This window comes from Ctenopharyngodon idella, chromosome 22 (assembly GCF_019924925.1).
Source record: "Ctenopharyngodon idella isolate HZGC_01 chromosome 22, HZGC01, whole genome shotgun sequence".
NCBI lineage: Eukaryota > Metazoa > Chordata > Actinopteri > Cypriniformes > Xenocyprididae > Ctenopharyngodon > Ctenopharyngodon idella.
In genome coordinates, this window is record NC_067241.1 from 21,761,916 (window position 1) to 21,896,562 (window position 134,647).

At 38.1% G+C, this 134,647-nt stretch overlaps 3 protein-coding genes across 4 annotated transcripts; 1 reads left to right on the forward strand and 2 right to left on the reverse strand.

Annotated features, from left to right (window-relative positions):
* Window positions 1–33,287: 33,287 nt before the first annotated feature.
* On the forward strand, window positions 33,288–40,177 carry LOC127505223 (inactive serine protease 35). Its single transcript, XM_051880633.1, has 2 exons — window positions 33,288–33,406; window positions 37,731–40,177. Exon 2 carries the CDS (start codon window positions 37,741–37,743, stop codon window positions 39,010–39,012), a length of 1,272 nt encoding a protein of 423 aa, XP_051736593.1. The 5' UTR covers window positions 33,288–33,406; window positions 37,731–37,740; the 3' UTR covers window positions 39,013–40,177.
* tcp1 (t-complex 1) lies at window positions 39,921–50,420 on the reverse strand. Its single transcript, XM_051880632.1, has 12 exons — window positions 50,186–50,420; window positions 49,423–49,508; window positions 47,543–47,671; window positions 47,237–47,334; window positions 47,043–47,153; window positions 46,100–46,281; window positions 45,895–46,021; window positions 44,832–45,007; window positions 44,620–44,743; window positions 42,375–42,567; window positions 40,607–40,770; window positions 39,921–40,359 (listed from the first exon to the last, which is right to left on the reverse strand). The coding sequence occupies exons 1-12, from the start codon at window positions 50,265–50,267 to the stop codon at window positions 40,146–40,148; spliced, it is 1,686 nt and encodes a 561-aa protein (XP_051736592.1). The 5' UTR covers window positions 50,268–50,420; the 3' UTR covers window positions 39,921–40,145.
* A 3,442-nt stretch (window positions 50,421–53,862) lies between these two features.
* Window positions 53,863–103,224, reverse strand: LOC127505219 (pleckstrin homology domain-containing family G member 1). 2 transcript variants are annotated; one of them, XM_051880622.1, is made up of 18 exons: window positions 102,887–103,224; window positions 79,922–80,385; window positions 75,118–75,218; window positions 73,240–73,309; window positions 69,573–69,619; window positions 65,542–65,692; window positions 65,281–65,412; window positions 64,405–64,587; window positions 62,489–62,584; window positions 61,661–61,747; window positions 60,875–60,908; window positions 60,680–60,766; window positions 60,549–60,587; window positions 60,413–60,435; window positions 59,921–60,091; window positions 58,898–59,017; window positions 56,850–58,701; window positions 53,863–56,751 (listed from the first exon to the last, which is right to left on the reverse strand). In XM_051880622.1, the coding sequence occupies exons 2-18, from the start codon at window positions 80,258–80,260 to the stop codon at window positions 55,754–55,756; spliced, it is 4,530 nt and encodes a 1,509-aa protein (XP_051736582.1). In that variant the 5' UTR covers window positions 80,261–80,385; window positions 102,887–103,224; the 3' UTR covers window positions 53,863–55,753. The 2 variants fall into 2 exon arrangements, with proteins under 2 accessions (XP_051736582.1, XP_051736581.1); XM_051880621.1 differs by lacking the exon at window positions 102,887–103,224 and adding an exon at window positions 94,514–94,778.
* Window positions 103,225–134,647: the final 31,423 nt, after the last annotated feature.

The following is a 134,647-nucleotide window of genomic DNA, read 5'->3' on the forward strand; positions in this document are numbered from 1 at the left end:
GCAATAGCAGCAGCAGGAAGGTAACATCGTTGCGTGACGAAGCAGTGACTAGAGGTCTGCTACCCAACCCAAGCCCGAAGGGTGTCAAAAAACTTGCGGGTTTCGGATCGGGTTCGGGTTAATGTTTAATGAATAGTGATCGGAACACCTGAATTCAATGATTTGGAGGGGTGTCCCAATACTTTTGGCAATATAGTGTTCTTATTCCTAATTCAGTATTAAATATGAGGAATGTAACTGATTTCCAATCAGTTTAGCCTGTTCCTGCTGAAACACGATCACAAAAAAACTACAACTTGTGTTTGTAGTGATACACATAGCAATTTTGTTATATTTAAAGAGATTAAGGTCTACATAATGTGAATCTGCAGCTTTAACAAAATTGTCATTGAAAAAAAAAAAAAAAAAACCTAATCTCTGTTATTCTACAGGATAAACTTGGAACACTGTCCTGTGATTTTCTGTGGGTAATTGCCAGAGGTGGCCACCTTCATGCAGAGTTTAGCTCCAACACACCTGCCTGGAAGTTCCCTTTCGAATGGGAACTCGCACTGTGTCCCCTAGAGGGTGCTATGGACCAGTGTCTGAAGCATGAGTCTAAACATGACAATAAACTTGACATTAGCAAGCGACAGCCTATGACATCACTACTGGTGCAACTGTGAGTGCAAAAGGCATCTGTGAAATACATCTTCCACTTACTAGTATTCAGGAGACCATTTGTTTGAACATGAGTCTAAACAAGGCCACTTTGGCAAGCACGAACACTAAGTCCTTTAGAAAGTGTTATCTGACACTCGATGACACACACAATATGTGAGTTATTTGCCTGGGCGAGGAGCATGTATGCTTAGTCCTTGAGGGGGCTGTTTGTGAGCAATGTGAGCACTTCTCAATGAAGAAAATTCCAAGATGAGCAGGATTAGGCTGATGAGATCAAAGATGTTTCTGAGCGCACTCAGCCCACCTGCCCCGCATATGACGAGCTGTTAGAGGTTACATCCCATGCCACGGAAAGATTAGATCTGCAGTGGAAGCACGAAAAGCACGAGTTCGCTTGTAGTCACTTGGATGAACGCTTTTTGTCTGGACATATCCGCGCAGCTCATATGAGTCTTCCCTTTCTCCCAGATCTTCACACTGAGGCGGAGAGATCTTGGGTAAAGCCATATTCATGCAGGAACATGGTTATGCATCGATGCCTCCAATCGAAGAGACGCTGGCCAGCTATCTCTCGGTGGGTGAGGCATCCACATTGAAGGCTCCGTCTCTGCCAACTAATCCGCTGTGTGTCACATCACCCCTAAATGGCAGAGCATATGCTGCAGCTGGTCAGGCTGGGGTGGCTCTGCACAAGATGGCCATGCTGCAGGGCCAGGGTCTAACCCTTGAGGTGGTAGAGGAGCTGCACCATACCACAGATTTGGCTCTCCATGCCACAAACTGCCACCACGATCGGTCGATCCATGGTGGCCATGGTGGCTATGGAGAGACATCTCTGGTTAAACCTGGCCAACATTGGGGAGAAAGAGAAAAACTTTCACCTTGATGTGCCGGTTTTGCCTTTCAAACTTTTTGGCATGTACAGTAGTCGGAAAGTTTAGGAAGGCGAAGGCGCGCTCCGCAGCTTTTAAGATAATTATACCGTGCCGGTCCAGGTCTGCGGCTCAAGCAGCGAAGGGGTCTGGCTCGCCCTAGTCTGAGGACTGAGTGCCGCCTTTTGTACTCCCCCTCCTTTGAGCCAGAGGGAGAAGAAGAGATCTCAGGAAAGTGATCCACATTTACATCTGGACCTCAAACTGGACCTATGATTTTTTTGGCAGTATGCTTTTATACTGACATCTGCCTGACTGATGGTTCAGCATAAGAGGCTGGTTGTGAATACGATGTCTGACGCGTATTTGACGCAGTTTGCTAAGTGGTAAGGCTCTCCATGAGCCTCCTTAGTTACTGCTTTTTTAGTGGATCATGGTTAGGCATCCTCTCGCTATAGAGAGTCGTTCTGCTGAGGCCTCCACTCCCCAGAGATCTGCTATGATAGCGCTATCAAGTAGTAGGCTCTCTGTGAGCCTCCTTGATTGCTGTCTTTATTTTGAAGCATTGATATGCCTCCTCTTGCTATAGAGAGTCATTCTGGTGAGGCCTCCATTCAGATAGCATTATCGAGTAGTAGGCTCTCTGTGGTAAGCTGTGCCTCTGTGCCTCCTTGGTAAGCTGTTCTAAGTATAGCATGTATGAGCTCCACCTGAATAACAGTTTTTAGCCTGCAGGTTGTTAGGCTCCATCGAGCGTTCTTGGGAATCTGTTTTGGGCACAGGACTCCTCTTCTGAGCATAGACCTCTTCTCGCTTTGAGAGCCGTCATAGTGAGGCCTCTGTCCTTTGAGTTGGACCAGGTAGTGATGCTAAGTTGTTAGGCTCTCTGTGAGCCTCCTTGGAAATGTTCTGAGACATAGGGTGTAATTAGGCCTCCTCTAAAATCAGAGTTGTCATGTTGAGGCCTCCGCCCTAAGATGGCAGGCAGTAGTGCCAAGTTGTTAGGCTCCCTTTGAGCCTCCTTGGCTATTACCTTTATAGAGGATTATTGAACACAGCTCCAATTGTATAAGAAATTCCAAGTTTTTAGGCTCTCTTTGAGACTCCTTGGAAGCTAGCCTGAGCATAGAACGTAGTAAGGCCTCCTCTCGCTTTAGAGAGTCAGCTTTTGACAGTCAGCGTTGGATGTAGCTAGGCCTCTGTTATGCCAAGGCCCCCATCTTTTGAGCTCAGCCAGGGGTTAAGTTGCTAGGCTTTCTGTGAGCTTCCTTGGCTACTGTGCTTGAACCAGCAATGCTGCTAGGCCTCCTCTCGCTATAGAGAGTTGTTCTATTAGAGGCCTCTGCTCCCCTGAGCTCCGCCTGATATTGTGTCAAGCTGCTGGTCCTATTATGTAGCCTCCTTGACAGGCGTAGGATGTAGTGCTCTGTCCCATGTGCTCAGCCACGGGCTAATTGGTTATGGTCTCTGTGAGCCTCCTTGGCTACTGTGAGCTTTGCTATGCCTCCTCTCGATTCAGAGAGACGTCATGCTGATCCCTCTGTTCCTAGAGCTTGAGACAGTGAGGTAGTATGTCAGGTTTTTTAGGCTCTCTGTGAGCCTCCTTGGCTACTGACCTTAGTGTGGAGTGTTGCTAGGACTCCTGTACTTATGAGAGTCATTTTACTGAGGCCTCCGCTCTTCAGACCTTTGCCGGCCAGTTAGATCAAATTGCTAGCTCTTTGTGAGCTTTTTTGGCTGCTGCCTTTTGGTTAGAGTACACTTCAGGACTCTGTCTGTATAGAAGTTCAGAGTGTTTAGGCTCTGTGAGCCTTCTTGGATGCTGGCCTGAATAGAGAATGTAGTTAGTTAATTAGAGATCCTGTTGATGCCTCCATTCTTGAGAAGCTTCGGTCTATGACGATATTCCCTTAAAGGTATTCATAAGAATACCAAGGTCTTGAGCTTTGCCTGTAAAGGATCTTTGTAGCTCGGGCTCTGGCTGCAGGGAATTATTCACAATGTGTGCCTTAGGGATGAGGACTCCATTGAGTCTTTGACTTAGGTCAGCTAATAAGGCATTCATCCCTTCTGGGTATTTTGTTCCCCATAGCACAATAATAATAATAAAAAAATGTCTAAATGAATATCTAAATCTATCTAAAGAAAATAAATAAATGTTTTACAAATCTTGTTTAAAGCACATGTGCCAGGTTCTTATAATAATGTACTCTTTGTATTTGTGTTTGTTTCATATAATGTAGACAACTTTTATTAAAATTATGATAAACAAACACTAAACCATGAAACTGTCCTCACCTCACATCAGCAGAAGGTTCCCTGAAGTTAACTGGTTTATCCATTGATTCAACACTCTTCATGGACACACAGCTGGGTTCAGGAGATTGTCCCTGAATTAGACTAAAACACAATAGAAATTGTGAAATTGCGCAAAATTAAAAATTAAGCAATCCACATGGTAAAGGGGATAATGCAAGTGAAGTTTTAACCAAAACAGAGTTTTTCCCTGTGTGCATTTGAGTAAAGTTGGAAAAACTGTTTTTTCTTAGTCTCCACACCCCCTCCCCCATTCTCATTCTCGAAAACACGTACAGCAAGCAATAAGTGATAAGGCCAGCTGTAACCAAAATAAAATAATCCACAAACAATCAATGCTTCAAATAAACAATAGTCAAAAATCAAAAGCGTGATTTTGTAGCAAAATCAAAATAACAATGTTAATTATGCATAATAATAATAATAATAATAATAATAAAAATAATACAATAAACTAAAAATTAATTTAACATTCTTAACTTGAAAGAGTAGACACTCTGGTTACAAGATTTGGGCTGATTCAAGGTTGGAGGTTCAATGCCAGAAAGGACTGATTCATAGCAGGGCTTCACAATAAAAATAATATGGCTGCCGCCAAATAGTCGACTAAACTCTAGTCAACTAGAAGAGGCTTAGTCGACCAAGATTTTATTAGTTAGTTGCATAAAAAAAAAAATCTTCAGGAAGTGGAGAAATCAGACAATCCATGAGGGACACGTTAACTCGTTAACGAGTACCTTGTGGTAATTACAGTATGTCGGGCAGGAAATCTAAATGTTCACCTATCATTCATTGGCCTCAAATATGGCTTAACATTTGAAACATGCAAGTAGCAACTTTACATGGCTGCTCGCTCTAACCTAGATAAATGTGCTCTATTATATATCCAAGTGTTTGTGTGGAGTGTGGAAGACAGCTAAAGTGCACAACATGGAGGCGCCTGCCCAACACTTAATATACTCTGGCATTTTTTGACATACAGATAAGAGTAATTCATTCCGAACTGTAAAGGTTGTTTTTATTTGTGTAAACTCATAATAACAACAAAATGTTGTGGTTTTGTAAAATAAAGAAAACAAACAGGATGCACTTTCTGCTGTCTCAGTCTCCCTGAACAGCAGCGCGTCACATAAATTAACCAAAACTCAACGTATAGGCTACTTGCCTCACAGACATGAGAAATATATAGAAAGCTTGAAACATCTACCTTTAAACTAACCAATTTGAATTGAAAACAAATGCTCAATGATTATGTAATCCATATGAAATGTGCATTTTCTCTATAGGCACGTTACTGCAGAGATGACGAGTCAGTATTGTCAACTTCATCTTTGCAGCCGACACTGACTCAGAAAACACTAGTTTATTAATAAACAATTAAAATGTTATTTTATAATAATAAACCTATATAAACTTGCTATTTTTCTGATACATTCATAATTATTACTTTTGACAGTGCTTTGCAGCAAGCTTTATATTTAAGTATATTTAAGTAATTAAATTAATATAAACATGCGATTAGCCAACTAATGGCTTAAATGAACGACTACTAGTCGACTAGAAAAATCTTTAGTCGGGGGCAGCCCTAAAAAAATAAAGTTTCAATGGTAAAGAAAGAAAAAAAAAAATGTTTTACAAATTTTGTAGCACACATGCCAGGTTCTTAAAATGTACTCTTTATTTGTTTCACATAATGTAGAAAACTTTTATTAAAATTATGATAAAAAAAAAAACACTACTCTAAACCATTAAACTGTCCTCACCTCACATCAGTAGAAGGTTCCCTGAAGTTAATTGGTTTATCCATTGATTCAACACTCTTCATGGACACACAGCTGGGTTCAGAATATTCTCCCTGAACTGGACTAAAACACGGCAGAAATTAAACACAATCAGGCTTTCTTTATGCAAAATTAAAAATGAAGATACCCACATGGTGAGGGGGTTGAGGGTTTCCCAACAAATTGTACAAAAATAAAGTTTATAACATCATATTTTATGATGTATCTATAATTATAATTACAGCTGCCACAATTACCGAATTGCAAAAAAAAAAAAAAAAAAAAAAAATGTTGATTACAGCATTCTGACTGAATTAGTTCCCACTGCAGAAAAACATGTTTATTGCAGCAATTAATCAATGCAACCAACCACACACATCTTATAAATAGCAACAGCAATAGTGATTCAGGTGAATCATAATGAACAAGTTAAGAAATCTGATCCACAAATACTTGATTTAAAAAAAAAAAAAAAAAAAAAAAAAAAAAAAAAAAATCTTTGAATTTTCTCACCTCTTGACAGCAGGTGTGCTTTGTATCCCAAAAAGACTTCTTTTGGCAGCCATACTGTAGCACTGTCTAAAAAGTAGTGACTCACAGCGTTAATCACCATATAATGCGCTGCTATTGTTGTTGTAGTATTACAACCACAGTGGCAGTTTGAAGTACTTGGTTGATGCATAAATAACTGAAGATTAACCTCAAAAGTTTAACAATTAGCTATATTCTGTTATTATACATATACAAAATGTAACTTATATTCTATACTTACTGTGTGTTTCTCACGTCATTTCTTGAAAGCTGCTTATCGTCTCACATTTCTTGAAAGTGGTTTGTTCTAGTTTCATCAACTACAGAATGATCTGGAACCGGAATCTCAACTTTCCAGTTCTACAACTACTTGCAGTAACTGTCATCTATCCAGGGGCTGGACATACTGTAGAAAATGGTAGCAAAGGGGTGGCATTATGGAGGACTAGAGGTGAAACAATTAAAAATAAAATAAAGAAATTACAAAATGTATTAAACATAAAAATGTATATATTTTTTCTTCCAATTTCTTATAAGCATCAGATTAATACACAAGCATGTAAGATTAATACACAGTACCCATATTTTAACTTACAATGTCTCTGTACTCTCAGCACAGATAGATGCACATATTGTAAACAAAGTGGGCATGTTTATGGTTTTGATAAGCATAAAAATGAAAAAGAATGTTCCTACATTAGAAATTTGTTTAAAAAATAATTTGGGAACCATATACTAATGTAAGCAGAATATTCTGTCTTTACTGGGATTTTACTTGGGTTTTTCTCTGTCGTTTTGTCACAATTCTCGAATCATCCTTAAAGTCCCCCTGAAATCAAAACAATGACAGAATTCGCATTTAGGAGATATAAGCATTCAAAACATACAGGCTCTCACTTCCGCTGAAATGGATCACGGATTTTCATGTCATCACATCGCACTTCAGCTTCCCATCAAATCTTCTGTCCAAACAAATGCTCTCTAGAATCTGAAGTCCCGCCTTCTCCTACACTCTTACAGACGCAGAAGCTGCGGCTGAAATCGGTCATTTGTTCACACATTTACTAGTTTCTACTTGGTGAATGGCACATAGTGCACTATATAGTGAATAGGGAACGATTCAGACAGTGTAAATATGCTTTCCATTGATGCGAATGAAGTCTGTTTTCGCGTTAGTGTCACGTGAACCGCCACAGCGAGAGCACAGTCTGCTCTGGTCCAGAGACACGAGAGCACAGAGTGGATCATATCCGTGGACTGCGAGTCGGCTCAGACCACAAAATGTGTCGGACCCATTTGAATTCTGCACAGAATTCTGTATTTTAAAGTGATATAGAGGAGATTAGGAGGATAAACGGTTAGAGATTAGAAGGAAATAGAGGTTTTGCTGAGTTTAACGGCTCTGGTCAAGCTGTGATATAAACGAAAAGCTACTGGCTATTTAAAAAAAGGGGCGGGGCTGTTCGATATATTGCCCTGTCTTTCTGTTTCAGTTGAAATTACGTCAACACATTGAATAATGCTGCACATTCCAAGACACTTTAGTGGGCCTTTAACATTTGCAAACCAGTAAGTACATTTCGCTGAACAATTCATACAAACAGCACCACAAAATGGGTTGCCTGCAAAAGCCTGTAACTTTCTTAAAATCTTTAATTCATCTATCAATATTAAGTATTTATATCAATGAACATATCAGTGCCATCAGAATTACAAGACCTTGTGTCATTTTTCACGAAAAAGATTGTACTGTACTGATTGATGCTTGTACATTTTGTATGCCTCCCTTATCTATCACACCTGATTCAACTCATGAGCTCATTAGTAGAGACTGCAAGACCTGAAAAGGGTGTGTCAGATGTAGGGAGACATACAAAATGTTCAGGGCTGGTGGTACTCCAGGACAGGTTTGAGAACCACTGCTTTAAAGTATATTTACTGCACACTGTTAATTGCAAGTGAACTACTGTAATATGAAGCATTACAGTAAGTACACAGTATTACAGTACAGTGCAAATTGTTGGATTGCATAACTGTCTACAAAACATTTGAATGATTGAGGACATGGTTGTTCTCCCAACATTCAGCTGCACCTTTCTTTTTTACCCACCTCAGCTATTACAAGGTCATGATTGAGAACATCAATAGTGGCCCTTATTTCATCAGAAACATGTTTAAGTCCTTGACCTCTTCTCTGTTTTACCTCCTTACCTGTAATGATGGGTCAACAGAATGGGGATCCATTTGCAGCTTTTATTAAGAACAGTATACACACAGGTAAGGGCAGAGGCAGAGACGTAAACGGGGACAGGCAATGGTCGAGGCAGGCGGAAGACAGACGGTATCAGGAAGCAGGCAGAGATCAGGGCAGGCGGCAAACAAACACAGTCCAGTAAGCAGGCAAGGATCAAGGCAGGCAGCAGAGAATCACAAGAGGTAAACAGTCCAAACGGCATCAGTATAACAATCCACAGAAAACGCTTAGAAATGATCACCGGGGCAAATCACGACTTCACAGTGAGAGAGAGAGTGTGTGAGTGAGTGAGTGAGTGAGTGAGTGAGTGAGTGTGTGTGTGTGCGCGCGAGTGCGTGTGCGCGTGTGTGTGCTGCTTAAATAGTGTGAGTGTGATGTGGTGCAGGTGTGTGTGCAATCACTCCCAGGAATGAGGGCCTATGGGAAATGTAATCTGAATGATGGTTATTCAATATTCCGGTGAAGGCTCCCTCCGGTGGTGCGGAGGAGGAAGTGCGGGAGCCTCACTTGTGACATTACCCTTCCACCACACATCCTTACTCGTCTTCTTGTTCCTGGCTGTTGACTGTGTTTACTTTCTTGTTGACCTTCCATTGTCAGAAATTGTTACACTGTATTGTGCTCTGTCTATACACCAATGAGCCAAAACATTATGACCACCAGCCTAATATGCTGTTGGTCATCCATGTGCTACCAAAACAGTGCCGACCCACCAAGGCATGGACTCTATGAGAGCCTTGAAGGTGTCCTGTGGTTTCTGGCACCAAAACGTTAGCAGCAGATCCTTCAACCCTGTAGAATGTGCCACCAGGGATCGGATCTGTTGGTCCAGCACATCCCACAGATGCTCAATTGGATTGAGATCAGGGGAATTTGGAGGCCAGGACAACACCTTGAACTCTGTGGCAGGGTGCATTATCCGGCCACCTCCACCAGGGAACACCATTGTCATGAAGTTACCTGTACCTGGTCTGCAACAATGTTTAGGTAGGTGGAATATGTCAAACTTACGTCCACACGAATTGCAGACCCAGGGTTCAGAACATTGCCCAGAGTGTCACATTCCTTCCATAGGCTTGACGTCTTTCCACAGTTCAGACCTTAATATGTGGGCTTGTTAGGAGATGATCAATGATATTTGCTTCACCTGTGACTGGTCATAATGTTTTGGCTCATCAGTGTACATGCTTGCCAACCGAAGGGTCATGAGCTATTTTAGAGATCTAGTCGATCATTGGTTGATCTAATGCTTTACATTCCACTTCAATAATGAAACTGAAGATTCACCTGTGCAATTAATCAATTCATGACACATGACACATGACAAAAAAAAAAAAAAAAAATCTTATAGAAATATACAGAAAATATGCTTCACAGATTATGACAACTAGTTCAACCACATTTAATGACTTATACGATGAACTAATGCTTAGATGATTTGGGGGGTAAGACAGAGAACCAGTATAATATATTTTATAATTTGATCAGCATGACTATTTTATCTACCATGTGAACTGGCAGCAATTTTCATTACTACAGTGTATGTTCCCCCAAATGCAGACTTAAGCAGGTTATGGGAGAACTTTACAACACTCTGAGTCAGCTACAGAAAGCTCATCCTGAAGCATTTCATACTGTTGCTGTAGATTTTAACAAGGCTAATCTTAAGTCTGTTTTACCTCATTTCTACCAGCGTGTTACATGTGCAACACGAGAGAATAATACACTGGATCATTTATACAGGAATATCAAGAATGCATACACTGCAGCCCCTTTACCTCACATGAGCAGCTCTGATCATTTGACTATTCTGCTGAAGCCTGCATACAGGCCCAGAGTGAAACAAGAGCCACCAGTAGTCAAGGACATTAGTGTGGCCACATAAGACATTTCCATCTTTAAAGGGCTGCTTTGAGTGCACACAATGGAGCACTTTTAAGGAGGCAGCAACATTTGGGGACTGTTTAGACCAAGAGGAATATATAGAGACTGTGTTGGGATTTATTAGTAAATGCATTGATGATGTGACTATTATAAAAATTGTCAAACTGCGTCCCACTGATAAGTCTTGGCTTACATCACAGGTTCGCTTATTGCGGCTTACAGTGGCTCTGAGGTGCCAAATTCCTGGGGGTCCATCTGACGGATGAGTTGACCTCCACAGCTGTCATTAAGAGGGCCCAACAGTGCCTTCACTCTCTTCGTAGTCTGCAGAAGGTGGATTTCCCTATCCCAGCCATGATTATGTTCTATAGAGGCACCATTGAGAGCATTCTCACTTACTGCATCTCTTCTTGGTTTGGTAATAAAAAAAATCATTGGTGCCTCACTGCCATTTTTGCAGGACATTTACATTGTGTGCGCAAGGCAACGGGCATCATAAAGGACTCCACTCATTACTGTCAAGGAATGTTCACACTCCTGCAGTCTGATAAAAATACAGAAGTATTAAATCTACTACTCGGACTACTACGAACTAGATCATCCACTGTGAAGGCCTCATCGACACGACAGCCAGTGGCACAGTTCCTCAACAAACCGTCCATACCGGCGTGATGATTACGATCCTCAACTGAATGGAACTGGAATAAATACTTTGACTGTTGTGATCCCATCAGACTTATGATAGCTGCCTGAATCATAATAAAGCACTGTTCGCTGTTGGCCAGAGGAGAACTGGCCCCCCGACTGAGCCTGGTTTCTCCCAAGGTTTTTTTCTCCATTTTAACACCTGTTTGCCAACTGATGTCACCTGATGGAGTTTGGGTTCCTTGCCGCTGTCACCTTTGGCTTGCTTAGTTGGGGACACTTGACATTTGATATTCAACAGTGTTTTGATCTGCCTGCATTGACACCATTGTATGCGAACTGAACTGAGCTGGATGATGACATCACTGTTTACTCCAGTGCTGATATAGATAAATTAACTAAATTAATAACTATTGATTCTTACAACGGAATGAATCGATGCTGAATTTGTTTGACACCATTTTCTTTAAGAGCTGCTGTGCAGCCAAAATTATATACCAGTTATCACTGTAAAGCTGCTTTGACACGATCTGCATTGTAAAAAGCGCTATATAAATAAAGGTGACTTGACTGACTTGACTACTCAGCTGTTAAACAGCTTTACCTCACAGCTATCAGACTGATAAATCAGAGAATGTGAACTGTATTTAATGAGACTGTTCTTTTAAAAAAAAATTTTTTAGCTTACTTATTGGTATTTGTATTTATTAGTTATTTATTTGTAGTTTTTTTATTAATTGTTTTGCACTGAATTACTGAGCGGTGGATGTGTGAAACACAATTTTGTTTTTATGTGGAGCATAAAAATGACAAATAACCTTGACATAAGAAATTGATAATGCAGGAAACAGCATGTGACACTGTCACACAGGACACAGGACCTTGTTTTACCTGCTCAATATGTTATTGTGGTTTTATATATGTGAGTTTTAATAGGTATTCATGTTGTCTTAGCCATTTTATTCGAATCATTTCTCAGATGTGCATACATGTGATTCATAGAATGAACATACACAGAGAAAGGAGTGTACGCCTCTCTTTCAGATGTGAAATTTATAAATCACAAATGATGTTGAACTTGCGCGCAGCTGAATGGTTTCAGTTCTCCGCATTGTAAATGACACCTAATTAATGTAATTTACATATAAAAGATCACCAGTCATTGTCCAAATCCTTTAATTTAGAATGGCAAGCTGCAAGAATAGCTTAGATTTCCAAAAACCTGCAGTAATCTGACAAGGAAAAGTGTGTACGTCTGCTCAGACCCTGATGTGGCGCTAAGCACTTTTCCATGTTAAAGACCATTTTCATAAATAAGAGTGTCGGCGTGGATTTAAGCGTACACACACTCTAAGATCAAATCTGTGTGTGCGCACACTTTATAAATGAGGCCCTTGGACTCTATGCTTTAAACAGCCTAGTTGTATTGTGCACATTTGATTTTCACTTTAAAATTGTCATCTCTCTCATCTTTTTAAATGCTCCAAAATCTCACGCAGTATAATCTGATCCCATTTTAATCCAAGTAACTTCTAACATTAAGGCTGATTGTTACAAGCAGACAATTGTACATAATTTCATGATAGCTTTGAGAATTTTAATTATGATCTGAGAAATGTACCAAAGTGACCGTGAAAGCTGTAAGAAGAATACACTAAATGGGCCACCACTAAAGGGTGCCACAGGTCTTGTTTAATCATTCAGATGGACAATCTGATCTGCTGTGGAAACCACTCTCACAAGACTTGAGTATGAGGCTTATCTGAGTATGAGGTTGAAATGGCTTGTGAGAGATTGTACAGTATATACTGTAGATGTTGAGTTTCTTTTTTTTTTTTTTTAGTGTTGCAACACTGTAAAAAAGTAGGTTTGACTCTTTCTGTCACAAGGGTCTTTGTTAGTCATTTGCTTGACATCATCATATTAGATGTGGTCAAGCTCCAACATCTAACCATTCTCAGTGAATAAACTCAAAGGCTGGCAGCTTAAAGCTTTTATCAGTGCTCAAATCTCAAATCTACAAAACCGTTTGCAAAGTACACTCTATATTTTGTATTTCTGGCTGAATATTATGGTTTTCTGATTTACACAAATATCATTTCAAACTCACAAACATTGTCCTTGCCCAGTGTCAGTGTTTACACTGCTGTGAGCAATGACTATTCTCATTCACTCAGTCACAGTCATGCAACCACATGGTCATAATGTGGTGAACTGGGCTGAGACAGCTGATATTTGAAGGAATCTGAATCTGAGTACTGGCTTGTCATATCTTTGCATAGCAGTGTGTTATGACTACCCTTATGAAAAAGAACTTTATTCAAGTGTGCTATTAGCATACTTCTTTTAAACTAAAAATAAGTATACTTTCAGTCTACTTTTTATATACTTCTCAGAAATATACTTTATGTACTTCTGAGAAATATACTTAAAATTGCACTTAAGTATGCTTGACTTATACTGACAGAAAAGTCTAAGTATATTTGGCCTATACTTGGATTCAGTCTTTGATCAAGATATACTTAAAAGTATATTTATAAAAGTATAGTATAAAAGTACATCATTTGAAAATATTGATTTATAAAGAAAACAGATATATTCCTAATTCTGAGTATCTGAATTTTTGTGTAGGCTAGTCCACTGGTAGTGTACATAGGAATTTACTTCAAATCTACTTCCCTCTTTCCTCGCCATTGACTGAATTTTCAGGCTATATACGGTAGGGGGCGCTGTTACGCATCTTCTGAAATAATACAGAATCTCCGTATCAAAATGCAGGAGGAGAAGAAACTGAAACAAGCCATAGAAGATTACTCACGCAAATATAAAATAAAGTGATCATCAAACATTAAAAAGCATATAAATAAAAACGTTATGTGGACTATGAGGACTATGAAGCTTTGGGGCTGTTTATATGGACTCTATCTACTCCACCTGTGTTTGATCATCGTTCTGAATCCCATCCGGACGTTGTCTTTGACAAAAATACAATTTTCTCAGCTTTTTGTTTAAAATGTTTCCTTTTTTTTTTTTTTTTATAAATTAAACTTGCCCACATTTAAGTGTTGATAAAAAAGGATTCATGAAGCTAGAATAAAATGTTTTTAAAATGGAATGAGTTAAAGTACAGTTAAAAGTATTTCAAGTATAACATATAATACCTAAACAGGAACATAGTAGTATACTTAAAGTGCAAAAATAATATATAAAAAGTAAACTATAAGTGTGATGTTATGTTCACTTAAACAAAACTTACAAGTATAGGCTACTTGCACTAAACTAGTAGTTTACTGAGAGTATATTTCAAAGTGTACTTTTATATATTAAAAATGCACTACTAGAATTAAAATAGTAAACTACTAGTATACTTATAAGTTCACTTGTAGTACAGATAAGAGGCGTTTCCTCTGAGGAGGCAAGGGAGGCAGTGCCTCCTCAAAAAAACTTGATGAGAAAATAATCGATATTACAAAAATAAAACAACGCAAATGTTACAAAATTTGACATTAAACAGTGTAAAAGTCACTTGTTTTTCTAAAGAAACACTGACAAAAAGCAACACCCGCAGGTGAAGTTACAGTGGGGAGTCCGAGTCTCTGTGCCTCCCTTCAGCTCATAGAAACAAAGCAGAGCCCCCTAAGCATGCGGTGGGTTTAGTGGGGGGTAATTGAGAATGAATGGGGGAAAGTCACGTGAGAGGAAGCAATGCCTCAATTGCACTATGATTGGATATGATTGGTTATGATTGGACATGGTTGGATCGTGCGATATATCCCGCCTCTTGTTTTCGTGTGCATTCTCGTCGAATCGGTCTGAATGAAGACAGTGATGGCATTAATGGAAGACTAATTAAAAAGTAAGTAAACAACTGTCACTTACATATTACTGCTTTGTGTCATGTGAAAATCAAATGAGTCTCATTCCTCAGAATTAGATCTAGCAAATTAATCAGTAGCAGTACCAGAGCTAGCAAGAGCAGATTAAATAAAAATATTCCTCCTCCCGCGCTCTGCCTACAACCCCCACGCTCGATCCCGTGGGACTCGAGCCGCAGAGAGTAGGCGATTAACTCTCATCCCTCAAGAGAGAGTCCAGCCTGAGTGGAACAAATCACTGTGACCGCATCACACAACAAGCATTTAATCCACTGCTTGCTAAGTTCAAATGCCAGATTCTGTCACTCTGAAAGAATCATATGAGAACATCCATGAATGCATCACTATAAGTGCCTTCAACTCCCTCGAGAGCCAGGGGTTTCCAATCCTGCTCCTGGAGGGCCACTCTCCTGCAAAGTTCCGACCCCAATTAAACACACCTGAACCAGCTAATCAAGGTCTAATTAGGCCTAGTAGAAACTTCCAGGCAGGTATATTGAGGCAAATTGGAGCTAAACACTGCAGGACAGTGGCCCTCCAGGACCGAGTTTGGAGACCCCTGTACTAGGCATACTAGAAACTTTTGAGGCGAGTTGTAGCTCAACCCTGCAGTACAGTGGCCCTCAACTGAGTTTGAACACCCCTGTAGTACATAGGAGGGAAGTATTTTGATTACGGATACCGCAAAGGTATTCAGAGTTACTAGAAAATTACAGGTAGTTTGTTTGATAAGGGTTTGAGCTAAAATGTCAGTTTAAGTATGAGCAAGTATGATCAGTGGTAGGTTAATTCTCATTTAGTGTATATACAGACATGTGTGTGTGTGTGTGTGTGTGTGTGTGTGTGAATACATCAACTATCTTAAAGCTGTTTAACCAATGATGTTTTAAAAATACCAAACAAAATCATTATGCTGATTAAAGTCTGTGGTTGACACACAAAAAAGGGTGTGTACTGAGAAATAGGAGAAAAGAGAGAAATAAAGAGATGCACTTGTGACAAAGAAATGTTCCTTAGTGTTGTAAAAGTACAATAATGTCTTCATGCCAGATTTATAGTGCTCAGATAGATAGACAGACAGACAGATAGATAGATAGATAGATTTCTGCAGGGTTGTGTGTGTGTGTGTGTGTGTGTGTGTGTGTGTGCTCGCTCGCTACTTGGCAGGTATTGCATCTGTTTATTAGACTGAACTCTTGATCAGTCCCATATGTGAATCTCTGTTGTTGCTGCAACATCACCACCATGGCTGAGAAACTCTAGTCTAGCAAATTATCAATCTGCAACAATCATCAGAAACATACTAATTATCAGAAAATGCCAGTCATCTGAGATTTATAAACTTTTTTTTTTTTTTTTTTTTCAAACTATTAACTGAATTTGTATAATAAATTTGCTGTTTATCTATGGTGGAATAATTGAGAATAAGTAGTAGGCTTGTTTCTTGAGAAATATACCAGGAATCAGATGATTGAATATATAATGGGGTGTTTAAAATCAACATTTTCAATATATTTATTAACAAAGTTCAGGAGGAGCACGTTCAAATGATCTACCCTATCAGCGCGAGAGGAGGCATATATATAGAGGCGACTCGCCTCGGTTCCATGACAGTTTTTCCAGCATCCCTCCTCCACCCCAACTCCTCACTCTCGATTATTCCTATCCCAGCCAGGGATGAAGGGGGAGTACTCTGAGTTCGGGACAGATTCCGAGCTCAGAGCCCTACCCTGGACAGCGCACCAAATATGCATACTCTTTTACTCTAATTATTTGTTAGTGTGAACTCATGAAAGTCATTTAGCAGACGCTGTTACCTAGAGAGAGACTCACAAAACTGTTTTAGCATTACTTATGAAAGCATTGTTATCAACAGATGGCAAGCATGCAATCTGGAACACCCTTTACTAAAAAAGAAGTGCTTTCTGTAAAAAAAAAAAAAAAAAAGCCCCAGAAATTGTATTTATTCACCTTTAATTAATTCTTCACAAATGAATCATTCATTTCAAAAAGTTTGAAGTAATAGTTAACCCAAAATGAACATTCTGTCACCAATTCAGGGTGAGATCAGGTAAACCGAGCCTCTCAATGTCAAAAAGTACACCAATATACTTGGATTTACCCTACAGCTGGATAGTTTAGGAAGAAGAAGGGATTTGACATATGTTTGTGTTTGTGGATGCTTGTGTGTATCTCTTTATCATCTGACTGAAATTCTTATAATTCACTGTTTTGATTAGTCAGAGTTTAATTTATGTGTCTATTCTAATTGTTTATCTTGACTGTGGGAAAATGCTAGAAGAGCCTACACTAAAAGTTATTTTATAAATTAATTGCATCCTCTCCATCCATAAGTGCTCTAAACACAAAGGACACTGAACTCTCTGCATTATTTGTTGATTACTAAACTTTAGCTTGCCATTCCTTTCTCATCTGGGACTAGATCTCTTCAATCTCACATTATGAGTGAAACAGAATAGCAAGGTGAGGTGCAAATACAAGGTGTACTGACTGAAAGCTATTATTCACTGATAATCTTCACCACATTGTGGAGAAACAATTTGAGGCATGTTTTGTCATTTTAGACAAACAAAATGACTGGAAAAGAGCTGCGTGAATGTTCTTCAAAATTTCTCCATGTTCCACAGAAGGGTTTGGAAAATGAGCTGCTTTAGGGATGTCAAACCACCTATTACCACCCGCCATGACAGTGGTTCTCAATGCATCAGGAACCAGATTTTACACAGGCCCACCAAAATTGTTGATACTGTACAAAATTAAACTTCTGTTGTTTCTTTTATACTCCATGCAGCCTCACTGCACAAAACACAACCAATCATGTTCATCCCAAAAGTGAACACAATTTTAATGTAGTCTGCTATACTAATTATTCGTGATTATATGGCTAGTTGCCTTGCGTTATTTGCATTCAGTATCGTTTTCCCTGGCTGTCTGGAACCGTGTAAGAACAAAATCTGCCACCCATTTTTGGTTTGCGACACACCAGTTAACAACCACTGGCCTACGATATAAGAACAACACAATAAGAAAGTGCATGCGAGCACACATAAACAAAGACACACCCTTACACAAAGAAAATATATTTCCTTATAAATTAAGGCTCAATATATTAAATAATTGTCAGTATATTCATAATTATATAGAATAATACATTGTGTTAATATATTACAATATACTGAGTAATACATAAGGAATTGCCGTTTTCATATATTGGGAAATATACAACAACATATATCCTTATATATTGTAATGTATGTCATTTTATATTCAATAATACACTTAATATATAGATGAGCATATTATAAAAAAAATGGTAGTGTGTGCTTAAATATATTTTAAAATATGTTGTACATATAGTCACATTTATATGGGAATATGTATGAGTAATATATACTGCATATACTGTAATAAATATTCACATATATGGATATATACAGTATATGTAATTATTGTAATGCTATACACAAGTGGTTCTCAAACTGGTCCTGGAGTACCACCAGCCCTGCATATTTTGTGTGTCTCCCTATATCTGATACACTCATTTCAGGTCTTGCAATCTAATGAGCTCATGAGTTGAATCAGATGTGATAGAGGAGGGAGACATACAAAATGTGCAGGGCTGGTGGTCCTCCAGGACAGGTTTGAGAACCACTGTTATAGAGAAGTATATGGATTCAAGTGCTGGAGTTTATTAATCAAACGTAACAGTCACGTATTCAGATATCACACTAAAGTATCTCATCACATATCAAATCAGAAACATTTACTAACTGGTAGTAACGGACCCCAGGATACAAATAGTAGAAAAATATGATGTCTGTGAGCTTGATGTCATGTTGTTCGCTTGGCTGTTTCATTATAAAAGTCCAGAAATTCGTCAAGTTTTTCGACAGGTGTTTTTTCTAATTATATGATGTCATTTATACGTTGCCATCATGACTCCAGCCAATCGCTGCATTGTTGATCGTGGTTTCGAGTATCGATACATCTGCCCTTTTCAAGGAACATGAGAATGCGCAGTAATCTCAGACAAATTAATCCAGATATTTTAATCCATTCCACAAATTCGTTTGAAGAACCAAATTAGCCAGAGATCAGTTATCACAATTAGAAGATCTAGCATCTGTCAAATCATCTCAGATGTATTTAGCGAGGTACGAAGAACGGACCCCAGGTAAGCATCAGGTAAATCATTATCCAGGGACAACAGAACTCTAATCCTATACAGAAGTCAGACGATGTTGAACTGACCAGGAGCTGCTTTTATAGCGAGTCCTGAGAGACTCTGGAATTAGTTACAGGTGCAGGTGATCAGTACTCAGGTGATTGCGAATGGAGGAGAGAGGGAGGGAATGAGTGAGTGAGTGAGTGCAGTGGTGAGGGAGCCCGGTGCACTCATGACAATTATATATTTGTAAATATATACAGTACATAATACATAATATGTACAATATTTTAATATATATATACATATATATATATATGGGAAAATGTACAGTATGTGAAATATGGACACAGTTCTGAGCAAAATATATACTGTGATATATATCCATATATGTAACTATATATCAGTCATGGCAACTCTTGGAGTGGATGAATTTCAACAGCATTTATTGGCATGGAGCATGGAAAATACATAGGCTTGTTTTTGGCGGACGAGATCTGCTACACTGCTGCTGAGCAAATACAATAATTTGTTCAGCTTAGTCAAAATAACAAAGGAAAGGCTGCTGCAAGAAATGGTAGACCCCCGTAGCAGATCTCTACAGGTGGTGCTAGGGGGGAGGAGGGAAAACCGAAGCTTTCGTCGCGCAACGTGCCGATCACAGGCTAGGGTACGATATATATGAATATGTGGATTTGGAAGTACTTGTACCACGCTGTTGAAAGAACCAATCGGCGTTCGTTAGAGTTTCATGCCTGAACTATATATATAGATATATATAAATATGAATAATGATTCATCATTCATTCACAAAGGTGATAAGATCTGAAGTGTAATAATCCAATAAGATAATATAATATAAGATAAGATAAGAAGCCTTTAGAGTCAACCTGGTCTCATGGAAAGACGTACCTGTGGGAACGTTTTCACAAGTCGCAAAAATACGTACCAATACGTACATATCACTGCAGTTTCCAACAGAAATGAACACTAGAGGCAATAAAACAGCAAGCGCTTTTAATCGTTTTCATACACAGTGACGATTACAGGGTCAGATTATGGATTAATAAAGACTTGTTTTTTCGTCTCCTTGCACAATATTATGTTATGACTTCAAAATGCTTTTTACCAAAGTGAACGATTTGTAAACAAATATATTTTGGACTGAAATTCACGCCCAAATATCCTACATCTCCATTCTTGTTTGAGGATGAATGTTCCAAGGTGTGTGACCTTCACTTAAAGAATCTACCAAATTTAAGCCCCGCATCAGTTATCTAATAACTTGGAGAACAGTGTCGGTGTGTTTGAACCAAGACAGTCTTTTACTGAATCCATTCTTGGCACGAGAGAACAACTTTACCTTACATATGAAGACCGTACTGATGAGTCAGAAAATGAGGAATCATGGTTAGGAGAAGTTGGTAAGCACAGGTCAGAGTTTTTACTTATACTTGCTTTTGTTTTGAGACACAGACTCACTGGTGGGCCTTTTCTGATCTTCTAGATTTGATTAACATTCACTGTCCACAAATGCACTGTCAGCCTCAAGGCATCTATTCTTAAAAGAGCTTAAGCCAATAAAAGGTCACCTACAATTTCACATATATTGTTCAGTCTGTGAGTATTACATTGGTGACAAAAGTAGTGAAGGGCAGTGTACAGTGTGCCACACAGTGTGAGACAAAGACAGCTCACTGAAGAATGGAAACTTCTTCATATACTTACCAATACAAACACAGTTGGAACATCTTCCTCAGAGAGAAGGTATTGCAGGTTGTCAGGAAAAGTGAGAAAATGGCACACGTAATTCTGAACATTACAAGGACATATGTAATGGTACAATGTACCAAAATCTGAACAAAATGTTTTACTCTTTGGCTTGTGGTTTGGCAGTAAAAAGCCCAATGTTATGTTTTTAAAGCCATTCACTCTAGAGTGTCAGAAGTTGTCAACTTTTCCAGGTGAAAAGAAATGTCGTTGTGGAACAAGGTACAGTAGGGGCAGCTCTTATGATGTGTGATCCAGTTGCCAGGCCTATACTACAAAACATGACCCAGTTTAATGGTCAGTGTGCAGCCTTTGTCTACATCCTGGAGAACAAGTTCAAAAGGGAAATGGTACTGTTAGGACATACCCATACAAAGATGACCCAAAAAGGGACCAGGCTTCAACCGTAAGTGATGCAAGGGAGTCTCTGCGTAGCACAAAATCTGTGAGGGGTATTAAAGGGCCCTCGTGTCTTATAAACATTCCACACTTTGATGTCATATCTGGCATGCCTCCTGACCATATGCATCTTGGTCTGGTTTGGCAAATGGCTGAACAGTGGTTCAGAAACTGGTTACTGTTTTATAGTATCTTTGTGCTGAAGGGAATTCTGCCCCAGGTGTTTTACAATATAGGGGAGTTAAAAAGATGTGAAAAAAATTGTTGTAGATTTTGTCAAAAAGTTTGAAATACTGTATGGAAAGCAAAATGTGTCATTTAATGTACATTTATGTCTCCATTAGCCTGAATCTGTAAATAATTGCCCTTTGTGGGCACATTCAGGATATATTTCTGAGTCATTTAATGGGGAAATGCTAAAAATGGCACTCAGTGTGTTCCTTTACAGACAATGAAAGAATTCACACCTAGACAATTATTACCTGGTTTGAGGAATGATGCACTGAGAAATGCTGTCTGAATGCATCCAGCTGTATAACAATTTAACTGGTCAAAAAATACTGACAAAGTTTGAAATAGTAACAGATCAGATTGTTACCCCCGGTTTGCATAATTCAAAATTTACTGGTGAAGAGATACTGGTCATGAGGGAGCAGCTTTCACTGTGGATACATTTGTGGAAATATTCAGTAACTTCTAGTCTAAGGACAACTATTATAAGAATTCTCTATAGCGAAAAGGAACAGCTTCACTGTTTTGTTTCAGAATGGACAGATAATCACTGTTTACAATTACATTATAGTAACAAGTCAACAGAAAATGCTTTGTTCTTGGAAGAGAGTATGATAGATCACACATGTGTATTGATCATTGTAGAAAATGTAGTTGGTCTGAAACGAGTTTTGCAGGTCAGGAAACTATTTGATGTGACAATGTTCAAAGAAAAATGTGTGCTAATTGATCTGCCACAACATGCAATCCTCTATGCATGCATACCGCCAAGATACAGTGTGGAGGACTAAAATGTTTAGGCAAGATGAAAAAAAAAAACTAGATTTTGTCCGACAGTTTGTAATTTGAACAGTTTGAAACAGTTCAACAGTTTGAACTTTCTTCTGTTGAAATCTATGGAAAGCAATTTACCTTTGTAGGCATTTTGGAAATATATTTTTGAGACATTTAATGCTGTATATAAACCCATGCGTTAACTAATGAAAGAGAAATTATTTGAGTGTTTCAATAAAGCTATTACATGTAAAAATGTAGTACAGTTTTTGTCTTGTTATTGCTGTATAGGTATACATGGTTCATGCATATATTGCAGAATATTGAAAAATATGAGCACTAGATTCCCATATACTTTAGAATGTATTATTTAATATATCACATTATAGCATTTTCACATATAAATGGGTCACAGGTCTGTTCTGATAGGGGTGCGGATGCCAGAGAAGGGAACAATTCTAGAATAATAATATAGAATAAAATACATTTTAATAAAATTAAATGCAAATGTTAAAACTCACTGAGCAAAATGACGACACACACATAGAGTAAGTGTCCCATTGATTTGAAAAAAAAATAAAAAATTAGCTTGGCTTGTTGTTGTTTACCAAAATTGTCTGTTTTCTTATTCAGATTGTCATGTTAATAATTTTGCATGTTGTTTGACCTATGCAGTTCATGGTAATATTTGCCTAATACATTTCAGTGTTTGACATTTCTGTTCATGTTTGTGTATTGAAAAGTTTTTGATACTGTGCTGATCCACATATCCTGTAAAATATGTCTCGATGGAAAACCAGTTGTTCTCAAATTTAAGCTGAGAGTTGTATGTGTTTGCAAAGACGTTCATATATTCTCAACTGAGGTGAGAGTTAAATGGAGAAACTGTGATTATGTAAAATGATAGTGTGTCCTAAAATGAGCACTCATTTCGGTGTTTGAACTTGATAAATGGGGACTTTCTGCCAACATGTGTGTGTGTGTGTGTGTAAGAGAGAGAGAGAGAGAGAGAGAGAGAGAGAGAGAGAGAGAGAGAAAGGTCATGCAATCCCATATTGCAAAGCAATACAATAAAAAAAAAGTTAATTTTTTTTCATTTGCAGAAAAACATGCAAGTGCTATCCTGTGCAAGACTTGTTGCTAGGTGGTTACTAAGGTATTCTCTGGTCAAAAGAGCCCACCCCAAATCTCAATGATAAAGCTTGGGTCCTCCAAGTCCTCACCTCAACAAGTCCTCAAGGATTTGAGGTGTCATTCCTGTATGTAGCGCATGTAGAGTAGGATGAGTTGCATGCTGAAATGTTCTACTTAGGGTGAGGGATTTGTTGGATACCCAACCCTTATCACACACCATGAAATACAGCTGTTTCTGCTAGGACAATCAATATCAATCATGTCAATGTTTGCAAAAAAGAATGTCAATAATAGTAAAAACAAACAAACAAACGAAAAAACAAAACTAGCCCATTCTCTTCTAACAATGAGTGTGAGAATGAGTGTTTGTATGTCAAAAACGACACAGTGCTTGAGGTCGCTGCCATAAGTGTGAATCACAAAGAACATTCTCATCATCAGTACTCCTGTAATTCATCTTCCTCTCTTTCATCACTGACAGTCATCTAAACTGTGATTAAGCACACGTGTTGTTCATCAGCTATCTTGTGTTTCTCATGCTGGAGTGGAAATAAAGAGAGACAAATTACAGATCTTGCTGAGTCTGTGTGTGTCAGTTGTCTGTCTGGTCTTGGTTTGGGCTTTTAGGCCACGTGTACAAGTTTTGTGAGTTTATCGCTTACCCTCAAGTTGTTCCAAACCTGTATGAGCTTCTATCTTCTGTTGAACACAAAAGAAGATAATTTGAAGAATATTGGTAACCAGACAGTTGACGGTAGCCATTGATTTCCATAGTAGGAAAAACATTTCTTCTTCTGTGTTCAACAGAAGAAAGAAACTTGTACAGGTTTGGAACAACTTGAGGGTGAGTAAGTGATGACGCAATTTTCATTTTTGGGCGAACTATCCCTTTAATCAAAGTTATATCATGATTTTCTGAGAAAATCTAGTTCCTTGACATCCCTGGATCCCTGGATTTGTAAAATCTGAAAACCCCTGACCTGAGGGGGGTCTGATTGTATGGAATACAGGAATTACTCCTGAACATGTAACAGGGATAACCATAGCAAACTTTTGGCATCTCACTGCTATAAACAAGACACATGGATGACAACAGTTTAAGCCGCCCAATGTTAGCTATTTTTGACAAAACAAACACCAGAGATGTTTTATTATTTAACAATTGTTAGTAAACTACCGTCAACAATGTGCTGTGTTTTGTTTATGCCTATGGAGCTGGTGCTTTTAAACATCATGCTCTCTCAGTACTGTTATGTATTGATTTGTCCCAAGAATGCAGGATTGGTGTAAGCAACTACATTACCGAATCAAGACACGTACCACTTTTTCTGTGATTTTCTAGCACTGCATCTCAAGTGACAAAAAAAGAGTGATGTCACTGAATTAATAACTTGTTGTTTAGTTTGGTAATGTCCACACTGTGTGGATATGTGGACCCCATTTTTATCCAAAGCAACAAATTAGGGACATAACAAGTAATTTATCATACAAGAATCAACAAAATGTGCAGTTTGTGCAATGCAAGAGTGGGACTTAAAAAATAGAGAAAAGATAAACATTTATAGGATTAGCCTTTAGTTAAAACAAGAGGAAGAGATGTGTCTTCAGCTGATTCTTGAAGATTGTAATGGTGATCAGATGGAGGCTGGAAACTTCTCCACCACAGGGGAGCAGAGAGAGTAAAGATTCTGGAATGTGACTTTGTGTATCAAATCACTAGGCAACGCTTGCTCACTGACAGTAGGGGCAGGGAAGAAACTCAGAATTGTAGGAGTGTGTTGAGGTAGGAGGGTGTGATGCCAATGGCAGTCCTGAAGATCAAGGTCAGAGCCTTGGATTTGTAGGAGGGCAGCTACAGGTAGCTAGTAGAGTGAAACCAGTAAGGTGCGTCATTAGACTTGTATGGTTTATTGAAGATCAGATGCGCAATCGTGTTCTGGATTATCTGCAAAAGTTTAATTACAGCCAACACAAAATTGCAGTAGTCCAATCTTGAAATAAAGAGCCTGTAGACAAGCTGTTTGCCTTTATGATAGTGAGGTTCTGTAGATAGAGAAGATTAGCGGACCAAGCACTGAACCCTGAGGTATCCCAGTGGTTAGCTGATGTGCCAAATCATTTTGAACAGTGAAATCACTCATAGTAACTTTAATTTTTTCAGATTACCTCCATCTTGCCGACACTCGACAACAGTGTCTGACAGGAGATGGATCACAAGCTCAAATGTCTTGATTTCTATTGTTAGTCACTGCATCGTTGCTGCATGTAAATTTGCAGTGTAATAATATTGCAATGTAACATAGTTTTAATACTGTTGTTGCATCACAGAACTTGCCTGCAACACATAGCCAACGCTCACTGTTGGTCACCGTCAGATATGTCAACTCTCATTGAGAATGAGTGACTTTGTTTGTCAGCTTTGTTGATCAAAATCATTGTATGTGACAGAACCCTTAAGCCATTCCTATTGCCATTCCTCATATAGTGAGAAGGTCTGGACCTTTTCTCAGATCATTCTGATCAACAGCCACCCATTTACACTGTCTGACTAACATCTTGAGTAAGCAACCATAATTTGCTTATTTCAATGTGATGCTTGAGGCTGGTCTATACCAGTAATTGACTACAGTGTCTGAACAAAAATGGAAACAATATTGATAGAAACAAACAGGAACATCCATCTGTCTTGATTTTTATTGTTCATCAAAGCATATTGGCATATTGTAAATGTCAGGTTCAAACTTTTAGTATGTGTGTGTATTTACATGTTTCACATTTATATGACCAGATTCCTCAGTTTGACTCCTAAATGCTTTTGTTGGTGATAATCTGCCCCAGGCACATGCACATTTGCATGGGATAGGCTCTTAGTGACCTATAACTTGAAATTGTAAGAGAGAGAGAATTTATAGCATTCACAAACAATCCATTTGTTTTTCTTTTGGTGTTTGCCTAGATAAACTGAATTTGAATTGGACCGAGTTTTGTTTTTCCTAGCTGATAAACTAATATTTGTTCATTGGTGCTATTGTGCAGACTTGTATACTTTTCCTGCATAATTGATCCCTTCATAGTTTACTTTTTAGTGAATAAACAGAAAATATATAATAGATATACTCAAATACACTCCTGTAAAATGTAACCATATCAATCAAATGTTGAAACAGGTGAAACTGATCTAATTACTCACATATATGGTTCACACAAGTCACCGAACATATGAGTCTGATTAATTTATAGCACAAATAGAGGTTCATAAATCATGAAGAAAGTCATTAAGTGTGAAGATGACTCCGAACAAAGCAGCACTGCCACCAAAACCAATATTGCTTTTGGGCATATGGCATATATTCTGAGAAATGTATTTGTAAATAATGAGAATACTAATACTTATACCATGAAAAATCAAATAAATGATACCACTCTCATGTCTGTTCTGTGAATGCTTTTGAGTTCTCTGTCATGCTTGCATGCTCCTGTATCAGGCAAATCTCAAAAATGTGTTTTACGGTTTCATGAACTCTTAAAGTGTGTGTGTACAATCATCTGTTGGAATGTTTAATCTTTCAGATGAAAGGAATCTTTCTGAGAAATAGCTGTTTTAGCTATTATTTTAATCGAGAAGCAGGCATGAGAAAGCCACAAACTTTTATTCATAAACAAGTCACACTTGTTCCTGATTCTGATTATGAGTCATTTTCCTTCTATTTTATGAACTGTCTGTTTAAATCAAAATTCCAAACATTGATTGAACCTGCAAAGTTGTACTGACAATTCACAGGCTCATAAGACATAATCTGTTGCAGACAAAAACATCAGTATTTATGCTGTAGCCTGAGGCTGCCGTTGCAAATATTCACATAAACAGATGAAAAGGATATATATGCGTCAATGCATCTGTTTGTGTGGTATTTTGCTAGCCTCTGCAAAACCTGTTTATGTCTACTAAATACAGTCAAACCAAAAATTATTCAGACACTAGATATATTTTTTTTACTAGTGGGTGCAGGACACTAGTTTAACTGACATAATTAAGATTATTTTTTTCCTGACAGTTTAACTGAGATCTTGTCATATTTTATTACCATTTTTTTTTTTAAACTATAGTGAATAAACTGTATTAATGAATGAAATGTTCAAGGTATCTGAATACATTTTGGTTTGACTGTAAGTCTCATTCAGCATGAGCCATGATTAGGAACAGCGAAAAATATATGGACTGAATGATTTTCATGAATCTTGGTTACGTTAATGGATCTTGAAGGTTTGTCCATGTGGGCAAAACACCATAAAACGCTCTAACAGACCTGCACTGCTGTTTCCTGTGGTGCTTGTCTATAGTGTCACTGGAAAAACAAATCAACATACACATGACCAGTGATTTGCGAACATATTATTCTTAGGATTTAGTTCTTTAAATAAATTGGTCAAAAAAGTTACTCACTTAGTGAATCAGAATGGTTCTTTACTTGTTACTGAACGATAACTTTTCATCATGTTTAACACACAAAATGGACCATGAACTGATACTGTTTTATGTGTACTGGGAGTTTTATTGAGGCCTAAATCTTCATACCTAAATATGTGTAATTACTGACTTGTTGCTCATATGACAACGTGAAATTAAAGACATGTTAGGAAAGGATGTGTCCTTAAAATACTGAGAGAACCATGAACATATTTTCATTCCTACTCATTTTTGTAGAATTTTTGTTTTTGAAACTTTTTTTTTTTTTTTCCTGGTACCAGAAAAGCAACATTCTTGTCAGCTAATTTGTTTTGAATAGTACTAATATTTCATATGTAGAAGTCCAGCGCTTGATTCTGCTTTGGCTTCAACTGAAACAATTTTCTTTGACAGAGTAAAAATTGTGTCCACATTGTGTCTGAAATGTCAGGTGATATTAAATTCTTGTTTATAGAATTGTATGAAAGCAATATTAATCACAGTTGTGCTGTTGCTTGTTTGATATTGCACTGATAAAACTTGATCCAGAAAAAATGTCCTCACATCTGGGAAAGCATCAAATTCAAAAGAATGTTCTGCTTAGTTTTGTGGAAATTTATGTCAAAGCGTATCTATCTTTTTATTCAGCTACAGCGATAGCTGTATTAGGGATTTTCTGGAACGTCATAAGTTATTTTACTTCTGTGAGACAAATTTGGACTTTCTCCCAAAAAATGAAAGTTTTCTGTGAAGTAAAATTATTATTGTTATTATTATTTTATGCAGCCATACAAGTACAACAAACATGGTGTTGTTTATATTTTTGTAAATTTTAAATCACAATTTTAACCAGAAAAATTGCAATTAGATTTTTTCCCCAAATCGTGTGGCCCTAGTTGCTCCTGATATCAGCATGTTCACAGTATTTATTTATTTATTTTATTTTTGTTTTGTTTTTTTACAGGGAGCAGATGCCATTGATGAGTTCTGCTGACTCAAACTTTCATACAAGTCTGTTCAAACTGTTTTTCTCTGAGAGCGCTGTACCAACATCAGCAAGCTTCTACATGAACATGGTAAAATGAAAAAGGAAACACTTTGGAAATGACAGGTGTGTTGAACAGGAACTGTTTCAGGAATGCCACAAAGGTTCATGACTGTTTAGATCAGTGTGCTCAATAATGTGCCATACTGACAAATAGTCAGTATGGGTTTTATGGGCTTATTTCAGTGACAATTTTTTTCCACAAACCACACATAAACATTTTCTCAAAACTACAAACTACAAACTTTTGCATAGAAACTTTTGCAGAGGGCCGTGAGAACGGGGCGAGGCCGGTGGCGTGAGTGTTAATGAGCATCAGCTGCGCGCCGCACTGGTCTCGCCCTGTTTTCATGGCCCTTGGCCTCGTCCTGCTTGCCACATTGCTGCTCACATATTATTGTAGTAGAGTTTATGCTAAATACAGTGTAATCAGCCTTTAGGCATGAAAATGTTATAAGTAACAGAAATAAGCACAAGTGTCAGGGCATATCAAAACATCTCCAGGGCTCAGAAAACACCTCAGACCCCAGAGGGATAACCCATGCCAGAGCACTACAACCTTTCTCATACAGAGGGAAACACACACACACACACACACACACACACATACATACATATATATATATATATATATATATATATATATATATATACACACACATAAAATTTCATTTTAATAATATCAATTGAAATAAATATATTTCAAACTATACAGTTCAAACTATACATAAATCTATTGCTAATATATATTGAAAATATATAATATATTATCAATATGTTTCAGTTATAATATACACTGATCAGGCATAACATTATGACCACCTTCCTAATATTGTGTTGGTCCCCCTTTTGCTGCCAGAACAGCCCTGACCTGTCGAGGCATGGACTCCACTAGACCCCTGAAGGTGTGCTGTGGTATCTGGCACCAAGATCTTAGCAGCAGATCCCTTAAGTCCTGTAAGTTGCGAGGTGGAGCCTCCATGGATCGGACTTGTTTGACCAGCACATCCCACAAATGCTTGATTGGATTCTGGGGAATTTGGAGGCCAAGTCAACACCTTAAACTCATTGTTGTGCTCCTCAAACCATTCCTGAACCATTTGTGCTTTGTGGCAGGACACATTATCCTGCTGAAAGAGGCCACAGCCACCAGGGAATACCATTTCCATGAAAGGGTGTACATGGTCTGCAACAATGCTTAGGTAGTTGGTATGTGCCAAAGTAACATCCACATGGATGGCAGGACCCACAGTATCCCAGCAGAACATTGCCCAAAGCATCACACTGCCTCTGCCGGCTTGCCTTCTTCCCATAGTGCTGCGAGATGTAGGCGAACGGGTAAGCAAGCCTCTTTAATGCGTCGTTGAGTAGTTCACACATAAAGATTGGCGAGCGCTGATCACCCGAAGAAACATAATTCATCACTGTGAGTCCATATTGTCACAATCTCACACTGTTTTTGGTTAACACTGTTTCCCTAAGTTGTGTTTGTTGTCATAGTTATTGATTTGTTTTGTTAGTTCTGATTTGATTTGTTTGTCAGTTCAGGTGTGTGTGATTAATTATCCTTGTTTGCCTGTGTTCTCAAGTGTGACATATAATGCAAGTGGAATCAATGGTTTAGCTGAAAAGGTTTAAAATATTAGTATTTTTCTTACATATATCTGTTATTTCACTTCAGAAGACATTGATTGATCCACTGGGGTCGCATGAATTACTGTCATGTTCATTTTGTGTGGTTTTTGAAGTGTCAACTTTTTGGTTACTATCCATTTGCAGTGAGAAAATTGATAAGCACCTACCTTAGTATACCTTTAAGTTTGGAAATGTATTTTCTTGCCCCTTGAAGAACATTTTGCAATATATTTTGTCATTTTAAGGTTTAAATGAAATATATTTTCAATTTGAAACAAATTTCTTTAAGCCAAACTATTTAAAACATATATATTTAGCATATTTGAAATTTATATTATTTATACTATGATACCTGTATAATATTTCAATCATTTCTTTGAGACAGTAATAAAACAACAAGGGGAGATGTCTCCTACTTCTCAGATTTTTCCTGAAATCTAAATAGCAACCTCCTTCTGTACTAGGGGTGGGCGATATGACCAAATAAATAAATAAATAAATAAACCCCGATACAGTTAAATAACCGATAAATAAATCACAATATAGTTATTATGTGTTATTTTATCTAATTTCTGTTATTAAAAATAAGATAAAAGAAGCAAATGATAAACAATTGGACAAATACAATATAACAAAAATATAAATTACATTTTTCGGGTACAATACGTTCATTTACCATGTAGTTAGAATTAGTACAGAAATGTCATAAATGTAAAAATAAAATATTGCATAGTCTTCACTGCACGATATAGAATAAATAAATATGAATTTATTCTTATTAAAGCTAAAAAGTTATTCAGTCGAGCAGTAAGTTATGTTCTCTTTTGTTTGAATCACATTAATGACACAGAGCAGCAGGTATATAAGGCTGCTGTCACTTTAAGACTGAATGCGCCGATCCAATATACTGATATACATCCGTTTACACCCAACTGCTTACTTTCATTTGAGATAGAACTGGCTGTGTTTACATGAATACTCCACACGATGAGCATTTTGACATAATTGTGTGTGTATTTGACCATTTAAGTGCAATAAGATTTGATGGTGTTTTGCACTATGATCCTGAGCTTCAGAGAAAGTTGTTTTTTATGTTCATGGGTGTGTGCTGAAGTCTTGTGATAGGATTTAGTTGATGATTTAATATAGAGTGTAGAACAGCTTTTAGCACATACTAAACATATGCTAAATGCAGTCAGATTTATGAGCGTGTATATACTGTAGGTGTTGTGTATAAGGGGAAAAGTATGTTTGTAAGTGGGTTTTATGGTTGTGAGTTACCATCAATCAAAGCTGCAGTGCACAAATCCTAGTTAACCTGGGAATAAATGGTTACAAAGATGAGATGGCAATAGGTTGGATAATTTGCAAGCAGTAGAAGTGGTCAGAAGTGCCAGACAGATGCATACCTCTACAATCCACATAAAAACAGGTAGTGGTCAGGCCCTGGCTCTCACAAGGCTGAGTTTAGTGGTCAGGACAACAACTGGACAACACTGCATTAGTTTGACGGCATCTTCATGCTTTATGACTGCAGACAAATGATGGTGAGATGAAAAACAGTGGACAGAGAGCAAAGATAGCTGAGCTTAGGTCACCATGACTGAATATGTGAAGTCGGTTCCAGCAGGGGCTACACACACACAATGTATATAGCCTAAGGCCACATTTAAAAACGTCCTGCCATGCTTTCATTAACTTTTCAAATGCCTTTTATGCATAGACTTAACAGTTTTAACCTTCTCCCAGACCCTGAGTTTATATTCAAATATGAAAATTCATCATACAATATATTACATGTTGAAAACAGGGACTTTACAATATGTAAACACACACTGTTTGACACACTGAAGTGATATTTACCTTGACATTTCCAGTTGACCCTTTTCACATTTCTCAGAAGCGTTATTCTCCAGACTCCAGAGAAACATGCGCGCAGCCATCTTCAGAATATTGTCTTGAACTTCCATTTGTGCGGTAGCTCCATATATTTCTGTGGCATCGCTCTTGTAAAGTAATTAGCTTAACGAAAGTTATCGTGAGCATTGTAATGTTTAAAGCAGACGTCTTAAATGTGAGTAGACCGGGAAGATTTTAAAACGAGCGGTTCATTCATTAATCCGTAAAATCGCTATGGAAATACAAACAGGAAGACAACGAGCGCAGTGCTGAAAAGGGGCGGGGATACATATATATTTTTTTGTGTTCCCGTTTGCTCAAATAGCAAAAGAAAAACTCCACAATAGTGTTTTCACAACTTTTAAAAAGTGGACAAAATAGAGATTGATAACAGCAGTCAGAAAAGAAAAAGGTGTCAATTAATTGATAAAATGTTACCGTCACACCCATAAACAACGCAGTAAAAACACACTCGTAGCAGCATTAACTAGTTTTTTTGTAATTTGATGCAAAGGTAATATAATACAAAGTATAGTGTTATAAATGTACAGATTTATTTTTAAAATTGAAAATATAAAAAACTTTGTAGGATTTACGATGCTGAAGACCTTTAAAAAGCATCATCACAGTCTGTGAAAAGGGTCAGTCAAAAAAATAAAAATCAGTTGTTGCGTGATGTGACGATATTCCTAATATTGCACTTTACAGTTAATTAAACAAAATAGAAATCGTCCTAGACCGTCTAAAGAAGATACCAACTCAATTTTTATTGTTTATTGTGTGATATTACTGGTAAAACATTTGTAAGAGATATCAACTTACTCGCTTTAACCCATGTATAATTATAATAACTGCCCGTAGCCTCAAATAAATAGTGTATAGTTATTCTCTCTCTCTCTCTCTCTCTCTCTCTCTCTCTCTCTCTCTCTCTCTCTCTCTCTCTCTCTCTCTCTCTCTCTCGCATCATCACAGCAGAGCGCGCGCTGCTCCTCAACACATTCATCCGATCAGTTACAGAAGAGTCCACAGCTGCGCAGTGTTCGTCTCTCAGCATAAAGTTTGAGGGTGAGTACGTATTTTAATGTTTTTTTTTTTCTTCTCAAATGTTGCATGTAAATTAGAAACATGCAGCGCAAAACGTGCCAATTAGGCGGAGACAGTTAAATACAGTAGGCTGACAAGTAATCCATATCTCTTCACAATAGTGTTTACTCGCTTTGTTATTTATACATTATGCCGAAATATCAGCGGTTTTCTTTGCCCTTTCTCACTAAGGCTACTTTTTAAATTCAACAATAACACGATCCTCATCTCTCTACAGAACTGTCGACTCTGCGTTATTCATGTGTAATTCATGTTTAATTTTCTTATCAATGATGGCTTAATTAGTAGACACTGTACAGTTATAAACATTTAAACTCCCCCACTGCAGGCAAATATAAGAAATTAATAATTAGGGAAAATCAGGTTTCCCTTAACGAAAAAAAAAAAAAAAAAAAGGAGGGGGGGGAGGGGGTGGGGTTATACAGCTGTACTTGGACAGAATTATTGGCACCCCTGAATTCTAAGTACAGAATTTAGAATATCTTCAGAAATAAATGCAAATTAACCTATTTAAAAACAAACAAACAAACAAGAAGCAAAAAAAAAAACAAAAAAAAAAAACAATAAAACTCGCCTGTGCTTAATTTTCAGTGTTCACATGACCTGATGGTTTTACTTCATAAAAAGGGTCTGATTGTTTACAGTTTCTTTTTCACAACGTTGGAGATGAGAGAGCTGTCTGAGAGCATCAGAAATGCTATTATCCAGAAACATATCCAAAGGCTACAATTGGCAAAGATCTTGAAATCCTTGTTTCAACAGTTCATGATGTTATCAAGAAGTTTCACAGTCACAAAACTGTTAAGACACTTCGAGGATGCGGTGCCAAGAAGAAACTCAGTGAGAGAAGGCTGCGAAGGTCGGTGCAGACTGTGGAAAAAACCACGCAAGACATCGACAAAGCTTCAAGCTGATCCTCATCCAGTGCCATACACACCACACACTGAACCAAGGGCTCCACGAGTGAAGGCCAAGGACACCGCTACTGAAAGACAGGAACAAACAGACAATACTGTTTACAAAATCTTTCCTAGATAAGCCACAGTCTTTTTAGGATAATGTTCCTCATTGTAAGAAATACATCTGTAAAAAAGTACTAGCAGCTCATCACAGTACATTATCCATCAATTTTACGGACATTTCCGTTAACTCTAAAACACAACGCAATGCAGTATAAAATTCAAAATACAGGTAAAACACCTGTAAAAAATAAATATGGAAAATTCCTTCAAATTAGTACAGTACAGTACAATAACACAGTTGTGCCCTATTTTTATGGATTTTTTTAGAGTGTAAAGTAGAGCTGTTTGGAAATGCAGTGCATTAGTTTATTTACAGGTGACAAAATGAAGGCTGTATAAGAAAAAAGAACACCCTACCCATCATACTGTGGGGCACTGAAGGCATTGGACGCATCAAAGGAATGATGAAATCAGAAGATTACCAAAGCATTTTAAAGTGAAATGTGTTACCTAGTGCCAGATCATTAAGTTTGAGGTCTTTCAGCAGGATGATGACCCAAAAACACATCTAACAGCACCAAAGAATGGCTGAAAAGGACAAGATGGACAGTTTTAAACTGGCCAGCAACGAGTCCTGACCTAAATCCCATTGAAAACCTTTGGAGAGAGTAGAAAAATGACTCCTGTAAACATAAAAGAGCTAAGAGTTTGAGTGCATAGCAATGGAAGAGAAACACCAGCAGACAGGTGGGGGAAGCTTCTGTATGGATACAAGAAACGTTGAGAGGCTGTCGTTGCTGCCAAAGATTCTGCCACCAAATATTAGTAAAGGGTGCCAATAATTGTGTCCAGCATACATTTTTTGTCTGTATTTTTAATGTCACTATATGGAAGCCTTCTTTTGTTTTTGTTGTTCAATAACTTTCGACATGTCATTAAAATATTCTGATTATACAAAATTAGTTTATATCAACAATCAGGCATACCTCCTTACAAAAATTAAACAAATTAGTCACAGATTTTTATCAAAATAATATAATATTTTATAATAAATTCTTAGAGCTTTCTATTTATTTATAGGCTACTTACGTGTTTAACAGGTAACCCCGCAGTTTTCCATACAAGTTTTCTGTAAAATAAAAATATTAATATTATTTTCTATTTATTATAGTTATATTTATCATTAAATACTATTTTTTATTTTTAATAATGAAAGTTATTACAATAGTAATAATTCTTATTTGGTTTAATATTTTTATTTAGCAATAATGATAATAATAATAATTAATTTTATTCAAATGAATATATTAGCACGAAATTTTCGGCCAAATCGTGCAGCCCTATAAACAAGCAAAACAAACCTGGTATTGTTTATATATATATATATATATATATATAATTTTTTTTTCATTCATAATTTTGTAGTTTCATTTGTAGTTTTATAAAGCCCTAGACTTTACCTAGTTTTTATTTATTCATTAATTTTTAAACATGTTGCACAGAGCTTTCTTTTGCAGTCCTAACCTCTTGGCTTTATAGGGTACAATAACATCCTTCTTAAAGCTCCATCTGCAGTATTTCATTGCTGGCCTCGCACACTATTTACATTTATTCATTTTGCACTTTTATCCAAAGCGACTTACAAGTGAGGAATACAGCAAGCGATTTGATAAAGTCAAAATACAAAGTTTCAGACATTGCTTAGAGTAGCATAAGCTGAAAATAGGGAGGGATTAAGGGAAAGTGAAAGTATAGAGTTTTTCCTTTACTCAGCTCAACCCTTTTCACTTCCAGCGAGATCAGTTAAACTGCATTGCAGTTAGTTGAAGTGTAGTTCGACCACCTGGTATTTGAACCCTTGACATAGTGCCATACTGACAGTTGAGCTGAACTACTGAATTACTGTTAGAAGGTACAGTATTTAAACTTGGTATTTGTTTTATGACCTGCAGAGGTGGTTTGAACCAAGTTAAATGCATATGGTTGTTCAAACCATGTTAATTTTACTCTTCTCATATGTCAGCATTGCAGTTGACCATATGCACGGTCACATTAAAAATTTTATTTTTAATGTGATGACCAAAAATTATTTGTTCATCCTTCTGAGATCGTCCCCATTTGTAAAACCAAATGTTTCAAGATGTAGGAAATCCAATATTGAATAGAAAACACTTTTATTAAAAAAAATAAAAAAGACAAATTTTTACTATAACCATCAGATGGTGGCAGAGGATCATTTATTTGTGCATTTATTAGACATATCCTGTAATAGTTTTTCACTCAGTTTCGCTTTTGAATAAATATTAAACATTATAAAATCAGTAGGTTTAAAAATACATTTTGTCAAGGTGAAGTACTCACAAAATCTCATGAAAAACAATAACTTTTCTTATGAATGAATTACAGAAAGCGAGCACCACGCTCTCCCATTGTAATCAGAGAAGCTGTCAGTCAGTGCAGCGCAAGCTCAATGATTTCAGCACACTTGTGAAAACTCACATTTTATTAAATGAATCGAACTAAAGTGCACAATAAATCATTAATTTACAGTGTGTTGATGTTTTTTTCACATTAAAGTGGTGGCTGAATTGAATTTTGCTGAGGAGGAACACTGAGACACGTCTCTTTTTTTCATGTCTTCTTACGTTTGAATAACTAAATTAACGCTAGGCCTGACTGTTTAAGTGACTATATTTTGATTATAAACTAAGTATTAGCATTGATGCTGTTAAAGCTACCTCAGGACATTGAAGATACCGACACACCAACAAGTGACATTTCACCGTTAGTTTCGGCAGTTGGCTAATATTATTGCGGGAGTTCTTAAAGAATAAGTTTACTTCATAATTAAAATTTAAACATCTTGGATGACATGGGGGTGAGTAAATTATCAGGAAATTTTAATTCTGAAGTGAACTAATCCTTTCAGAACATTTAGTGAATATGATCAATTCCTGTGATGAGAGATAGTCAATGGGAGTGCCTCTCTTCAGCAAAACAGACATCTGTTAACCGTGTACTGCAATTGTCGAAGTAACCTCCTCCTGTTTTTAATTTTCATTTGCCATATCAAATACACCAAAATTTTGTAGCCCTGCATTATCCCTCCCCAAAGTGAAATCCAAAGTTGAATTTTGTGTACAGATATCAGGAGTATAAGTGTGAATGGATCGTGCAAACTCAATCAGCAATCTGATCGATCGAGACACTTTGTCAGAGTAGACGTCAATACAGTACTAAAGTCTAGTCTGTTCAATGACTTGGATTGGCACCTTGATGTTTTTTTAGCTTCACTCCTGAACTTTTGTCTGCTTTACCTTCAGGAAGAGAAAAATGGCATCTTTGTGGTTCAGTCTGACTATACTGGCTGTGGCTGTATCTTTGGTCTCTACTGGTGCTTCTATCCCAAACAATGAAGACGACTGCCACTTGACACCGATGAAAGTCCCAGTAATCCTGGACGAAAGCACAGTGAGGCTTCAAAGCCCGGAATTCACTGCTGACGACTCGAGTGAGCCAGGAGTGATGTGTGGGATCGAGTGCCAGCGAAAGCTGCCAGAACCGAGGCCTGCTGAGCTGGAACGACTACTGTCTTATGAAACGATCTACGAGAATGGAACACGCATCTTCACCAAAATAAAACTGGAAGGGGTCACTGAATTAAGAAACACGTCCTCTTCCATTGTCTGCAAGACGGGACACCTTAAACGCAGAAAACGGCAGGTATACGGGATGGACGGGCGCTTTGTGATCACAGATAAACACTTCACCACCAATTACCCCTTTTCTGCATCAGTGAAGCTCTCTACGGGTTGCTCAGGCATCTTGGTTTCTCCAAGACATGTACTGACTTCCGCCCACTGTGTCCACAGTGGCCAAGACTATTTGAAAGGGACCAAGAGGCTCCGAGTGGGTATCATGAAGCTTCGCTCCAAACGCAGGGGAGGGCGCCAACGAGGAGGCAGGAGAGGAGAAAAGAGGAGAGAAAGTGAAGCGGGAAATGAAGGAGATGTAGCCACTGAAGGACAAGTTAGAGAACACAGGAGGAAAAGGAAGAACCGTTTTAGGCGAGAGACAGATTCAGACCAGTCCAGACAACCAGCGTTCCGGTGGACACGCGTCAAACGAACTCAAGTACCAACCGGTTGGATGAGGAGAGCAGGCGAGGAGGTCTCAGCTGACTATGATTACGCCCTTCTGGAGCTCAAACGACCCCATAAGATGAAGTTCATGGAGTTAGGTGTTGTTCCTGTAGTCAAGGACATCCCAGCTGGAAGAATCCACTTCTCTGGTTTTGATAATGACCAGTTAGGGAAGGTGGTCTATCGCTTCTGTTCGGTCTTGGAGGAATCTAACGACCTAATGTACCAGTACTGTGACGCACAGAAGGGATCAAGTGGAGCCGGTGTGTATGTGAGGCTACGAGATCAGGCAGGAAAAGGGAAGTGGAAGAGGAAGGTAATTGGTGTGTTCTCTGGACACCAGTGGGTGGATGTCGATGGGATACAAAAGGACTATAATGTGGCAGTCAGAATAACACCCAGCAAGTACGCCCAGATATGCCATTGGATCCATGGAGATGCTAGTCAGTGTGCATTGGCCTGAGAAAGCTTAATTAAAGGTTGAAGTTACTTTTTTTTTTTAAGTGGAAGTAACTACATTCATTACATCCAACTTGTCAGTAAGTCTTCAAGACTGCTGGGACGGTCTAAATGTAAACTTCTCATATGACTCAATGGAAAGTCCATAGCGAGTAGTAGCACAAATGGAGCATCTGTACAGGAAATGCCTTTTTCACAAGATGAATTTGAATGCTGTATATTTATTTGTTTTTATTGCCAAAATTTGAGACTGCAGGCATTGTAATGTCATGTTCAGGCCATGTTTATGTTAAAAGGCCAATTTCACCAGCTGAGGCCAGGCAGTTAACTACTGAAAAGCAAAACAACTTGACGTTCAGTATGATTTTTGTTTAAGTTCTTGAAGAGTTCACCCAAATATGAAAAATGTTATTAGTTTCATGAAGAGCAGCCCATTTTCCATGGAAGAAAAGTGGATGGTGATTCATGCTACCTCTGAGAGAAAAAGAAAAATAAAATGAAGGGGAGATTATTTGTGAATAACAGCTTAAAAGTTGGAGAATAAAATTATGTAAAGTTCAGTATAATTTATTTAATGCCATGTCAGCATCTGAGGCTATTTTCATGGAAAAACTCAATTACAAAAATAATAAAATGATGTAAAGTATGGTATAAATCACCATCCAGTTTTGCTGCATGGAAAGCAGCAGCTCAGACACTCGCAGCTTGAAAGGAGGTGGAGGTAATTCATAACTGGGGTGATTGTTTTGGTCTTACTGTATTTATTTAATAATTAATTGCCTTTGTCTAATAAAGTCCATTCAGTTAAAATATTAAACTACAAAAGCACCAATTCATAAATGTACTGTAAAATCAGCTTCTGCTGTTGCAATACATGGTTTTAATATGGTTTTAACAAAATGTCAGAAACAATTTTCCTTTTTTACACCATTCTGGTTTATTGTTTTTTGAAATGGCAGAAAAAGGAACATTTGTTACATTACACATGACCAATAGCCTTGTTAACAGCAAAAAATAAGTGACCCAAACAAAGTGCACATTCTACACTAACAGCTCATCTGTTGGATCCAAATATAAATACAAAGCTGAGCGGAGTGACACCAGAACCAGCCAACTGATGATTTGATGCAGCTGGATTTATTCCTCCAGAGAGCCTGATTGGACAGCATCCTGGTAGGAGGGCCCGCCCTCTTTCTGGTCAGGGAAGAGCTTGATGAGGTCGTCGATTCGAAGGATGGTGATGGCTGCCTCTGTGGCGAACTTCAGACTCTTGGTTTTGACCATGGTGGGTTCATACACTCCCGCCTGCTTGTTGTCTCTCGGCTTTCCATTTACCAGGTCCAACCCGATCCTAAGTGCAGACACACGGTTAAACAGAGTAATCCATCTATTTTTAAACTGCATTGGCTCTCAGTTTAATCCATAATTGGCCATATATACTTTCCAGATTATAGTCTGATATAGTCTAAACCAAAACCTTACTTCTAAACACCACAATCTTTATTCCTGATTGTATGTTTGTCTGCTGTGTGACAGTGCAGTCATATTTCTAAGACCTGATCAGGGTCCCGGTGTGATGAGAAGAGAGCAACACTAACCATTTGAGGTTCTTGCGTTCAGGGTTGACTTGAGCCTCGTTGTGGAAGGCTCTGAGTTTGGCCACCAGGTCAGTGGAGTCTTGTGCAGCATTGACTGCCAGAGTCTTAGGAATGATGAGCAGAGAGCGAGCAAATTCAGCAATAGCCAGCTGCTCACGGGAACCCTACACACACACACATACAATAGTTATATCATAACTTCACAAGCAAATTATTAAAAAGCACAATTACTGTGTATTACCAACACAGTGCAGCAGTGACCACCTGATTCCCCCCAGAATATTTTCAGAATATTGAAAAATTTAAATAGACTCTGCTACAATTCCTGTTTCAACATTGTCAAGATTATAGTTAAAGGCACAATATGTAATATTCGCCACTAGAGGTCGCTTATTCAAAACAAATGTGTAGCTTGATGACGCCTTCATTTCACAGAATCATGGGAGGTGTTGTCTTCACGTCTACAGCCAGTGGAAAGAATCCGACGGGACTTGGGCAGAAATCATATTCATGTATGAGATTATTAACATTACTGTAGTATGAAGCAGCACAAGGCCGAGTGATGTAAGAGCTGAATGAGGCCGCTGGAGTGATTGCTAATGAGAGGCGAGCGCGACACATGGCTCGAGAGCAGTGGAGCTTTTATTATGTCGTAGACGAGCGCTTCTGCTTCTTCCGGTCAAGTATATGAGGTAACACAGCGCTGTTTATCATATTAGATACATTTGAGTGTGTTGAAAGTTGTTATAATGCTACTCTGTGTGTTTGCTAGGTGGCTACTATGAGACACCTGTTGCACACTGCAGTAAGATCAATATTAGTCATGGTAAATCATAGTACTCGTGGTAAATCAAGAAAACAAGATTTAAACAATAAGACTGTGTTGAGCTATATAACATGATTAGTTTTCTGTTGATGAATGTATCCAAACAGTTGCTCATCTCTCTAATAAAACAATATATTAAAGCGTCTTTGGCGTTTCCATGATTTCTACAAATCGAGGGTAATGCGGGTATGATGTCATTGATAGGTGACGCACGAACACGCTTCGTATCCTGGTTAAAATTGCTTATTTCTCTGGATTTAAACGTTTTTGGAAACATTTGGGATAATGTAAGTACACAAGTCAACAAAATATATAACCCTATTCTAGTGGTTTTTGGATATTTTAATTCAAAAATTTTTGTCCCTTTCAATCTTTAACTGTTCTTTGAGAGTTCAGCAATCAAAATGTGAAAAAAAAAAAAATCTCACTGATGTATAGATTAATTTAACCTCAGAGCTAACAGCAGTCTGTCTAGAAAGGTTTACTGATAAGTCACTACAAACTTCTCAAGGTTTGGAGAAGGATTTTGGAGAAAATAAATAGTCTGTAACAGATCACACACAGGTCTAGTGAGGGTTAATAAGTGTCGATGAATTAGGCATGTTTGTTCTGAGCAGGATGAACGCAGCTGTCAGCAGAGCGGTTTATCCGTCCCTTTCCCTCTCACGACTCTCACGGTCTCCCACTGCACAAGCCATCCAACAGATGGGAATGTGTTCATACATGCAATCACGCACAGTAAACCATAGAAACTGCTCTCAACTTCATTCAGACAATAAAAGCTTGACTGTCTTTTGTTGCCCGTCGCATTTAGACTGCATTTATATATCAGCTATAATTTACCCATGTTAGTTTATTATAACGTAACATGTCATGATGACTTGATGTACATCACGTAAAAATACAAACAAGTTCCCAGCAGCTGACAGACTGGCTCCTCACCATGCTTGTAGCGTAGTTCTCCAGATAGATGGACAGCGCCGCCTCCACAGCGCCACCTCCTGGTACCACAGATTTGGACTCCAGCACTCTCTTGACCACACACAGGGCGTCATGCAGCGAGCGCTCCATCTCATCACACATGAAATCGTTTGCCCCGCGCAAGATGAGAGATGCACACGTACGTGCCTTTGTGCTGAAATACACAGAGGGAAAGGAAAAGTTAATAAAACAAAGTTGTTTGCAATGCAAAACACTTCTACAAGGTCCCGTGCAATGGAGTTACGTGCAAAATGTGCCGAATACATGTCACACTGTAATCATTAAATGTGCTGTGACTTATGATCCAACGCAAGCTACATAATGAAATTAAGGTCAAGCACACACAAATACACACAAACAACATTTCAGTTCTAGCATTACTATGTTTATATGGAAACATTTGCATTCATGCCAAATGAGAGGTACATGAGCCCACACATCTGGATCATGCAGTTTTACCAACTCATTTTTGACTTTTAAGGCAAATATTCATAACCTAATGTTCCATGAAAGTCTGTGTACACATGTAAAATAATAAAAATCCATGTTCAAATGTATCATTGCATATCTCAACTAAAATTAAGAACTATCAATGCTATTTGCTTGCTATTTGTCCTAATAATAAGTACAGGCTGCAATTTTGCCAAACGTTACTTCACACACAGAGAATAATGTCACATGACTGAATGCCCGATTGCTAAGTATTGTAATTTAACTAATATTATCAATTAAACATTATATAGATATTTGTGAAACAAATTTCCATGACTTTTCCAAAACTTTCTGTGCATATTTATTCAGAGTTCCTACACATTTTCAATTTCAAAATTCCATACTCTTCCAGACTCAAATTTCCAAACCTCTCTGTAGATTTCTCAAACCCTATTTAACTTAAATGGTTAATTATACAGCATTATATCTGGTATATAGTACAATCATCTGTAAATATTTTCTCAGGAATTTTCCCACTGGTTTTCTCAAAGTGATAACATGTGCTTACATGATGAGAAGAAACCTAAAACGCTTTATAACCTGGACTGAAACGGTTAGTCGACATTATTGACAAAGTGGACAAAAAATTGTGGACAAATATTTTTGTTGTCAAATAGCCTTTGGAAATCAAATGTTCTATTTTTAGGGCCTGCAATATCGCAGTTTGACCAGTGGGGCGCTGTAACGCAATTAATGTAATATCAAACTTACAGATAAATCAGTGAAATAATCACCGATTAGTCGATGAACTGTTCTAATAATCATTAGATTAATCGCTTATCAAAATAATCATTTTTTGCAGCCCTATTTACAACCAACACATATTCACCTCTGAAACACCGGTTTGATACTGTAATGTGTTGCTGGTTTTAGTGATTAGTGAAGTTCAAAAGAGACTGGCTTATAGTAAAGACAAACAGTTTTGCATAATGAATATGTGCGCTTTGAATTCATTCAGTTGTGTCTGAGAATCACTAAACTTTTGCCATGAAATCACTCTGCTTGTTTGATAGATTTATTTTTTAGAAATTCTTAATTCTATATTTCAGAAAACTGAATAGGGGAAATAGCCTGGAAACACAAATATTTTTCCCATACCCTGTTTTCCTTTTTCCATACTTTTCCAGGCTTGGAAAATACTAAAATCAAATTCCATACTTTTCCAAAACTTTTCCAGGACTGGAATCTACTATTTTAAAATTCCACGACTCACCAGATTTTCCAAAATTTTAAACAGAATTTCATAAGTCATTCCACTAATTCACCTTTCTTCGTACTTTGAATACGGAAGGCGGTCTGGCGGAAGCTAGATATTTCACTTCATAACTTGTTAAATATGGATATTGTTCGATATATTCTCTTTTTAAGTCTTGCCAATGTAAACATTCAAGCAATTTTAAACCATTCAGCACTAGCGGACTCTGTGAGCGCTTGGATTTAAAGCCGCCTCACAAACAGCCCACGAAGACCAAATTAAGCTCTTTGCGTTGCTAATAGTGTTTAAATGGTCAAATACACACAAATTTATGTACGAACTGCCCAGCTTGGCGCCACACTTTCACTGTACCGGCCGTGTGGATTTTGACACATATCACTCAATCTCTGAAGGAGGTAACAGGCAGACATCCTATACATTTATCTCCAGAATCGAGTTAATATCAGTGATAAGCTCTGTCCTTCAGGTACTGATGAGAGAAAAGGAACATGATCTCACTTTTTGACCAGGATGAGCTCGTCGTCACACACTCTCTCCTGCACCACCTCCTCCGCTTGACCCAACATGGCCACCTCAAACGTCTCCTCTCCCTCCAGGTTAGACAGAGATGAGCAAACAGTGGCTGTAAGAGAAGAGTGAAAACATTGTTCATCAAAATTAAAGGCTGAATCTAATCTTAAGGGAAGATAAATCAAGTGTAGTCAGCTGACCGCCAGTGGCTTTGGCGATGCGTTTGAGGTCCTTCTTGAGCACTCTCCTCACAGCCATGGCTCCAGAATCTACAAAGTACTTCAGACACATGTCATCAATGCCTCCGGTGGTCAGAATCACGTTTGCCCCCGACGCCAGGATCTTCTGAATGCGCTCCTTCGTGATGTCTGATTCCCTGAGAGACAGATGCAGGAGAGGCACAGAATTAAAATGGTGCTATTATCAATCATACAGTGATAGCTTGAGAGCGAATCCCAATCAGTTACCAGACTGGTGGCCGAAAAATTTTCAACTTCTGAAAATAACAAAAGGTTTCTTACGTTGTATTTTGCGATATTGCTTTGACAAAGTATCTGTAAAATGAACTAAAATCAAAAGTGTATGTGGCTTTGTGCCCTTATCAAAATGCTGTGATATAGCTTGTTGCACGGTGTTTCAAAGTGAAGCTCATCTGATCAGGTGGATTTTCAAGCAATTTGAAAAAGGAACATGCAATATAAACACGGATATTAACTAATTAATTGATAAAGTACTGTTCAAAAGTTTGGGGTAAGTATGATTTTTTTTTTAAAGCAGTCTTTTATACTCACCCGTGTTATTTTATTATCTATCTATCTATCTATCTATCTATACACACACACACACACAGTATATTAATATTTTATTACAAAAAACGTTTATTTAAATTAAATAACCATTCACTAAGGCTGCATTCATTTATTTAAAAATACAGTAAATAATTGTAATATTGTGAAATATCATTACAATTTAAAAATAAGAGTTTTCTGTTATTTCTATGACGGTAAAGCTGAATTTTGAGCATCATTACTCCAGTCTTCAGTGACACATGATCCTTCAGAAATCATTCTAATGATGATTTGCTGCTCAAGAGACATTTATGATTATTATCAATGTTGAATAATATTACAGACCCCAAACATTTGGCATAATAAAATAAAAGACACGCATGTGACTTTGGGCAGTTATAACTACACGCATGTATAACTCCAAACAGCACAGATGCGTGTAGTTTTCGAGGAGGGGAACATAATGTGACCTCACCTCTGTCTGATTTGGTCAAGTTTCTCTGGATCACTGATTACCACCTGAACGCCCATCTTCATCTTGGTTTTCTGCAGGCTAAAATCCAGACAGGCGATCTTGGCATTGGGCACGCGCTTTACCATTCCTAAACAAATACAAGACGTTTTAGCTCAGTCACACTAGCATATACAAATGCAAAGAAACAAGCAGTGCACGAACAGACCTTGTGATCCCACAGTACAGTTCAGAGCATATCCGTTGACGAGGAAACTCTCTTTCTGGCTGCGTCCGTGAGCCTTCAGCACATTAACAGAGTTGATGGGATAGCGAGCCACACCTTTACCATCAACAAACTTCACAGCCAGGGCAGCGTCCACCACCATATTAGCAAAAAAATCAGCATCACTAACACAGCGTCAAGGAAAGCTACTTAAAGACTTACAAATGTCAATAAAAGTATCACAGTATTATGCTTTTTTGATACCATGGAGTGGACTTTGTAACATAATATAATTTTTTTTGAACGCTACCATGATGGCAATCCAATAACAATTTTCTGAAATAAATATAACACGCAAGTATTTATGTATATAAACCTGTGTGTATGTAAACATTACACCACAGGAATAAATAACATTTTAAAATATATTTAAATAGAAAACATTTTAAATTGTAATATTTCACAATATTGCTGTTTTTACTGTATCTTATACAATTATTAAATATTAATATCATTAACTTTGTATGCCAACATTTAAAGCTACATCTTATATGCCTGTTTATCTCATACATGTGTGTAATCACGATTAATCACACCTAACATTAAAATTTAATATATTTTTATATTGTAATAATTTCACATTTAATCTCCGAAACAACATAAAGATGGTGTATTTTAAATATTTGATCTACCAGGTAGGAAATATCCAGAATCAAAGCAGTTATCTTCACTGCATAATTTAGATTAAAATATAGATGATATTTTATTAAAGCTACAAAAGTTATTCAGATTTTCTTCTTTTGTTCTTTGATTAACAAACTCTGGCAGTTTGGCATCATTTTGTGTGTTTTTATCCATTCAAGCGTGAAAGCAAACACATATACATATAAACACAGTTATTCCTTATTAACACAGCGGACAGCAAACAGCACAACACAGAGGATACACTCCGATGATCTTAGAGGACATGGAGGTCTTGGCAGCATTGACGAGACACTCTCTGCCCAAGTCATCTGTGCTGATGGTCAGATTCTCGTTGATGTATCTGACTGCCTCCCTACAAACCACAGCAAACATAGATTAATGCAAACGTCCTGCTGAATCATGCTTCAACAATAAGTCACAGGAAGTGACTCTTACTTGCAGGCCAGTCTGTATCCACTGATGATGGAGGTGGGGTGAATCTTCTGCTTGACCAGCTCATCTGCACTCTTCAGCAGCTCAGCGGCAATGATCACCTATACACACACACACACAGATGAGTGGTTTCTACAACACAGTCCTTCTGAGATCCAGTCAACACGGTCTAACGTACGGTCAGACGTGTGGAAGCAGCCGGAGACAGACAGCTTCTGTGTCCTGTTAGCACAGCTACACACACTGACACAGCCCAGAAGGAAGAGTTTTTATATAATAGACACTCATCTGAAGTAAGAAACATCTCACCACTGATGTTGTGCCATCTCCAACCTCCTGATCCTGCAGCTCTGCCAGTTCACAGAGAACCTTGGCCGCCGGGTGCTCCACCTCCAGCAGCTTCAGGATGGTGGCCCCGTCATTGGTGATGGTCACGTCCTGAAACACACATCCACCAGCATTAGCAAAGGAACCGGAAACACGCTAGATCTGGACTGACAACAATGGATCTTCATGTGATGAACAAGATCTTTTAGTCTGTGCTGTTTTCAGTTGAAAAGCACACCTCCCATCCAACAATCACAATAAGCTTTGTGCTTTACATTTGGTGCAAAAAGTCTGAGCTTCCAAATGATGCCCAATTTATAACTTAATTCAAACAATAAATGTGGTTTTGGCGTTCTTTAATGTGACGTGACAGATCACTGTAGCATCTTACGAATTGATCATCTCTTCCTCTTTACTACTAGTTACAACAGCAAATACACATGAACATCAGAAGGAATGTTCTGATATATAAAAATAATCATGTCTCATGTAATCGCTCAGTGTTTCAACTGCAGAAAGACGTCAATAAAACACCTGAACAATAAAGTCACATAACGTCACATTTAACTCAGAAAAGACATTCAAATATCAAAAATTAAAAGTATAAAAGCATTTACAAATCACTACCACAGACTATGAATAATTCTGATGATTATTATGATTGTTTCTGCAGCACTATTATAGACGTGTTAAACTGTAGTAATAAATGTCTGTATTATGTAAGGGTGTTTACACACTTCGTCCTTTTCAGAGGTCTGAGCGAGGTTCTCGTGATTTTTGGCCTGTATGTGAACAGTCCGAACGATTTCAGACCCCTTTAAACCGAACCGAGACCATCTCGGGAGGTGGTCTGGGTACGGTTCACTATTCAATTCAATTCAATTCACATTTATTTGTATAGCGCTTTTCACGATACATATCGTTTCAAAGCAGCTTTACACTAAAAAAATAAAATAAACAGCGCTCAAAGCGTCACATTTTTAAAATTTCAGTACTGACTTGGTACCGAAGTCGGTACTTTTGACAACTCTAGGGTCAGCCATCCAACACTGAATTGGACTAGATCCAAAAAGCAACAGTACGAACTAGGGGTGTAACGGTACACAAAACTCACGGTGCGGTACGTGCCTCGGTTTTGAAGTCACGGTTTGGTACAGGTTTGGTACAGCAGGTGGGGAGAAAACTAAACATAAAATTACTTTATTTTTTATATTACACAGTGGTTTACTGAACAAATTGTGTCTCTGTCTTTAATATATTAAATTAAAACTAAAAGTTTCTTAAGGATAAAAAAAAAATATCTCTGCTACTATAATATTAAAGGTTAACAACTGAGCCCAAACTATTAGCCTAAATTCAATCGCTATTTATTTTTAGATATAATAATCAACACTCAAAGAAATTGTATGCAAACTGCACGTAAGGCAGCTTTTGTAGTAACTTCTAAATCTAATTATAAAATTATGTTTTACTCCAAATCGTTGTTGAAATATTATCATTTCTACAAAGTGACTGTCATTTTCACGACAGATTTATTTGCATTAAATAATCAAGACATCACTAACAGATTAAGTAAAATATAATGAATATATAGGTTAATACAGTGCATATATTAAGCGAAAGAGTTCATTTCTCTAGCAAACTAACAAGCTGTGGACACTGAATGGCTTTTCTGAGGTAAATGCTACGTGACATTGTTTACAAATGTGATGTCTTTCCGCCGTTGAAACACTGATTGAAACACTACAAGGTACTACTGTTACTTTTTCAAACCGGAAGTGTCTCCCTGATCTAAAACGTAGTGGGCTCGTCAGGAAAGAGGTGAAGATCACTGACAGACAGAGAAACGTGTTTAAACTTACTCCAATGTCGTCCACCAGCATCTTGTCCAGCCCGACGGGACCGAGAGAGCTCTTGACGATGTTAGCGATGGACGCAGCGGCCATGACTGAAACACATAAACCATATCAGCACATGAATATTGAACTTTTCAGCTCAACATGTTTGTTTAGTGTAGCATGCACTGCGAAACCGTTACAGTGTAATTTAATGCATAGTTAAAACACAAACGGTTAGTGAAGCGTAACTCGGTCATATAAGTGTTTGTTTATGCAGTGTGGGCTTATATGGCAGTATAAACGGGGCGTGGATGATGCTGCATCACACAAAAGAAGAAGTCTTCAGTCACCTTACAGTTACATGTATGTCCATATATGCATGTGTTACATATCTTTCTTCCACATTACTGTATCGTGTGGTGCAGACAAGCACTTTTACCCATCATGGCATCACTCATACTTAATATTTCACATGATTCATTCGTCTGATAGAGTAACACACATGCGCTGCTGCTCCTGCACAGAGTACCGGCTCACGCCTCAAGAAGCGTATTCACTGCACCGACAGTAAGCAGAACACAGAAATCACCTATAAACGACTCCAGGACACGGCGCTTAAGGCTGAACTCGTCTTTTGTTACAGATTCAGTATTACATACACTGATTCCTCTAAGCCGCACGTGCTGCTCGAGACACCGGCCGCCACAGCGCTTCCGTTAAATCATCGCCACATCGGGCCGTTTATCGCGCGCTTTGTTTTATTGAGGGTAAATATGACACGACTCACCGTTCTGAGTCCTAACGGACTCGCCGCTCGTCCTCTGGCCGAGCACGGTTAACGGACCCTCTGTCATGGACATGTTCGACATGTTGGAAAGAAAGGAGACGTTTCGCGGTGGGTTATGGGTAGGGTGAGCGCGGAAGGGGCGCGTGTGGAAGGTTCCAGATCAGTCCTGATGAGCAGCTTTCTTTTAGTTCACACTAAACACATACATGAGCCACTTAACCTCTCCAAAACTATATATATATTTTTAATGTCTATATAGAACTATAAAACAACAAAGATTAATCAAAAGACCGTTAGAGATATAAAAAAACTACAATTCCCTGATTGAATCCGGTAATTCATTCGATGGGTTTCGTCAAGGCATTTACTAAGATTGAGCGACATCTAGTGGACTGGTGGAGCAGCGGCAGTCCTATTACTGTGTGTTCACCTATTTTACAGTCTATGGTGTTCACTAGTGATGGGAGAAACGAAGCTTTGAATCAAAATGATTCACTGTTTCGGCCAATAAGAGACTATTAATTACTATTATTCCTTTTAATTATACTAATGTGTAATTAAAACATCTACAAATGTATAAAACTGATCAGAGGTGAAGCCCGTAGACACTAGTTCGGGGGCGATCTCATCAGTGAATCTGCAGAGATCATCATGGAAAAACGTCTTAAGTAGACAAGTGGTGAAGTGCTAAGAGCGTAAGTGTGGATATCTGGGACAGTTCCTCAGATTGATTCAGCAGATTTAACACATCAAAAGACTTATTTGTTTGTGAATCAGACATACTGGTGAGTGAACTGGGAAATGGCAGCAACTGTATACTATAAATTGCTATGCAGATTACATGGTTTAGAAATAAATAAGTAAACTGCATGATGACAAATTTCACCTTAGTGAAAAAATATTCTAAAATGTATTTGAAATACATTTATTTTGTGATAAGTATACTACAAATACATTTACATATTTATGTGCTAAATAATAATACCCTGCAATTGGTATGCTTTTGGTATACTAAGCTGGTATACTTAAAGTCTGCTAAATTGGAACAACTAATTTTGTATTTAATGCACTTTAATTGTGTGGAAAGTAGTGCTGAGGTCCAACTAAAGATATACTTAAATGTATTTGATTGTACTAAAGAAATTATTAAAGAAATTAATACTTTTATTCAGCAAGGATGCATTAAATTGATCAAAAGTGACAGTATAGACATTTATAATGTTGCAAAAGCTTTATATTTCAGATTAACTAGTTAAAGTTTACTACTGTTACATTTAAAGTGCACTTAAACATATACTTTAGATACTAAAAAGTGGACCAATTTAGTCCCAATCAGTACTGAAATAGTACACTTACAAGTTTACTACTAGTACATTGATATTACTTACTACATAAAATATACTTAAAATATACTTCACTTATACTTCATAAAATACTTCATTTTATGAAGTATTACTTAAGTATACTTCATAAAATGAACATGAAGTATACTTCTTTTTCGTAAGGGACACTTTAAATATCTCTGATGTTATACAAAGATCATACAAACCTTCATACAATCCTTATTAATAGTGATATTAAACACTTTTAGGCATAATATTAAGAAATGTGCATTATGCAATAAAGTACTTCAAATAAAGTTTAATTATAATTTTACATCAGTTTTAAGTGATATGTCAATAAATATGTTAATGGCTTTAAAGTATACTCAGTATGAAATAAATAGATTTTGGTATAGGTTTTTTTTTTTTTTTTTTTTTTTTTTCACTAGGGCAGCCCTTCACATTTTCAAATTTGTCAGAAAAGTTTTGTTTTCCTCTTATGGCTGGTTATATAGGCTAGATTTTGCTCACAATCCTAAATATGTTTTCAGTCATGCAAAGTATTTACCATACCATGCCATAGCAACTTTTCTTTTATGCCTTCTTTAAACCTAAGTGCTATTTAAATATAAATTAATCTTTAGTGTGAGCATGTGTTATCTAGAAAGACATCTAACGGTGCTTGCATTTTTTTAACTTTTTAACTTTCCGATACTCTTCTGTGGTGTTCTCTCTCTCTCTCTCTCTCTCTCTCTCTCTCTCTCAAAATGTGCATATGGCTTCACATCACCAGATCTGTTTACAGTTGATAGAATTGTATTATTTGCATGTTGTTTTAAGTCGTGCCAATTTAAACATTTAAGTGATTTTAATCCGTTCAGTAGGCTACTCATACGCTCTGATGGATTTCTCTGCGCTCTCAGCCAAAGCACGCACATGCACCTCTCAAACAGCTCGTCAGTGTCAAACTGAGTTCTTTTTCACGGCTTATTGCACTTAAACGGTCAAATAAACACAAAATTATGTCAAAATCCCCGTTTTAGCGAGTATTCATGTAAACATAGTCTGTCTTAAATGAATGTTAACAGCTGAGAAAGAAAACGCATGTGTATCAGTGGATCTGTGCATTCGCTCTTAAAGTAACAGAACCCTAATATAACTGCTGCTGTCATTAATGTTAATTCATAAAGCATTTCAGAAAAAAAAAAAATAAATAATGGACAGGGTGATGATGTCTTAAAGGTAGGGTAGGCAATTTTGGAGCAGCTAACCATAGCAAGCTAGCTTTGAAAGCATGAGATCCAGCCCTCCCTTCAGAGCGTCTTCACCTCCTTCAAAACACATGAACGCACACAGCAGATTCTGCAAAGCGTCACAAGAAAGCTCGTTGTTTTGGTTCAGAAGGAACTGTAAAAGGTGCTGCTGTTTGTTTGTGGCGCCCAATGACTGACGTCTGTCTACAATGCGCTGATGACGTGTGATCAACAGCAAAATTTGCTATAGGAGAACTCTACAGGAGAACTCAGTTTGACACTGACGAGCTGTTTGAGAGGTGCATGTGCGCATTGAAAACTAAGCAAATATTTCATTACTACAATAGTAATTTTGGTTAACACTTTATAATAAGGTTCATTAGTTAACATTAGTTAACTACATTAGTTAACATGAACTAATAATGAACTGCACTTCTACAGCATTTATTAATCTTTAACGTTAATTTCAACATTTACTAATACATTATTAAAATCTGGTTATCATTAATTAATGCACTGTCAACTAACATGAACAAACAATGAACAGCTGTATTTTCATTAACTAACGTTTAACAAAGATTAGTAAATACAGTAACAAATTTATTGCTGGTTATTTCATGTTAGTTAATACATTAACTAATGAACCTTATTGTAAAGTGTTACCGTAATTGGTAACACTATAATAACTGCACGCTATGAAACATTAGTTAAGCATTAGTAAATAGTCAATTAATCACTTATAAAGCATTAATAGACATTAGTAAGCAGTTTATAAATACAGCTATAAATGCTTTATTCTTGATTTATAAGCATATCTATAATGTGTTTAATAATTGTATTTTCATACTTTATTAATAATCAATTTATCACTTCTAAATTAAGTATTACATTATTTACGAATTGTGGGATATCAAAAGCAGTGAAGGATACATCTATGTTTGAATGCAGATAATATATAAATTAGAGTTTTTGTTTTTTCCTGCATCTTGTATTAAGGAATCCAAAAATTCCCTTCATTTCCTTATTAAAACGTTCTTGTTAAAAAGTGTCCGATGAAACTATAAACAAAAATTTAACTTTGGCAAAATGAAGGCAAAAGCAGTTTTGTTTTAATTGAAGGTTTATTTGTTGCCTACAATACATCTTTGACCAGTTACTACAGGGCAGTTATAAAAACAAAACAAATGTCAAAAAATTAAATTAAGATCATGAAAATAGGTAAATGACAACATTCATAAATATGTACATCTTTACAAACAGAATGTTTAAAAGGAGGAAAAGTGCAAAAGTAACAATTCCAATGGATAACAGTCCCCACCAGTGAACGAAATGTACAACTAAAAAAAAAGAAAGAAAAACTATATAAACATACTTCATTCAAATCTTCCATCCATATTTAAATTCAGTTTATTTACACTGGTACTTTTATTTATATCATTTACTCCTGGTTTCAGGAGGATTCTTGTAACATTTTGTAAGGTAACATTTTGAACATGAACAATGCTCATACAACAACAGAGCTACACATTATAAACTTTTTTTTTTTTTTTTTCAAAAACCATACTTGCTGAATAACCAGTCGATATATATATAATAAATATTGTTTCATCAAATCGAAAGCGACATTTGAAAATGCGGTGGGGGGCTGAAGTACATAAAATTTACCCAGAAATAAATAGGAAAAATAAACTGAAATGTGCTGTGAAAATCACTAATAAAAATATCAAAATCTTTGGGGTGACAGACAGTGTGTAGTTTGAATGCGGAGACAGGGTGGGGACAGCCAATGCTAAATATTTTAAACACTAAACATAATTAAATGATCAGACAACACATAGTATTAAACTCAAATTTACATCAAATTACAGTACGTTTCTGACACCTCAAACTCCTCATTCTGCAACATGGTCCCCTGAACAGATTAATCTATTTAATTAACACTATAAATTATACTGTCCTGTGCTTTTTGCCGATATTCTAGTGGTGGTCCTGTCATGATGCTAAATTAATTAAATCTAAAAACATTATTGCAATTTTACTCCATATTTACTGATATTATGCTAATTTCTGAGACATGGTTGATTGTAACTAGGATTTTAGCAAAACTTGACCACCTTTTAAATATACTTATGACTTTCCAGTCTGATAAATCTATATCTATATCTAATGTACAGCATAGTAAAATATATATGGATTCTATGTATTCTTGGCCTGGAGAAAATGTGGCATGCAAATATTACAAATTACACACTGAATGGCCATTGGCTGTTGTTAGCATAGTTTCCTGTAGATGCAGCCACCTACATAACCAAATTTACTAACGTCTACGCAATTAAAAGGAAAATATTTAATTATTGGCTTAAGGAACTGTCAACATGTTTACACAGAAATTATGGCAGATAATTTAATTAACATCACCAGGCATGTGCGCCTTATCTTAAAGCTTGTATGGAAACATTTATGTACATGTACTAGAATATTATAACCAGTAGTTTGAGAATATTGTAACATTTTAAGAGAGAAATAAGTTTAAGTTGTGTCTACGATTCAAGCCCATGTAGCTAGTGTTCTTCTTTCATTTTCTTTCTTTTCTGAATTACAGTTCCCTTTGAAACTTTGTAAAACTTAGAACCATGATCTTACCTGTACCATGACCTAAGTCATTTGACATAATTCTTGGGTCTTAATGTTAAGGAAAAGAAAGATATAATTTGAAAGATGTTGTGTACAGTGTTCCTGCTTAGATCTGTATCTTACTGTGTGAGTGTGATGAGAGATGAGCAAAGTAGCTAATGCTTGAATCCATAATTTACAAATTGTATGGTGTTGTTGAGTGTATTGTAAAGCACAATGTTAGAATGTTGTATATCATGTGCTTTGTGTTGTGTCTTTAAGTTGTGCAACATGTTCCATGTGGACTTTTAAGTTTGTTGTGTCTCATTTCCTCCTTGTATGAGCTAAGCATGTGACATGTTGTCCATCATTCCTGCTTCCTATGCAAAACTGCTTGAGCTGAGACACTGGAACTTTTCCCTCAGTGACTGGACAATAGTGGGCTGATTTACATCTTGCTGGCTGCAATCTGGATCATTCCACAAGTATCCCTGCAGAGCCATATCAGGGTTAGTGGAAGCCTGCTGTTCTTTTACGAGGGTTTGCATGTTGCCTTGAGCAGGGCTGCAGTACTTTACTGCGGTTTCCGACAGACTGTGTGGCATAGCTATGTCTTGCTTCTGTTCTTCACCCTCATCTTCAGAACGGATCTCTACATAATCGTCATCATCATCTCCAGTGTCTTTAAAGTTGGCCAGATAATTCTCAGTGGCACTTTGCGCATTCAGTGGCACCTTTCTGTTCAGCACGAGTATTTGTTGTGAGTCCCGCAGTGTGATATCACATGGCGCTGAGAGGTCTGAAGTCCCCTGGACTGGGCATTCTGGGAGGCTGTGCTGTCGATGCACCTGCGTCCTTGAATCTTTGCCGTCCACTTCCCACACCCGATTACACTGACCCCTGCCATTTTCTGTTCCAGTCTGGTCTATCAATGAAGATGAGGACTGGCAGCGATTATAGGATGGCACCTTAGTGTTTCGTGGTCCAATTGAAGTGTAAATGTGATCAGAGTCATCTTTACTTGGTGTCACACAAGCACTCCAACGCTGATTGGGTGGAGCACTAGGAGTAGGCGGGAGGTTCTTCAAAGCAGGGGTAGAACTCGCAGGGGTCAGTCCTCTCTGTGGGGTTGAAGTGCATACTGCTCTTCCTGCTGGCCAGGACACAAAATCAGCAAGTTCCCCATTACTGTACGTGCAGTTCAACCAGTCGGAATCTTGTGTTGAGCTCTCAGATAAGGAAGGGGAGGAAGTGGTGCTAGGGAAAAGTGGATGAGGGCCAGCAATGCTGATAGATGACTTCAGCACTGGAGGAGTGGTCGGAGAACCCTTAAAAACCACCTGTTCATACAAATGAGAGTACTCTGCTATTCTTGCACCTAAGCAGAAGAAAGGAGGAAAGACAGAGGCATTCATAAACCAATATACCCACTTTGCATCTATGAAAGAATAACATTAGCCATAAAGTATGTCTTACCTATTGCAGTGCCACCTTGTTTCTTCTCCTCCAGTATAGCTGCCAGGTCCTTCTGTTTGCTTAGCCTTAGCTTAGCACAACTGGGTTCATGGTCCATGCTCTTCATCTTCAGTAACTGGTTGGCCTTTTTGATCTTCTGACTGTACTGCCTAGCCATGAGGAACACTCTGTTCTTGCCCCTCTCCCCAAGCTCAAGAACCTGGTCACCAGCTTCCACACCCAGCAGCAGACTGGAAGAGCCAGAGTCCATGCTACTAAACAGGGCATGAAGCTCTGGGTCCTTCGGTGGAGGGATGTCCTCATCGTCCATCCGGAAACTTCCGCTGCTTAATCTTGCCAGTTTATTGCGAATGCTCTTCACTGTGCCAGGTTGAGGCTCAGGGGTAGGGGGCAGAGGAAGGGAAGGGGCTACAAGAGGAGACAATGCTCCGTCTTTCTCATCCAATGTATTTTCTGGGAGGAGGTCTGGAATGTTGAGGATAGGGATCTGGAAACCTGGAGGGGGATTAGCTGGTGGGTTAGGTGATCCAGGTGCAGCACAAACAACAGGGGTTGTTTTTAAGGGTAATTTACATGAAGAATCACTTGACTTTTGTGCGGAATTAGCTTTCTTGCTTGGGGATTCTTGTGCTTTACATTGGGAATCATTACTTCTCTGTTGTAACCTGTTCACTTTACTCGGGGAGTTATGTGTTTTTCTTGGAGAGTCTTGTGCTTTGTGTGAGGAATCATGTCCTTTTTTGGGAGAGTCATGTGTTTTACATGCGTTGTCTGTTCCGCTTACAGGAAATGCAGCTGGAAGTCTGTCCGGTTTCTTTTCATTTTTCCGGATGTAGTTTTCCAAATCCGTCCAGATCTCATCCACTTTCTCCAATGTATGATCAGCTGTGGAAAGCTGAGATGTTTCAGGGTCTGAAATTGCAGCAGAGGGAATGTGGTTCTGATTCGCCACTGTCATATTTGTAGGACAGATTTTTTCCTCAGACACAAACCCTCTTAAAATCTGGCTAGTCATGAGATCTACCTCAGATGTCTGCAAACCCTCTGGTTTTCCATCATCCATCTCAGCTGCAAGGACTGGGGTCTCCTGAAAGACAATGGTGTCGTAGACATTCTCCTCATCCTCAACAGTTTGCGGCTCACATGTCTCAAATGGCTCCCCCTCTTGACCAGAAGACCTATTGCTCTCACATGAACTCTCAGTTTCAGTTGGAGTTATGATAACTTGAGGAGCTATCCTAGATTTGACCTCTGCATGGTTAACTTGATCCTTGCGGATAAGCCCCATGGCCTGGAGCTCCTCGTAACTAATGTTGTCATAAACATTCTCGATATCATCGATCGTTAACTGCTCGGCAGATGATGACCCTGAGATTTCATTGCTTGAAGACTCAGTCTGGTTGTTGGTCTCTTCCTCTTGTAGGGCTCTCTTAGTAGGACTTAGTTGCTCACTCTGGTTTTCTCCAACACTGCTGGCCCTGCGAAGTATTCTTTTCCCGCTTGTAGGAAGATCTAGGCGTGATGTTTTATTCTGTTCAACATGCCAGCTACAGGGTCTTTCTGTATGGTCAGCAGTTTCATGGTCACTCTCAGCATCATGGCTGCTTATATCATTCTCCGTTGGCAGGAACATCTGATAGATGTCTTCATCATCATCAATTTGGAAACTCTTTTGACGAGTGGGAAACATAGCCCTCCGGACTCGATGATCTGTCCATATGTTGCGGAAAGAAGGTTCCTCTCCAGTTGCCAGCCTGTTAGACATGTGTTCATTTCTGTCTGTTTCAGGAGGTGCGGTCACCCGTAGGATAGGGGGGGTGATAACCTTATTTTGCAGGGACTCTTTAGCAGTCTGAATGAAAAATGAATGATAAACATTTACCATACATTAGATTAGTGCTGCAGGAACTAAAATAAAATATTAATAACAACAATTGTGAGACTGATCAAGTTTTCAAAGCATTAGAGCATTCTAACTTTTATTCTTTTTGTAATGATCTGTTTGCTTTTTTAAGTATAAACCACATCATGTGTCACCATGTCCTTACCTGGAGGTCTGCGTGAGTAAGGTTGTGGTTTCTCCACTGGTCAATGCTGTCCACCGACACTTGCTGGTTAAGTCTTTTCCGGCTACCCTTCCCTGGCACTCTCAGCTTGCCCCCAGAGGTCTGGTTGTGCAAAAGTTGTCTCTTAGAACATTTTTCAAAATCACCTTTATATTTGAAAATAAGAGAGGTGCATGTCCTTACAAAGATTGCAGGCACAATGCTAAGATGTTGTCTGGACACTGCTATACAGCAAATATTTTCTGGGTGGCTTCCAGATATGTTTTGTTATATGCTTTTGGTCTCTTGTTCAGTTTTTTCTTAGCAAGCACCACTAATTATTTTACAAACAATTGTACTTCTGATTTAGAAAACAGGCTAGGACTAGTCATAACTAGTTTGTTAGCTTAATCTGGAGTCGAGTACCTTGGACAATGGACAATGTTGATGAGAAAGACTGAAAACTTAATGTCAGTGGCTGCAGTTTGACATCATTATGTAGGCAGCTCAGAACTTACACCCTTACCCTACTAGCACCTCCTTGTTTGCTGCTATTTTAAAGGGTTAGTTCACCCAAAAATGAAATTTCTGTAATTAATTACTCACCCTCATGTCATTCCACACCCGTAAGTCCTTCGTTCATCTTCGGAACACAAATTAAGATATTTTTTATGAAATCCAAGAGATTTTTTTTATCCCGAATAGAAAGCAACATAAACACCACATTCAAGGTCCAGAAAGGTACTAAAGACATCGTTAAAACAGTCAACGTGACTACAGTGGTTCAACCTTAATGTGGAAATTTGAATGTGGAAATTTTAGTTGCTTTCAATGGAGGATAAAAAAAAAACCTCTCGGATTTCATCAAAAAATTCTTAATTTGATGAACGAAGGTCTTACGGGTGTGGAATGACATGAGGGTGAGTAATTATTGACAGAAATTTCATTTTTGGGTGAACTAACCCTTTAACAGACCTAAATTATTAATCGGGTGAAAAAAAACATCAAATGTCAATTCAGACTAACCAAACCAGTATCATCTTCATCATCAGCATCCTGTGGATGCGACTCTTCGTCTATATCACTGTGGTCACCAGGGTCCAGAGATTCCTGTGATTCGCTGACAAGGCTACGGGATCGGCCAATAGAACCCAGATGGGCCACAGGTGAAAGCAGAGTGACTCCAAAACTAGAACGCTGTGAGGAGCAAATACATTTACATTTTTTTTATTTTTTAGATCTGTATAGACCTTATGCACCCCCCTTTTTCCGTCTACTGACATTTGTTAAGACATCTGCTTTAAACATTACAATGCTTACGATAACTTTCATTAACTCTACAATAAGTATATCCGCTTTACCAGCTAATTATTCTTTGACAGCGATGCCATAGAAATATACAGAGCTACCGCAAAAACGGAAGTTCAAAGACAATATTATAAATATGGCGGCACACTTGTTTCTCTGGCACATAAGGTCTATAATGCTTTGATGCTTGCATGTTATGGTGTTCTTTACCTTCTGTATATCTGGACTGGATACTACAGCAACAATAAGGAAAAGAGAAAGAAAAAAATCATAATGTCTAAATGATTATCATTATTTGCAGGCATAATTTTTCTCAATTATTATTTTTCAAACAAATGCTACTTACTTATATGTTTGGAGTTTTTCAATAACTTAGATAAGGGCTCTGATGAAACAGAAAGACATGTACAGCAATGAGTGAAATGATGATCAATAAAAAAACAATGTTTGTTTGTTTGTTTGTGCTGTGGGTCTCACCTGTCTTCCTGCGTACTCTCCGGGGTGAGGGACCCTCTTTAGTGTTCACTCTCTTGTCATCAGAGTTGAAATTAAAACTTGGGTGGTCTGGAAAAAAGTTAAGAAAAGTATATGAAATCTAGTAATTGCAAACACACATAAAGTACCACATATAGTGGTGTGTGGCTTTCAATTTGAAGTTTAGATAATGCTTACTTGCGGTATCCATCTCCAGGATGGCCTGCTTAGCCTGTGGAGAAACAGAAAGAAAACTGACTTCCTCAAATACAACTCTTTATTCATATGTAGTTTTTGATGAAATACCTTGAATTTATGCTAATTATATTTTTTTTATATAAAAATTTATTATTATGCAATAAGTACTTTTTATAAAATAAAATAATTATAAATTATTCATTTTATAAATTAAACTTTAAAAAAAATTATTGAAAAAAAAAAAAACTTGAGTGTTACGGTTATTTTATTACAGTGATGAGAATTTGGGTGAATAATGAAAAATGTCACAATGCAAAACATCTGAATGGTCCTAAAAATAGACCATGTTTTTAATGCAAAATGTTTTTTTCTTTTTTCTTTTGATTTTGAGGCAAAATATGATTCAGATACATTTACATGTGATTTACCCTACTAAAGGTAAATTAAATGTGCATAGAAAACAATTCAGGATCTTTAAATTAGTCAAATCATTTAAACGAGTACCTTTGAGTATACCTAAATATGAGTAAACAGACGTGCATCTTTTCTCTGTAAAAATTTGAATTTTAACAACTGAATGGCCTCTGGGTGGCGCTGTGCCTTCACTTCTGTAAATACAGAAACTTTTGCTTCACCTTCTAAGTTCTTTCTTTCTCTTTGAGATGTGAACTACTTTATCATGACACAGTTGAGTGTAAATAGCCAGATTTGGCCACAGCTGCCTAATCACTGAGCACACTGTACAGAAGCAGAGTTAGGACAGTATGTGTATGTGCACGCTCTAACCTTGGCCGGTATTTTGGCAGGATGGTTTTCAAGGATCAGTCGTTTTAGATGCAGGACCCACATTCTCTTGTCTTGTTGAGACTTTGCCTGAAAGTGGATTAGAGATCAGCACAATCTGCAAATTTAGGATAATTTACTGACACACCTCTATAAAACTGCTGTGACCGAGTCATCCCGCAATCAAAGAACATCAACACCAATCATCAAAATCAAAACAAACACTTTCATCAACTGGGTGAACGTCAGCACAAGCAGTAACTAACATACAGATGTGATCGACTGGAACCACCACTCAGCAGTGACGCACTTGTACACAGTTCATTTCAAAAGAAAGTAAACGCTCTCATTTTTCATTACAGTAATACATTAAAAAAAACTTTTGTTATAAAGACACAGGGTCATGGGTAGATGGATGGATGGATGTTCTATCTCATAACCTCTTAGGGTTAAAGGCGAACAGAAAGGCATGTATTAGCTGCTGAGATAACAGTGATCATTAGGAGACGAGGTGATTTACGGCGTTCTGTTGGTCTTCTGTGGCACACACTGCATCATATTTATGACTGCTCGGCTGAGGTCCAACACACAGGTCAGATGTAACAGCACTGGCTTTAGGCAAGACTCATACCGTCACACTTATGTGTGTGTATATTCATACTTGCTCAAGCCTGTAGGTAGTTGGGTGTGGTTTTACTAGAGTAAAGTTCAAGGCGATTGGCTGTCCGTCAGAAGCCTGGCCTCACGCTGAACATTCCACTGTGTGTTAACATAACCTGCTGATCTTTGGTTACATGATGTGTGTGTGTGTGATAAAGTTTGAAAAATTACCTGCACAGTGTGTTGAAGTTTGGGGTTCTTGTAGTGAAACACGCTGAAGCTTAGAGGTTCTTTAGGAATGACTTCTACCAACATTAGGTTACAGCACTGCAAAATTGTAGAGATGGGAATAAAAATAGAATAGAGATTATAGACAAGAATTTATGCACATTTCATTTACACACTGTCAGAAAAAAAAGTAAAAAAAGTATCTTTAAGCCCAAAGTATACATACACTTTTTACACAGTGCGCGTGACGCGAATTTCGACATCAGAAGAGTATGCGGGTACTATACGTACTGTTTGTACTTTGTACGTGCAGGTCGCACATGCACATTTCATTTTAAATTTTTTTTTTTTTTGTAGTAATTATACTGATATTTACATGGGCTGTAACTCATGGCAAGAGATAGCTCAAAACTGCGCATGCGTTGAATGAAGTATACTTTCTAAGGCTGTGCGTTAGACTGTGCGTGTACACTAGTGTACAAGTAAAAAACCAAAGTATACCAAGGGCTTTAGGGATACAAAAGCTTCTCATTGAGACAGTACCCTCAAAGTGACACCTTTGTACCTTCTTCACCCCCAAAGGGTGTATATTATTACTTTGGAGTAGTAATACCGTATGTTCCTAGTAAGGTAGTAATATGTACACTTATGGTACTACTACGAACCCTTGAAATAAGATACAAAGGTGTCACTTTGAAGGTACTGCCCCAGTGACAAGTTTGGAAAGTTCAATTAAACCCAGTTTATTTTTTGAGCTGGTCAAGTCAGTCAGTGGATCAGTTGCATGATCCTTGCCCCTGCAGGTCTATTTTCACACTGTACTATTTGGGTCCAAACCACGGTATGTTCACATCATTATTGTGAGTGCTATCTGGAGCTGTTTACTGTAGTATCTACATAATGACTTATTTGTGCTTTTGGATTTTCCACCAAACATTACACACACAGAATGTCACTTGTGTTTGCCAAGGATACACTGCAAGACATGCAAAGAATGCAAGCTGCTCTCTGAAGGTCATATTTCGGAGACAAGCAACAATGAGAACGGCATTATGAGCAGGAGCATGCAAAGATCAATTTGTGCATCCTCATTCACAGTTTACTCACGAGAGTTTGCTTTTTTACCAATCGTGAACTGGGCTCATTTGAACCCAATTACCCTATACCACCTTTTGAAGTGGACTCAGGAGCAGTTTGTTAGTTCAAACCGAAGTTTAGAAAACCATTTTCACACCCTTAAGGACACTGGCTGGTCCAAGTTGGTGTAACATGTTAATCAGCTGGGGTTCCTGCAGGTGAGGTTGAGCTGGTAGAGCACCGTGGCAAAGTCTAACTACCATTAAAAAGAAAGCTACCATAAACCAATAAACAGCTTGACCACCTTGACCTGGTTGTCCAGCAGGTGAAACTACACTCTAAAAAAATGCTGGGTTAAAAACAACCCAAGTTGGGTTAAATATGGACAAACGCAGCATTTGGGTTGTTTTAACCCAGCAGTTGGGTTAAATGTTTGCCCAACATGCTGGGCAGTTTTATTTAACTCAACTATTCTTTAAAAATGACTATATGGCTGGCTTAAAATGAACCCAAAATAGGTTGGAAATTAAAAATCAGACACATAATTACTAGAAGCAACAATAATAATAAAAGTTGAACATTTATTAATAAGCTATTTAAAAAATATTTATTGTTTAATTATTATTCATTAAACATATTAATAAATGTTAATTTCCAACATACTTTGAGTTCATTTTAAGCAAGGAATACAGTAATTTTTAAACAATAGTTGGGTTAAATAAAACTACCCAGCAGGTTGGGTCAAACATTTAACCCAACCATGGCTTGTCCATTTTTTAACCCAACTTGGGTTATTTTTAACCCAGCATATTTTAGACTGTAGCAGGGATACGGGCTCTCACCAGGATGTGGGCCTTGTAGGTGTAAGTCTCCTCGCGTTTCTTGGTGATCAGCAAAAGTTTGTCGAACAGGAAGAGCGTTCTCTCATTTTTCGCTCTCTGGATACGGAATGTTCCCTCGAGAACCAGCTCGCCATAGCCAATCAGATCAGGGCCCTTCCAGTTAGTCAGCAAACTCTGAATCTCCTGAGAGAGAGAAGGGAAGAGCAGAAGAGGAGGAGCGTTACTTTCCACATACATGACTTTAGCCGGCAGGCAAGTTGGGAATGACGTTTATGTCTGATGAGTCTCAAACATAATGTTCTATTATCTGTTACCACACACCCATAAAAAAGCGTGCACCCTGCAGCTAAAGCAACTTAAGGGAGTTGGTAGTGGGTTTTAACTGATCCAGGCTGGTCATTTATGGCAATTTTTATATTCTAAGACAGAGTCTCAGTGTTTAATCAACTGGACTACTAGCTAGTGGTCTTGTGTGGTGCTGACATAGTAGACTAGGGGTGTCCAATCCTGTTTCAGGAGGGCCACTTTCCTACAGAGTTTAGTTCCAACCTGCTCCAACACATCCTCCTGAAAGTGTAGTCATCCTGAAGACCCTGATTAGCTGGTTTAGGTGTGTTTAATGAAGGTTAACCCCTCAGGAAGATTGTCCTCCAGAGGTAGAGTAGGACACCTTTCTTGTAGACCATCTATACCAGCATGTGCAAGCAAAAAACAGCTACCATGTTCTAAACAACTGCATGAACTCCTGTTGTTTCTAGGACTGAGCTTCCCAAATGCATCACAGGTGGTAAATAGATGGTAGAAACTACTGGCACCAAAGGTTTCTACGATCTACGCAGCCCAGTGTGTGTATGAGTGTGTGTAGGGTACACAAACCTGCAGCCTCACTGCATGCTCATGTTTTCTCTTCATGTCATTGATGTGCCAGGCCACCCTCTGCATGGTGTCGATCGCCTCCTGGATCACGTCATACATCTCTGAATCCTTTTCCAGATGAGTGGCGATCTCCTGCAAGACACCAGTACACCTCAGACCTCAGATCAGTGCTGTGACCATCTCTACGTGTGTGTCTTTATGTACAGGTGAACTAAGAAGGTCATTCTGTGTGTGTGTGTGTGTGTGTATGTGTGTACTTACATGCAGTAGTAGATGGTACTTTAGGATCCTCTGGACAGGTTTAAGCAGGTAAGAGCCGAGAGGAAGGGAGTGTTTAAGACTTTCCTGGCGCTCTCGCAGAAACTTTGCCACCATTTTGTTCCGCATACACTCTGTTAAGACAGCAACGGACCTGCAGATGCACACAAACACATTGTCAATGGAAAAAATTCTACTCACAGACTTAAGCAGATGTGCACAATATAAACAGGTTACATCTATGATGCAATGGCCAAAATACACTTGCATTTAAGTGCATTTAAAATGTCTGAATGACATTGCATTAGATACAAAATAACTTTTAATCAACTGGTGTTTTGGTGATGTTTGTCGATGTATGAAGTCAGTTCCGCTCACGTTCACACAGGTGTCCTAGAAAAGTAACCATATGTGCAGTTTATGACATTAACTATGAACGGGATCCATCAGTTCACAATGCCCTTGAACAGTATATCACTTTTATCATTTAAAACCCAACAAACTTCTTTTTGTGAAACGTTTTGCTTGAAATGTGCTAAATTACACTTGGTTGATGCGATCTAATGTAATTACATTCAGACATTTTTAAAATTGGCCTAAAGGGATAGTTCACCCAATAATGACATTTCCATCATCATTTATTCATGTTGTTGGAAACCTGTGTAACTTTATAACTGTTATTGTGCAGACTGTTGTTTTTTCCTATACAATGAAAGTCAGAGCGGTCCTGTGTTGTTTTGGACCCCATTGATTTTCATTGCATGGACAAAAACAATTTTTTTTGTGTTCCATGGAAGAAGAAAAAAAAAAAAGTTTGGAACAACATGACGGTGAGTAACTGATCTCAGAGGTTTCACTTTTGGGTGATCTAGTCTAATTGTCCAAAACTTTTTTGGGGCCAATGTACTGCATTTGGTAATATTACTGCATACATAAACACACACACAACAAAAACACATGTACACACGGTTGAGAGCGCAAGGTCGAGCCCTTCTGTTAAAACACAGATTTTACAGTTTATTGGATCTGCTGCCACGCCTCAATAAGCACTGGGACAGATAGATGTGTGGGTGTGTGTGTGTGTGTGTGTGTGTGTGCGTGTGCGTGTGTGTGCGTGTGTATGTGTGTGTGCGCACATTCCAGCATCCTGCTCACAGACTTCACATTGTACCAATGGGAAATATGACCCGAGTATCACTGAGATACAGCTATTGCTTTCAGGAGTGTTACTGTATGTGTGTGTGTGTGTGCGCATACATGCCATATGACCTTGGTTAGGGTCAACAGCTGTGTGAGGGTGTGGAGAGAGGGTCTCCATGGCCCAGACAAGAATCCACACACACACACACACACACACACACACACACACACACACACACACACACACACACACACACATTTTTCAGCATCTGATGAAACTACTACTGAGTCATGTCACAGGACTCGTGACAGCACGTGCTGCACCAGTGTGTGTGTGTGTGTGAGTGTGTGTGTTTGATAAAAATGAAAAGAAAAGTGGGTGTGTGTGACATTTTTCTAGGAAAAGGTGTTGTATGCCAATGCTTTTGTTGAACTTTGTCATATTTCAGGCTTATGAATAGATTCAAATCTCTGCACACATACAAGCACCCAAAGGCAAATATATTTGACACATATTCACATTAATCTCCAATAACCTTTATTCAAGGCCTCAGCACTGTTCAGCTACAAAAACAGTGAATTACTCTTTATATATCCATGTCTGATTCTCGTTTGCCCACCTATTCACACACCAAACCAAATGTTTGTGAAGTTGACCCAATGCAGCTTGCTAACCGAGCAATGCTATGCTATTTCTTATCTCTAGGAACCTATCTCTCATCAGCATGTTTATTTTAGTATGGAATAAAACACTAATTGTAGTGTTTAGCTAGTCTTGTATATGTTTTGACTAGTCTGGTCCACTTGGTCCACAGTAGTGTCAGTCTACTAAAAAAAAAATGTGAAAAAAAAAAAGTGTGTAGAGTTTGTAATCAGAAATTGTATGTGATTCACAGAAGTAACTCAGAAAACAGTTCTGCTCATGGATGTCTGGTTTATTCGCTATTAAATGTCTCAAACAAGTGTCTTTCAAAGATTTGATGCACTAATTTTGGCAAACTTCAAAATCCAGGTAACCATGTACTCAACATATACTCAAAACTTGCCCAATTGCGTTTCAGGGGGTAAAACCCCTGGTAAAAATCGCGTTCTAGAGGTAAAATCCATGTTTTAGGCGGGGTTCCCCTGGTAAAATTCACATTCCAGGGGCTAAATATCATGTTATTTGGGGTCGCTTCATCCTGCAGACATTAAAAACAACCCACGGCAACAGTGTTAAAGTAGCCCAATTCCGTGGGAAAACTGCGGACTTGGCAACACTGCCCCTAACTACTAGAAGTTGTGTGACAGTCTTGAATGTTTTTACTGACACCTGCTGGTTTGGATGTAGAACATGCAACTTTTTCTGTTACCAATGCCATTTTACTCGAATTAACAAGCATATTCATCATCCATTATTAATTGTACAATGCATTGCTGGAGAAATTAACTAGCTAGTCATGACTGTTTCCTGAAACTAATGACTTTGTTGCACATCTGTTGTGCGAAACACACTGGATCAACAACAGAACTGACGCTAGATGTTGTCATGCAGATGGTGGAGTAATAACTTCTGTTAAATAATTGGTTTGAGATTGAATTAATGCCAGATTGTTGCTGTAAATAATGAAAATGGAATGTGAGGAGCACTCTATGTTTTTTTGCAGATTTCTGATTCATTCGCAGGTTCGCTCTCATGTTATACTCTGGGGTTCACATACACACATGCACACTCTTCAAAAATGGTGCTTTCATTAGCCTGATAGACTAAAAGACACTGAATGAATTTTATATATATATAGAATGAAAGCTATTGATTGTACTGCATGTTAGCTTATTTTGCCTAAGAGCATGGTCTATTTCAATCCACATACTAGCAAGAAATGATATGTCTGCGATTATAACTTTGCAATGCTGCTTAAGGCTCCAATATACTTCAAGAAAAAGCATAGAATGAGCTGGTGTGAAACCAGTCAATCTGGTTAGTAATAGTACATGAAGCTTGTAATGCTGTTTGTGGAGTTGTTTAATTGGATCTTGAGAAATTTAATGTCTTTTATCTTCAGTTGATTTCATCTAAGGCTGTGGCTGAAGCCAGTTGTTGTTATTGTGTTTCTCTTTTCTTCAGTGATTCTGCTTGTTAACAGCAAGTGTTCATCACTAATGCTCAATCAACACTTAATTAATCTCTTATCTCATTAACTTTACTCTGCTTCAGTGTTTCTTTAACACTATATAAAGAGGGACCATATGTACTCTGAGCAGAGTTTATTTAACTCTGGGGATTTTGCTGTGTAGAATCAAATCAGACCAAATCGATACCGCTGGTCAAGTACTTTGAACTTATTTTACCCCTAAGAAAAAAAACAAAAAAGAACTTCGCCATGAGTATATTGGGGCCTTTAATGAATGTTCATTGCAACTATATTTTTGGGAAACAGAAAATCGTTGAACTATGATAGTAATGATGCAACCTCCGACCATAGTTATCTAACTATGCTTTTGGGAAGCACACTCCTGGTCATCTTGGCGGCCACCATAACTGTAGTCTTCATCTCATCTTTAGGGGTAAAATACGTGCAAAAGGTTTCTTGGTGCACTTTTAAATGTAATAAACAAAGGGTCAGATTGAACAGGTGATAGAGAGAGAGCCAGACAGGCAGACAGGGGGTTTCCCTCAGGGGTCAACATATAGAAACAGACTCCTAGACTCCAGTGGTGTTATACACATGCACACACACAACATATAATATGACCACACACTCTCACATGTCTCACATTCCACACACACACACAGGCATCTGAGACGGCCACTGCTCTTGAAGTCTTATAAAGCTCTGTACTGAGTGAAAGATGGTGACACACAAACCACAGGAAGTGAACTACAACCACAAACCACAGGACGTATTTCTTACCTTGGATAATTTGTGCAGTACTGTGTGTATATGTGGAAGTCTTCACTCTGAAAAACAATAAGGAAATTAGGGTTAGGAAGACATGGTGGTCAGCCAAGGAAAATGACTAGGTAACTTTATTGTTACAAATGTGTAATAACAAGTATATTTAATGACAAGTTTCAGTTGCACTTTATTTTAAGGTGTCTTTGTTACGCTGTAATTATACATTTAAGTACTGAGTAATATTAAGTAACTACATGTACTTACTATAGGGTTAGGGTTAGGGTTTGGTTTGATTCAGTGTTAGTTGCATGTAATTATGCATAAATTATAGTTATTACTATATTAACAACATGTAACATATGTAACAATGACACTGTAAAATGAAGTGTTACCCAAGTTTCAATAGAAATGACATTAAAGGATATTTTAGTTTACCACAAATGCTTGTCAGTGCATGTGGAAATACACTTTATATTTCAAAGACAATAGAATTATGAAAATGACATATAAATATGTACTTAAGTCCTACTTAAGTGGGTCGAAAAGCACTCTACAGTTCAGCTAATTGCAATAAATATAAATTTAAACTATAATACATTTTCATTTAACTGCAATTTAAGTGTCCCAAAACATTACATTCTATTTGTACTTACAGTAATTATATTCTTTTAAAGTATAAAGTGTACTTCTTTTTCACAAGGTTATGTCCAGATGTAGACGGCTATGTCAGTGTGTGTGTGTCTGTTTCTGCACATAAGCTTGCTCTGAAAGGTCACATCAGGATGATGCGTTACACCAAAAGGTTCACAGGGCCAGCGTGCAAACACACACACACACACACACACACACACACACACACACACACACACACACACACACACTGTACACATGCTGACTGTAATAGGAGTCCTGATGTTGTGTTTACAGTAATGCTAGATGTGAGTGTGCTCTGATTAAATCTCTCTCTTCTCCTCCTTCATCTGAGTTTTTTGCTCTCTCATTCCGCCTATATGAACATCAAAGAACTTGGAAAAGTACAGAGAGTCTGAGTATCAAAGAGCCATTTATCCTCTTCCTCTAATATCCCTTCTCTCGGCCGCCCCCGTCGGCTTTCACATCTGCACACACACACACACACACACACACACACACACACACACACACACACACACACACACACACACACACACACAGGTAGCTTTATTAATGAATGTGTCCCTGCATAAATGCTGTGACTCAAACACACACACACACAGTGAGTTTAGGGTTCTCCATGGAAAAATGTCAAAATACTCTCCTGTTTTCTAAAGTCTAAAACACTGTTTACTGTTTGATAATGCTATAGACTTTGAACAAAAACCGCAGTCAGAGCCGTGTCATAGCTTTTAGCACATGTGCTCCACTATCAATATTAATGTCAACTTAGTTTTGTGTCAGAGCTGTTACTATATTTGCATTTTGGTGTGTATGGGCAACTGCATTGACCAATCAGCAGCCAGGACCAGAACTCTTAGTTTTAGGGTTGTATATGCTTCTGTCTGAACTGCAAACAGCAGGTGGAGGATCTTTACTGTTCTCAGAGAAATACACTGAGTCAGCGTTTGTCCTCAACAGAAAGAGAGAAAGGGCAGTGTTCTCAGGAAAGCTTTGATAGGAATCAGATGTAATAAAACCTCTCGCTTTTACTGGAATCCTGAGGCTCTTTTGTGTTATCAAAACCATAGAACCGGCTGAGTAATGCCTTTAAACACACACACACACACACACACACACACACACACACACACACACACACACACACACACACACACACACACACACAGTTCTGGAAGTATTCGCTAATGATGACTAACCTTTATTAAGAGCACTGACCAGTAAGCACACACTGATCTTTATACACTGTAAAAAGTGGAAACCTGCAATTGTTACTTTAAAGAGCTTTTTCTGCTTGATTTAACCTATAAAAAATTGTTGTTATAAATGAATGTGTTATGTTGATTCAGCAATATTAAATAATATTTATGACTGGAATAAAACAAGTTAATTTAGATGTTACCATACCATTAAACAGCACAGTTCATTATTGTTATTAAAAAAAAAAAAAATCTCAGTAATTGAAAAATAAAATAAAATAAAATAAAATAAAAATATTAAATGAAACACTTAAACTTAATTAATGTAAATGAACATTAGAAATATTTGCTTGGCAACTAACTGAAATAAGTTCACACTGAATTACTAAAACTAAAACTGAAGTAAAAAATAAATTAAAACTGTAGAAATTTAAAAAAAAAAAAAAAAAAAAAACCTAATAAGACACATAACAAAATTACTAACATTTATTATATTAATATTATATATTATAAAAATATTATAATAGTATACAGTATACATAATAGTAAATGAACACTAATATAGTTTAGACTGATTGGATGAGGAACTTAAAATTAATTTCTTTGTTGTATTCCTCTCTGTAAGTTGCTTTGAATAAAAGTGTCATGATATATTTCTAATAAATACAACAGTTCCATCTACTAAATTGCGGGGCAAATGTCCATTTAATAAATTAATTTCTGATTTTATATATACATTCTAGACCTATTTAATTCTCTTAATTATTTTTAAATTTATTATTTAAACTTATTGACATACATGCCCTTTAAAATCAACTCCAGATGGCAAAAATTGAAATATTTAAAAAGATTAACATCTGACAACAACTACAGACTAACCCGTATTTATTTACATAAAATTGATTTGTTTTCATATATTGACATATTTGACTTTATTTAATTGATCATATTTACCTTTGAGGACAGTGTCAGATTTTGATAACTTCTAGGGACTCTTTTTTGTGCACTGTAAACACACACACATTTAGATTCTTTTTGTAAACTCTGAGCCATATGATTAATTACCGTTGTTCATAAATACCATATTTTGATGTTCTGATTTAAAGTTTGTAAGCAAAACACACACTTAAGCAATAACCAGTTACAAACACTCAACGCAAAGTGTGTGTCTGAGTGAAAGCCTGTGTTAGAGTATTTATGCAAAGAGAGCCGGACTGAGAGAGGAAACCGATCCAGTGTGTAAATCAAAGCACCGATCTGTGTATCTCTCAAACAGTATTTCACAGACATGAACACAGACCTCTGAAGGCCAGTTTCTCACTCAGGGCTGGTCTGGATGTGTGGGTTTTGGGCTTTATATGAGTTCTCGTAAGCCTCATTTGCACCGTGTAAATTGTCAGCCCCCTGCTAACGCCACATTAGCACAACAATCACCCCAACAAAACAAAGCAGTTACCACACAAAACCACAGAACAGAAAACCACGGAAACCAGCTGCATTCCAGCAGCTGTTAATTAGAGCTATAAAACAGCGAACGCACACTCAAGCATGTGTTATTACGCCAGTCAATAGAGACACTTGAGGTCGGAAACTAATTATAACACGTAATAGGCATAATAGAGTTGATGATTGTTTATGTGTGTGACCATGTGATAGCTTTGAGCCCAACAGCAGGAGCATTCTTCATAATTCCTACATTTGCATTTCATGAAGGAAAGAAAGTCTTAATTATGGTTTGTAATAACCTGAGGGTCATTTTAAGTGATCTAACCTTTAAGGTTTGCTGTGTGAAGAAAACAAAATCACAAAGAAAAGAAAAGAGTTTTTACCTTGGCTACAAAACACTTGGCAATGGCAACTGGGTTGGCGTTACACTTCTCCAGGTCATGAAGCAGATCACTGAAACACACACACATTCATTATATATTGTTACTCACATCCATGTAGCCGGACTGAGCCGTTATGAAACTATTCAAAATCTCTTGCAGTTATGCGGTGTATTGTAGGCCATGGGCTGCAAAGGAAAGACCCACTTCCATGAATTGATCAGCATTGTGAATGCATGTGTGTGTGTGTGTGTGTGTGTGTGTGTGTGTGTGTGTGTGTGTGGTCACTTCTGTGCTGCAGTCATGTGAAATAACACTCTGTGAGTGTGTGTGGGCTGAAACTGGTGTGAGTCTGGCAAAATGTGCAGGTGTGTGTGTGTGTGTTTGTGTGTGTGTGGTCCAAAGTGAGATGAACTGAGGAAAGACATGACATCAAATACAACAGACATTGTAAAGCAGAAGATCTTCCCTTAACAGGCCATAAAGGACAGTTTCTCTGAGTAGGGCACTGTACACATGATACTCCTAAACAAGTCATGTTGTTTTTTTTTCAGCAGATGATCAATGAAGTGAGTTTAACCTTCGAGGAATGTGTTAGTCAACCTCGGGAGTTCAAACTAAATGTTAAATGAGCTGTTTTGTTATCTTTATTTTCATTAATATGACGTTACCAACTTAACTTAAAGTTAACAAATGTGAGACATCGTCTAGATACAGTTCACACCATTTAAAAATAGTAGTTTTAAAAATACATATGAAAATATAACTGCAAGCAGCAATTACGTGGTCAAGCCGAATAAGGGCAGAAAAGGAAATTTTTTGGCAGATAGTACGTTTGGTAGAATATGACAAATTTGGTATCGTAGGACTCGGCATAAGCCGATTAACTTAAATCTGATGATGTAAGTTAAATGACAATATGTTGAATTTTTCATGCTATAAGCATTTTCATAAATTTCATTATATATCTTGACCACTATGGGACGCTGATCTAAAACTTTACAGGTCCTCTCAGAACATGGCCTCGAAGAATCTTACCGAGTTTCATAAGGATACGTTCAATGCATTCGTAAAACACAGCATTTTTCAATTCAAAATGGTCGATGCCCAAATAGCCGACCAAAGAAAATTGCATATCGTTCAACTTCAACTTAGGACAAGGCATTCAAAAGTTATAATGAAAAATAGCCATTTTTCCTATCTTGGCACCAGTAGGTGGTGATGTGATGATATCAGAATGGATTGGCCGATCAAAAATCTTTTAATAACTTTTTGCCTGGAGTGTGAGTAGATGGCACATACCAAATTTCGCGCAAATTGGACAAACACTCTAGGAGGAGTTCAGAATGGCAGAAAAATGTTCATGATGGAAATACGGTGAAATTCGAATACATTCGAATCAGCAAGAGTTATGGAATCAGAGGAAAAAAGAATTTTGTTACTAGGACTTACACATCAAAAGTTATGAGCATAAACATCGAGTGAATCTTTGAACTGTTGGTGGCGCTAGAGGGTTTGAGGTAGAGACTCCAAATTTGCTATGGTAACATTTCAGGCTGTCCTCTATTTGTGTGCCAAATATCATAACTTTTAGAATACTCTGAATAGCAAATAACCAAGTAACCATTTTTATTTGAATTATGTCATTGTATGATTTTAATTGTTGGAAATGACTGAGATGGTCAAGACCTCTGGTTTGGAACGGGCCAAAATCACCATGCTAGTTGCATGCTAGTTTAATTTTATGTTACAGAATAGTTTATCTAAAAAAACAAAACATGTGTGCCTGTTTTTAAAACTTATATTTAATGTAAAGTGGCAAACACCCATTACACTTCTCTAAACAGATGCTTTTGTCACTAGCAGGATGTTTCTGTGTACCTGTTAAAACGGTAGATGTCACGGATGTTTCCAAATAAAGAGTTCCTCTCTTCATCTCCCAACAGCAGCAGAGACTGATTGCTGATGCAGTCCATGTAATCCTGTGGAGAGACAGATGAAAGGATGAATAATCTCATCAGCGCTCATGTGAAATAGGCAGCACACGCCTGGCATCAGACAGGGTCCTGCCCTGACCGGCCACAAGTTCTGCTCCAACTCTCACATTAACATTTGCACATCAGTAGATTGGCTATGTCCGCAAGTTATGTAAAGTACTCAGGGAGCGACACTTTGATGCACATAGTAGCATCCATGAATGGTATTTGCCATTCCCATTATGCAAATTATACAATGGCCGGGACGGTCAACTTTTGTATGATCTGTGGTTATCCGTATCTTAAACATTTTTATTTAAAGCAAAGTTTTCTGAGATATACTTGTGACACAGTTCATACATAAAGACACAAATAATGAGTATTCTTTGTTGATGTATCGTGATATTAACATAAAGAAGAGCTCAAACAATCTGCTGTTGCTATAGTTACCTCTTCAATGAATGCAGGTTGTGTGAAAACACTGTTGAAATGTTCCTCATGTCAGAGGTAGAACTTTGAACCATAAAACCTTTGTTATGACTTCCTTTGGGGTTTCAAGGCTTAATTAGGGGTCATTTAAAAATAAATTATTTTAATAGGGAGCCCTGCACATGACATGTGGGAAAAAATAAGATATTGTGGCCATGAATTAAGAGTTTGTTCCTACGACTTGTTCCCTCATTTTAGGTCAATCGTGGCCTCAATTACTAAATTAAAATGAGGGAGCGAATTTGTACAACATGGCCATGATTGACCTAAAACCAGGGAATGAATTAATCAAATGTGGCCTTGTTTAGCTGACTGGAATGAAGATAGTGATCAGCATGAATAATATTCAAAATGGTAAACAAGCGCTGCTTTGTTTTTGGTTTGTATATCTGCAGTCCTAGTTTCGGTTTCTCTTTTTGAATGAAGAATATACCGATACCCGCTCAAATAGACAGTTATTTCCAGAACGCATGTGCCAGCTGACAGTCGGCTTTCGTCGCCACTAGTTCTTTTACATCAGCTTGGTGTGTCACAGCCTTAAGAATGGAGGAAAAAAATTTTGTATGAACTACAGAAGCCCCCAGTGAGCTCTCACATACACAAATATAAACATGTCAGAATCTGTATTTGAGCTGTATCTTCTGCTCCGCCCTGGTTGACAGATGAGATAAGTGATTCTTTCACTCTGATACAAATCTTACCTGAACACCCTCAGGCAGTGTGAAATAACCATTCTGTGTCTGCTATAATACACACCCTGTGTCAACACCCCACTCACACATAAACACAGATATAGAGGTTGTGTCATTTTCAAAACTGAACAATAATGTGGTGGTATCACAGCATTATCATTAATAAATCTGGAAGTGCCTGCTTTGTTTTCTTTGAGCATGCCACGGTTTTCTACTTAAAAATGCAGAAGATGTACTGAGAATCAGTTGATATATTTTAATCATGTCAAACTTGTCAAAATCACCATAAAGAAGTAATTTCAAGTGCAATAAAGTGTGTGATCTATGAATTGAAAACAGTACACAGAAAACATGAGGACTAGCTTTTAACATTTTCTAAGTGGTTCTTAAGGTCAAAAGAGTCCATGTATAAGATATTCTGGCCCCTAGATATAGAAGTAAGTTATATCACAAGACGTTTACAAGCATCACTAACTAGTGGACATTCAACAGGCATCAGTGTTATTTTATTATTTATATACTATAATAATGTTTTTTATATTTTGATTTAGCTTTTATTTTCAGTATTCACTGTCATTTTAGTTTGTTTTGTATGTGCTTTTAACAATTTTATTTTATTTTTTATTTATTTTGCTTTAATTTATGTGTATTTCCGTTTTAGTTGTAGTAATTTTAGTACTTTGACTTATTTTATTTCAGATAGTTGCCAGATATAAGTTTTAACTTTTAGAACTGGATGTTTCTGAATGGTTAGAGGGTAAATTTATGTAGTTGCTGTGGAGTTGATTTAACTCATCTTCTAGCATGTGCCATCATGTTAATCTTTTGTGCAAAACCCGTATGGACGCCCACTATACATGGTGTGCCTGTTTACCAAACAGAGCCATACACACCAGGCTAACGTTTATGATTGCTATCAAATGCTGTGAATAGTCTAATATTTTTTCCAAAATATCGCTCGGACAGAAACGCTCCTTTTTTAGCAATCGAGCTTGCCGGGGTCAACTTGCAGGCTATCCAAGCTAACGAGACTCTAAATAGTGTTGTGTGCTCGTCTGTGCAGTCAACGACAGAACAGTTAGCATGCTTTGCTCCAACTTTTGCCATGGCGTTAGAACTGGTACATCGTTGCTGTTTGCGAAAACAAAATGGCGACACCGTGGTTGGAAGCGTGCAGACTAAGGGGCGGTAATATTATAATAAGTTCCCCTTCCTACATCACAAGGGGAGCGAAAACTAAAGCGGCTTGTTTTTTCACATGCTTGCAGAGAAAGGCTTGCCAAACCAAACTTACTGGGTTGTCCTTTTTCACGTTTTCTGGGTTGGTAGATGCACCGGGGACCCAATTATAGCACTTAAACACGGAAAAAGTCAGATTTTCATGATATGTCACCTTCAAGTTTTAGTTAACAATAACAACACTTACAAGCCGTACCATTTGAATGGCATTTTAAACTTTGCTGTCAGATTGTGAGAATCATTGCGAGATAATATGCTCAAAAGGGGAGCAAATTTCTGCACAATGGATATAAAACATGGTAAACTTTGTTAAACCAGAGGTCTTCAGCAGAGGATCCATGATTTATAGGGTCCAACAATTATTGTTGGATCTCAAACTAATTTTAAGTTAAATTCAACTAAAACTAGATCAGCTAAATGTTTAAGTGTCTCTCACTCATTAACATATATAAATTAAGTAAGATTACAATGTAAGGGGTTTTTGGGCTTTATAAGGTAGGAGACCAGTGTGAGGAATACGACATTCCTATTTCTAAAAGAAAAAATCATCAAATTACACCAATTATAGATCAGCAGGAATAACCAACTAACAGTGCATTATGAGTAGCGGCTTTTATTATGTCCATTAGCTCACAAATATGTTGTAACCGAGACAATAGAAAGAGAAATGATTAGTAAGTGAGAATATGCTGTCTTCAGAGCTTTACTTTACAAACACACTCATGTGTTAGCAGAACAGTTTTTTTTAAAGTTGTTTTCGTAGCCTACTTTCCACTCCTTTATCTGTCCTCTCCATCCATCCTGCCTGTTTTTCTTTTATCCCATTCTCTCCTCAAACCATCTATCATTCTCTTAGTGCCAGGGGGTCTGTGAATGTGTATTTATAGAGGAGTAGGTGGGGAAGGGGTTACAAACCCTAAAACTCTCCATCCCCACATTAACCAAGAAAGAGTAAGAAAATCAGGGCAAGGGTGAGAGGAAGAGTTTAGCATTCATTTCCTCGCTCTCTAGGTCAAATGACAGCCATGTGCACTTTACATTTGACAGCTAAATAAATCATACACAAAGAAACACACACACACACACACACACACACACACACACACACACACACACACACACACACACACACACGCACACACACACACACACACACCTCTTACTAAAAGAGCTCCAGTACTCATGCTTTATGGGGAGTGGTAGCCTGATGGTTAAGGACAAAGGCTCAAGGTTTGATCCCAAGTATGGGAAACACACATACTGGACAGTCACTACTATTTGTGACTTTCTTCCATGGAACACAAAAGGAAATGTTCTGAAGAACATGTTATATGTTACAGATGCTATCAAGCTACAAAATGATCCATAATCCAAATAATCCAGAGAATTGAATTATAAGTCTTTATCAAGATGTGTCAAACCAGGTCAGGTCAGTGACAACAAACGCCATTGGTTATTGCATATACAGTAAGAATAACCATCCATTTACAATGTATGGAAAAAGCAGTGTGAACATTCTTTAAAAGTTCTCCTATTGTGTTCCTCGGGACAAAAACGTCATATTATTTAAAAAAAAAAAAATCTTAAAATAAATCTTGTCAATGAAATTACTGAAGAAAATGTTTGTTTATTCGTTCAGTAATGAAGCAAGTGGCTGTATTCATGAATGGGTCATTGAATCATTGACTCGATTCGTTCAAAACCGCAGATTCATTCACAAAACACTGCTGTGTATATACAATACTGTGTTTAAAATGTACATCACTTAATATTACCCTTTTTGTTGAGCTGTTGTATAAAATCAATGTCACATTTGCGAAAATGTGGATATTTGGGAAAAATTGCATTCTTGCTCGTATAATATATGATCAACATGAAAAACAAGAACTCACACAGGGTATGTTTTTGTATCGAAAAGAGTTTGATTATTTGTTCTTCATGCTACTAAGTGTTAAATCCCTACTTTTACAAAAGTACATTGAACCTACTACAACTTCTGGTGAGATTCTGAAGTGTGCATTTGATGGACACTACTATCCCATGAGGCCACGGGAGAGGATTTTTGAATGACAGTGATGCGACGCAAATGATGCCATAGGTCACATGACAATGACTTCACATCACATTGTACATACTACACATATTCATACTATATGGAACATACTTTTTAATGGTCGTGTAGTAAGTTTCAAACCAAATGTAATACCTACTATAGTATTTGATTTCTGACACAGTGATTGGCTACATGTCATGCTCAGGAAGTGACCGCACATGCTTTGTCTTTCATACCTGGACTATACTGCGAAGGTCCTGGACGTAGGTTTTTTCTGTTTCAAGAATTTCCTCCACCACTCGGTCCACATACTGGACTTTGCGTCCTTCTGGTGACTGAATATCTGCATCCCCCTCATTGGTCGGTGTAGGTGTTTGTCTTCCTGTCTCCTCCTCCTCCTCCAGCTGTTGGGCAGGCACCAGCTCCAATCGGATGGCTCCAGAATCATGATCCCGCTCAGGGGCGGAGCCTAATACCGGCCGACCCCCCAGCGAGCAGTGACTGTCACGGGAGGAGGCGGACGAAGACGTGGAGCCGTAGCTCACCGGTCGGTCGTTGCAGTGCGTGGCGTCCATGCTGCGTGAGGAGCAATATCTTAGGGCAGAGTTTCTGATGGGACCTTCCGCCTGGCTTAGGACCGCCCCTCCAACAGGGACCTCCGGGAGTGGCGGCAAAACATCAGTGGAGAATGGATAATCTTCTGAAAGATAAAAAGTACAAATTGGTTAGATGATATTGAAGAAAACTGCAATATGCCATATCTTGAAAAAAAAAAATGATTCGATAATAATATAACCACATACACATTTCACATTCTTCACATTTCACAAAAGAAAACATCACCACAACTTCTGAAAGTGAACAGCAGTATATTTACTTTAGCACTGCATAAAAAGTAGTAATGTCACAAATCTGACAATGTCATACATTCCAAAAACACACACAAAAACTACAACCCCAAAAAACCCAGCCACTGCAATTACATATTCGATTCCCACAGACTCGGATCTCAAGAGGGAACTTACACAAAAACATACTGAGAAACCCACAGCAATCTTTAGCATCCCTGTGCAGTGTTCGCCATACACACGCATACACACACTCTTTTGGGGTTTGTTCTTCAGACAACAGTGCTCTCACAATTGAGAAGACAGCTAAACTTTAACCTTCTATTAGATACTAGTAGCTATAATCAGTGTTGAGGAAAATTACTTTTGAAAGTAATGCATTCCAATATTGCGTTACTCCCTAAAAAAAGTAACTAATTGCATAACTTAGTTACTTTTTATGAAAAGTAATGTGTTGCATTACTTTTGCGTTACTTTTTCTCACCTGGGCTGTGCTTGCTTAATAGCAACAAAAAGTTCTATTTTTGGCAAATGTTAAGGCCCTTTCACACCAAAAGTGAAATGAATAAGCCTCAGGCTGAAGAAAATGCATATTCACACCTGTACAGTAGAGGGCGCAGCTCAAACAAACCTTTCAGCTGTGCTGCCATTCTGGATTGAACAAATGTGATCTTTATCTAAAGTAATTTTTGCTTATTATTTGCTTACTTATTTGAAAAAGTAACATATTTTCTTGTAAATTTAAAAATGCATTACTAGTTACTTGAAAAAGTAATCTGATTACGTAACTCAAGTTACTTGTAATGTGTTACCTATAACTTTTCTTAGTCTCACTGTCTCATTATCTCAGACTAAAATGTGACACACCAATAATAACAACATATGACATAACTCTACAATACACTATTTTTATATTTACTAAAAAAACTGAGTGGAAACTTGGTGTTGTGGGTGCTTCTATGTGCTTGCTAATGTGTTTTTAGCATAATGCTAACTGATAACTTTGGGTATTTAGGGTGGTTTCTAGAGAGGGACTTAAATCTAGAGACCAGATATCATTGAGGGTGACTATAGGCTGGACTTGGAACAGCAAGTAACTTCCTAGAAACCACTAAATAACCCCAGCAACCGCATATCAACCCCCACAACAGCCTTGCATTGTGGTGGAGAGTAGCATGACAAGCACTATTTACTATTTACTATTTTCTTGAGAAAATTTCAAACTTTAGTTTTTACTGCTAGGTAGAGTGTTTGCATGTGTCTCTGACGTTGGGCACGATTCAGCTGTGTCTTAAAACAGCAGTTGACGGGCACTCACCACATCACTTCAACTGAATTACCATGGGAACACACACATGCACACACACACACACACACACACACATACACACACACACACACACACACACACACACACACACACACACACACACACACACACAGTCTTTCATAAAAAGAAAGGCCAGCACTGAAAGAGAGAGGCTTTAATGAGCAGATTAATGTGTAATGGAGACATTTTATTCTCTGGGTGAAATGAAAGAGAGCTCTGTGTGACCGTGTGTGTGTGCAAGCAAGTGTGTGTGTGTGTGTGTGTGTGTGTGTGTGTGTGTGTGTGCAAGTGCGTGTGTGTGTGTGTGTGCGTGTACATGTGTGTGCGCGTGTTCGTGCGCGTGTGTGGTTGTAGACTGTCTATTGTCAGATTCACTAACACAACACTGTAAGACCATCCAGGCACACCCACTCCACACACACCAGCACAGGTGTGCACGCTCAATCAACTCAGTGTAACGTGGTCATTTTTACACTCCATTCACACAATAGGTAGATTACAGCAGTGGAAAGGGGTAATATATACTGTACATATGGGACAAAGTGAAGTGTTGAATTACAATATTTCATACAGTTCGTACCAAATCGCATCATGGAAGCCAGTCAAATGCAACAAGTAATCGCTCTCTGACAACAAAACCATATAAAGGGATTCCAGGGAATCTAACTTTCTTTTTGTCTTCCAGTCAACCACATGTCTCCTTCTTAGCTGCCAGTTATGAATAATCACCGTCATTACTCACTCAACACGGAGCCATCTATATTATCCAGGGCTCCAGAAGAAAGCCACATGATTGGCTCTTGATTGTCTGAGCAAGCCTCTGATTGGTTAATTCCTGTGCATGCCAAACTCACACACTGACCCACTTTCACTAGACAAACAAACACAAAATGAGATGCGGCCACCAACAAACACAACCTCAAGTAAATACATATGCTTTTGTGTTGAATGTTTACTTCAGTTTGAACTATTGGAAATATACATGCATATGTCTGTTATGTTAAAGCCTGTTCATGCCTCAGGTTCACTGCTGATGGTGTGTTTGCCGGGTGGGGTCATGTTCAAGTAAAATAAATTTCAGTGGGTGTGTTTGTACACTGCGTATGCATTAGTTTGTCTGTTGTGGTTCAGTTTGAAACTTATTTGAAATGTTTTACCTATTAAAAACACAAAACGTCAGCGCACTGTTGCTTTCAAATATGCATATCATTTCAGACAGAATGCTGCTTGTGCTGGTCTAGAGCTCCTGGGATTCCCAGAGATCTGCAAGTGGTTTCTGAGTGTCTGTGGACAACCTGAGATTTCACAAAATGTATATTTAGTTATGTAAAGCTCTTCTGTACCAATATTTGTTGCAAAAAGCTTTATATAATACAGTATACAAAGCTATCCTTGTGAAAAATGGACTTGTAAGGTACTTAAAACTTTTTAAAGTATATATATATATAAACTACACTTGCAGATAATACAATATTAATGAAATATAAGTTTGTTTAAGTGTACTTAAAGAGAGCACACTTTCATGACTATGGTTGGTTACACTTTACTTTCTTTGTTACACTGTAATTATACATTTAAGTTCTGAGTAATAATAATTAACTACAAGTACTTACTATAGGGTTAGGGTTAGGGTTATTTGCTTGTAATTATGCATAATTTACTGTTATTACTATAGAAAGTACATGTATGTAACAAGGACACTGTACAATAAAGCGTTACCCTACATTTCTTAACACACTTAAGTGCACTTTGTAATAATGTCAAATGACATTTTAAAGTTCATTTTAAATCATTATGTTTTAATCTTTTGTCATATTTTAAAGAAGTACACTTATTTTGATGTGTTGACTAACATACTAAAGCACATGTAAAATACCTGATTATAATTTTAAGTGGGTTACACTTCATTTTAAGGTGTTTTTGTTACAGTGTAATTACACATTTAACTTCTGAGTAATGATAATTAACTACAAGTACTTACTGTATAGGGTTAGGATTAGGACGAGGGTTTGGTTTAGGGGTTAGTTGCATGTAATTATGAATAATAACTACATGTAACGTGTAATAAGGACACTGTAAAATAAAGTGTTACCTTTAACTGTAGTGTGTTATTTGATATTACTTTTAAAATTAATATATTTGAAATGTACTAAATTTAAGTACTAAATTTAACTTAATTGCAAATGTGTAATTACAAATATATATTTAAACACAAGACATAAAGTTACAATAGAAATTAATATTTTAATGTGCAATAGGCATTAAATCGTATGTTTGTCAGCACATTTAGCAGTACAATTTAACTATATATTCACTTAGCTTGCTGAATTTACTTAAGTATTTTTTTTTTTTTTTTTTTAATAAATTAAAACATATACCTGCCTTTATATTTTAGGAAGGGGATATTTTCCCCACAGGTCAAAAGACTGCACAAGGGGATGTGGATAATATTAGCTCAAAAATGCATGCATGGACTGAAAATCCACCAGGCATAAAAAGTACACCATCTGGGCACCTTTGGCATTCCAGTACTGAGCTTACATACTATCCCAGACTCCCAACAGGAGTGGGAATGCAACCGATCAAGTGTCAAGTATCACAGCACATAGAGTTTGATCAGTTTCCACTGACCATTAGAAGAACAGCCAATGATTATTCATCATTATCACATGGTCTTTTTAGCGTGACTGAAAACAAAAGAGAGACTGATTCTATCAAGATACAACAATAAGATTTACAACCACGAATCCATCATGGCACAAATTAAAACAGTTCAGTCTAATTACTAAATCAGTCACTTATGAAGTTCAGTTTCAGTGAGGATGCTGTCATGATGGTGGCTGTATATACAGATGACTGACAGCAAAACAGCAGACTAGTTTCTGGAAGAGCTAATGAAAGCTAAACAGCAACTGCTATGTTAATACAGTCAAGTCAAGAGGTAATCATTCTTACTTTTTGGATTCAAATTAAACCAATCTACCTATTTATGTAACTGACTTAAAAAAGTTATGACCAGTCATAAAAACGATGATTAACTTGTAAGAATGTAATAGTTTATGTAACCACCACTGATCTTCACTTCACGCCACATACTTCACACAGGACTTTTACCAGCTCATCATAACAATATAATACATAATAATGACTGCTGTAGTTCATATATATTGAAGTTCACTGTATTTTTGCTATGTCTGAAAATTGAACATGTCAGAATGTACAGTGCAGTTTTAATAATCAGGTCAAAAGCAAATCTCGCAATGAGGTCACAGACAAGAAGAGCTCAAATCCTGGGTTATTAGACAAACATTTTAATAAACTAAGTAGGGTTGCATTTGACCTTGATTAACTTGACCTGTGCTGATACACTGTACCTGTACAGTGCTGTTAATATATCACCTGATCTAGCAGGTGAGGCGACTGACAGCAGGAGAGATGGAATGGGACGATATGACCCTTATCTCACAAAACTCCACTGAACTAGAAAACTGTGCTCTTCTGTGTTGATTATCACAGGATAAGCTACAACAGTGGATTTGGATTTCAGTTAATAATTTTAATAGAAGTATTTCTGTTAGATTTGTCAGAAGTACTCCCGTTCCATTCCAAATTATTTGCTGTCATTCATTGAAAGCCATTAAAGACCAATATCAATCCAAACCAAAACATTTAACATATCAATCACAGTTCAATGGTTTGTCATGGGGTTGAATAAAGACTGAAATAAAAGTGCTGGATCTATTTGCAAGCAGTTCTTTTACTGAAAACAAACTCAGGAATACAGGAAACAAAAACACGAAGAACAGAACAATCAGTCTTAGTAGACGAGATCTGACAAAGAATAGCCTAAAATGAGCACTATATCTAGGAACACAAGGGACTAAATGAGGTAATTAACACAACACAGGTGAGACACATGAGGGCCAATCAAAACCATGGCAACAGAAGAGCATGAACAAAGAAAACACAGGAAACTGAACTGAGAACAGTGCAAAACTAACTCAAAATCTGACTGAAGCAAAACACAAATTCAGATCAAGCGTGACACGGTTATCCATTAGGGGTCTCTAACCCTGCTCCTGGAGGGCTATCTTCCTGCAGTCTTCAGATCCAACACACCTGCCTGTAATTTCCAAGTAACCCTGAACACCTTGATTATCTGGTTCAGGTGTGTATGACTGGGGTTAGAGCTGAACTCATATAGCTCTCCAGCAGCAGGGCTGCGAATGTACTGTTAAGTTTCTAAAGAACACACACTTTTCTTTTGCAGTGTCAGTCATGCTTGACAGGAAAGTGAGCGAGACACAAACAAACACACAGTTTTATTCAATCGTACGTCATCAACACCGGTTCACTTCCACGATTTAGTATGATTGCGTTCATATTAGCAGTGAACTGTACCGGAGTTCACATGAGCCGTACCCCACACCACCCTTCTAGGAGGACTCGGGTACGGTTCACAGGTCACACACTAGTGCAGGAGACAGCGTTCACATCATCCAAACGAACCGAACTCTTGCGTCAATCGAACACAGGTGTGAACCAAAAGTGCTAGTGTGAAAGCACCCTGAATCTCTTCAGAGAAAGGCACTTTCACACCAAGAACGATAACTATAAAGATAATATTAACATCCGCATGAACGGATGATAACACATGTTCTGTTCCTAAGCACATTCTGCAGTTTTGATGTCTGTCACTGTAAAGGCTCAAGCTCTTTAAAGTCTGGTGGATTCTGATTGGCTTTTAATGTTTTTATCCTTCATCAGCTGGAAAAAATCATTCTGAAAGTGATTCCAACAACAGTGTAGACTTCTCTATTCTCATACACTGTAAAGCTCAATAAGTTCAGAATACTCAAAACACTTGAGAAAATGTATTACCTCAAAACATTTAAGTAAACTAACTCTATTTTTTAGTTAGTAGAACTTAAATTTTTTGTGACAGCCCATCCTCAACCTAACCACAGGCTCTACTCTTCACCACACACTGTAAAAAGTAATACGCTCTATCTACTTAATAAAATTGTGGCAACAGATTACACGCAATATTATTAATCGAATTCAGCATATAAGAATTGAGTTAGAATTAATCAAATTAATTCCTTAAAAGTCAACCATTTAAAATGTGTAAAATTAGCAAACAACATTACAAAAACCACAAACTGACATAAAAAGCAAAGAGTCAAACTGCCCAACTAAATGAAACACTGATCACCATAATGGTGACAAAATATTTTCAATAAAATCAACATCAACATCTAAACCTCTGTTAATTCTTGTGTTTCTCGTTCCTTCAGTGATTCTGCTTGTTATCATCAGGTGTCTTCAATGCTGGCAATAAAAAAGAGTTTTTAATTCATCTTTGACGTCTGTCTGTTATTCAGATATTTTTGTTTAAATTTTACTTAAATTTTACTTGTTTTAAATGGTTGACATTTAAGGAATTAATTTGATTAATTCTAACTCAGTTCTATTTGTTGAATTTAATTAATAATATTGCTTGTAATCTGTCGCCAAAATTTTATGGAGTAGATATAGCGTATTACTTTTTACAGTGCAATGCCCTACAAAACTAACATAACAGAATCCAACATAATACAACATTAAACACTAACTTATGTCTCCCTATGTTAATCTTGTGCAAAAACAAACAAAATAAAACTTAATTTCAACATTTATTTATACAGTCTGACGCAAAGCATGCTGAGAATTAGAAATCTGCTGCAACTCAACTCAATCATATTAAGTTCAGCTTACTACAATGAAATTTTGAGTTCATGCAACTTTTTTCTATTAAGTACAATGAACTTTTATTATTATTTGAGTGAAACAAACTTTAATTAATTTCACTGTTCGATTTAACAGTGATAAGAAGGATTATTAAAACTTTATAATTAGCTCATCATATTCGTTCTTGGTGTAAACAGGCCTTAATTTGAAGTTAAAGTCAAGACATTTGGTCCGTCCCTGAAACCTTTTCATTTCAGCTGATGTTACGAATCTTTGCCTTTTGAAGAGTCATAATGAGGCTTTTGTCATGATAGAATTGATTACTTTACAATACACACAGTCTGAGCTCATGCAAACTCATCACTGAGCTGTGAGAAACACAGACAATATCTTCAGCTTCTATATATGTATTTGTATAGACTGTTTCCCGTTCAAGAGAAACTGCAACTATCACATGACGGGAACTACTTTTGTTTGTCCATGATCCCACACACATTGTTTTGCTCACTCTTTCACCCACACCGTCAGTGTCAATGATACACGCTGTAAAAACAGCTGCTCATGCCTTTACAACCTTACACACACACGCGTTTGTTTTTGTCAATTGTTGGGACATTCCACAGGTGTAATGGTTTTTATACTGTACAAACCGTATTTTCTATCCCCCTACACCAACCCTACCCCTAAACCTACCCATCACAGAAAACTGTGCACATTTTTACTTTTTTACTTTCTCAAAAAAACTCATTCTGTATGATTTATAAGCCATTTTTAAAATGGGGACATGGGGTAATGTCCTCATAAGTCACCCTCTCCTTGTAATACCTGTCATACCCATGTCATTATACAAATTTGTGTCCTGATATGTCAAAAACACACACACACACACACACACACACACACACACACACACACACACACACAGAGAGAGAGAGAGAGAGAGAAAAAGAGAGAGAGAGCGATGCAATAAACACAAGCATGGCATGTGCTGTTGAACTTCAAAGGCTAAGAAGCTCAGAGGTAACCGAAAACCTAGCAATGGTTTAAGAAGAAAATAAGGCTGTGTCTGTGTGTGTGTGTGTGTGTGTGTGTGATAAATGTAAAGACATTTGTATAAGATCATGTTCACTTTGATCATTGCAACCAAACATATTAGAGCTCTAAGCCTTTGGTTTATTTAGCACAGGATTCTGGGTTTCACCAGCTTAAATTTCAGCTAAACCTGATATCCAGTGTTCTTTTTTAATATTTACCCTTTGATCTGCGATATTGATATAGTATATAAGATATAGTAACATATCTGTTGCTACACAGTTGCCTGGGACGTTCTGGGTGATTCTAAGTGGTTACTAGGGTGTTGCTATGCTAAGGCATTACTAGGTGGTTGCTAGGGTGTTCTAGGTGATTGTTAAGGCATTGTTGTTTGGTTTCTAGATGGTTGTCAAGATATTCTCATCCCATTGCTAAGTGGTTTCTAGGTTGTTGCTTATTGGTCAAAGAGGATATGGTCCAGTTCCCTGCTTTAATTTAATAATAAGTCTATTGGATTTTTTTCACCTGGTTTATCAGTCAGCATGCATATTTATTACTGCAATTGAGGGTGTTATTTGTCATGTCGGTGCAGAATTGTTAAGTTATTTGCTGAAGCCTTATGAAGCTTCATTGCTCATAGTGTGACTCAGAGGTAAAATCAGAAGGTGGGCAGCTGGACTCAATTTCCCACTCTCTTCATATCACAATGCTGGCTTAGACACACACACACACACACACACACACACACACACACACACACACACACACACATATCCATTCCTCACAGTGAATGATAGATGGAGGATGAAGAAGGGGGACAGAGTAACTAGGGGGGTTTAAGGCGGATTAAGCCCCCCTCTGCCCCCTCTGAGTGCTACTGCTGGGAGACTCAAACATGACATAATTCAGAGGAGACTAAAGGACAAAGACCTCTCTCTCTCTCTCTCTCTGTCTCTCTCTCACACACACACACTGCCTCGCTCTCGCCTGTTCATCAGACAGACAACATCAAATAGTCCCCCAACAGCCCTCTTCAGATGAATGCTGCACGTTTTACAGTGACACACACATTCAGAGGGTTGAAGGAGTTCAGGCCTGTGAATGCAGAGCTTTTATAGTTTACTGCAGGGAGAAAGACATTTTGAGAGAGTCCCAAACTTAAGTCATGTGTGTTTATATATAGCTGGATGTCAATAAAGGTTTTAAATACAGACTTTGAGTCCTTCCAGCTGTGAGCTAAGCCATACAGTTGAGTGTTTTCTGAGGCCTGGACGTCCCATTTAAACCTATTTTTACTCTATCTTTACTCAAAACACACTAGTGGTCAACCAGTGTGGGGTTTCAATGGCTGATATCATGGTGGCATATATAATGCAGATATAAATACACAATACATTATAATTAATTCACAGTAATTGAGATGTCTACCACACACTTTGCTGCATACACACAGTAAAACTGCAAGTGAATTAGTTTTAAATAAAAGACAGTAATACTCACACAAACAAACATGTTAACTAAATCTTTCCATTTTCTGAAGACAATGTGTGTAGTGTTTCCCTGTGAAAAACTCACCGCCTTCAGTCTGACTGGATGTAAGTACGTTGTTCCTACACGGTTGCTAGGTTTTCTGGCTTGTTGCCAAGGTGTTGCTATGCCTAAATCTGTGACATGCAGATAGATGGATGGATGGATGGATGGATGGATGGATGGATGGATAGATGGATAGATGGATAGATGGATAGATAGATAGATAGATAGATAGATAGATAGATAGATAGATAGTGTGCGGTGTGTGTGAGCTGGAGTGTGACAGTTGGATAACTGCAGTCTGTGTATATTTCCGCCCTGTCATTACACAGTAAGCAGTGCCTTACCACACATACTGTACAGTAAATATAATCATTTCCAAACACACTCTCATAAACATGTCACATAATCTGCATAATCGGATATGTAAAATCAGATGTATCTAAAGTGAGCAGTTAATTCTATATTCTAGCTAACATGCTCCAACACACACGTCCATCTGCAGGGAATGTGAGCTGGTGAGGTGTGTGTATTTTTGTTCTGACCAGTGAACTGGAATTAGAAGCTTGTGAGAACATCAAAGCATTAACATTATCATCATGAACATATTTAAGATGGTTGACTGCAGATGATCTTTGAATGCTTCATTTAGCACTAAGTGAGTTCTTATAAAGTTCTGCTGTCATCTGTGATGTGACATAACCATTTTACCTGCACCATTCTGATTTATAGTTTAAGAAGTGGTTTACTCAAAAATTAAAATTCTGCTACTCATTTACAAGCTACAAAAGGTGCATGGAGCATTTATACTGTAAATGATATTTGGGAGCTTATCAGTGAACTTCGGTCTTCACACAAAGCTGTAATATGGCTCCAGAAGACTTGTAATAACACATGAATTATATGGACTAGTTTTATGACTACTTTATGATGCTTTTATGGTACCTTCATTTTCCTTTTGTGTTTGTGAAAGAAAAAAAATCTGACATCAGAACATCAAGAGAGTAAGTAAACGATGACATATTTTTTTTTCTTTAGTTATCTGTAGCATTTCCATGTTTACACTTTTTTTGGTCTAAGCTTTGTAGTGTTATCTGTTAGACTTCTCTATCCGCTCAGACCGATAAGGTCAATCTTTAATGGTGCATCCAGTCTGAAGAACTCATTATCCTACACCCTAAAAAAATGTTGGGTTAAAAACAACCCAAGTTGGGTTAAATATGGACAAACGCAGCGTTTGGGTTGTTTTAACCCGGCGGTTGGGTTAAATGTTTGACCCAACGTGCTGGGTTTTATTTAACTCAACTATTGATTAAAAATGACTATATGGCTGGCTTAAAATGAACCCAAAATACTGTATGTTGGAAATTAAAAATCAGACACATAATTACTAGAGGCAACAATAATAATCAAATGGTGAACATTTATTAATAAGCAATTTAATAAACGTTTATTGTTTAATTATTCATTAAACTTATTAATAAATGTTCATTTATTAAACATATTAATAAATGTTAATTTCCAACATATTTTGGATTCATTTTAAGCAAGCAATATTCGCTAGGTTTGTCCATTTTCAACCCAACTTGGGTTGTTTTTAACCCAGCATTTTTTGTGTATGTGGCCTCAAATAAGTGTGTCAGTTTGCAAATTCATTTCCACATATGCGTCACTGACAGATTTTCATTAAATATATCATGCTATATTGCATATGTTTAAAATTATACCTTGGTTTTCTGTACCATGCAGTGCATTTTCAGTCTCAAACACTGTCATTTGTGCGTATTCATTATAAACGAATCCTACAGCGTAAAACATATGCAAACATAACGATTTTACACTGTCACATCTGCTTTAAGAGATCTCTGATCACTGAACATGAAAAGAATCGGACACATGCACAAAATTAGACAAAGCTCTCACGGTCTTGATATCTCCACGACAGTGTGTGTTTTGCAGCGAGAGCTGCGTGTCCATAACCAACGGGATTAACTCTCTCCAGCACGAGAGCAGCACACACTCATGCTCTGCTCTCTGAAACATGTTGAAACTCCACCACGACTTCTGGAGCTGGACTCAACGGATTCATAACATTCCCAAACGTCTCCTCTTCTTCAGATCCTGAGAAAATCCGTCTTATCTCTCAATCGAACATAATGACTCAGAGTAATCATCTCTATAAATAGCTCTTCTTCACTGCCCATTTCCTGCAATCAGACAGGCTCATTATCTCTCAAAAATCATCAGGCCAATCGGAGATCTGATGCAGAATGTTCTCACAGTTGGACATTTTAACTCAGTGACTGAAGAATTGAGTCAGAATGAATGTTCTGTGTAAAGACCTGATGCACAGTAGAAAGAAAGAGAGTTACTTTTTCCCAGACAGACTCTCTATCTACTGTAGCACATCAAAGAACAGGAGAAGATGAAACAGCCTGATTGCAGTCCAAGGAAAATCTTAAACATCAATTTATCTATTCCATACAGGAGGAGGACAGACTCATTCATGCTCTTGATGGATGGCTGATCATAGATCAGACTTTCTTCTAATGATCTATGCAGTCATCTGCTGTCCGGTATGACATCTGAACTGTGTCTGCCCTGTCTGGAGGATCAGGATCTTTTATGTATGTGCTTCTATTCCCAGACAACACTTTTTCCACCTCTCTCAGATAATATATGCTTTAATACACATGTATAACACAGTGTGCATTTAACTACAATGTGGTAATTACACATTTATAACAACCAATTACTTACATGGTGGTAAGAAGTTCTCTTAGAGGACTGAATGCATTTAAAGAATAGAACGTGACAAAGGGACTTATCCTGCATGAATGAACATACACACACATATAGGGGGTGAATGTCCGCCGGTGACCCACTGCCCCAGTGCTACCCACAGATTAGATTTCACTGAGATGGATTTGCTTCACAGAAACCTAAACCTGCAGTACCCTTAAAAGGACATCTATGCATCTATATACCCCTAAAAAATGCATATTAGTACCTCAGAGTTGTAATATACATCCTTAAAATAGGTATGAGGTACAAAAGATGAGGTACAAAGTTGTACATTTACTGGTTCTGGCCCAGTGACAAGCTGTTGTAGCCCTAAAGGTACACTTTTTGCACATTTCTATACTTTCAAAATGCTGTTTTTCACAGAAGTGAAATCTCTAATGTGAAGCTCTGAATGAGGAAGGGTAAAACCTCCTAGGACGACTGCTTTTTGAACTTTTGGACCAAGTAATTGTTATCTGCAAATAAGTTCTGACAGGTTTTGACTGAATTCTTCTATGCCATCTTTCAAACACACGCTTCAAACTCTTTCTCGCCATCTCCAGCTGGGTCGTGTCCCGGGGGGTGTATTGCTCTCGGGACAGATGTCCTGAGGGGGTGCTGGTATTGTCTAAAGCAGACTCTAAACTGTTATTATCCCCCCAAAAACCTCAACCCATGGGGGACTAATTTAGGTCAGGGGTGGGGGAGAGCGACAGAGAGACAGAGGTTTCCTCACAACAACAACAACATGAACGAAACATGCACTTACTTATTAAAATACACATATCTACACATGACAAAAAAATGGTGTAGGATATACTTTAAGATTCTAACTTCAGACAATCCTTATTTACAGTGTAATACCGCTGACATTAATGTAAAATCTTATACAAACACATGCTCACAAAAAACAGATCTACTTTAGCTTTTAAAATCAGTTATAATAATAACTTCAAACTAACACAAATCTTCCTTTAAAAGAACAATTTATTTTTTTCTTTATTATTTACTTTATTTAGTTTTTGACGATGTCTTCAAGTAAAGGTTTTGTCTGATCTAGCTAATGTCTGGAGGCAATTTTGTACCAAAAGTACGGCTAAGTAAACCAACACACACACACACATATGCACTTACAAACACTTCAGCCAGTTGAGGTTGTGTAAAGGACTTCTGTTTGATACATGCGCCCACCAGCATATACTAAGCCAAATAAACACTCTCAGTTCACAACTTGCCAAAACACACACACACACACACACACACACACACACACACACACACACACAGACATAGCAGTATGTTTAGTTAAACAGAGAGTGCCGGACTCTGGCGGTTTACACACACACACACACACCAGCTCTGACATCAATCAGAGAAGTGTTCAAATGTTTCTACACACGTTCACAGAATGGTTTCAAGAGCTGATATGACATTACAAGCCATAAAGGCACCTTTAATCTGATTCTGCACATAACCAACATGTCTAAAGGAATCAAGTGTACACAAAAGTAACACACTCAAATAATAACAGTATCAGTCTGTTCATGATGCTTATTGCAAGTGTGATCTCTTACCCGTAGGCATCGCAGCTCGATCCAGATTTGATTACATATCCACTTAGTATTCCAGACCAGTGCCACACACACACACACACTCCTCTAATCCTTCAATTCACTCTACATTCTCCCTGAGACACACAGGACTGCTCCGTCTGCGTGAGTGATACTGAGGGTATCTGCACACACACACACACACACACATTCAGTAGATCCTGGGTTCACACACACACACAAGCAACGTCTTGACGGTCTGCCTGTCACTCACACATTGAGCAGTTCTAGATTCTCTTCCCAGATCTCCCTCCCTGTGGCTCCTCCCTCTTCCACTGCAACAAATTACACTTCCACAGAATGCCTCTCTCTCTCTCTTTCTCTCTCTCTCTTTCTCTCTCTCTCGCTTTCTCTTTTGACTTTCTGTGAACTCCAGGAAATTTCTTTTTACTTCATTTCATGTTCCTTATTTTAAGTATTTGTATTTTGGCACAGCAAAAGTTTGTCATCATGTGACCTGCTCACTGCTCACACTGACAATCAACTAATTACAAAGAATTTTTTGTCTCTGATGAAGTTCTGACAGTCTCTACTGAAGGTAAAGTTTAACGTGAGATGGGACCTCACAAGTGACTGATCTAGAACACACTACATACTGTAGGCAGCAACTCTTTCATCACACAAATGGTACTAGAGATTCACAAGATAAACTATTCACAATTAGAACAGAGCCTGGCATTACCACAATTCTAATAAACATAAAATACACTGCACACACAAATACTGGGTAAATTACAAAAAAAAAAAAAAAAAAAAAAAACTCTTTTCAATAAAGTTCACTATTAAATAAATCATATTTAACCTTTCTTTTGCTTAGTCCACCAACTTGGATACCTTTTTTTCTTTGAGCTTATCCCTTGTGAAAAAAGTGTGCTTAATTGTTTTGATATATGCAATTGTAGTCTTTCAAATCTTAAAAGTATATTTAAAGCTGCATTCTGTAACTTTTTTGGTTAAAAATGATCCAAAATCAATTTTTGAGCATGTACATAACCAGCCAGTGTTCAAAACTATCTCCTTACCTTAGCTTGATTCACAGCGATAAGGCTTGTAATAATGTTTTATAATAAGAGCAGTACTGGTGGGATTCCGCGGGAAATTCGAGCATGTAGCAGTTCATCTTTGCGTCATTATGTCACGTCTGTAAACAGAAAGGAAGGAGTCCCAGCTAGTAGCTTTATATCGTGAGGATGCTGCTTGTAGCAGATAATTTATAGCCTTTTCTCACATCAGCTGAAATATTTAAATTTATCATTTTGATGGCAGATTGTAATCCAGAAAGATCCAAATGACTGTCATCAGTGACAACTGGAGATGCACCCGTAGTCAAAAGGCTTCGGACTGCGGAGTGGCTTACAGAAATTGAAATCTACAGGTAACGCTAATACACACTAAATATATTTAGGCCCGGTTTCACAGACAGGGCTTAGCCTAAACCAGGATTAGGCCTTAGTCCAATTAAGATATTTAAGTATCTTTTATAAACGTACACTAGTGTCATTGTTTTGTCTTGAGACAAAACAATGACACTGACATATTTTAAGATATGTCAGTACAAGTTGCTTTCAGTTAAAACATGCATTTTAATCTAGGACTAGCTTAAACCTTGTCTGTGAAACCAGGGGATAGTCACACAATGCTTATGTTGTTAACATTAACAATTTGAGAACAAAGTGTAACAGTAATAATAATTTGCACAGTTTGGCATGATCCAAGCTAATAAGCAATCGTTAGATTTAATCACCATTGGCAGCGTGATTTATTGTAGGCCTAATGCTTTTTTACCTCAGTTGGTCAGAACAAAAGTGGCAGACATGTTACTTACTTGTTCAGATGACATTTTCCGGTGAAAATTCTTATTTTAGTCATACTTTCAAGACGTAGAATCTGTGTTTCCGAAGTACAGTATCCACCGATGTGATGACTGACAGCAAACATTAGATTAATCCGCACTGAGGAGTCATGCTGATGCACAACGCACGTAACGATAATAATTCCGCATATAACTGCAATTGCAGGTTTCCAACAGAGATGGCGACAAAGAAGAGGTAAAACTTACGAACAGCAGCTTTAAAAACTGTATTTGTAGATATTATCAAAGAATATTAATGACGTAAAAGGACACTTAAGTGTACATAAAGAGAGCACACTTTAATGACCGTTTCTTAACACGTACACTTTTTAAAAAGTGCACTTTCTAGTATTGTTTAATTAGAAGTTTCACTTTAAAATGTACTTAAGCCCTACTTAAAAGTGTTTAAAAAACACTCTAAATTTCAGCTTGAATATAAATTTAAATTATATTTAAGTGTCCGGAAAACATTACAATCAGTTTGCACTTAAGTATTCTTATAATTTCCATAATAAATACTCTTTTTTTTTTTTTTTAAAGTGAACCTCTTTTTCACAAGGGGTCCCAACGCATTCTGGGATTGTCTTCTCTATACATATTGCAAAAAAAAGCATAATTATGTTACATTATGTTTGTACTAGGAGCACAAAAATGTTGTCTACCTCAGAGCCCTGCACGCGGGCGTGTACCCGACGGGTGACCTGCCAAATTTAATCTAACGGGTGGAATAATATTTACGTGTTGGGTGCGGGTCGAACGCGCGGTAGGACTGCGGGTCCAATAGCCAAGACTATTCCAACTCAATTCGGTGCATTTGACAGCTGCTTTCAAATGGTCCAGTCCAGTGCTTATTTGTGTTCACGCTCTGTCTGAAGACCGTTGAAGGTTTACAGCACGATTTGCAGCACTGAGCATTGTAGCCAATCGCGCTGCATCTGATTTAAAGCTATAGTGATTTAAGGGAGCGCGCTTTGCTCGCTTTGTGTATTTAATATAGGCTATTCACAATTTGCATAAAAGTTTTAGAATATTTTTCGCGCTGCTACAAAGAGGACCAGAGGACAGGTAAACAATGCTCAGTTTCAGAAGAGACAACCGCGTTTGAATGCCGAGTGAATCTGATAAAAAATAGTATTTAACTAGCTGTACGCTTACAGTTAAAAATAGGCCAACTAAAACATTCTTTGTTTTGCGGGTCGGGTCGCGGTTTTTATGTCAAACGGGTCGGCTCGGGTCGGGTACGGGCTAAAATTATTGTTTTTGTCGGATATCGGGTCGGGTGTGCTGTTAATAACTGCGGGTGTGGGTTTATCAAACAGGACCCGTGCAGGACTCTGGCCTACCTAGGCAGCTCAGGTATAAGAAAGAAAGAGAGAATATAGCATGTGAATTTTTTGCGTTAGTCAGCTTGTTTACGGGAAGCAGACCTTTCCACACACACACACACACACACACACATTCTTTGAAACAGTAGCAGGGGGTTCAGACCTGATCAATAGCATCACTCGCATGCGTCGTGAACAGCATCGGCCAATACTGAGCCGGCGTTCGGACGTAAACACAGAAGTTCACACTGTCTATACAAAGTGATCAGCGTAACAGACTGACAGGGTAGAGAAGATATTGTTGAATTAATTTTTGTTTTGTTTTTGCGCACAAAAAGTATTTTCGTCGCTTCAGTCGTCACGTCGACTGTTTTAACGATATCTTTAGTACCTTTCTGGGCTGTGAAAGTGTTGATTATATTGCTGTCTATGGACGAGTCATATACCTCTCGGATTTCATCAAAAATATCTTAATTTATGTTCTGAAGATGAACGAAGCTCTTACGGATGTGGAATGACATAAGGGTGAGAATTTAATGACAGAAATTTCATTTTTGGGTGAACTAACCCTTTAAGCTGTGCTATATACAACATATATTTAGCAAATATTTAAAATACATTTTGGCCAGAATTTTTTTTTTTTTTTTACTAACTGACAAGCAATCAAACAAATAAACAAAGCAAACAAACTGACAAATGAACACACCAAACAAACTAAGTGATGAGTGAGCAACTGAAGGAGTGTATGGACGAATCTTCAAGCCAACAAACCTCAGCATCACATCATTGTCTCATGCGTAATACAGACATCTGTGGTCAAAACTAAAGATTGAATCATGTTCAGTGTTTCACTGGGTAATTAGTAAGTGTGAAGTAAACAGATTTGTGGCTTTGAGTTAAAGAGAGACTAAGACAGAAGTAGATGACAGAGGTACATGCTAGTACAAGTGACTCTAACACACCTTAAACACACACACGCATACACACTCTGAACTGCTATTTTACGCAATATGATAGGCAACTGTGAAAGTGATAATACCTTTTAATGAGCACTGGTGGAACGCACACACACACACACACACACACACACATACACACACACAGTAACTAGTTTGACTATCCTCAATCGGCATGGCTATTCATATCCAGTGACCCAAATTAAAGAGTGACAACCTCTCAGCTCCAGCATGCAGCTCATCTCACACACACACACACACACACACACACACACACACACACACACACACACACACACACACACACACACACACGCTGCAGTATAACAGAAGCTATAAGAGCTTGTTGTCAGTTAGAATTGATGGATTAAAGTCTCTCTCACACACCCAAATCCAGCCGCATTCACAGTTTCAGAGTATAATCCCTGATCACTCAAACTAACTGAACAAACCCCTCCAGTTAACAGGGAGAGGGTGAGATTTCACACAAACACACATGCACCCATTCACCCTTATATCCTGCATGTGTAGTTTACACACATTCAGTGTAACTGAGGACAGCCCTAAACCATTGTGTGCTCAGTTCTATTTGCACCAACAGATATTGTATGAAAAGGATGTTTGTGTAAACATAATAATAAAATAATAAGCATTTTTAAGGACTGCATTTTTTAAAAGTGCAGTTTGTACATTTGCATAATTCCGAAAATGTTTGCATATCAAAGCTAATGTTCCAACAGAGGAGATGAAAGCACTGAGACACAACACTGAATCATGCTGCATGCTGTAGGAAAGTAAAGAAATTACTATAAAATACATAATCATGGAAGGCGGCTCTTGCAGAAGCTACATATTTTACTTCATAACTTGTTTAATATGGATATTTTTTACACAAACGCATCGCTTTGCTTCAGAAGGCCTTTATTAACCCCCCGGAGCTGTGTTGAGCACATATTAATGATGATGGATGTGGATGGAAGCACTTTCTTCAGCTCATACTCATTGATCCCTATCACTGCCGTTATAAAGCTCGGATGCGTCAGGATATTTATTAATATTTCTGCGATTATGTTCAGAAAGGAGAAAGTCATATACACCTAGGATGGCTTGAGGGTGAGTAAAGCTTGGGCTAATTTTCATTTCAGAATGAACTAATCCTTTAACTAAAGTTAACCAACTGAAGCTAATTGTAAATGTTTTCATTATTTTATAAAACAAATAGCTGCAGTCCTGGATTCTGACTGGTAAATGTATACCTCCAGCTGTGCTAAAATACACTATGGATGAATTCCAAATGGCGTTTCTGTGCCCATGAAGGGCACTTCAGAAAGGGGACGTCATTTCTAGGGGCTTTCCAAACCAGGGTTATATAAAATTAACATTCGGTAAGCGTCAAATACGAGTAAAAATCAGTGTTGGCGGGTATATGAAACTGTGTCAATCGTTAGTTGGCCGGTAATATTTTTATGAATTCTAACAATGCAATGTTTTGAGAACATGAACGTGAACAACACTCAAGACAGATGACAGGGCAGTGCTGCTTCATCAGAAAAGTTTAAGCCTTTCCAATTTAAATATTCAAGCACAAGAAGACGTGAAAGGGAACTCAATTCATTACTTGGATGCTGTGTGAGAAGTTTTGTGTGCGCAAACATCTGAAGCGCGCACCCAGAAATCCCCGTCTCAGGCAGTGCTCGCATGCTGAATTGAGCTCTCTTTCACGTCTTCACAAAAAAATATGTTGAAAATGCCAGTCTCAGCGAATCTCCTAGTTAACATAACCGGTTATGGCTTAAGTGAAAGAAAACCGTATGTGATGTGTGCCAGGATCAGTGTATTGGATCTGTGCATTAGCTCTTAAAGGGATAATATTCCTGCTGCTGTCTGTGTTTTTGATATTAAAGGACATTAAAGGACAAAGAAAAAAATCATTCATCATGCTCTTGTCTGAATAACTTTTGTAACTTTAATAAGGATTCATTTAATTTATACAGTGAAGACTATTCAGTGTTATTTTACATTTGATTACTTTATTCAATGTCTCTACCTGAAAACTACTGTTACTTTTCCACAACACACACAGAGACCAATTATTACCCTTAGTGTACATGTCAGGAACTAGATCTTCCAGACTAGAGGTGTTTGTTTATTGAAATCACATTTTAATGAAAGGCTAAGGATTGGGGTTACGGTTATATTAGGGCTATATTAAATACTGAATATTATTTATTAATCCAATTTGCCAGATTAAGCTAAATTCTGGGAACAGTTTTGTACCCCAGACTATATCAAAGTAAAAAACATACACAATGCAGACGGGTGGGGTGGGGGTTGCCAGGAAGACAGCTGTTGTTATGACAACAGGTTTGGTGGCAGGCCCTGCAACGGGGATCTGAGGGTCGGGATGGCCCACACAAAAGAAGATGGTTAATAAATGAGTTGTTCCCTCACTCAGACAGAGAGGGTAAACACTCTGCTCTCACACTATATGGGAAAATACAAGTTAACATTTGTTGTAAGTTTGCATGCATGAATATCGTCACAATCCATCTGATGCAAATGTTCTCAGATACATCCTTATAATAGACAACATTTCAGCAGGTGCCTGTGTATGCATCTGTCTTTCTTGCATGATTATGCTCAAGTGCGAAAAATTGACTGAACTGTGCTAGTTTCAGGTCTCTTGTGTCACTCCATTTCAAAAATTCAACTCAAATCAATGTTTAATGGCCATGTAATAAGATGGATATTGTGTTTTAAGATGGATATTGTGTTTTAAGGGGTCAGCGTCATTGTGTGTGTGTGTGTGTGTTCTTGTATACATGGTTTATGAGGACACAAATGTGTATAATGACATGGGTATTACAACGTAAACATGATTTATGAGGACACTTCCTGTGTCCTCGTAAACCAAATGGCTTAAAAAAAACATACTAAACGTTTTTTTTTTTTTTTTTTTTGACAGTTTTCTTTGATGGGCAGGTTTAGGGGTAGGGTTAGTGTAGGGGGATAGAATATACAGTTTGTACAGTATAAAAACCATTACGTCTATGTTGAGTCCCCGTAAACCACATATACAAGTGAGTGTGTGTGTGTGTGTGTGTGTGTGTGTGTGTGATGGAGGAAGTGCTGTTTGGCCTCAGATGATCACGCTGGGTGAGCAGTCAACAGGAGGTGGAAATGGTCTTCCTCTGACTAACATGTGTGTACAGTATGTGTGTGTGTTGAAGAAAAATTAAAAAATCAGTTGCAATTTATTTTACAGTGTGTGAAATGTTACTTACAATGTTACTTACAGTGTATTTACCCACGGAAGTACTGAGTAATGTAAGGTGACTACATGGGTTAAGTTAGGTTTAGGTACCTAGTTTAGTACCTAGTTATTAGTTATTACCTAATTAGTGTCATTACTACAATAAGTACATAGTATGTACATGCAAAATAGGGCTGTAAAATAAAGTGCTACTGAAAAATCTAAAAAAATATCACAGATTCAAAAATATAGCAATGATTATTTTAAATAAAAAAAAAACAAAAAAAAAAAACAATGACTTTGTGTACACTCATATGATGATTTCAGCACATTTTTTTTTAGTATTTTATCTCTTTGATATGTAAATGCTAACACAACGTTGTGTATCAAATATTTGCTTATAGATACATAAAGACTGGTCTTATGAAACTCCAGAAAATCCAGAAAACACAACCATTCAATCTCAGAAGACAGAGTTATTAGCATACATGGGGGAAAAAAAAATGTTTTAAAGCACTACCACTTTCTGGTTTACCAGTGAAATTGTCTCAAAATCAATAAAACAAGATAAATTAGATAAGAAGAATCTAATTTTCATAAAATTTATAGTAAATATAATTAAACATAATTTAAATGTATCGTGGGTATGTGTCCAGTTGGATGTTCATGAATAGTTTTAGGAAAAATAAGCTTTCTAATTGACATCTTAAAGCTCAATAATACCATGATGCCTCCATCTATACAAATAAAAACACATAAATACTCCTACAACTACACATATCAGTACAACACGCTCACAGCAAGAACCTGATAAACATGAAAAGTTGTCCTACAACCATCTGCACAGGCATCATTACAATAAAAAACAGTATTTGGTTGTTGTCACTAAACACTGAGTCTATATAAAATTCATTCCCATTGTGAATGAATGAATAACAGCCATAAACTCACCTTTTAAACAGCTTTGCCACTGTTTCCTGCCCTTTGGACGGATTCACACAGTTTTCTTGAGAGTAAAATCCTTCGTAAGTTTAATTCCATGTCCATGGGCTCAAGCAGTCCTGCTTGCTGTCAAACACACACACATACAACTTGAGACTGACTCTCAAAGTCAGGCTGAGTGTCCACCGCGTCCACACCTCTATGAGATCAGAGAGAGAGAGAGAGAGAGAGAGAGAGAGAGAGCGCATATATCTGATGATCTTTCTCCTGATGCACCATCATATCACAAGACACACACACAGTCAATCACATTTTGTGGATGCAGTAACTGGATCACGGTAAATGCTGCGGGCAATGCAAATTGTAAAAAAATGACTGGAATAAAAGAAAGAGTTTAAGAGAAAGAAAGTTGGAGAGAAGCGGAGGGGTTAAGAAAGCGAGAAAAGAGCCAAGGGCGAACCGTCCTCCTCTCTACACACACATACACACAATTGGGTCACTTTAAAGAGGCTACACATACAGAAATAGATCTGAAAACAGTCTGAGATAAACGTAGAGATGGGATTTCTGCTCAGCGCTCAGGAGCTAAGGCTTTAAAAAACATGCGTACTCAGGGTGTAACTGTAGGAACCAGACACTTGGTTGACCTTCAGTCAACAGAAGAGAAGAAAACACTTTACCTAACACACCAACACCACCAGAGGAAATCAGTGAAATTGTATGAGACGTGGTGTAAAACATTGGCATTGTTTCGATAATTGTTGCACACTCTTGAGGAAAGTCCCTCAGTAGAGTCCAACGGTCATTCCTGCTTCCTGAGACTTAAGTGTTTCCATCGCACTTCAGTTTTATACTAAAACACACACTCACCTAACATATTTATGACCTTATTCATGACAAAAGATACAATGCAGCATAAATAATAATAAATGTCCTTGTAAAAATGCCATAAGCACATAGACACACCCGCACAGGGCACACAGGGGCAACACTGTTTGAGTTTGTGTGAGATTCAGGTCACTGTCTGTTATTGTGAGGTCTGGCCAACCCTACAAGGGAAACATAAAGCTAACTGAAGCTGTAAATTGATTTAAAACTTTTAAGTAATTAATCACACTGGTTTCTGTGATTAATCACAGATACATTTTGTAAACATAAATATATTTACACATTGAATTCCCAAATTAATGTAGAACCAACATTAAGTATATTTTCAATAATACTTGTTTAATAGCATATTTTTACTTAGTGCTATCAAAACTAGTATTTCTAATACCAATACCATTTTATCTTTTTTTTTTTTTCTTCAAATTTTGAGTTATTATGAGTAAATATACCCATCAACAATATATCTTAATCAATTCAATTTAATAAACAATCTGTTTTTGGTTTATCATTAACAACAATTACAGAACATGATCAGTCTTATAACGCTTTTTAATTTCAATAACCTTCAATAAGAGCATGCATCTCATATGCATTGAAAAACAGTGTCAGAGCACATTCCATCAACACAAAGCGGAACCTGCTGTCCAGGCACACCTGAAGCTCATCAGAAGTTTGGCATATAAACAGCACTAAAGAAGGAAGAGGTGAGTTTCATATCCAGACTAAGCTAATGCTGTGTTCTTCTGTCTCTCCTTCCCAAGAACCACTGATGAATAAGCCCAATCAGCACAAGACTCTTGCCATCACACACCTAAGGAAGTTAATAAGGAGAAAATTGGCTCACTAGGGGAAGTTTATCACAGCACTGCAGCCACCAATCACACCAACCAACTTAAAACCTAAACCCATTGTCTAATAAAGAGCCCTTTGGGTAAATTCTTCTGCATATTGTGTCTGTGCTTCATTCATCCTGACACAATTGGTGGAGAATGTGGGCAGCACAAGGGTGAGAACATGTTAAGAAAATCATGAAGATTTTTCTTCCATTAAAGATTAGCTATCTCTCTCTCAACATGGATGACATCGTCCACAAACTGACATTACCCTCCACCAGCAGCAGTTCACTGAGCAGATGGCAACTAGGCAGGAGAGGGCGGAGTCGATTAGAAACAGCGCTTCACACTGCGATCCCCAAACTCAATGCCTGAGCCAATTAGTTCTTACAAAGAACACTCCCTTTCAGGAGAGTGCAGTGTGAAGGTGACCAACTGAGGAATTGCTGGATACTCCGGGCCTCATCCCACTCCGCATTTCATTGTGGAAAATGGTTGTTTTACTGTGTTACCCAGAGGCAGGGGAGTAAGAACAACTTTTGGTAGTTCCAAAAACAAAGAATGTGATTGAGCTTGTGAACACAGCCAACGCATAAGAGATCAGTACCACCAGCCTGGCATGGAGGTAGAAGTGAGATGCTTTTGTCAGACTCGTGCAGTTTGCCAGAGAACAGCAGCCCGGCAATGTCCCCCCAGCCATCTTATTCCACTGCCTATCATTAAGATGCCCTTTGAGTGCACTGGGATGGATTTGGTGGGTCCGCTGTCAAGTCAAGTCACCTTTACCTTTACAGATTGTTTCAAAGCTGCTTTATAGTGATAACAGGAAAATGATTCAATGATGCAAACAGTGTTCATTTCGGCTGTACAGCAGCTCTAATGGCAGTGTTATGGGAAGTATTCCCAGTTCCAGTTGACTTAATTTATCTATCCTAACAATCCTTTAACGGATGCGAATTATAGAAATGTGGTAATGTGTTATGTGTATGCCAGGTTAAAGAGTGTTTTTAGTCTAGATTTAAACTGACAGAGTGTGTCTACTTCCTAAAAAGAGCTAGGAGGACTATTCCAGAGTTTGGATGCTAAATGACTCTAAGTTAAGTTTGCTTGGGGCGATGAGCACATCCTAGTCATTGTGGATTACACAACCCATAGGCAGTCCCATGGAAGATGGCTACATCAAAGAACATTGCTAAGAACTCTTCATGCTGTTTAGCTGCTTTTAAATCCCCAAATAGATATTCACAGACCATTTTCTTTTGTATCCTGGCTTAAAGTGGACCTTTATGAACTGCTGAAGGTAAAACAACTCCTCAACTCTCTGTATCATCTCCAAATGGATGGCCTAGTAGAAAGGTTTAACCAAACTTTGAAGAGAATGCTGAGACAGGTGGTCACTAAGGATGGCGACAACTGGGACCACATGCTTCCGGATGTATTTGTGTCAGAAAAGTGCCCTAGGCCTCCACAGGATTTACTCCTTTTGAACTGCTGTTTGGTAGACAACCAAGGGAGTTCCTGGACAGAGGAACATCAGTCACCACAAAGAACTGTAATGGAGCATGTATGGGCTATGAGGGAAAGGACTGAATGAGTGATGCCCATGGTCCAAGAAAACCTAGTGGAAGCCCAGCGTGCCCAGCAATGTGTGTACAAATGCCTAGCCCAAGCAAGTTTCACCCAGGTTACCATGTCTTGGAGTTAATCACCTGTGATAACTCAAAATTTTTAGCATCATGGCAGGGTCCTTACACAGTGTCTGAGCAGGTGAGGCTGGTGATGAGTCCATTAGCCAGGATTTAGATGGCCGGAGCAGATCTATCCCAACCTGCTAAAGTGGTGGAACAAACCAGGTAAGGCAATTCTCTGATGTCTTTTCAGAGTTTCCTGGAAAGACTAATGTCATCCAAAATGTCATCCATTAGACCTCAGCAAAGGCTATTAGGCACAACAAGGCATACTAAGTGAACATTGGCATTATAGAGTACTAGCTTCCGGGCTGCACAGGGCACCCTTCATGTTCCAATGCATGATGGACATTCTCAGATTATTCAGATTATTTCTATTTCTGTGATGAAGTGGATTAAATGTAATATTTGTCATAAAAAATGATGTTTGAATTATACGGTTGTCTTTGGTATTGCATACTGTTTTATTCATGCTTTATGATAGAACCATTAGTTAATGTAACCTCACTGATCCTATTCTTGGTATCTATGAATCTGTGTTTTGATGATCTAAATGGTCATCTATATTATATGTTGAAACCTATGCAATATATTAATATTACAAGAATCTTTAATAGATTCGGCATCAATACCAAATTCAGTTAATTATGCAAAATATGATGCTCGAAGACAAAGGGTCGTAAACTTTCCTTCTGAAAGCTTAAGTTACCATTGGCTAACTGACTCCTGGGAGGAGTGACCATCCACAGAAGTTAAAGAGCACCCACGCTCTCTTCTTCTCTCTTCTGTGTACCTCTTGGCAGCAACCTCACCAGAGGCAGGACTCAACATATCAAACCATGTGTAACTTCAGTAACAGAGTCAAACTACCATCGTCATCATCATTACTTTGTTCGACACGGAAGAAATTGATTGGAACTTCAACACCATCGACTCACGAAACTATCAACACTTTCTCCTGAGACTGCCTCTGAATGCTCGTTCAACCGCTAAGGCATTGCAAGTATTGTACAATTAAGTAACTAAACAGAGGTTTAGTATCAGCGGTAGACCACTTTGTTAACAAAGGTGCTTTGAAGTGAGAAACTGATAGTTCTTTCAGATTATTAAATAACTCTTTTCCATAGCTTCATTCTATGTTTCTGTTCCAGTTTCATTCACTTTAACTTTTATCCATTTTACCCATGTATGCATGAGTGTGTATATGTGTTTGTTTAGATTAGTTATCTGTTTGTGATTTAGTTAAATAAAACTTTTGTGTATATTTCACATGAGTTTTGATTCTGGTCCCTGCTTTTAAATCAATATCCCTTTAATGATGGGATCACAGCTACATGCTAAGAAAGATTTATTTTTCTGTGGCCTTGAAAAGTATCCTTTCTGAGAGTTGATCTTTAATAAAACGTCATATAGAAATCATAAACTCTTTTCATTCAGTAGATTATGTGCTGCATAATAAAGTGTCTATATGTAAGAAAGTTCAAGGTACATCTATATAGGTTAAATACTAACAAAGTGGGACTTGTCTTTTATTTTGATAAACATGACATAATACAACATTAAAATGAAACAGTTTTAACTGTTATAAAAACAAATTTGTGGGCATTAGCATAACTGAAGTTGTCAGAATAAACATGTCGTCGTTGTCAGTGAGTCTGGCCAATTGTGAAATAGCCATGAAATAAGTGTCATTATTAGAGCTCTTACAACTGCTTTGTGGTGACTAAGAGAACTGCATGAATTGCTCTCACAATACTTTGGTGTTTGTAACATTGGCACAGCGTTGATGGTATCTGAAGTTGGAAAAAATTTAACCAACATGCACTACTTCAAGTCAGTTGGCGACAGGTCTGTGCAGCACCGCATAAAGTCAAACGCACCTATAGCCTAATTTTCACAATCAGTGTGGACAAATTGCTTGTCAATGGAATCTTATCAAATAGCACTTGGGTAAAGTATACAAACCCGATTCCAAAAAAGTTGGGACACTGTACAAATTGTGAATAAAAAAGGAATGCAATAATTTACAAATCTCATAAACTTATATTTTATTCACAATAGAATATAGATAACATATCAAATGTTGAAAGTGAGACATTTTGAAATGTCATGCCAAATATTGGCTCATTTTGGATTTCATGAGAGCTACACATTCCAAAAAAGTTGGGACAGGTAACAATAAGAGGCCGGAAAAGTTAAATGTACTTATAAGGAACAGCTGGAGGACCAATTTGCAACTTATTAGGTCAATTGGCAACATGATTGGGTATAAAAAGAGCCTCTCAGAGTGGCAGTGTCTCTCAGAAGTCAAGATGGGCAGAGGATCACCAATTCCCCCAATGCTGCTGCGAAAAATAGTGGAGCAATATCAGAAAGGAGTTTCTCAGAGAAAAATTGCAAAGAGTTTGAAGTTATCATCATCTACAGTGCATAATATCATCCAAAGATTCAGAGAATCTGGAACAATCTCTGTGCGTAAGGGTCAAGGCCGGAAAACCATACTGGATGCCCGTGATCTTCGGGCCCTTAGACGGCACTGCATCACATATAGGAATGCTACTGTAATGGAAATCACAACATGGGCTCAGGAATACTTCCAGAAAACATTGTCAGTGAACACAATCCACCGTGCCATTCGCCGTTGCCGGCTAAAACTCTATAGGTCAAAAAAGAAGCCATATCTAAACATGATCCAGAAGTGCAGGCGTTTTCTCTGGGCCAAGGCTCATTTAAAATAGACTGTGGCAAAGTGGAAAACTGTTCTGTGGTCAGATGAATCAAAATTTGAAGTTCTTTTTGGAAAACTGGGACGCCATGTCATCCAGACTAAAGAGGACAAGGACAACCCAAGTTGTTATCAGCACTCAGTTCAGAAGCCTGCATCTCTGATGGTATGGGGTTGCATGAGTGCGTGTGGCATGAGCAGCTTACACATCTGGAAAGGCACCATCAATGCTGAAAGGTATATCCAAGTTCTAGAACAACATATGCTCCCATCCAGACGTCGTCTCTTTCAGGGAAGACCTTGCATTTTCCTACATGACAATGCCAGACCACATACTGCATCAATTACAACATCATGGCTGCGTAGAAGAAGGATCCGGGTACTGAAATGGCCAGCCCACAGTCCAGATCTTTCACCCATAGAAAACATTTGGGGCATCATAAAGAGGAAGATGCAACAAAGAAGACCTAAGACAGTTGAGCAACTAGAAGCCTGTATTAGACAAGAATGGGACAACATTCCTATTCCTAAACTTGAGCAACTTGTCTCCTCAGTCCCCAGACGTTTGCAGACTGTTATAAAAACAAGAGGGGATGCCACACAGTGGTAAACATGGCCTTGTCCCAACTTTTTTGAGATGTGTTGATGCCATGAAATTTAAAATCGACTTATTTTTCCCTTAAAATGATACATTTTCTCAGTTTAAACATTTGATATGTCATCTATGTTGTATTCTGAATAAAATATTGAAAACTTCCACATCATTGCATTCCTTTTTTATTCACAATTTGTACAGTGTCCCAACTTTTTTGGAATCGGGTTTGTAGTATTTTAGTCAAAATAGCTTAGAAAGCGGCACAATGTTGCTGTCTACCATTTAGAACCTTTTAGATCATTTAGATTTAACTGTCCACTGATAACGTCACCAATTTTTCAGTGACTGGCTTGTTAAAACAAGCAAGCCACTCATTTCAGATAAAATCATGTGCAGGAAATGCATCATAATGTGACATCAGCTAAAAATACACTATTGTATACTTGGCTATTGTGATGGGAGGGAATCAGGGTTATCTTGTTCTCCTGATTGGCTATGAGCCATTGAGTGACTCATTGATTACACATCTGAAAGACTCTCAAGAGCCAATCAGCAGTGAGCATGAGTGCTCAGTTTACAGGCCAGGTGACTACCGCAACAGCATGTTCGCACTGCAACGGGAAGCTCCCTACTTCCTGCTCCGAATCTCTGGATATTGGGAAGCAAACAGGATGTGATGTCATTTCAGTCATATGGTAATTGATGGCTATTATGATAGTATGACCTCAAAACTATTTATATTGACGTACAAACATCAGCCCTTCACAATCACGCTGCTGTACATTATTACTCTGAAATTGCATTAAACGCAAGCACAGGAGCTACGCAAACAGAGCACATAAAAAGCTCATTTTAGGCACAAAGGCAGAAATAGACAGCGGTTTTTAACAGACACTTATAAAAATGGTGTGGGTAAGCCAGTATTGGGATCCCATATGTTTGGTATTAAAACTCAAACCACAGTCTCTAAAATACAACCCAAATATAACTGAAAAGTATCACTGGACACTGCAATGGATTTTCTTTCTAAGTTTGCTTGTGCACAGAGATATTAACTAGATTTTTACATTGATGTCTGTACAAAACTCAGCACAACAATGCTAGTGTGTTGAGGCTTATTCCAAGGAAGTTGCTATGTGGTTTCCAAGGGATGCTTAGTGGCTCTTAGCAAATTGCTAGGAAGTTGTGCGTGGCTGTCAGGGTGTTGCTGTGCAGGTGCTTAAAGGATTAGTTCACTTTCAAATTAAAATTTCCTGATAATTCACTCACCCCCATGTCATCCAAGATGTCCATGTCCTTGCTTCTTAAGTCGAAAAGAAATTAAGGTTTTTGATGAAAACATTCCAGGATTATTCTCCTTATAGTGGACTTCAACGGACAAGTGGTTGAAGGTCAAAATTACAGTGTCAGTGCCGCGTCAGTAAATTATCAAGAAATTTTAATTTGAAAGTGAACTAATCCTTTAAGTTCTATGTGGTTATTAATATGTTACTATGCAGTTGCTAGGGTGTTCTGTGTGGGTTAGGGTTGCTTACTAACCTGAGGAAGTCCAAAATGTTGATGTAAAAATTCTAATGTATTCACGTTTGACGTCAGAAGCTTGTGGAAGTTCTTGCGTCTCAGTTTCAATAAATGCTTCTTTCTGGGTTTTTTTGTTTTGTTTTTTTTAAATCATACTATGATAAGCAAACGATTGTATTTTTTCTAGATTATGATCAATGATGTATATGTTATGGCTATGATCTTTCAGATAAAATATTTTGAAAATGAAAATTGTGAATACTTCTTAATATACACAAGTCTTTCCCTGTCCCAACAAATCTGAATTGTGAAAAAATGAAGAGAGAGAAACTCTGTAATTCATTTGGGCTTGGTTTTCTGCTTTCATTGTTGGCTGGACGACCAAAACCATTAAACAGGAGAGCACATGTCTGACTAATGAAGGGTTATCTGTGTCAAAACTGCTTTTAGACATGTATACACATTCACAAAGCAGCAACAGGGCCCAGATGTTTGTTGAGCTAAAAGTATGAATATCTCAGAATGTAAAGAATGCACTGACACAGCAAACTGAGTGACAAACAGACAGCAGATAAACCAAAGATTTCATTTCTAGACTTCCTTCTACCATCAACAGACAACTCCCCAAAACAAGACAAACATTTAACACTGACAACTAGGTTTACATATTTAGAAGAAAATGTGAATGGTGTTTACCTGTGCAAAAGTCACCACGATGATACCAGGATGCTGTGGGTGGTTGCCAGGGCATTACTAAAACGCCTGGCAAAAATTATTGAATAACCACCCTTAGAGGATGTCCACCCAGATTTTTTACTTTATAGCAAAAGTAGCAAACAAATCACAGATATGACACAAACAAGTTTTTGTTCAATAGCTTAACATTCTGACTTCATGACACATACCTCAAACAAGTTTTTTTCCTCCTCTGGCTTTTGACAGTCTGAATTCTTTGAGGCATGGACTTCACTAATGAAAAACAATATTCCCCATCAATCTGATTCCAACTTTCTCAAATAGCGTTTGACAGATCAGCTTTGCAGGATGGAGCCTGAAACAGCATTTTTAATTTCTACCATAAGTTTTCAATTGGACGGTTTGTTGGCCATATCTTTGAGTTGACATTCCTTTCCTAAAGAAAATCTTTAACACTCTTTGCTGTGTCGCAAGATGCATAATTATCCTGAAAGAAATGATTTCACCATCACCAAACCTATTTTCTATGTATGGAATGAGAAAAGTGTCCAAAATTTCAATGTACATCTGTGCATTGACTGCTGATGTAATGATTTCCATTTCCCCTGGTCCTTTACCTGACATGCACCCCCATATCATAAATGAGTTGGGAAATTTGAAATTTTTTTCAGGCAGTCATCCCTATATGTTTCATTAGAACTGCACCTGGCAAAAGTTTCAGCATCATCTCCTTCGCTAATGCAGATTTGCGATTCTTCACTGAATATCACTTTCATCCCACACCACACGATTGCTTCTCTTTAGCCCACTGCAACCTTGTTTTCCTCTGTTTAAGTGAAACAGTTTTTCTATATGTAAAGCCCATTTCATTCAGCTGATTTCTTACAGTTCTGTCACAAACATCGACTCCTGATTCTGTCCATTTGTTTTTCCTTTGTTTTGTTGTGCATTTTCTATTTTAAAGGCATATTGCTTTGAGTTTTCTATCCAGATGCTTTGACATCTTCCTTGGTCTTCCCATATGTTTTCCTTTATAACCTTCCTATTTAGTTTATACTTGCACCAAATTTTAAACACAGCTGACTGGGAGCAACCAACTTCTTTGGCCACACTCCGTGTTGAAGGAGTTTTATAATCCTTTCCATTGTTTCAACTGAGAACTCTCTTGTTGGGGTCATATTTCATTTCAGTTTGCCAAGTCAAACAACCCATTAAGTGTAAACACTCCCTTTTAACTGCTGACTAATTAGCATTTTTAGACTTGTCCCAGTATTTGTTTTAAAATGGAAATTAAAAGATGATTCTGTAATATTTTTCTCAACATTGTGATTCCATACTTATTTCTCTACTTTATTAATAATAATAATTAATAATATATAATAATAATAATAAAATAATAATAAAATGTAAGTGGATTTGTTTGAGGTATGTGTAATGAAGCCAGAATGTTAAGCTATTGAACAAAACCTTTTTTGTGTCATATCTGTTTGTTTGCTATAAAGTAAACAATCTGGGTGAACATCCTCTAAGTGTGGTGATTCCATAATTTTTGCCAGAGATTGTAGTAATGCCCTGGCAACCACCCACAGCATCCTGGTATCAATGTGGTGACTTGTGGTGACATAGTGGTGCTTTTGACTTTTGCTTAAACACAGATTTTAAATGGTTCCTACAGTGTTATATATGATTTGTTAGGTGATTATATACTGAACCTAGTAAAGGCACCGATATACTCATGGCGAAGTTATTTTCGTAAAAAGAAGTATACTGTTAGCGAACATCCAGCGCCACCCACACTGCTTAAATGAATATATAAATACACTATATTGCCAAAAGTATTGGGACACCCCTCCAAATCATTGAATTCAGGTGTTCCAATCACTTCCATGGCCACAGGTGTATAAAATCAAGCACCAAGGCATGCAGACTGCTTCTACAAACATTTGTGAAAGAATGGGTCACTCTCAGGAGCTCAGTGAATTCAGGCGTGGTACCTTGATAGGTTGCCACCTGTGCAATAAGTCAATTCGTGACATTTCCTCACTACTAAATATTCCACGGTCAACTGTTAGCGGTATCATAACAAAGTGGAAGCAACTGGGAACAACAGCAACTCAGCCATGAAGTGGTAGGCCACGTAAAATTACAGAGCGGGGTCAACGCATGCTGAGGCGCACAGTGCACAGAAGTCGCCAACTTTCTGCAGAGTCAATAGCTACAGACCTTCAAACTTCATGTGGCCTTCAGATTAGCTCAAGAACAGTGTGTAGAGAGCTTCATGGAATGGGTTTCCATGGCCGAGCAGCTGCGTCCAAGCCTTACATCACCAAGTGCAATGCAAAGCGTCGGATGCAGTGGTGTAAAGCACGCCGCCACTGGACTCTAGAGCAGTGGAGACGTGTTCTTTGGAGTGACGAATGACGCTTCTCTGTCTGGCAATCTGATGGACGAGTCTGGGTTTGGCGGTTGCCAGGAGAACGGTACTTGCCTGACTGCATTGTGCCAAGTGTAAAGTTTGGTGGAGGGGGGATTATGGTGTGGGGTTGTTTTTCAGGGGTTGGGCTTGGCCCCTTAGTTCCAGTGAAAGGAACTCTTAATGCTTCAGAATACCAAGACATTTTGGATAATTTCATTCTCCCAACTTTGTGGGAACAGTTTGGGAATGGCTCCTTCCTGTTCCAACATGACTACGCACCAGTGCACAAAGCAAGGTCCATAAAGACATGGATGAGCGAGTTTGGTGTGGAGGAACTTGACTGGCTTGCACAGAGTCCTGACCTCAACCCGATAGAACACCTTTGGGATGAATTAGAGCGGAGACTGTGAGCCAGGCCTTCTCGCCAACATCACTGCCTGACCTCACAAATGCGCTTCTAGAAGAATGGTCAAAAATTCCCATAACACACTCCTAAACCTTGTGGAAAGCCTTCCCAGAAGAGTTGAGGCTGTTATAGCTGCAAACGGTGGGCCAACTCTATATTAAACCCTACAGATTAAGAATGGGATGTCATTAAAGTTCATGTGCACGTAAAGGCAGGCGTCCCAAAACTTTTGGCAATATAGCGTATGTGTTGTGCACTTTCTTCTCAATAACAAAATAACAACAAAAATGACGGCGGTGAGAAAACAGCAGTTCAGAAAGCATCTGATTATAGCGATGAGAATATGTTTGCACCTGCTCGGCAATTCAGCTCTCCAGTCACGTCACGTCAAGTCTTTTTTTTTATATACCACTTTATACAATGTATTGCTTTAAAGGGGGGTATCACACACAGTTTCTGCCAATCTCATGTTAATCTTTAGGACCTATAGAGTAGTAGTGCATCCTTCATATCTCCGAAATGTCTTTAGTTTTATCATATTTATAAAAGATACATACGCTGTACCGAGTCTTTCCATAAACAGCTGAGCTCCTGGAGGCGTGCTGTGGGCGAAGCTAAAGAGTGACGAGCACGTGCAGCTTTTGCGTAGTGATCGTCTGCAAGCTATCAATGGTCAGCTAAACAAATGTATTTAAACACACACAATACACCATCGCATTATCCCTGAATAACTTTTGAATAACTATAATGAATATAGTGTACAGTGAATGATGAATAATGAATTTATGAATTCACTACGTTCTTGTTGTTTACATTATATGCACTTAGGCGCCTATTGCCAACAAAACAGACATTTGAAGCAGTTTTACTCACCACCTGCGGTTCCGACTCATGACTGGGATCGCTGTGACCGCTCAATCTTTCAGTTTCAAACGATCTGTAAATCCAGCATAGAACTGGGCCTTGTTTATGAAACCATAAGCGCCGATCCTGAGGGCTCGAGCAGCCACGGAAAAATACAAGATATTCTTCATTCATTTTACCAATAAAAAAGTGATTGCAACTTTCAGACACAACTTAATCCTTATTTTGATAGTTAATTTAAGGCGGTTTCTATGGTTATTTTAATGACAAATATTGAGAGCGCATCAATGTAATGCGTGAGCACAAATCTCTCAGCTCAACTTAATGTTGGGTTCTTTGGGAAGCAAGGTTATCTTTCCCTCACAACCAAAAACACACTTCTTTGGCGACATTGTTGATTTCGTGGTCTAAAAACAAAGTGACAAATCTTTCTCGAGCAAGTCCTGTGCAGCACTGCCGACAACTTCCGTAAAGCCGAACGAAGCATGTTGATGGCACGTGCTCTTGCTCTCTCGCTCTGGTCGATGTGTGCGCGCACGCTCTTCCGGGAGTAGTGACCGTACAAGGAATTCTGCCCTTTATTACATAATAAAAGAGTATTTTTGGCACAGAAGTACTCCATTATATGTCCAACTCTTTAACAGTGTAAATAAGTCAGAATGCATGAAATAGTGTTAGACCCCCCCCCCAGCTTTACAGTATTAAACATGAAAAACAGTCTCAGTATCTCTTTCAGTTATAATCACAACTTCAATTTCTACTATAAAGCAGCTCTCCGGTGTGTTCATGTTTCTACTCGTGGACGCCTGACCTCGACGGACTGAACAGAAGAAATGAACTGGAAAAGATTTCTATGTCAAAGAAGGCGGAGCAGCAGAGCCACACCTACCTATTATGTAGTCGCCACGGACCAATGGTAATTCGAAGGTGTTTACCAGCTAGAGTGAAATTTGGAAAGTTGGCTTTTGCAAGCTGTTTCAAATTTGCAAAACAAACTCCAAACAAACTTTGTTTTGGCCTATTTTTTTTTCTAAATGACATCACATCAGTGCGTTCTTCAATTTCGCTTTAAGTATCAAGCTTAAGAAGCCCACCCTCAAGTATACTATTTTGGTTCTCGTTTGCATTGTCAAAAACCATCATGTAAAATTCATCAGCCAAGAAATTTTAAGAATGTGAATATTTAGTAAGTACTGCCAAAAACAGAGGGCTTCTTCTTTCAAAGGGATTCAGTTATAGGCATTATCCAGTTTAACTGGTAGAGCTGTTTTCAGTATAAATATTTGCTTACAAATGCTTTAGAGATCCAACACATTTGTGACTGCAGGTTGAGTATAATTTATATTCTGGACTGTGTCCTGTAATACACAGATCAACACAGTGAACTGCTGCAGGCAGATCTGCTGTACCGCATGCTGTGCAGACACGCAGGGTGTGTGTGTGTGTGTGTGTGTGTGTGTAGACACAGATGGTAAACCTGTGAGTCATCTCTCTGTTCTGCACATAAAACAGCCTTATTCTCATTCTGATCTCATATTTCTTGTGTATTTTGTTTCATTTAGGAGCTGTTGTTTTACAGAGCATGAAATCATCATCTCTTTAATTTCACTTGTTGCTACAAGTTTCTTTCAGTGGAGATATAAACAGTAGCATGACTACCAGCAGTGCAGGTGGGATATTTCACATTATCGCAGTATTTCTGAACACATATATAGCACCCTGCTAGATGAAATTTTAAGACTCCTAACAGTGCGTGTCCAATGCAACGGAAGAAAATTATCAGTGTTGTAGATCATCATTGTATGATCCATCAGGGTTGTAGACCAGACAAGACCAGACTTGAGACAGAGACCTGAAAGGTCTGAACGATTCAAACAGTGTAAATATTCTTTTGGGTGAATGAAGCCTGGTTTCTCATTAGGGTCACTCGAACTTCCACAGTGAACAAGCGGATCATATGCACGAGTCGGCACAGACCACAAAACGTGTCTGTCCAAATGCTCCTACGCCCATGACAAGAAAATGTGGTCTTGGAAATAAACTTGTATTTAGTACACGTCCAATATAATCATCATATATGCACACACTGTAAACCCTAACGCTCAAAATACTTAATTGGTTTGAGTAGGGCAAACTTAAATTAAACAAATGATTTCAGTTAAATTAACTGCTGTGAGTATTTAGAACTTTCTTTTTCTTTTGAGTTCACAGCACTGACAAGTAAACAAGATTTCAAGTAAACTAAACTGTTTCATTGTTTTGAGTTTTATGAACTAATTTCTTTTAATTTAGACCAACTTAAGTTTAACTGAAACTGGGCTGGGATTTCTATTTCCCAGCATGCTTTGTCCATGGCACTTGAAAGAAAGAGTAAATGCAATTTTTTTTTTTTTTTTTTTTTTTTTGTGCAATGTTAATGTTAAGTGGGAGATTTAGTAGTGATTAATGTTTTGTTATGCTAATTTAGAAGAGTTTAATGTGGGTTTTTGGAGAGCTACCATCATGCTGCTTGGTTTGAGAGCAGGTAAGTTACATGTTTTAAAGTGGGGGTCTAATGCTATTTCATGCATTCTGACTTATTTTCACTGTTAAAGAGTTGGATTCTCATGCTAAACATGGCCAAAGTTTCAAAACATGAGTTGGACGCATGACGGCGTATTTCTGTGCTAAAAATTCTCTTCCAAATCCTTACAGGATTCAGAATGTTTTTTTCGAGTATGTGCATGTGTGATGTCAAAAAGGTCAGAATTCCTTGTACGGGCACTTCTGCCGGAAGGGCGCAAGCGAACACGTTGACCTGAGCTAGAGAGCAAGAGCACACCCATCAACGTGCGTTCGGGTTTACGGAAGTCAACGGCAGCGCTGCACAGGTCACAGGACTTCACGAAATCAACAATGTCACCAACCAAGTGTGTTTTTGGTTGTGAGGGAAAGATAACCTTGCTTCCCAAAGAACCCAGCCTTAAGTGGAGCTGAGAGTTTTGTGCTCACGCATTACATTGATGCGCTCTCGATATTTGTTATTAAAATAACCATAGAATCTGACAGTTAAAATGAATGGAGAATATCTCATGTTTTTCTGTGGCTGCTCGAGCTCTCAAGATTGGCGCTTATGGTTTCATAAACAAGGTCCAGTTCTACGCTGGATTTACAGATCGTTTGAAACGGAAAGATGGAGCGGTCACAGCGATAATGATCCTGGTCATGAGTCGGAAATGCAGGTGGTGAGTAAAACTGCTTCAAATGTCTGTTTTGTTGGCAATAGGCGCCTAAGTGCATATAATGTAAACAATACGAATGTAGTGAATTCATAAATTCGTTATTCATCATTCACTATATGCTAAATTCATTATAGTGATTCAAAAGTTATCCGGGGATAATGCGATGGTGTATTGTGTGTGTTTAAATACATTTGTTTAGCTGACCATTGATAGCTTGCAGACGATCACTATGCAAAAGCTGCGCGTGCTCCTCACTCTTTAGCTTCGCTCACAGGACACGCTTCCAGGCGCTCGGCTGTTTTCGGAAATACTCAGTACAGCTTATGTATCTTATGTATCTCATGCATGAGTACTACAAACTCAAAACTTCATAGTTCTGCTTGCTTAAAATTGGGAACATCATAACTCAAAACATTTTTTGAGTTTTTTTTTGCGTTAGCCCAATTTATTCAGGTTTACAGTGCAGGAATACAGTTTAAGATACTGTGTAAGTTTAATACATTATTGTTAACCCAGTTAGTTTAGTCGCAATGACAGCATCCAAATTGCATTTGATATTGTAATGAAATATAGTAATGTGTAAAGAATGTGATTTATGCACTAAATCCAGCAGAAACTCTGGCACAACTGTCAGGCTCATGACAGACGTCACTACATGCACCTCACAGCGACTGGCTGCTGCCTGGCATTTTTTACTTAACATTTGCACAAAGTTTAGCATTTCTCAACTTTTGGACACTCTAAACCACTCTCAGTGCTTTCTCTGATCCACTGTCAATCCCTCAATCCCAAAAAGGGATTCTTGGGAATTTTTACTTAGAAAGTGTTATTGTATGATATAATTTCTGTCATGTAGATCCTAGTTACACTGCTGGATCTCAACAATGTCTCAGGTTTACCAGATTGAGCAATAAAATTCCCCTCTGAGTGGGGAATTCATTGTGAAAATCACTTTAAAAAAAAACTAAAACAAAGTGATGAATGACTAATTACATTAGCTATAAAATTACAAACATGATTCTGTTAGCTCTCGGCTCTAATGTTAGCTAACTACACTAAAACCAAGGTAGTGTAAACATACCACAGAAAAGAGTGGTCGACAACCGTTACTAACCTACTTCATGACCCAGCGTTACCCTGACAGGACAATCAACATATGAGAAGATACAAAGATCCATTTATGAATGTTACAAATAATAGATTGTCTGTCAAAACTCAAAATAAATGTGGAAGCCCACAGAGGCCATGCATTATTATCTTTTGTCTTTTATCTTGGAAAGAGACATTTCAAGTGAGAGTTTTGTTAACACTTTATTTTGATGGTTCCCTTTAGATATTCTGTTGACTATAAGCATTCTTGCAATGCATCTCTTTCAGAGAAGAGCAGTTACGTAACATTTTAAGATCTTCAGTTTAATAACTAATGTGCTCACCCACAGAATTAGACAAGCTGCTTTTTAACACATTTCCCATTATGAATTATGATACAGCTTGGTTTGTTGGTCTGTCAGGTCAGATTGCTTTCTCATCACAAGCAAACCACTCCAGAGTCTGTTTTTAGTTGGGCCGAGACCACCAGGCGATATCAGTGCAGATATTTTTTTTTTTTTTTTTTTGCAGATCCGATTCATATATGCCTAAATAAAAAATTCTCCAAGCAAGCCAGCTGTGAAAACACCCTTAGACTCTTCTCCTAAAGTTAGCCAAACCTGGTGACATCTTTTAATCCTGCAAGCTGTTTGGATTATGTTTTTCAGTTCCAAAAGGTCATGATGACATTCATGTGGCACCCTGAGGATAAACTAAACACGACCACACCCACACGTATCTTTAATAGGGTCTCAGTAACACACCTGCCTTTGAAACCAAATCTCAACAGAAAACAACTGTAACACACACACACCTCTTCAGTCTAACACATACTGGTTCGTCTTAGCGCCCAGTCACACATACGGCTCTGATCGTCAGATACACTGCTCTGCTCGTCTTTCGCCTCAAGTGTGTCACTAATATAGGACAGCTGAACCTTTAGTGACTAAAAACCTACACAGCCTCTACTCTCTAAGCTCTCGTTCTCCTCGCCCCTCTTTCTCCCCATAACTCCCCAAGGTGCTGTCACAGAATACAGGAAACTAGGACGAAAGACAGAAGGAAAGAGAGCGTCAGTTCTAGAACCAGAGTAAGAGTGTTCTCCTTTCAGAGAAAATCAACTCAAATGTAACTAATTCACTCTCAACTATAAACTCAACATACACACTCTCTCAATACATATCTCCAGTTGTTTCTAAGAGATCAACCTCTGCTTTTTTAACCAGGGGTGCATTTCTCAAAAGCATTGTTAGTCAACTATGGTCACATTACTATAGTTCAACCATCCCCAGGTCAGTTATTATGCTGAAGGTCAGTGGCAGGTTAGCCTCAAGCTAAAATATACCTCAGATTTACATGTACATTAGGGTATGCTTACAGTGTGTGTGATGTAAATTTCGTCATCAGCATAGTACTTGTGAACTGTATGTGCACAGCTAGCATTTTTAGTAGTTCTTACTTCTGCAGACACTAAGGATACGTTTACATGACCACATTGCACTTAAAATGGAAACACTTTTCTTTTGCATTTTTTGTGTCTAGACAACAACGTTAACAAAACAATCCCTGTTCAAACAGATCTGCAAAAATGACTAAAAACGCTGTATTCTGCTGCCAGGCCAGTAGATGGCGATGTCACTAAAGAAACACTAAGCGCCTATAGATTAAACATGTAATACACATGCGCATGGCATCATTATTTACACAAATTTACGTTTTTGTAGTTTACATGGAGACAATAACGGTATTGTTTTCAAAAACTTGCACTTCGAATCAAGTTTTCAAAAGTTTGTGTTTTCAGACTCCAAAACGCTGTTGTCGTGTAAATGAACAGCCAAAATGCATAAAAAGTTTTCCGTTTTTAGTTGAAAACAGTGTCATGTAAAGGCCCCAAAGTGTTCCCATCAAAACTGATGTATACTTTGGGCTTCAGCCACAGACAGGTCTATTCACAGATTGTCTGATGCATACTGAACACAAAAAAAGGAAAGAACTGTCTGGATCCGGCAAGTTCTAATTGGCTTGCTATTTCCAGGAATAAAAAAGTGTGGTCATATTAGAGAAATTTCATGGCCCCTTGTCTATGGTCAATAGTGTGGTGATGTATGAAGTATAGTTCACACAGAAGTCACTTTCAAACCAGCTTTCTGTTTGTCAATGCGGTGAATCCATTCCAGATTGTGTGGATTCCTATTGAAATGACTGTGAATTTGCTGAACAAAGGTAAATCTGACCACACCTTAACACCGTGTCCCAACCAGACGTGCCGCGACATGCAATCTTTTCCATGTTAATCAGAGTTTTTGTCCTAACTAGCCGCAACAGCGACACACAACTTTTCTATTTCAGAAACGGTTTCTATTTTTCTGTGACGTAATGACTGAAACAACAACACAAAGTATGGCATTGTGTCGCATCTGGTGTGGACAGACAATTTTTTGTCTCTGAAGTCATATCGCATTGCGTCTGGTTAGGACACGGTGTAATGGTATGCAGGTTTTTATTGGTTCACTAGGCCATTTAAATTACAAAATCAGGCTGAAAAAAATTTGAGGTACTGCAGGACCCCTGTCAGCTGAGGGCCCTTAAAATTGCCCCAGTCTTCCCCCTTACATTCCACCACTGCTGATCTTGAAGCTCGTGCTAATTCTGTCCTGAAAGCTTTTTCTGTTATCACTAAAAATCAGTTTGCCCATGGAGAAAATGAGTGGGATGTTTACCCAAACTTTTCTGCTCTATATTCATCTATTTATTGCAGTCTCTCTCTTTCTCTCGTTTCGTTTTGGCACTGATAATCATTTCCTGCATGTTGTAAGAGGTCATAATTTCAGAAGGACTGCAGCATTGTGTTTTATCAGCATGTTCAGCGCTGACGTTATCAGGGACTGATAGCATTATTCTGTGTGTATATGTGTGCGTGTGTGCGGTTTAAGGTTAGGTGGGAGCACTGTAACAGAAAGAGATATTTATTTCTGGGTCTCTTATCTGAGCTTTATTTAAATCTTCAACCCTGTCTGCCAGCATATAGAGCTTCACACGCACATACACAGAAGCACACAAACATGGCCAGTTTTATTACAGGTAATCTTTGTTACATCACATGCCAAACACCTGCTGAAATGAGAGAAAGAGTCATCGAGAAAAAACAAAAAGGCACATACAGGTGCTGGTCATATAATTAGAATATCGTGAAAAAGTTCATTTTTTTATTGTAAATTATTTTAAAAAATGAAACTTTCATATATTCTAGATTCCCTACATGTAAAGTAAAACATTTCAAAAGTTTTTTTTTTAAATTTGTTGATTAGAGCGTACAGCTCATGAAAGTCCAAAATCCAGTATCTCAAAATATTAGAATATTTACATTTGAGTTTCATTAAATGATCATCCCTACAGTATAAATTCCGGGTATCTTTTGTTCTTTGAAACCACACTAATGGGGAAGACTGCTGACTTGGCAATGGTCCAGGAGACAATCATTGACACCCTCCACAAAGAGAGTAAGTCACAGAAGGTCATTACTGAATGGGATGGCTGTTTACAGAGTGTATATCAAAGCATATTAAATGCAAAGTTGACTGGAAGGAAGAAATTGGGTAGGCAAAGGTGCACAAGCAACAGGGATGACCGCAAGCTTGAGAATACTGTCAAGTAAAGCCAATTCAAACACTTGGGAGAGCTTTACAATGAGTAGAATGAAGCCGGAGTCAGCACATCAAGAGTCACCACACTCAGACATCTTCAGGAAAAGGACTACCAAGCCACTTCTGAACCAGAGACAACGTCAGAAGCATCTTACCTGGGCTAAGGAGAAAAAGAACTGGACAGTGAACAGTGGTCGAAAGTCCTCTTTTCAGATAAAAGTAAATTTTGCATTTCATGTTGAAATCATGGTCCCAGAGTCTGAAGGAAGACTGGAGAGGCACAGAATCCAAGCTGCTTGAAGTCTAGTGTGAAGTTTCTGAAGTCAATAATGATTTGGGGGGGCCGTGACGTCTGCTGGTGTTGGTCCATTGTGTTTTATTAAGTGCAAAGTCAATGCAGCCATCTTCCAGGAGATTTTGGAGCACTTTATGCTTCCATCTGCTGACAAGCTTTATGGAGATGCTGATTTCCTTTTCCAGCAGGACTTTAGGACCTGCCCACAGTGCAAAAACCACTTCCAAGTGGTTTGCTGAGCATGATATTACTGTGCTTTATTGGCCAGCCAATATGCCTGACCTGAATCTATGGGATATTTTCAAGAGAAAGATGAGAAACAGTCGATCCAACAATAAACAGATGATCTGAAGGCTCAATAGTGCCTCAGCAGTGCCACAGGCTGATCACTTCCATGCCACACTTCACTGATGCAGTAATTTGTGCTAGGAGCAAGTCATTTGCTGTAATATGTCCTGCCGATCAAGTATTGAGTGCACAAATGAACATACTTTAAAGAACTTGAACTTTTCTGTTTTGCAAATCCATTTTTTGATTGATCTTAGGAAATATTCTAATATTTTGAAATACTGGATTTTGGACTTTCATGAGCTGTACGCTCTAATCATCAAAATTTAAAAAAAAACCTTTTGAAATGTTTTACTTTACATGTAGGGAATCTAGAATATATGAAAGTTTCATTTTTAAAAATAATTTATAATAAAAAAATGAACTTTTTGATGATATTCTAATTATATAACCAGCACCTGTATGGTTAGTTTTGAATGTCTTTATAGCTCCAAATGCCTTCACATGCTTGAGCTCTGCAGCTGCACACACACACACACACACACACACACACACACACTAGGCTATTTATACACAGTTTCCTTTTATTTATCCATTGCATTGTTTAGCGCACATCTGCTGCAGTCATGGAGCACAATGGACAGGGTCACATGACACACAAGCAAAGAGTCTACAAAACACATTTTGTTAGAATCACACTAACATAAGTTGTGATGCTGTATTACAAGACTATACCAGATGTTAGCTGCCAAAACCTACAGCTTCCTACCTAGACAGTATTTTTAGGCACAGTTCTGACACAAAGATCTGCCACAAGATATTCTGAGGGTATCAATACAAACACTTTAAACTAATTTAAAATACTATTAAAGCCAAAACTTCTGTTTGCTGTGTTTTGTGCTTATTAGAGTATCACAATGTTAGCTTAGCTGCATGCTAACATCAAATTATATGAAAAACATTGCGTTGTCTTTGCATTTTGTGTTAGAATCACTATTTGTGTTGCACTCAGAGTGACTGCCTATGTTGAATGTTCAAAATCAATCACTTATAAGACTTTATTTAAGCTATGCTGCCTTGAAAGACAGTTGCCTTTGTAGACAGCAGGGGAGTTCTCTAGGTTTTACCAATGGTTTACAAAATGGGTCCTGCCCCAAACTCACGCCATTGGTTTAGCCAGATTGCGATGCTTTTGCTGTCTTAAAGTGCACCTGGGAAAATCACACCTCTGAGTGGGATATTCACTATATTAACCTAAACGATTAAACATATATTTTAACATTTAAAAGGTGTAGATTGGACTTGGCCTTAGTAACCCCCTCACCACACATCAGATACACTCCATGGGCATCTGTCTGTGACCACCAAGACTTGATGGGGTTCACTGTCTTGAACTTCAACACAAGGATTAAAATAGCCCCGGGTTCCTCAAGCTTCTGTCAGGCTAAAGATGAGTGAAGGGGAGAACTGACAGGTTAAGCTCTTAAAAGCTTCCTCAGCAGGTGTCCAACACATTAAGAAACAAACACACAGAGAGACAAACACCAGTAGACCTTAACAGGTTAGATGATATATTTAATATTTCACAAAAGAAAACAAGACTGTAAGGCATGGATGTACAGTCTATTCAATGGCTTTTACTCTCCAAATGTTTCATATCATATTAAAAAAAACATTGTACTTTTTTCCCCTTCTATCCCCCCCTCCACACACACACACACACACACAAATTCCTACTCTGAAATGTTGTCAATCCCTGTACGCCCTCATTTCCTGAATCTGAAAGGTCTCAAAATGGCTGACTGAACTGTAAACAAGATCAGTATCGCACAACACACACCCACAGTATGCTACAACTCAAAACAAGACAAAACATGGCTCTCTAAAATGTGTAATGTCTGTTTGTGTCAGAGTGGAGCAGAGACCGACATTAAGACTCTGTAACAATGCCTGAAACACACACACACACACACACACACACACACACACACACACACACACACACACACACACACACACACGTGTCAAAAGCAGCCAGTTAGTGGGGCCCTAGGGCATTCCTAAAACACACAGCTAAGAAAAACATACACACATTTAGATTGTAGAAAGCTGGTGTTGTTGCTGGGTGCTGCAGAGGAAGGTTGTACCATTTTGGTTTGAATACATTCTTTCCTCCCCAGACAGGAAATGGCCATTTGTCATTGCCTCAAATAACAGCGTTTACTTCCTGTTGCCATCAGAGCAGTGTTGGGGGTAACGCATTACAAGTAACTTGAGTTATGTAATCAGATTACTTTTTCAAGTAACTAGTAAAGTAACGCATTACTTTTTCAATTTACAACAACATATCTAAATTACTTTTTCAAATAAGTAACGCAAGTTACTTTTTCACATTTATTGACTGACAGCTCTCCTGTCCCCATGTTGAGAGAAATAAAGTGCAGAGGTGTTGTCTTTGCTGCTGACCTTCAATGATCCAATTCAACCATACTAATAAGCAAAAATTACTTTAGATTTAGAAATAAGAGTATTGACCTCCTTCTCCTGTATCCTATTCTTCTTTAATCCAGAATGGCAGCACAGCTGAAAGGTTTGTTTGAGCTGCGCCCTCTACTGTACAGGCATAGATATGAATTTCCTTCAGCCTGAGGCTTATTCATTTCAGTTTGGTGTGAAAGGGCTTTAACATTTGCCAAAAAATAGAACTTTTTTAGTTTTTATTAAAAAACAAACAAGTAGGCCCAGCCCAGATGAGAAAAAGTAACGCAAAAGTAATGTAGCGCACTACTTTTCATAAAGAGAGAAATCAACTCAGCAGATGGAAGCACAGAAACTAGAAATCACGTGTTTTGTGATTTCACTGTGAAATAACATTTTGGGAATCACCATATTTAAGTGCAACCACATGTCAACTATTATTCATTAGTAGGCTGTCTGCTTTTAAACATTTTATTTTGATGCTCCCAACAGACATTCTATTGACTATAAGTAACTTTGCAACTACATGTCAACTTATTCTACTAACCTTAACCCTAACACCTATCCCTAACATAACAGTCTAATAACAGTCTACTAATACTCTAGTGAGTGCTAGTTGACATGTAGGTGCATAGTTACTTATAGTTAGTAGAATGTCTAAAATGAAATAAAGTGTAACCAAAAGGCAGATTTTCTCCGCATCTCTGGTCTGACAGCAGATCTTGTAAAAGCACATTTATCATGCCATGAAACTGGACCTGCACATGGTGGCTTAAGCTCAACTGGTGTTCAGCCAAACCAAAAACAAATATTCTGCCAATGTAAAGAGACTAATAAATGCTGCACTCCCACAAATAAATTTTCCCATTGCATCATGGGATTTCTTTGGTATTTCTTGTGCCCTAAATATCTAAAATAAGATTTCTTGACTATAAAAATGTCCTGAGAAAGAAAATGTAGAAATGATCATTGTCTTAAAATGTCAGTGGATGCCTAGGGAACATGAAAGTCAGGAACTATTTGAACTATTGAATAAGTGATGTTTTCCCTGACACACTCAAGTGATATTTGTGATGGCTAAACTGTATGATTTACTGTGGGCCCAGGCAACTGATTTCCTGTCTTTTTCATGGCTCTCATTTGACTCCACTCTCTGTTTCTTTTTTGCTTTGCATTGGGGTCCTGTTGGAGCAAGGGGGATAAGTACTGATCCCTGAGGTATCCCCATAATAAAAAACATTAGCATTATAGCATATAACACCCAGCATTAATGGTTTCTTCTATCTTCTGTAGTTTTATACATATACACTATATTGACAAAAGTTTTGGGACGCCTGCCTTTACGTGCACATGAACTTTAATGACATCCCATTCTTAATCCGTAGGGTTTAATATGGAGTTGGCCCACCCTTTGCAGCTATAACAGCCTCAACTCTTCTGGGAAGGCTTTCCACAAGGTTTAAGAGTGTGTTTATGGGAATTTTTGACCATTCTTCAAGAAGCGCATTTGTGAGGTCAGGCAGTGATGTTGGTGAGAAGGCCTGGCTCGCAGTCTCCGCTCTAATTCATCCCAAAGGTGTTCTGTCGGGTTGAGGTCAGGACTCTGTGCAGGCCAGTCAAGTTCCTCCACACCAAACTCGCTCATCCATGTCTTTATGGACCTTGCTTTGTGCACTGGTGCGTAGTCATGTTGGAACAGGAAAGGGTCCATCCCCAAACTGTTCCCACAAAGTTGGGAGCATGAAATTATCCAAAATGTCTTAGTATGTTGAAGCATTAAGAGTTCCTTTCACTGGAACTAAGGGGCCAAGCCCAACCCCTGAAAAGCAACCCCACACCATAATCCCCCCTCCACCAAACTTTACACTTGGCACAATGCAGTCAGGCAAGTACCGTTCTCCTGGCAACCACCAAACCCAGACTCGTCCATCGGATTGCCAGACAGAGAAGCGTGATTCGTCACTCCAGAGAACACGTCTCCACTGCTCTAGAGTCCAGTGGCGGCGTGCTTTACACCACTGCATCCGACGCTTTGCATTGCACTTGGTGATGTAAGGCTTGGATGCAGCTGCTCGGCCATGGAAACCCATTCCATGAAGCTCTCTACACACTGTTCTTGAGCTAATCTGAAGGCCACACAAAGTTTGGAGGTCTGTAGCTATTGACTCTGCAGAAAGTTGACAACTTCTGCGCACTGTGCGCCTCAGCATGCGCTGACCCCGCTCTCTGATTTTACGTGGTCTACCACTTTGTGGCTGAGTTGCTGTTGTTCCCAATTGCTTCCAATTTGTTATGATACCGCTAACAGTTGACCGTGGAATATTTAGTAGTGAGGAAATGTCACGAATTGACTTATTGCACAGGTGGCAACCTATCATGGTGCCACACTTGAATTCACTGAGCTCCTGAGAGTGACCCATTCTTTCACAAATGTTTGTAGAAGCAGTCTGCATGCCTAGGTGCTTGATTTTATACACCTGTGGCCATGGAAGTGATTGGAACACCTGAATTTAATGATTTGGAGGGGTGTCCCAATACTTTTGGCAATATAGTGTGTATATATATATATATATATATATATACACACCGATCAGGCATAACATTATGACCATCTTCCTAATATTGTGCTGGTCCCCCTTTTGCTGCCAGAACAGCCCTGACCCGTCGAGGCATGGCCTCCACTAGACCCCTGAAGGTGTGCTATGGTATCTGGCACCAAGATGTTAGCAACAGATCCTTTAAGTCCTGTAAGTTGCGAGGAGGGGCCTCCGTGGATCAAGCCAAGTCAACACCTCAAACTCATTTTTGTGCTCCTCAAACCATTCCTGAACCATTTTTGCTTTGTGGCAGGGCGCATTATCCTGCTGAAAGAGGCCACAGCCACCAGGGAATACTGTTTCCATGAAAACGTGTACATGGTCTGCAACAATGCTTAGGTAGGTGGTACTTGTCAAAGTAACATCCACATGGATGGCAAGACCTAAGGTTTCCCAGCAGAACATTGGCCAAAGCATCACACTGCCTCCGCCGGCTTGCCTTCTTCCCATAGTGTATCCTGGTGCCATGTGTTCCCCAGGTAAGAGACGCACACGCACCCGGCCATCCACGTGATTTATCAGACCAGGTCACCTTCTTCCATTGGTCCAATTCTGATGTGCCCACTGTTGGTGCTTCCGGCGGTGGACAGGGGTCAACATGGGCACCCTGACTGGTCTGCAGCTATGCAGCCCCATACGCAACATACGCCACAGTAGCTCATCTGACTGTTGGATCGGACCACAAAAGAGATCGAAAGGCTTTCTAAAATCAAATCAACTTGAGGTTACACTTTATTTTGATGGTCCACTTTAGGCATTCGATTAACTATAAGTAACTTTGCAACTACATGCAAACTAACTCTCATAATAGTATTAGTAGACTGTTAGGTTAGGTTTAGGGTTCAGGTTAATAGAATAAGTTGACATGTACTTTCAAAGTTACTTATAGTTACTAGAAAGTGGAGCATCGAAAGTGTTACCAATTTTTATAAATTGTTAGGGCCCACCACGACACAATTGTTGAAACTGGGATGTCTGATCACACTACAGTGAAGTTGACAGCCCACACACGCATGGCTGCACTTCAGTCTGCCCATCATTATCCCCAAACTTTGACCTTTGACATCACATCCCAGTCTCTTCTCTTGGCAGACAACAGACTCTGACTGACCTATGAGGGTCATTTCATCTCTGTAACCTCTGACCTCTACGCACATATCAGTGAACCCAGTATGTGCCCAACTCTGAACCCTCAACCCTGACCTTATGCGACTGTTGCAGATAATGGACAGGTATGTTACTGAAGAACGTGCGCACTAGCAGAGGAACAGACTGAGCAGGACAGATAGAAAATAGACACTGAGGTAAACATAAATGCAGCTATAAACATCACTAAACATCATCTGACCACAAGAACCAAAAGTTGTAATCCATATTTAGCCCCGGATACTTATATGTAATAACTCAGTGAACATAATCAAAACACTCTCACTGTGAAAACACACAACTCAACAGAATGAAAACATGGAAATGTGGAAGAATGTTTAGCTTACACATGGAAGAAACACGCATACACACACACACACACACACACACACACACACAGGAATCCATGCATACACAACCAAAATATAACACAGGTGAACAGGCTCTGGCCCGCTGCCCCCGGATACAGTCTAACACATGAGACTCACACCTGTGTGTATGTCAGGAAGCAAACATACATACACACACACACACACACACAGGTTTGTTTTTGTGAATTGTGGGGGCATTCCATAGGCAAAATGGTTTTTATACTGTACAAACGGTATTTTCTATCACCCTACACCAACCCTACCCATCACAGGAAACTGTGCACATTTTTACTTTCTCAAAAAAACTCATTCTGTACGATTTATAAGCCTTTTGAAAAATGGGGACATGGGGTAATGTCCTCATAATCACCCTCTCCTTGTAATATCTATGTCATACCCATGTCATTATACAAATTTGTGTCCTGATATGTCACAAAAACACGCACACACACACACACGCACACACACACACACACACACATTGGGTTTTCATGTTTAATGGGGACTTTCCATAGACATAATGATTTTTATACTGTACAAACTGTATATTCAAACCCTTCAAAGAAAACTTTCTGCATGTTTACATTTTAAAACAAAAAACAAAAAAAAAAACATTCTGTATGATTTATAAGCTGTTTTCCTAATGGAGACCAAGAAATGCCCCCACAAGGACAAGGATTTTGGATATTGCCATCTTTGTGAGGACATGTTTCCCCATAACGTAGGGTTTACCAGGACAATACACACACACACTAGGTGGGTGTTTTTCCCCAGATTGATTTGCTGCATCAGATACTTCTTTTAATGTTTTGAAAATAATGATTAAAATTGATTCAAAAATTTAAAGTGTTGTGAATATATGTTGTTACTTTTTTTTTTGATTGTTATGCCATATTATTAAGTGATTCATTTCGAAAATGGCTAAAATTTATAATTTACAAATAATAATAGAATACAAAGTGTAAATTTCTAAGAACTTGGCAGTGGATTTTATTTATTTATTTATTTATTTTTTTATTTTTTTAAGATTTTTGCTTTAACTGTAAAAAAAAAAAAAAAAAAGAATTTTGTCCTATCAACAGACAAAAACACAACAGGATGTGCTGTGTGTGTGAGTAAAATTAGATTGATGAGGTAATGACAGACAGCAGCCTTGATTGGTCGACAGCTGTTTTCCATGCGTTTCCTGTTACCCTTTTTAACACACACACACACACACACACACACACACACACACACACACACACACACACACACACACACACACACGCACGCACACACACATATCCTCTTTTAAAATTGTTCCTCACATATTTAGTTTGTGTCTATTACTCACAGACACCCATTTTGAGTGCATTGCCAAAATATAGTAAATACTTGTAAAGATACTATGGACCTCATTCATGAAACACAAGTACAATGAACTTCTGCCTAAATCATTTGTAAAACCATTTGTATATAAACTGACACATACTATGATTTTATAAATGATTTACACAGAAATTCATACTACTGATGTGGACTTTTAAAATATGTTCCTCTACCTAAAACAGACACAGGAAGACAGAAGAGTGAAAGTGTTTTTCCTGAGATTGACCTGATTCTGATGGCAAAACTTTTTTTCTTTCTCACCCTGCCCTCAATATCTGTATAAACAGCACTGCCCTCAGCGTCTGCCGTCACACACCAAACACCCTCTGTGTTGATAGTTTTCAGCTTTACGTTCCAGTCAATTTGTCAAGTTCCAATTCAGTTCCAGTTTATTAACATTTTAACTGTAGTGTTTAATTTGATGTTGTATTTAAAGTTAATTTAGTTTAAATGTATGAAATTGCAACTTCATCATTACAAATGTGTAATTACATACATGACATACACATTTCAATTGAATTGATATTAAAGTATATTTTAGTTTACCGTAAATGCTTGTCAATACATTCAGCAGTACACTTCAATCATATTTCAAAGACAATAGAAGTAATTATGACTATGCTTATATTATTTTCACTATGCTTCTATTTCCTTTAATGCCTAAAGGTATATAAAGAAGTCAAATCTATTTTTCCTTTATTTTATTATTGGTTATTAAATTTGAATCATTATTAAAGGTGCAGTACGTGATTTCTATGGTGGCCGAGAGAGCTCAACACGCTGCAGGTGAAGAAAACACATGCATTTCTGTATTTGCTTGCATTGTATTTGCAGCACGTGTTGTCTGCTGAAGATGTTTTCTTAATTTGCTGGTATTTTCTATTTGCATGAGTTTTCTTTAGTTGCAGCGCGCTGAGCTCTCTCGGCCACCGTAATCTCTGAGAAACACTGTTGATATTTGAAATTGACACCCAAACAAACACACCCTTCCCTTCATTGCTCCCCCCTCAATACACAGGCAACCACTAACAGCTAGCCGTCAGACAGCTCGCACAAGCATGAATGAACCAGCTGTGATTCAACAAAAACAACAACAGCATTTATTGGTTCTGTGAAACATAGCAAAACCAATCTTACTCACATGCTGAGCAGAAACAACACAACCTCGACCTCCCTTTCCAGGCCTTCCCGCTTTCTAATGTAGAGCTGTGCTAAAAATCAAATTGACTTTCGATTTCGGCTTCCAATGACTTTTATGAAACAGATAAGTAAAACAATTATTGTGCCACCGCTGCATTCTGTCCAGCACACCAACATTTCCTTCACAGCTGTGCGCTTTCGTTCCTCCCTAAGCCAAACTTAACATCCAAATCAGCAGAATAAGTGAGTGTTGTAAAATGCAGTCTACTGTTGCTAAACTGCAGGACGTGCTTGATATTAAAGAGTGTTATTAAAAGTGCATTAAACTGCAAAAGATACACTGTTCCCCAGGCAGCTTTCTGTGCAGTTTTAATAAGGATTCATCTATATTTAATGTATACAGTGAAGACTCTACAGTTATTTTACATTTTACATACTATAGCTTTTTCCTGATTGTAACCCTTCTTCTTTCAATTATATTCCTCTGACCTTTTCCTCTTTGGTAATATCTCAGCCATCTCACTTTCTACAGTCTTTCTACAAATGTCCAGCTTGCTCACTGTCTCTCCTCCCCCATCATGAGCAGATAAGCCCCCTGCTGATTGGCTACAAGAGTGTTTTGATGTTCCATGGATTGGTCCAATCCACTTTGTTTTTTCTCATATTTACACAGCTAGGACTATGTACAGTTTTTTTCTGCACACACAAAACAGACATCTAGCAAATATTCATAAAATTGTTTGTTTAGGTGTTGATTTAATTTTTCAACAGCATCTCACAGAAATCGCTTACTGCAAATCGCTTTAATGAATCACATCTCTAGCTAAGCTGCATGCTAACATCAAACTCTACTAAAATATTTGTGAGTAAAGAACGTCTCAGGTTATGACTGTAAACATGGTTCCCTGAGAAGGGGAACAAGACATTGCGTCTTGGATTGATGCCATCAGCGTGACCGGTGTCTGAAGCACGTGTGCAAACACAACAATTTTATTGGCCGACAACAGTCTATGACATCAATACCGGATCACCTTTTAGTATAAGAGGGTGCCTGCAATTTACGTCATCAACTTTGTCTGAAAGAGACGTGCAGGCAGGCCCATAGGGAATACTTGCCCCACCACTACCTTCAGGGGAAGCATATACAGGAACTGCAAGAATAATTACTCGCTATCGTCATCCTAAAACTCAAACCCCTAGGGAACCTTAAGGGAGCTTCAGCTCTACTGCCCCAGAACAATCGGGGGAAAGCACTCTAACTTTATCCAGGATCCAAAGACTCCCAGCACTCAAAAATGTGCCCAATAACAAGAAGGGATGCTATAAGGCAAATTACCTCTGCTTGTTAGGTTCTACATGGATCAGTTAAGACTTGAACAGGGAACAGAGGGCCATACTTTAAGAACCCCAGACAGTGGGAGAGGGTTCCACTCTATTCAAGCGCAAGGTGGTAATAGCTTAGATGGCAGGTTTGGAGCCTTCAGAGAGGATGATTCAC

Bases quoted from the DNA above. Each gene is read 5' to 3' on its own strand.
- LOC127505223 (XM_051880633.1), top strand. From the start codon at position 37,741: ATGGCATCTTTGTGGTTCAGTCTGACTATACTGGCTGTGGCTGTATCT.
- tcp1 (XM_051880632.1), bottom strand. From the start codon at position 50,267: ATGTCGAACATGTCCATGACAGAGGGTCCGTTAACCGTGCTCGGCCAG. The intron at 47,335-47,542 runs GTGAGATGTTTC...GTGTGTGTATAG, and splicing joins GAGATGGCACAACATCAGTG to GTGATCATTGCCGCTGAGCT. The intron at 42,568-44,619 runs GTGAGATCATGT...TGTGTATTTCAG, and splicing joins GAGCTCATCCTGGTCAAAAA to CACAAAGGCACGTACGTGTG.
- LOC127505219 (XM_051880621.1), bottom strand. The intron at 60,767-60,874 runs GTAAGCATTATC...ACTTTTTTCCAG, and splicing joins CCTGGAGATGGATACCGCAA to ACCACCCAAGTTTTAATTTC. The intron at 60,436-60,548 runs GTAAGTAGCATT...TTGTTGCTGTAG, and splicing joins GAAAAACTCCAAACATATAA to TATCCAGTCCAGATATACAG.